This window comes from Nuphar pumila, chromosome 2 (assembly GCF_984573655.1).
Source record: "Nuphar pumila chromosome 2, dmNupPumi1.hap1.1, whole genome shotgun sequence".
Classification (NCBI taxonomy): Eukaryota; Viridiplantae; Streptophyta; class Magnoliopsida; order Nymphaeales; family Nymphaeaceae; genus Nuphar; species Nuphar pumila.
Genome location: NC_143250.1, coordinates 104,859,609 through 104,995,982, shown reverse-complemented (window position 1 = coordinate 104,995,982; position 136,374 = coordinate 104,859,609). Strand labels below are relative to the sequence as shown.

General features: G+C 38.5%; 3 protein-coding genes and 1 pseudogene across 8 annotated transcripts; all 4 read left to right on the top strand.

Annotated features, from left to right (window-relative positions):
• Window positions 1-41,853: 41,853 nt before the first annotated feature.
• LOC149846541 (endoribonuclease Dicer homolog 1-like) lies at window positions 41,854-60,664 on the top strand. The gene is made up of 20 exons (XM_089998060.1): window positions 41,854-43,221; window positions 43,521-43,634; window positions 44,081-44,291; window positions 44,424-44,818; window positions 44,906-45,134; window positions 46,736-46,908; window positions 47,097-47,219; window positions 47,342-47,502; window positions 54,349-54,582; window positions 54,687-54,837; window positions 54,924-55,106; window positions 56,530-56,691; window positions 56,772-56,867; window positions 56,975-57,600; window positions 57,968-58,068; window positions 58,175-58,374; window positions 58,452-59,363; window positions 59,460-59,624; window positions 59,697-60,061; window positions 60,261-60,664. Exons 1-20 carry the CDS (start codon window positions 42,082-42,084, stop codon window positions 60,442-60,444), a joined length of 5,925 nt encoding a protein of 1,974 aa, XP_089854186.1. The 5' UTR covers window positions 41,854-42,081; the 3' UTR covers window positions 60,445-60,664.
• A 14,735-nt stretch (window positions 60,665-75,399) lies between these two features.
• LOC149846540 (CDPK-related kinase 5-like) lies at window positions 75,400-83,651 on the top strand. Of its 4 annotated transcripts, none has more exons than XR_016430291.1 (11): window positions 75,400-76,156; window positions 77,798-77,928; window positions 78,130-78,171; window positions 78,755-78,863; window positions 80,703-80,781; window positions 80,890-81,186; window positions 81,264-81,376; window positions 82,125-82,232; window positions 82,326-82,434; window positions 82,542-82,709; window positions 83,065-83,651. XR_016430291.1 is itself a non-coding variant. In XM_089996396.1 (11 exons), exons 1-11 carry the CDS (start codon window positions 75,608-75,610, stop codon window positions 83,203-83,205), a joined length of 1,800 nt encoding a protein of 599 aa, XP_089852522.1. In that variant the 5' UTR covers window positions 75,400-75,607; the 3' UTR covers window positions 83,206-83,651. The 4 variants fall into 4 exon arrangements, 2 of the variants coding, with proteins under 2 accessions (XP_089852522.1, XP_089852521.1); XM_089996396.1 differs by having other exon boundaries at window positions 82,372-82,434; XR_016430290.1 differs by having other exon boundaries at window positions 75,412-76,156; window positions 82,122-82,232.
• Window positions 83,652-85,069: 1,418 nt separating this feature from the next.
• Window positions 85,070-91,611, top strand: LOC149846539 (uncharacterized). Of its 3 annotated transcripts, none has more exons than XM_089998059.1 (8): window positions 85,070-85,367; window positions 88,448-88,562; window positions 89,253-89,314; window positions 89,405-89,456; window positions 89,563-89,674; window positions 89,750-89,851; window positions 89,928-90,036; window positions 90,629-91,611. In XM_089998059.1, exons 1-8 carry the CDS (start codon window positions 85,115-85,117, stop codon window positions 91,393-91,395), a joined length of 1,572 nt encoding a protein of 523 aa, XP_089854185.1. In that variant the 5' UTR covers window positions 85,070-85,114; the 3' UTR covers window positions 91,396-91,611. The 3 variants fall into 3 exon arrangements, with proteins under 3 accessions (XP_089854185.1, XP_089854184.1, XP_089854183.1); XM_089998058.1 differs by having other exon boundaries at window positions 88,445-88,562; window positions 89,753-89,851; XM_089998057.1 differs by having other exon boundaries at window positions 88,445-88,562.
• Window positions 91,612-118,666: 27,055 nt separating this feature from the next.
• Window positions 118,667-119,668, top strand: LOC149846538 (protein MIZU-KUSSEI 1 pseudogene; annotated as a pseudogene).
• Window positions 119,669-136,374: the final 16,706 nt, after the last annotated feature.

The following is a 136,374-nucleotide window of genomic DNA, read 5'->3' as shown; positions in this document are numbered from 1 at the left end:
AGATAGAAAGGAAAATGTACAAGAATAAGTGGGACCTAGGAGGTTTCGATGAAGGCAGAGGCTGGATCTGACTCTGTTCTTGTTGAGAGTGCCCTAGAGAGTGAAGACGATGACAAAATGAAACAAGTTGGATCAATGTGGCAGGCCACTTTCTTGGGAAAATCTTGCTATATATGTTAAACCCTGGTTTTCTGAGGAAAATATCAAGGAGAATATACTCATATATAAAAACACTGATCAAAATCCAAAAATTATTCTGAATCACTGATCTGAATCCGAAAACGATCAAAATGTGTAGGGATGTAAACACGTCGGATTTGGGTCAGATCTAGACATTACCAAGTTAGCCTAATCGGATAGAAAAAGATAAAACCAAACCTGCCCAGTATTTACACTTAATCGGGTCGGGTATTTAGTTTGATTCGGGTTCATATTTGAATTCAAAACTCAATACCAAACTCGGATCTGAATATTAATCGGATCCAGATTTGTCAAACAAACGCACCTAATTGACTCATATTTGGGTTGGGTATCTGGTTTTACCCAACCGTTGACATCCCTAAAAACGTGCAAGTCCATTTCTCCATTTCGGATACACCCATTCTGATCTTTGCATTAATGATCCGTATCCAGAAACAAAGTATGGGATTCAGATAAAAAGACCAACCAAACCCGATCCGTATGAACACCTAGGAAGGAGAAGGGTAGTGTGGTCAATCTGTTGGGGTTGCAGTAAGCCCCATTAAATCTGCATCATCCATTCCATCTCTCTCTCTCTCTCTCTCTCTCTCTCTCTCTCTCTCTCTCTTGGTGAATCTGAGTCAGCGTCGTCCCTCACCGCATCGGAGCCACCATCGCTCGACTTCCTCTGCAGCTACACCCCACCAATCGAGCATCGTGTGAATCTGAGTCAGCGTCGTCCCTCACCGCATCGGAGCCACCATCGCTCGACTCCCTCTGCAGCTACGCCCGACCTTAGGGTCATCTTCTGCAGCGTCATCCCTCACCGCATCGGAGCCACCAATGCCTGACCTCCTCTGCAGCTACGCCCCACCGTCGCCTGACCTTTTGTTTCATCCTCTGCAGCGTCGTCGCTCACCGCATCGGAGTCACTGTCGCCTGACCTCCTCTGCAGCGACGCCCTCGCTGAACTGGAGCCACCATCTCGAGCCTGCAAAAGGGATTTTACAAAGTGAAAGGGGTTTTGGCCACCAACGTCAAGGATTTCGGGGTTCCGGCGATCGGCGTCAAGGATTCCAACCACCGACGCCAATCCAACAGTGAGTGGTCTCTCTCTCTCTCTCTCTCTCTCTCTCTCTCTCTCTCTCTCTCTCTCTCTCTCTCTCTCTCTCTTTGCTTGTTGAGGCCATCGACGCCGATATGGCTCTGTTTTGATGCCCTTCCACCCCCTCACCAGACTCCCTCTCGGTCTCTCTCGCTCTCTCTCTGTGAGGAGTTTATCTTTGTGTGGCTTCTATGGCACATAATTGTCATCACCGGTCGAATTTTGGAGCATTTTGGGGCCTTAGCTCTCGCCAGCCTCGTAGCATCAATCATGATGCCCTGCGTGTTTTGGAGAAGTCCCTTAACGATTGGGGGGCTGCCTATTGTCTGCGACAACATGGTGCTTCTGTTCGCTTGCCCTTCCTCGTAACAACATCCTTCTTTCATCACCTCAAAGAGGTTTTCACAGCATGCCTGAAAACCAGATCGTTAATGCTCCATGACATTAGGCAATTCCTGCGAGCAGTGCGGAAGGAGGCGGCAGGGGCTTGCTCTGTTGGTTCCATCCTACATCTGTCGTTCTTTTTTAGGCTTTCCGCGGAGGAACTGCTCAACGGATGCCAGCTTGTTTCGTTGGCGTGGAAACCGTCCTTCAGTTCTGTCATTGGCAGGGCAGAAATTTCAGGAGCTCGAAGGGTCGATTGGTGGTGCTCAGAATGCTTATCGTTGAATTTTTTGCAGCCGCAGCGGTTGTTTTCATTGTGGGTGCGAGCGTCAGGGACGCAGACACCCTGTTTACTGCGCCCGACGAAGCTTTCATCGTTCTGCTCATTTGCCTTCGAATCTGGTTAATACACCATGCGAATCACGAAAGAATGTTACCTTCAGCAATCTGCAGGAGTTATGTTTGTTTGAATCTTTTGAGCCCCAGTTCCAAGCCTTTCAGATGGGATCCATCTGGGTTTCCATCCGTCGGACAAACCAAATTCCTACTGGAAAGTCTCCATTGTCGTCGAAATTGCGTCTTCAGTGGACGACAATTGTGAACTCGCGATGGAGCGATCGTCACAGTTCCCTATAATACCGAAGGCCCCTTTTCGATACTTGGAGAAAAAATCTTCTTGTGAAGATGTTAACATCATTACTCACTCTGCGCTAGAGAATCAAGTTTATGGCTACTTAGATGTTGTGATCCCTGACGCTTTATATTCTGCCCACCCTGTTTTGAAAACTTGCGAGAAAGCAGCCCCTGAAGGATGTATCGTTCTCGGCCGGTGCATAGATATTTCATTTTTATGCCATGTTTTCTCGACGGTTGGCAACATAAAATATATCATCATGGGACCATTTCAGATCATCTTGGAAACTCCTATGACCTACATCTCTTTTCTCACTTCTTGATTTGGAACAAAAGTTTTTTCTTATCAGGCGGATATGGCTCCCGCCTTAGTTTGTGACGGGGGTGGGTTGGGACCACGACTTTTTTTAGGCTCCTCAAGCAGTGCAAATAGACATTGTGCACTGAGTCAATGAAGGGGAATCCTTAGGGGGAAAGGGGGATGATGACCGATTGCTTTCTCAAGTGATGGGCTTTGATGTCAGGACGGCAGCACAACTACTGGGTATCAAGTTATCTGAATCACAACTACATGAAATCTCGAAGGATCTTACGGTCTGTGCTACAACTGTGGTTTTGTCAGTTAATCAGCCTTCTCTGGATGATGTGTCTTCAACGTCCTCTCGTTTGGGGTATACACGAAATGGAAGGGATGTCAGCACGACTATATCTCGCGTGTAAAGGAGAGATGTTGTCTCACCGCGTCGTTCACTCCGGACACGCAGACCTCGAATTTTTTCATATTGTGTCCAATGAAGATGGCTTGCTAGAATATTTGAGGCCTAAACTGCCTGACAAAATGCTTATTCTTGTCTAATTGGATTAGACAGAAAAAATTGGATGTGATTGCTATTTGTGAAACAAAGATACAAGAGGTTTCTATTGCTTCGGTTTTAGAGCTGTGGAGGGGTGTGAGTTTCTGTTTTAAAGCGGTTGTTAATCATGCTGGGGGTATTTTAATTTTGTGGAAGTCTTCATTGGGGGCGACTCAGGTGAACCTGGGTCAGTTTTCAATTTACATTGCTTTCTTTGTACAAGCTCTGAACCGTATGGTCGTGCTTACTGCGGTGTAGGAGATTATTGTTATGGGAGGATCTAAATTGAGTGTTCACTCTGGCTGGTGATTGCCATATTCTATTGGGAGATTTTAACTGTTTATTGTCCATTCAAGATTCAAACAATTTAGTGATGCCCAATCCGTCGATCAGAGGATTCCAAGATTTCGTTGCCACTAATCAATTATACTCCATGCCATTGTCTGGAGAAAGGTTTACTTGGTCTAACCGATGGGCACGACCATGTTGTAGGGTGCTAGAGAGAGTCTTAATTTCAATTGGATTTCTCGAAATCATCCCAGATATAAAGGGTGCAGTCTTCCCCCAACCGTGTCCGACCATGGTCAGGTGATCGTGCAATGGAGAGGAGACTTTAGATTAGTTCATCAATTTTCTTTCGAGCAGTGGTGGTTAACTGAACCAGAGTTTCATTCAGTGGTTGAGGGGTTATGGAGTTCGAGGGTTCATGAAGACAGGGTTGTTATCCGCTATCAAAAGAAGCTTTTGCGCCTAGCTAAGGATATTAAACTTTGGTTGCAAAGGCGGTTTGTGAGTAAGTTTCATGAGATGGCTGCATGGGAGGCAGAGATCTCATCATTGTTCACCCTATTATCTTCCACCGAAGGGTTGTCGGACGCGCAGTTGAAGGGGTTGCAAAGCAGACTTGTTGATCAAACGACGTTATTGAAACGTTAGAGGATAAAAGAGGAGTTGAAGTGGAAGCAGAGTGCTCGGGTGAAATGGTTGGTGGCAGGGGATGAAAATACTTATTTTTTTCATTCATTTGCTTCTGATCGATTTAGATAAAGTATTCTTCAATCGATCATAATTGATGGGGTGTTGTGGGAAGGGCAGAATCATGTGTCAGCGGTCTCTAACTATTTCGAGAAGCTTTATTCTATTCCGCCAAATACAGGGGGTAATATTGGGCATGAGTTATTTCCTTCTCTTTAACCTGATCAGGTCTTAACCGTGCAACGTATGTTTTCAGAAGCAGAAATCATGAACACAATTAAAGATTTTTTGGGTTGGAAGGCATAGGGAGTAGATGGTTTTCCTGTAGATTTTTTCAAAGTTTTTTGGAGAGTAGTGAAGAGTGATTTGTGTACAGTGTTTGGTGAGTTTCATTGTAACTCTAGACTGCCTAGGCAGTGTCATGTCGGATTAATCTCCCTTATTCCAAAAGAAAGTGTCGTCACAGATATTATGTGCTTTCGTCCCATTTCCATAATGGGAGCCTTGTATCGTATAGTCGCAAAGGTTTTAGCATCAAGACTAAAATTGGTGGCATTTAATCTATTTTCTGATTTTTAGTTTGCTTTTATTCCTAATAGGAGAGTTCAACAAGCATATATCTCGGCTTTTGAGGTCATTCATTCCATGCACGTGAGTCGTACTCCTTACTTCGCGTTGAAGCTTGATTTTAATAAAGCATATGATTTTGTGTACTGGCCTTTTCTTTTGCAAGTGGTGAATCACATGAGATTCGGCAGTCATTTTTCCAGATGGGTGTCAGTGCTCCTTACCAATGCACAAGCCATGGTGTTCATTAACGAGGTAAAGGGTGAGCAGTTTTCATTACGGCGCGGCCTACGACAAGGATGCCCGTTATCTCCGCTTTTGTTTAATACAGTGGCAGAAGGACTTGTGGTGGTTCTTAGACGCGCACAAACAAGGGGCCTCGTACAGTCGTTGGATATCCAAGGTTTTTCTGGGCATATTATACAATATGCAGGCGATATGCTAGTCTTTGGAAGGGCTTCACTACAACAGATGTTTCGCGTAAGGCTTGCAAATGTTTCGCGTAAGTCTTATTCTCATATTTTTTGCAGCTTTGTCCGGACTGAGGCTCAATGAAAATAAGTGTTTGGTCATGCTTCTGAATGGCGATCCCACCAGTCAAAACGCAGCGATAAAAAATTCAACTGCGCTTTAGGGCTGTTGTCGATTAAGTACTTGGGGCTCCCCTTACAAGTCAAGTCAACCTCTAAAACATCATGGGCACCAGTTGTTGACAAGGTGTCTTAAGCTCCAGTCTTGGTGTGCCAGATATTTGTCTGTTGCAGGCAGAATTACTTTGATCAAGCATGTTTTGTCAGCGATTCCGGAATTCTTCATGTTGGTTTGTGTCATGCTAGTCAACGTTGAGCAACAACTTAAGCTCGTTCTGTCAAAGTTTTTGTGACGTGGTGTAAATGGACCTTATAAGAGGCACTTGGTGGGATGAGACTCCATCGTTATGCCAAGGATTATGGTTGGCTTAGGAATTTTCGCTTTGCGTAAAAGGAGTGTGGCATTAGCTGTGAAGCAGCGTTGGTTGGCTCATACTTCACAGGATGCATGTGCAAACTTTCTCTGACTGAAATATGGTCTAATCGATTCGCTTGTTGTTCGTTGGGGGGCTCGTGGACCATACACATCGCATTTGAGGAAAATATGGTTTAGGGCATTGCGTTTGTTTCTTGACAGAGATTTGGATGTGGGAGTAGACAGATCTTGGCTTCAATGGGCAGTCTCAAATGAGGGAATTTTCCAAGTCCACAAGGTCTACCCTTCTCTTTTATCTTTAGGTCCGGGCTAGATCCCCAAAAATGCTTTATGGGCGAAGGGATCATCTCTGAGAACCAAGGTATTGGCTTGGTTGATTCTTCATGACCGGATACAAACCCATAACAATATCAAGAGGATGAGGTTTCAGTTTCACAGTTGGTGTGTGCTTTGTCGACAGGCTGAAGAAACCACACATCTTTTTTGGTCATGTGAAGTGTTTCAAGAATTGTTTTCTAAAACTTGGAGGGCTCCATCAGTTGTTGTGCAGAAGGACTGTTTGCGTTAGATCTTATCCTCGGCCCTGCTATAATTAGACGCGAAAAGAAGTGGAGGACTATTTGGAGAGTTTGGTTATTTACAATGTGGTGGTTCATATGGATGGCCAAAAATGATGCTACTTTTCGGGATGTCCCGTTCAACCTTAACCGTTTGACTAATAAGGTCTTGGCTGATGTGTATGCTATCTTACGCATATATCTCAAAGACCTGCCTCTGCCATCAACCGATCCTCATCTAGATGTCTATGGTCCTTGATGAGTTTTTTGTTTTGTGTTTGGGTTTTTTCTGTTTTTTTTTGTTTAAATGGTGTTTTCATGTTTTGTTGTTGTGTTTGTGCTTGTGGGACTCAACGCTTTGTTGAGTTTCACTTTTAAGTAATGTTGATTGCTTTTCGTCTCCCTCTCTCTCTCTCGTATAGAGAGACGATGCCAGGGCGGGTGGCGGAGGAAGAGTAGCTCCCCTCCTTGATGGACTAGCAGAAGCTTCGAGTTCTCTTCCTCCCTTCTCTTCTTTTTTTTTATAATTTTTTCATTTTTTTCCTTTTTTATGATGAAAGAGAACATGGGTTTATGATTTTTTATTTCCCTTTTTCATGAGTGGGTTGGGTCGTTCTCTGATAGTCGGACGAACCCATCGTTGAAGATGTTAAGGATGAAGGAGACGAAGACGATGACAAGGATCAAGGCGGTTAATCTCTTCTCTTTGTTTCTCTCTCTCTCTCTCTCATATTAGGTGGTGCATGGAAGGTTTTTGATGGGCGGACTTGTTCAAGAAATGGGGTTTTAAAGGTTTTTGTTTTGGGGTGATGCTTGAAGCGGGGTTTTTGGGTGGCATGCCCTTGTTGGGTTTGGTAGATTGGTTGCATCTGATATATGGGTTTCTGTGATTCGTGGTATTTTTCGTTAGCTTTTTACTTGGATGGTTTTGAGAATGAGTTGATCTGTTCTTTGACAAACCTAGATTGGAATGGTTTATGAAGGTGTGGAATGAGGTGATTGTCGATTCTGTGTGGTGTTTTTTTTTGCATGTCTGCTTTGCTTTCTGAAATTCTATTTGGTACGTGCACGCTGGAGGCATTTGAGTGAATGGGGTCTTTCCTTTAGTGGGAGAGTTTGTTCTTTGGTATAGTTGCTATTTGATGGAAGTTTGTTGTTCAAGGTGAAATTGGCTTGTTATTGTTACAACATGTGATGATTGAAAGGCTTGTGAAATCGTGATGCTTAGGACTTTGTTACTTGTAGAATATGTTTTCTGTGGACTATGTTGTAATTGTTGTCAAGCCGGATCTATCTTGGTTGGCTTTGGCCTGAATTCCACATGCAGGGATATAGGAAACGTAATCGATTCTCTTTAAGATGTGAATACTTGGTTCATCTTTTTCTTTTTTTTACTTTGTCTATTGGTTGCGGAATGGAGACACATATATACATGCACACAATGCTTAACTTGTTTAGTTGATACATCTATGAGGAATTCTTCTGCATTTCATATATGAAAAAGTTTCAATTATTATGCTCTTACATTTTTATCCTTAATGCTTGTTGGTTTTACCTTTTTCCTGCAAAGCTTGATAAAGTGAGTGTTTGGAAGAACTCATATATCTTGAAAAGGTGGATAAGTTGGGATACTAGATTCTCAAATACAGATGAATATCCAAGTTTATCTCTCTTGGTAGGATATGCAGGCGTATCCAAAGGGAAATTGATTGCCTATTGACCTGATGGTTTGTGGTGTATAGAATTTGCATCATCTCGGCTACCACTTTAGTTCATTCATATGGATCCATGCGACATGTCAAATGGTGTCTGGTTCAAATCCCTTTAATGTATTCTTTTTAATTCTGAAAATTAAAAAAAAAGGATTGTAAACTTGGTAAAATCTACAAACCTCCATCCCAAATTCCCAATACAAAGTTATGGTTATCGAAGGACTAGATGAACATATTCTTGAAAAGTGTCTAACCTCTATTTGTCTTCAAAATGTGCATTGAGACTAGATGAAATGAGGTATCAAGTGTTTATGCTCTCTCTAGAATGACCTGTAATGTAGCTTAGTGCATGTGATCTCACAGATACAGGTCCAGCTGAAAACCACATGAGACCTAGATGCTTGAGTTATGATATGATTGAGCTGATTTCTTTGGCCGGTTTTGTTTTGCCTGACATCTATTTATAGAAGTGTAACTGGGTTTTATTTTTATTCTTTGTTATTTGCCTTTTCTTATGACTTGTATTTGTTTTGTTAGGATACTTGTCCTTGGAAATATGTTTGGCCTGATTCTTGGGACATTTCTGGATCTCCATACTGAACCATAACATAAATATATGTCAACCCAGTGAGAACACATGAATGCCACTGGGTTTATTTGCTTGAAGGTTGTTTAATTAAATGACCAAATTGGATTTGATTGTCCATTATCAGCACATACTCATGTTCACATATGCACATTTTGAATTTTGATATTTTGTCATGTTTGCTCTGTCACTTAGACACTTGACCTAACATGCTTCTTGCATTGGTACGAGTGTGTTCTTGGTGGCATGCCATTACACACTTATGCTTTTGATGATGTGAAACCCTTTACTTTGTGGTTACTTTCTTTCCTTCTCTTTAAAAGTTGTCATTGATATGAGTGTGTTCTTGGTTTCATAACATATAATTATGCAATAAGAATTTGCATAGTACTATGTGTACATGTTCTATGCTTGTTGAAGCAAGCTGCCAAGCACCCTTTGTCACCTAGCTCTGTTCCGATTATCACCCGTCAATGGAATCATGGAACCTACCCTATCTTTGCTGGCACGCACCGAAGGATTTGCATGTTCACCAGACATGCCTATGAAAATGGAATAATATTTTTTTGCATGTGGGAACTAAAGAACAAGTTGAAGATGTGTTTACCAAAAGTATTTCACCTTCTCACTTTAAGACATTTATTTTCAAACTTGAAATGATTCTATTATCATCATCTCAAGTTTGATGGGGAGTGTTAGAATGTAATATAGTTTTCACGTACCCCTCATTAGTGTATATAGTTTAATTTATAGGGGCATTTTTGTAATACTATCTTAGATAGTTGTGAGGTCAAAAAAATTTGTCTTGTAATGTAACAAAGAAGTTATTCCTTTTATAGGGTTGTATCCTCTTTGTCTCGGACCGAGCCCTCGGAATGGGGCATGTGCAGTGCGAAGCTCTACTGAGTGGAAAATGCATCAAGTGTAGGAACGTGCATTATGTGTTGGCTTGATCGGTGACGTGCAGTGATAGCACGATACGCGATAGGCAATGGTATCATTGTTAGTGCACCATTTTGTGTCTGCACGGGCATGAAGCGTTGTTTGGTTAAGCAGTGTCAGCGGATCAGAGGATGTTGCCTTTGGAGATTTGGTTAAGAATCACTTGGCTTGCAGGAGTTTTCCACGCGTAGCGTTTGGACGCACGAGGGTGTGTGTGGGTTAGGGCTAATTCTCTTAATGATCACCTTAGGTGATTCTAACCGAGTATGGTGACTCGAGGTTAGGCGAGTGAATGTCTAGGCCCCAACGAATGGGTCTGAGTGATGTTTTTCGTTATGGTGTTTAATCATCAATTGGTCTTCGGACTAAAGGCTACAATGTTTTGTTTCTTCAGTAGCGAGGTTTTGTTGTAGCGTGCGCATGGAGTTGCAATACGCTTCATAGCACACAAGGCTAAAGCAAGTTTGTGCTCTTTTCGAAAGTGATAGCTGGTATGAGACGACTATATTCAAAGAGACAGACTAGGTAGAATACGCATTTGGAGATGTGTTTGATCAGCTTTCGCTAGGCAGATGCACATAAGGTGGTGCGCAAGGCCAATGAAATGATTTAGTATATGAAAAAGTGTTGGTGTGCGGCCTTTGGTCGTTAGGCTGGTTAGACTAGGCAGTCTGGCGTGTTGCAGGTTTGCAAAAAATTCTATGCCAATGACAATTTGACATCAAAACAAAAAGATTCACAGAGACTTTGTTGTTCATTGAGTGCGACACTGAAGAGGACAATGATGGTTTATACTGGTTACATAAATTTGCGCAGCTGAAGTATTGTTGATCAAGTACGGAAGCAAGATATTGACAGGATTGTATGGGTCATCTTGTCGATAGTAAACAGAAGTGTAAGGTTATTCAATTTACTAAGGGAACGTGAATAAGCCAAAGATTCCTACTAGTTGTGCGTTAGACTCACACGTGGAGCGTGACATTTGTTGTGTGCATGCACAGAATGCACATTGGATTTGACTGGATGAATTTGCACCTTTGGGTTTGGGAGACTCAATTGAACTTCTGTATTCTCTCCCAAGATCATGGGTTAGCGGAGTGCCCATCTTGAGCAGAATGCTCGTTGTTTTGGTCCCTTGAGTTGACAGTTTTTAAGTGGATTATGTTTGCGAAAAAGTTGCTTGTGGCTTGTCGGTTTGATTCATGCGGGAATGTTTTGTTGGTTCTGGATGAGAGTTGCAACGTTGGGTCGTGTTGCCCCTTATGTGAACAAGTGCTCAGAAAGACGCTTTGAATGACTGATTTAAGGTGATACGCAGGTAGGCGCCCTCCACTTAAGGATTAGTTTGGACAATTGAAAAAACCACAAGTTGGAGCCATAAGGGAGTTGATATTCTTGCGACATGCGTTGGTGGTCGTCCTTCTCTGCGAGGACCACAAAGAGCTTGGAATTGCCCTTGCTAGAGTCAGAAGGCACTCCAGCCATGAGCATGAAGATAACAAGGTTGTCATGGGGGTGAGGATGACTCGCTTGTGTATGGGATTGCATTGGGGTCCCACGAGCAAAGAATGCTCGATGTTGATGGAGCGGAAGACCGTTGTCTAAGTGATTGGAGGCATGTTAAGGAATGAGACTTGGCGTGTTAAAGGTTGTGATGATGGTGGATGAAAACCTGAACAAGTTGAGTAGAGTGAAGAAAAGAAATAGACTAAAGATAAGTGTAAAGGGAAACTGACATATCAGTTAAGACATTGTTCTTACCTGCACCGGTATTGTCGAAGACAATAATGGTTTGGGTCAGGGAGAATGTCCCAGACCGAGCATTCAGAATGGGGCATGTGTAGTGTGAAGCTCTACTAAGTGGAAAATGTATCGAGTGTAGGAACACGCGGTATGTGTTGGCTTGATCGGTGACATACGGTAATAGCACGACACGTGATAGGCAATGGTATCGTCGTTAGTGTATCGCTGTGTGGCGGCACGAACGTGGAGCGTTGTTTGGTTAAGCAGTGTCAATGGATCAAAGGATGTTGCCTTTGGATATTTGGTTAAGGATCACTCGACTTGCAGGAGTTTTTCATGCATAGCGTTTGGATGCATAAGGGTACGTGTGGGTTAGGGCTAATTCCTCCAAGAATCACTTTAGGTGATTTTAACCGAGTACGGTGACTCGGGGTTAGGCGAGTGAATGCTTAAGTACCGACGAATGAGTCTAGGTGGTGCTCTTCGCTATGGTGTTCAATTATCAACTGGTCTTCGGACTGAGGGCTGCAAGGTTTTATTCCTTTAGTGACGAGGTTTTGCTGTAGTGTGCGCATGGAGTCGCAATATGCTCCATGACACGCAAGGATAAGGCAAGTTTGTGCTCTTTTCGGAAGTGATAACGGGTACGAGACAACTATACATAAAAAAGGATGGACTAGATAGAATACGCATTTGGAGATGCGCTTGATCGGCTTCTGCTAGGCAGATGCGCACTAGGTGGTGCGCAGGGCCAATGAAAAAATTAGGCACATGAAAAAGTGTTGGTGCCCAGCCTTTGGCCGTTAGGCTGGCTGGACTGGGCAATCTGGCGCGTCACGGGTTTGCGAAAAATTCTATGCCCGTGACACTCTCATTCTTGAAATAAAAAAAAAAACACAATATTCATCTTCTTCCTCTCTTTTGAGTTCCTCTTCTTAATGGCTGTTGACAATGTGTTTCTCATAATCACTCTTGATAACCTGATTTCTCAGGTGAACAAGGTGCTGGTACAAATGAGAGCTCTAAGCAGAGCCGAAGTGAGAAAAAGAGCCGAAAGGCAATGCTGAAGTTGGGAATGAAGCCTGTTACAGGTGTCAGCAGGGTGACAATCAAGAGAACCAAAAATGTAAAGGCTCTATCTCCAATTTCTTTCTTCTTACCAACAAAAGTTAAGAAAATGAGAAATGATCATTTTGTTGTTTTGTAGATCCTTTTCGTAATCTCTAAACCGGATACTTTTAAGAGTCCAACATCGGAGACGTATGTCATCTTTGTTGAAGCCAAGATTGAAGACTTGAGTTCTCAGCTGCAAACTCAAGTGGCACAACAATTCAGGGTTCCAGACATCAGCAGCACGATGTCAAAACCAGAGGTGTCTGCAGGTGCCCAGGCTGATGAAGAAGAGGAAGATGTGGATGAGACTGGAGTCCAGCCTCGAGACATTGATCTGGTTGTGACACAAGCTGAAGTATCGAGAGGAAAGGCTGTCAAGGCTCTGAAGGCTGCAAACGGGGATATAGTCACTGCTATAATGGAGCTTACTGCATAGTAAGACCCTTTTTTGTTTTCATCTTTCATGAGTTAGAGAACACTTTTCTTTTGTGAGCAGTTTCTTTGTTTTCTATCTACCCTATTTTCTGGGGGAGGGGGGAACATAGGTGCCGTTTCAACTGTTGGAGCCTGAGTTATATTTCAAATTTTGTCACATTTTTCATCTTTTAATTTTTTTTTTCTCTCTAGAAGTTCATGGGTGCTTGAGTTATGAGATATTGGGGCGTCTGTCCCACAGAGAAGGCTAAAGGCCCTAAAACTAATGCCTGCCCGGACTTGGAGGGTAGTCTTCGGGTTACTGATTTCTATATCTATCCTAAATTGGGAAGATATATTTCGATTTTGACCTATAGTTCTTCACGGTTGTTCAGTCTATGGATGGCCATTTGCGCCTAGATTTGTGAAGATGGTTGTCTTATACGACGGCTTCTAGCACCGATCTCTTGTCGATCATGCTAGATATTGACCAGTATTATGACATGAAGTTAACCAGCTGAGCTGATAACGGGCTTCACCATGGTGTTTTAGATAGGACGACATGGATGTCTTGTGGGCTTGTTATAATGATCACACTACAATGGTGGGTCAGGATTGAGCTGACATCTAGGCTAATTTGTTCAGATGCCCCCTTTTCAATACATTGGACCTCTATCTCACAGGGATACTCCATCTTATCCCCATGTCCTGTCCCCTTTCATTCTATTCTTAATAGGAAACCACATAAGATGACGTGTTTCGTGACATTTTTAGCATATTCTTGTGACGCTCTTGTTTCATTGCCTACACCTGCCTGGGAGTGTATGAAACACTGGTCACAAGATTGCGCCTTACTGAAAGTTTCAGTCTTACTGGCTAGACAATTAAGTTAGTTCACTGTTACTGGCCGATAAAAACAATTGAAAATTAGGCATTCCTTTTGTAGTTGGAGCATATCTTACGTGAGATGGAAACTGTTATCTGTTTTTTTTTTTCTATCCCTTGGCTATCTTGTGGGAAATGGTTCTCGTGTTTTAGGCTCTGTTTGGGAGCCTTGAATCAGAGATGTGTGGTGTTTTCCTCCAGCGCTCTTGTGCTCTCTGCTGTTTGGGAGCAGTGGTATTGCCAAAGCACTGGATTGAGAATGGAGTTGGCAGATCCAACACGACATTTAAACACCACTTGTGAGAGGATGTTTTTGGCAACTTCATTCTCAATAGTACATTTTGGCAAAGCCATAAGCAATATTAGAAATTGCGTTTCCATCTCAATGCAAGGCTCCCAAACATAACCTTGATGGGTGGGTGCCTCTGGGGAATGATTTACAGTTCTACAGAAACAGTGATGCAGCCAAGGTAACTAGACTATGGCATGCACTAGCTTTTTTTCCTGTATTCAATCTATTTTCCTTTCCTTTTTTTGAAGCCGCCGTGATTTTTGCATTGGTGTTTGTTACACCTCCACCCAAGGGAAACCACTTTCCATTAAAAGGGATTCCATGGAGAGAAAGTGTTTCTGGGCGGTGTGAACCTAGTTTGATAGGAAAGTTTTTTTTTTTTTGGCATTTGTTATGTTGACTGCATCACATATTTCTCATGTCAATGTTTGTTTTCTTTTCTCTTCCTTGGGAGGAAATAGGGGCCTCTTTAGTAGGAAAGGGCATGAAACAAACACTAAGAAATCCATACAGAACCGTCTTAGCTTTTCATGATTCCATCCATTTTCACATCTATAGGCGCGGCCGATGGGTCAGATCTCTGAGGTATTGGACCCAACTGGAATTCAAATAGGCATGTAGCTATATGGGCATTAAAAAATAACATCTTACTGTTATTTGGTTGGTTTGGACTTTGAACTAGACATTTTACCAATGTTGTTACAGTAGTCAACCTCAATCGGCTGATTAGAAACACTGATTTAATTGAAAATCTGCCTGAACCGGTTTTCTTTGTTCTCTTTTAATATTTTGTGATAATTATGATATTTGTTTGATATTGTATTCTGAGTATTAAATGTGTAGTTATAGAATTTGATTGAACTTTTAAGTCATCATTTACTTTATTTCTGTATTGTCTTGTTTTTAGATAAATTTCCTGATCTTTTAAATTCTCTTTTTTTAACAAATTTTAAATTGATTTTCTGAATCATTTTGAACAAAGATCATACTCTTTGACATGTAGGGGTTGGGTTTGGGCTTCTGTTTTCTCAACCCGGTGTAACCTGAACCCAACACTTTATTGTCTGGTCGGATTTCAGTGCACCCAAATGGTTGGGACATTCAATCTGTTGACCGCCTCAGTAAAACCATGCAATTTGGGCTCTGTTTGGGAGCCGGTGTTGGAGAGGTGATGAGAGTGGAGAAGAAAATAGAGTTGTCAACTATATCCTTGTGAGGATGTAGTTGAAAATGGTTCCCCTCCTTAGCACATTGTATAACAGCTTGAAGTTCAATTTAAGGCCCGTTTGGGAAGAGGGTAAATGTGCACTTTGATAGTCTGTATAAGCCGATAGATTTCTCAAACAATGAGGCAACTTTGGCTAGTTCCTGGTTTTTATCAAGTCCATAAGCACGACGACCATAGTCACAAATACCATCAATATTTTGAAAATATTGTGATTCGATATTTTTAAAGTGCAACATTATACCCAAAAAAACATGAGATTTTCAACATATATATATATATATATATATATATATATATATATCATGTTTTTAACCCGATAGTTACATGAAAAGGACTTATTTAGCATTCTTAGATTATTTATATTTTTATTTATAGTTATATAAAGCATTTTATTTGTTATACAGGATATTTTTTTTATTTTTCAAAATATCAGGACATTTTTACAATGCCAATATTTTCATGAGAACAAGATTTGTGACTGGCCAAGTAAGGCATTATGCCCAAAAACAATTTGACAAATGAGCCTTTTCTCTGTTATGAGAATTTTGTAGAATATTTTGGGTATTGTAACGTATTTGAATATTTTAAGAGCTACTATGACCTTTTTAATATTTATGCACAGGACCAGGAAGTAAGGAAGCCGCTGCCTGTAACTCTTTTGTAAATATTATATGAGGTCGTCTTTTATCCAGCGGTGCTGCATGTTAAGAATGAAGTTCAGCTGCTGATAACCATTGATCTCAACATTTCTCGAGATGGACACCACACCCATCTGGAGAAATAGGGGTGTGCCATGGGCCAAGGTCTGGGGGCAAGGTTTGTTAGGTACCGGGCCGAAACCCAGCCCGTTATATACATGGGCTGGGCCTGGGCCGGCTCGATGGTCTTGAGTTATTTATTATTTTTAATATTATACAAATTTTAAAAATTAACTATTACATAATAACTTTGTAACTATTACTATTTACTTAATTAGTTACATTAATTTTATGAAAACTAGAAAGATAATTAGTTGGGTGCATGGGGAGTTGAGAACTTGTACTATTTGCAAATGGATTTGGGCTGGGCTAGGCCGGACCCGGACCCGGACCACTTCACATTGGCCCGTTGGACCAATGGCCTGGCGGGGCGAGCTTTAAACAGGCCCGGTCTGGCCTGATGCCCACCCCTATTGAGAAATGCCACGATGGGTGGCTTCAAGCAGGTCACAATGCTGCATATAATGTGAACAAATTTGGACATATGATAAAGTTCCATTTAGAAAAAAAAGTTATAAAAAAGACAATTTTTTTTACTTCAACTACCCTTGCTTATGCTTTTATAAGATTTAAGGATATGATTTGGGATTTAAAATTAGTGTTTAGGATTAGGATAGGAAGCTCAGAGAAGATCACAAGGGTAGTAGGCTCAACTTGTGAACGATACCAAGTGGATGGGACATCATGATTTCAAAACTCATGGGGGCAGCCATCCTTTGCCATAAGGCCCAAGATGGGTGCACTCCTCAGTAGATAGGAGGGACTTCAAAGATTTTAGGTCTGCCAATATGCAGTCCGTGATTGCTAAGATATATATATATATATATATATATATATATATATATATATATATATATATAGGGAAATGAAAACCTCCTCTATGGAAAATCCTCTCAAACCTCTTCAATGGACGTTTTATTAGATTTTTGTTATATAACAACTCAAAAGGGAATGAAAACCTCTCCAATGAAACTTTTTTGGTGTTTTTTTTTCAAAATTCTGACAGTATAGTTGTATTCAGCATGATTGATTTACTATAAATAGACACTTGGATTGTGAATTTTGGATAGAAAAAATGGTATTTGAAGCCTCTAAAATTTATGAAAATTGTATGCCATTGATTTTGAAACTTATAAAAACCTATCCATGCATCATAATCAAATGCTCCAAAAACCTATAAAAACAAACATATAGATCACATTTGTATGATCAAAAATTTGAAAAAATACCAAAAATTTAATGAAACGTCCATTGGAGAGGTTTTGGAGGGTTTTCCATCATAAAGGTTTTCATATATATATATATATATATATTCTCAATCACAGACAGAATATTGGCAGACCTAAAATATTTGAAGTCCTTCCTATCTACTGAAGAGTGCACCCATCTTGGACCTTATGGAAAAGGATGCCTGCCCCCATGAGTTTTGAAATCATGATGTCCCATCCACTTGGTATCGTTCACAAGTTGAGCCTAGTGAACTTCTCTTTGCTTCCTATCCTAATCCTAAACCCTAATTTTAAATCCCAAATCATATCCTTAAATCTTATAAAAGCATAAGCAAGGGTAGTTGAAGCAAAAAAAATCTCTTTATAACAGTTCAACAAAAAAAAATATATTTTTGTTTATCAAAAACCAGGATCCAAAGGCGGATCTTGACTAAATCAAACAACTCATACTGCTAGTTGTTTTGACTCATTCTGACACCCCAGATGGACATGCATACCAGAGACCCATATATGAGAATGCAGCTGTAAAAGTATTAGTGTTTGGCCTTTTCTGTGGCATTTATCCATAACAGGGTAGGACCAGACCAGTAAAGTTCCAATATCTTTAACCTAGGCATCGGTTCGAATCATGGGGGATATGATACCCCACATTTGTTCAAATCAAAATGGGCGGGAGAGGGGAAAAAGAACTTCCACTTGTTACAAAATATAGTTTTCTAAATAATTTCTAATTCTTTGGTTGTTGGTCATAGGTAGGGGTGTCAACGGGTCGGGTTTACCCGGACCCAACCTATACTAAACCCTATAGGGTCCAGGTATGGAGATAAATAAGAAGACACGATTAAGATCCAATGCAAGTCCAGACCTGAAGGTCCAATTAATATATGGATCCGGGTATAGCTTGTAAACTTTTATACCAGACCTGGGCCCGACCCGAGTTCTGATTAAGACCCATAATTCTTTAATATAAAAATGATACAAAAAATATTATTTTACCAGGTATGGCCCCGGTCTTGTTCATGTAGTTCATATCAGACCCGGGTATGGTTTCTTTCATACTAGGTTTGATTAGACCTGTGTCCGAACCCAATACCATACCCAAAAAATGGAGCCAAGTCTGGGTCCAAACCAAGCCCCACCCTTTGACACCCCTAGTAATAGGCAATGTTTTATCTTACAAATTAAGTACTATACATTATTTTATTTCAACTACATAATGCATGATTGAAATAATTACTTGTGAACATCCATCCCCTTTTCTTTTTGGTGTAATTCTAGACTACCCACAACCAGGGCTGGTAAACGAGCTGAACGAACCAAACAAACCAAACAAGAGCTGTTTGAGCTCGGCTCGTTTACAGCCATATAATGTTTGGACTTGGCTCATATGGCTTGTGTGAGCTGAGCCGAGCTCAGCTTGTATAGGCCCGAGCCAAACGAGCTGATACAAGCTGAGTCCGAGCTGGCTTGCTTAAATAAAAAAATATTTTTTAAAAAAGGTTCATGCAATTCTACATAAGCTATCTAAACGAGCTTATATGAGCCGAGCCAAGCCAGACACCCCTTGTTCATGTTCGACTCAGCTATGTATAACGAACGAGCTCGTGTTCGGCTCGCCATCCAAACAAACCGAACATGAGCGAGTTTGGGACATGCAGAACCAAGACGAGTCACGAGTTGCTCTGCTCGTTTACCAGCCCCACCCACAACCCTATTTCAATTTTGGAATACACAGGTGGGGTACGCCTATCCCCAGCTTTACCCATCAAAAAAACAATTGTATACCAGCATACATTTTACACTTTTCAAATAAGCCTAAAACTATGCCACTCTAAGGAATATTTCTCTGCCACCTACCTTTATTTAATCTTGGAGTTAATGTTGACCACAGAGCTAAAATTATCATGTTTCGCCATAAAAGCATATGTACAGTTTTCCTTTATGTTCGTTCAATATGAATTTGCTTTCCCACCACCCTTAAGAATACCAAATGCTATTGTGGAACATAAATAGGCTTTAACTATTTTTATAAGGGTAAATAAATCATTTTTAGTGTTTTTTGTTTAGGAAAAGATGAAACATTTCATTATTTAATGAAATTATACAGTTGGGCAGGTCGATAAGAGATCGGCTTGTAGATTAACAAAAAGAAAGTTGTCACATGGGGTTAATATTTAATGAAAGTTAGCACGTGGGTTATATTTCTTAGGTTAAAAGTTTTGGGGATATTTGAAAATTTAGAAGTTTGGTAGATATATAAGACTAAAAGTTTGGTGAAAGTTACACTTATTTTTTTATTGTTTGTGGAGCTGGCCCGGGTGGTGGTAATGGGGGCTTGAACACAGATGCTCTCAATTGCACATCAGAATATATCTGGGAAAGAATCATAAGAGTTTATACTTATCCCTCAGGTCACTACTTCAGGGAATCTACCAAAAGGAAGGATGGTTGGTCTTATGACCCTTCCCTTCTTGTTAAGCCATCTATGACCAACATCAAAAGCATCTTTTTTTATTTTCTTCACTTTTCAATGGGTAGTTTTATGCTGACAGGATTATGATCATAAGTACATCAGGCAAAGCCAGCCAGGCTAGGTCTTTGATCCTAGAAATATAAAAAGAGAGCGTGTCTCGGGTGAGCTCACATAAATGTAATATACAGATCAATGCATGCAGGTGTACTATATCTCATAAAAAACAATATAATTCTGTTAAACCTTCAGGAAATAGGTTTAGGTTTGAAGTCACATATTTGTTTTCACTGATTAAAATAAGTTGCAAATCTTTTTGCACAAACCAGCTCGAGCTCGGTTTGTCATAACCTTCAGCTTGGCTCAGCTAGATACAAGCTCGATTTGGGTTCGATGGGAAAAGAACTGAACCCAAACAGCTTGTGTTAGGTTTGCTCAACTCAATTTTACCAGTCCTAACTGCACCATATTCATCCAGACCACAGTCTTAGAAGCTTTACTTGAAATATTTCTCCAAATATTGGGGCCTTATTCTGGAAAACCTAAAAAGTTATAACCAATAAAAAAGAGAATAGATACTTGAGAATAAAGGGTATTGTGATCTAAGGCAATAAAAAAACTCTATATGTGATTCTATCATGCTCATATGTGTGCTAAGGCAGTCAAAAAATTGAATATGTGATTATAGCATGTTCATATGTGTTCTAAGGCATATAAAAAAACTCTATATGTGATTCTACCATGCTCAGATGTGCTTTAAGGCAAGCAAAAAACTATATATGTGATTCGATCATGCTCGTATGTGTGCTAAGGCAGTAAAAAAATTGAATATGTGAATATAGCATGCTCATATGTGCTCTAAGGCAGGCAAAGCCAAAAATTTTATATGTGATTCTATCATAAATGATATATAACATGTTCATATGTGTTCTAAGGCAGTTAAAAAACTCTATATGTTATTATAGCATGTTCATATGTGTGCTAAGGCAGTCAAAAAACAGAATATGTGATTATAATATGCTCATATGTGTTCTTAGGCAGTAAAAAAACTGAATATGTGATTATAGCATGCTTATGTGTTCTAATGCAATCAAAAAAACTTTATATGTGATTCTATCATGCTCATATGTGCTCTAAGACAGACAAAAAGTTAAATATATATATATGTGATTCTATCATGCTCATATGTGTGCTAAGGCAGTAAAAAAATTGAATATGTGATTATAGCATGTTCATATGTGTTCTAAGGCATCTAGAAAAACTCTATATGTGATTCTACCATGCTCAGATGTGCTTTAAGATAGTCAAAAAAACTATATATGTGATTATACCTGAGAGGGACCTGGAATCGAAGATCCCCTATCCTGAACAGCGGCCTTGATCTCATTTCGGAGAAAGGGGGCGACGGTGTATTGGAAGTAGTTATTCAGTGATTCATTAATGATCTCGCGTACATCATCACCGGAAAGAATAGTCGGCTGCTTGGAGCTTATGTCGGCGCAAGAAGTTGGTGAGCCGTAACTGGAAGAACCAATAACTGGTGAAGTGTTCATATTACTCCCAAACCCGAACACGCGACCTTTTTTGGGTTCACCTGCTGCAGTCACCCATGCTGTAGGATCAAATGATGGATGCTGAGTAGCGTCTTCACCATATCGCTCTACCATTTGTTGCTCATATGCCTCCTACAAAATAATGTTTAAAGTATTCATTAATAATTAATGATAACATTATGATGACTTGCATATATATTGCAATGATTATTAATAGAATTAATACATACCGTTGTCGTTCTCGCCTTCTCTGATACGAAGACTCCCGTGGTCTTCCGTTTATGTGTTTCTACAAACACATCCTTATATGGTACACTGCCTCCTTTTTCTGCTTCCTGCGAAGTTAAATGACAAAAGATTTAGTACACAAATTTGCAACTATACTTATAAAATTAATATTATATATTGATGAGTTACCATTTTCTTTAGGTGGCTCCCAAATGTCTTAGATCCACCTGTGTGTAGATGGGCTTCGGGCATCTTCGATCGATTTTGTGAAGCCTTCGCAGAGCGATTTTTAAATGCATCTCCCGCCCACATATCGCACATTTCATCCCAGTAATCTCTCCTGATAGTAATAGGACCATGGCCCTTCCACAGTAATGGATCATCTACTACGCCAGATGCTTTTTTTGCTGCAGTCTTCATAGTGTGCAGCATGTCTGCAAATCGATTGGCAGTCACCTTCTGCCACACCTTCCTTGCATCATTTTCTTCCACCGTAGTTGCAAAGCGATTCGAAGCCTACAAATATTTTCAGAAAGTTAGTAGACATTGCTTAAATAAATTAAATATGAAACACATTAACTATGAGGAACAACTGTATACCATGAATGAGGACCGCAATCTGTCTAATACCTCCTTTGGGTACTCTTTCCATTGAGCAACTGGTCCTGGTAGATGTTGAAGAAGTGAATTCCTAATCTCCCGTACTACTTCTTGTGGCTCAAACCTCGTGCTGCACATGAATTGTTACACAGTAAATATCAATATAAAATATTTAAAAGATATGCAATAATTGAAAACAAAATACTTACGGTCGATTATCGATATACACTATTCGAATGAGTCTTCTTGTGCCAGCCTGTGAAGACCCTGTTTCCTGTGTTGGCTGTTGACTTGTGCGATCAACTGGTGTAGGTGGGTCGTATACAGGCGCAACATCATCTGTAAAAAAATACACACCAAGTTCTCAGAATGTGCATTTGAACTAATCAAGCATCTAATTAGTTATATGATATACCTATCACAAGAGCCCGTGAAGATGAAGGTTGAGCCTGGCTACTACTGGATGAGCGACCACTATAACCTCCACGAACCATATTCTAACAAATAACATATGTCATACAATACATTCAAATAATTCACATCAAGTATTACAATGCATTCAAGTCATTCACATCAAGCATTGCAACGCATTCAAATAATTCAAATCATTGACATCAAGTATTGCACTAATTCAAATCATTCGTTAATTGCATAAATTATAATACATTCAGATAAATTACAATGCATTCGAATCATTCGTATCAAGTATTACAATACATTGAAATAAAATTTTTAATCATTCACACCAAGTATTGCAATACAACTCACATCAAGTATTACAATGCATTTAAATAGAGGTTTGTAGTATAAGATTTTTTTCACTAGCTTGAGAATTCTTCCTCGTCACTAGTTTGACTTTCTTCTTCTTCTTCTTCTTCTTCTTCTTCTTCTTCTTCTTCTTCTTCTTCATTGTTTGCCCATCCACTTGGTACATTATTTGGATCACATTCCTCTATGAATGTTTCATCAGCCAATGGAGATATGACATGCATATCATGCGCAACATCGTGACCATAAGCGAAGTCACAGACATCATCTGATTGATAGTAATCACTGTCTTCAGCTAACTCGTCTTCTTGTAACTGATCATACTCGGGGTATAGTTTGGATTTCACCTTGCAAACTGCCCACCATTCATTTCTATCTGACTTTTTTATACTCGGATATGAAGTATAATAAACTTGTTGAGCTTGCGAGGCTAATATGAATGGTTCAAACCAATGACACTTGAATACCGTAACCCTGTTATTCATGCCTAAGTAAGTCAACTCCATTATTTCCTCTATAACACCGTAGTAATCATGTTCATTTTCACCGTAGCTGCTACCCTTGACACACACGCCACTATTTATCGTTGATTTGTTTATACCGTAGTCTTTTGTATGGAATCGATAACCATTTACGATATACCCGTTGTAGCATTGCACAACTTTGGTCGGACCATTTTCTAAATCACATATTCCTTGATCTTTAACATCACCATGGCGAACCTACGCACAGACATAAACAATTATTGTGATCACGATCAATTAAGTAACTTAGTGTTGTTTATAAGTACAAAATTTATGTTAGCTTCTTTACCAACTGTTTCAACCACTCCACAAACTTAGTTTCACGTTCTTTTTGTACTTCTGCATTAGTGAGATGTGAAACTTTGCTTTGCAACTCCAGATCAAATCGTCTGCAAACCACAAATACTTATATTACCGAGCCATGTATCCACATATAGAACATAAAAGGATTTATAATTGAGTTGCATATACATATACTTACTCGATGTATGGGTCGATCGTTGAACAATTAAAAAGAATATAGATGTGTGCTGCATCTTGCTCTCGATCTGTCAATAGCCTTGATCGGCAACTACCAAATGCATGCCCAAGTCGTTGAAATATCGACAGCTTGTCAGCTACAGTTACTTGTTCTCCATCATCGTTACGGGGCGGGTATGTGTAACGTGTTGAAATATGAGGTTCGAAGTACATAGATGAGAAATTTGAAATCTCTTCTAAAGTGTACGCCTCACAAATAGAGCCTTCTACTCTTGCTTTATTACGAACCTTTTTTTTTAGGTCGAACATGCATCTGACAAGAATATACATTTCAAATTTTAAATATCTGTCATTAAAGAGACAAATATAAAAAAACATATACCTTTCAAATGGGTACATCCATCGATATTGCACAGGGCCACCAACCCTTAGTTCATATGGCAGATGTATGATCAAATGTTCCATAACATCGAAAAATGCTGGCGTAAATATCTTTTCTAACAGACAAACAGTGGTGATGACAGAGTCCTCGACAAACAGTGGTGATGACTTTCGCACGATAGAAATTTTGTGGCAATTTCTCATCTTTAGGCAACATACTCTTCACAATCATGCACAAACGGTCAAAACATGATTGACTCAAATTATACTCGGACTTCAAATTCATTAGTTGAAGAACTGCAGACAAGATAGTGTGACTCTCACAACCGTTCCAAAGTGGCTCATCAGCATCTCTAAGTAAATCATAAAATCTACTAGCTGCATCGTTTGGTGATTCTTCATCTACGACAGTTCTTACATCACTAGAACTCATAGCAGAACCCAGTTCTGTTCCTGCAGCATCAAATATCAAATTCGTATATGGATTATCGTGCACCACATTCACCCGTGCATCAAAATCGTTTCTAAATTCTTCTCCATGAAACATCCAGTTCTGATAATCACTCACAAAACCCTTCCTGTATAGGTGATGTCTAACGCCATGAGGTTCTACAAATCGATTATTCTTACAAATCTTGCAGGGACACCTAATCCGACCTGTGGGATCTACCGTACTGACACTTGCCGTTGCAAATTCAATAAAACTGTCGACACCATCCATATATTCATGCGATAACTCATTGTCTACTATCCTACGGTACATCCATTCACGGTTTGCAGTCATTCTGTCGTATGATGTTACGAATAGTATCCTAACCAGTTAAAAGAGAACCATCAGAATACTATGATGAAGAAAATATCAAATTTATCATGCAATATATGATGTCATACAATCACAAGAATTATGATGCATGCATTGATAACTTAATATTTTCATGTGCAAACTATTCATGACACGATACATTCATTTGAAGCATGCTTTCAGTATACAATTTCACATGGAAGACATAATCAAATTGAAAGTAACTACATGTAAGCATGGATACAATCACATCAAACATTGCAATACATCGAAATAATTCATATCAAACAAATATCAAACATGTACCTGCAGCAAACACACTTCAATATCCCACTAACTACTACCATGCATAGCATGGACTCCGTACTCCAAAAATAAGAACACTTCCATATTCATACATTAAAATCATGCTCAGCATGATCTCCGAACTCCAACAAAGTAGTCATAGATATCAACAACTAAGTGAGTGTGTGAACAATAAAGTGTTATATTCAATAAATTAAATAACATGTGATGCGCTTGCATCACTTACTCACCACGGGTATTTACCCGATTTGCATTGTTTTTGTCACTTACTTACCACGGGTGGCGGGGCACAAGCAAGTTCTGTTGAGAAATCTGCAAAAAAAAATGATGTTTTAAAATGAAGTCACCATGAAATTATTCGACCATATTAAATCATAAAACCTTAAAATACAAGAAAATAAATTATAAATAAACCAAAACATCATAAACTATAAGAAAAATAAACCATAAAATTAAATAAAAAAGCCACAATTTAAACCTTAATCAAACAAGGAAAAAACCTGCCCAAATCAAATACAAAAAAATCCTTAATCAAATTAACTAAAAAGTATTAATTAAAAAAATGTGATTTAAATCCCTAATTATAGAAAATAAAAATAAAAACTCTAAATAAATAAAAAAAACCTAATCAAATTAACTATAAAAGCCTTAATTAAAAAAATTTGATTTAAAGTCCTAACCAAATTAACTAAAAATCCTTAATTAAAAAAATTATGATTCAAATCCCTAATCATAGAAAATAAAAATAAAAGCTCTAATCAAATCCAAGAAAACCCTAATCAAATTAACTATAAAATGCCCTAATTTTTAAATTTTGATTCAAAGCCCTAATAAAACAAAATCAAATAAAAAACCCTAATTAAATTAACTACAAATAGCCTTAATTTAAGAAATTTGATTCAATTGCTTAATAAATGAAAATCAAAATAAAAAATCCTAATCAATGAAAATCAAAGAAAACTAAACAATAAAAATAAAATAAAAACCCTAATTTCTGAAAAAAGAAAAAAAAGAGCAAGAAACCAGGGGGTCGACCCCCGGCCGGACACGGCAGGGGGTCGACCCCCGGCCGGACATCAAAAGGGGTTGACCCCCTGCCGGACAAGGCAGGGGGTTGACCCCTGGCCGGAGACGGCAAGGGGGTCGACCCCGGCCGGACAAGGCAGGGGGTTGACCCCCTGCCGGACATCAAAAGGGGTTGACCCCCTGCCGGGGTTGACCCCCTGCCGGACACGGCGGGGGGTCGACCCCCGGCCGGACATGGCGGGGGGTCGACCCCCCCCCCCGGCCGGACACGGCAGGGGGTCGACCCCCGGCCGGACACGGCAGAGGGTCGACCACCTACCGGGGTCGACCGCCTGGCAGAGTCGACCCCCTGTCGGAAAACGCAGGGGGTCGACCGCCTGGCAGAGTCGACCCCCTGCCGGAAAAAGCAGGGGGTCGACCTCCAATCCATTTACGTACCTGCGGTTGCTCCGGGCAGCGACGGCGGCAGCGGAAGGTTGACGGAAGGAAGAGGGCGGCAGGAGGGAGAGGGCGGCGGGCGGGAGCAGCGAAAGGAGAAAGGAAAAAGAGGGCTGGGATTAGGGGTAATGCGACATATAGCGACGGATTAATTCCGTCGCTAAGCCATCGTAATTCAAAAAACAAAAAAGGCGACATAAAATATTTCGTCGCCTAGGCCGTCGCTATGTTGCGACGGAATCTTAGCCGTCGCAATTCCGTCGCTAACTGTCGTATTTATTGCGACAAAACATTCTCTCGCAAAATCCGTCGCTACTTAGCGACGGATTTTGCGAGGGAATAAAATCTGTCGCTAGTTTCGTAAAATTCTACAAATATAGCGATGGATTCATTTCTCTCGTTAATCTGTCGCTAAGTAGCGACGATATAACTCCGTCGCTAAATTCCGTCGCTAATCAACTATTTTTTTGTAGTGTATGTGAACATCATATCTGCATTGTGTGCTCATAATTCATATTGATCTGGAGAACCTTATCTTATTTTCTCCCTCTAACAAGATTGTAAAAAAAAAGGTTTCTTTCTGTAGCCCACAGATTTGCTGTTTCATTCATATCTTGCCCTTTCCATTTCTTGACACTTTATGGTTTTTGAATTGGGGTTGACATTCTATAAGCATTTGGGGAATTGAAGAATGTGTGAAGGAGTCAAGTCACTCATACGTCCAAGTGGAGCATCTTGAAAAGAGTGAATAGATCATATTATTGCCATACCTTTACTGAAAAGAGCATATCTCATTTAAAATATTGACATATATGCAGCTTTCTGGAATGATTGAGAGGTATCTTAATCTTTTATATGTTTCCATTTTGAGCAACGGACCAAAATCTTGATGGTCCATGGATTCTCTAGAAAGCCAGTGATAGCATAAATCCTAACGTGTTTTCATTTCCATCTAGCGTTTCAGTCCTCACTAAAAATGCTTGTCTAAAGCAAGCTAAAATCTATATTTTTCTCATGCAGGAGCGGAGCGACAAAATTTTAGGTCCACAAGATCCATTTGGATCTGCTTTAGATTTTAGATTTTTTTATTTAAACATCTTGTAATGGATATTGGATTCAAATATCTATACTTGATCCATATCCTAATTTAGTAGTTCATCGGGATTAGCAAGTTTCTTAGTTGATGCTTTTAAAAAAATTGTAGTTTAGGTCAATTAGGATTAGGATTCTTTCATTATAAATATAGAAAAGATCTAAGATTAGGAAGACTAGAGTTGGATTCAAGATTTGTTAATTTCCAGTTTGTTTGGTTTATTTCTTGCTTTTTGTTAATTTATTATAATTTTCATTATTTTTATGTATTTTTTTTAAAATTTCTTGCTATTTCTAGATTTATTTTCTGTTTCTCTAGATAATTCATAGTTGGTTAGAATTTCTTCATAAATCGGCCTCCTGATTTTACATCATTTTCCATCTTTGCAATTTCTGCAATTAGTGAGCACACTCAAAATTCAAGAGAGTTAATTTGATGTAGAGTTGGTTGGGTTCAATTAAAAGCATGAAACTTAGTACCAACTTCCTGCAAAGGCTCTATTTTTCTGCAACTGTGGTTTGTCACCTGGCATATGGGATGACCACGGTTTCATAGCGACAGGGGGCACCATTTGCCGCAAGGTCGAAACTGGATGCACTCACATTGAGTAGGGAGAACTTCAAGGGTTTTATCAACCAGAGGCCAATCAATATGCGGTCAGTGATTAGGGTTTTTCTTGGTCTAAAAAAAAAATGAAACATAAGTACTAACCATATTTTATAATTTCTTGATTTTCATAAATCTCTTAAATTTGCGGGCACGGGCATAAAAACCAAGAACATTTTGAAAATTTGACAGTCTAGTGAAATGGGAAATTAAAATTTCAAGGGATATTTTTCCAAATGCACATAGATGTCGTCTGCCAAATATATAACTTATTGCAATATGCCAAATTTATGAATAGTGCTTGCCTGGGAGATTCTTTTGCTGTTGTTGTCAGCATTGGTCTCAACCCTTTTCTAGTTGATTCTGATTTGCATATTTGATTCTTCAGTTGTAAAGCAAGAGGTTGGGGTCTTTGGACCTTTCCACTTTTCATTATGAGAAAAAAAAAAAAAGTATGGGCCATTATCTCCCACTGTAATACTGTTCATGGGCCCCAACCCTTCTTATGATTGACATGCACGTGTGGTATGCTTGCACGTGTGGACACAGAGACCAAAATAATGGTGTTCCTATTCTGCATGAGCTTTTTATTATGGTCTCCAAGACAATTTGAGAATTACATGCAAACTCTAGTCACTTTCCAAGACCATGGTATGGGTTGAGTTGAACACAACCATCCTTCAAATCAAAATTAAGAAAGATAAAATGTCTTAGAAGCACTAAAATTATCACATCCACCGAATGACGAGATTTTAAAATATATATGTATAAGCACGCCTAACTTTTGGCATATTTACAAACACGCACCTAACTTTTGAGATATTGTGAATACATGCTTAGTTAACAAAGTAATTCTTAAAAGTTAGGTTTGTATTTATAATAATTCAAAAGTTAGGCGTGTATTTATAAAAAAGCCAAAACTTAGGCTCGTTTTTGTAAATTTTTCAAAAAAATTTATATCGCTTTATATATATACTCGCTGAAGTGAGAAAAACCTAAGTTGTTAGCCACTACCACCTTGCCTTGCAGGGCGGGACTCTGAAAGCTACAAACACACTCATGCAACAGCAAGGTTTGATCCAGGGTCTTTATCTCAGCATCCTTAAAATCACCCCGCTGGCCATGCATGCAGGCGACCCCGCGATGGTAAATTCTCATATCCTTCAATTTGAAGGCCTTAAGCTGACCCACCTAACCACTTGTGGGAGCCCTAATGAACAAACCTTTATCACTTAGCCAATTATTTCGAAACAAGAACTCTTATATCATATATAAATGTTATCCAATTATCATTGATCGTAGATTTCAGTTGGATGGTGTGTGTGTGTGTGTGTGTGTGTGTGTGTGTGTGTGTGTCTTCTTATCCTACCAAAAGCTTGAAATTTAACTTAAAACTAGAGACGAATAATGGACTAAAGATGAGATTGCAGCTATACAATTCATATGGGATGATACAGAATTATGCATGCTGGTTATGTAAAACCACACCAACACCCACCACCTTCAGTCAGATGGATGGTAGAAGATTGGCAGTTGGAGGCTTCCTAGCAACCTCACTCTCACATCACACAATATTCTCGACTGAACAATGCAATTCCCCTCCCAAAGAAATTTGTTTCAGTTGGTGTGCTAATTTTACTTTAGAAAAAGTTAAGAGGACTGTTTGCACGAGCTCATAAAGGTCAAACGGTTGGTATGCACTCATTTAAGATCCAAATGGGTAGCATGCACTCATTAAAGCTTAAACGACCATCCACAACGAACTGCATGCACCCACTCGCCATCTCAAATGCCAAAGATGTTGAGCCAAGGTGTTGCTCCCCAAAGTTGTCAAAAATAATATTTGACTGCCTTTGTCAATGATAAGGTAAAAATAAAAGATTTTATGAGGTACACAATTGTTTAAAAAATAATAAATAATTCACCAATGTCAAACCAAGACCGAGCCAAGCCATACCAAGTTGAATCTTAATCTAAAGCCAAAATTCTTAAGTGAATACTAAAATTCACTTCACAAGTATAACATAATGAAATGGATCCAATTAAAACAAAAATCCTAAAAATGGATTAGGATAAGAAATTAGATCCAAGAGTGGATCTAAAAGTCTAAATTTGAATCCAAAATAAGGCCTAAAAACAAATGCATGTATGCATCGATTTTGTATGTTCTAACAACAAAAACACCAATATAATCAATCTATATAATAATAGTTTCAAAAGATTAAGAAAAAAACCCATAGATCTTCTATTGTTAGGCTAAAAAATGAAACATGCAACCATTCGGTCCAAAAAACATAGACTATGGCATCTTTCTAAGAGAACTAAAATTTTTTATATATAGGATTAATAATGTACTTTATTCCATCCAATTTTCTACCATCAATTAAACATCTCCTTATGTGGTTGCCATAGAGCATGATGTTACTTTTAAATGGTTGAAATTTCAGCACGATCAAGATGGCAACCAAGGTGATGACAATAACCAAATTTGTTTGGAGGCACACAATAGTGACGCTTTTTTAAAAGCGACAGTTGCTCCATCGAGCTTAAATTTTTGTGCAATAGGGTTGAATACATCCTCACTTATGAGATACAATCATGATTGCACCTCACATGCAATACCAAACATTCTTAGTATTGAGTAGACTGACCACCATGATATGGTATCCCTAAACAACTTTCAAGAGAAAACTGAGAAATGGAAAGAGTGAAAAGCATAAGAAGCGAGTACTCACTAACCAAGTCACACACAAACAAAGGACCTTCTCGAGTATATATAGACCTGGGTTGGACGGTTGGTCACTAGGTTCTCAAAGGTCCATTGACTACAATAGTAAGCATGGCCCGTAATGGCTCTTCATGTCATGTATGCACCCCACTAAAGACTCTTAAATTTTTGCATGCACTATTGTATGATAAAAAATGATGCATTTCTTGAAATGCCCCACAATTTTCAAAATCCCCCATGTTCAAAATCACAAATATCTAGTTTTAAAAAGACCTTTTTACTTATCATACATGCAATTTTTTTTTTCAGATATGATTTTTTTTTCCCAAATATGTGATTGTTTTTTGCAGAACAATCTTTTTTCTTAGATCTATATTTATTATCTGATGTTAAAAACTTGTATTTTTATAGTCGTTTGAAAGTTGAGCCACAGGGCCTATAATTTTTTTGTTTTGAGTTAGAACCAAAAACCTCTCTAGGGTTGCAACTTCTGAGTTCCAGATGAGAAACATGCTCTGCAAACTGGAACAGCCAAACAATCTACATCTTAGAGAACGTTTTGACCCAAAAAATGAATGATTCCAGAAAATACAAAAAAAAAAGACAAAAATACCTTTCTAACAACACCTGATTTGATGAAAAACTATCAATGGACGTTGAGATACAACCCTGACAACATTCTTAAAACAGAAGATGAACATGTTTGATTATGCCTTTTTCAGTCTTTTCTATGCTATTTTTTGACCACTGCTAGATATTCAAGAAAATAGCAAAAAGGACAGAGAAAGATTAGGCATTAGCTTTCCAATGCCACCAAGATCACCTTGATCTGATGAGCAATTATGGAGAAATAACCTCTATAAGATAGATTATTTAGTTGTTTTAGTTTGTAGAGCATGTTTCTATTCTGATTTTGAAACTAAAAAACGAGAATCCTAGAAGGGTTTTTAGTTTTAATACAAAACAAGAAAGTTACAAGCTTGTATCTTAGATTTCTAACAACTATAAAAATGCAGATTTTTTACATTGAATCAGAGATATACAAATCTAAAAACAGAGACTGTTCTGCAAAAAATATGTGAATATATAATTTTTTTCTTAAATATATGTGAATTTTCTCTTATATATGTTTTTTCTCTTATATATGATTTTTCTCTTATTTATGCAAAATTTCAACCAAATATGTTTATTTTTTCTAAAATATATGTTATTTTCCTTCTAAATATATGAATATGTGAATTTTTTCTCAAATATGCATATTCCTTCTTAAATATATGCGCATTTTCTACCAAATTTATGTTAATTGTTTCCTAAATATATGCAAATTTCTTCCTATATATGCAATTTTCTACACAAACATATGGTTTTTCTTTAAATATATACGATTTTCTTTCTTGATATGTGAATATGCAAATATGAAAATTTTCAACAAAATATGCATATTTTCTCTCAAATATATGTAATTTCTCCTAAATATATGTGATTGTGCTCTTAAATATGTGAAATTTCTCTTAAATATGTGATTTTTTAACCAAATACATGTATTTCCTCTCAAATATGCATATTCACATATTTAAGAAGAAATTTACATATTTGAGAGAAAAAACATATATATTTAAGAGAAATTTTGCATATATAGAAGAAAACTTGCATATATAGAAAGAAAATCACGTATATTTAAGAGAAAATTCATATATTCACATATTTTCTGCAGAACTGTGTTTGTTCTTAATTTTGTAGCTCACTGAATCAATGTCGAAAACTTGCACTTTTATAGTTAGAAAGTTGAGACATAGACCTTTAACTTTTATATTTGAGTTAAAATCGAAAACTCCTTTAAGGTTTTGAAACTTAAATATAAACATGTTCCACAAACTGGAGCAACTAAATAGTCTATCTTTCAGAGCACATTTCTCTCCAACCTCTTATCAGATCAAGGTGATCTTAGTGACGTTGAAAAGCCAACGTCCTGGTCTATCTCTGTTATTTTTGTTATTTTTTTAGATTTCTGGTGTAGATTGACAAAAAATAGCATATAATAAACGGAAAAGGCACAATCACACTTATTTATCTTATGTTTTAAGAATACTATCGGAGTTGATCTCAACGTCTGTTTATCATTTTCAATGAATTAGATATTGTTGGAAAGGTATTTTGTATAATTTATTTTCTTTTTTGTATTTTCTGAAATCATTCATTTTCTGGTCAAAATGTTATTTGAAAGATAGATTGTTCGGTTGTTTTAGTCTTCAGAGCATTATGTTCTAGTTTTAGAACTCAGAAATGGAAATCCTAAAAGGGTTTTTAGTTCTAACTCAAAACAAAAAAATTATATGCATGTGTCTCAGCTTTCCAACTACTATAAAGATGCAAGTTTTTGATGTCCGACTAGAGGGCTACAGATCTGCGAACAGAGATTGTTATGCAAAAAACACTCACATATTTGAGAGAAAATCACACATTTAAAGAAAAGTTGCATGTATGAAGGGTAAAAAGGTTTTTTTAAAACCAACTATTTGAAAATTTAGATATAAGGGTATTTTGAAAATTGTGGGGCATTTTGAGAAACACATCATTTTTTGTCATACAATACGATCATTTTTTCAAAAAAATATATATAGAATTAGTAATGTACTTTACTTCATTTAATTTTCTACGATCTATTAAGCATCTCCATATGCAGTTGTCATGGAGCATGATGTCACATATCCGAATTGACTTGGAGGCATGCAACAATGATATTTTTTTAAAAGTGACAGTTGCCCACACCAAGCTTAAATCTAGGTGCAGTAAGGTTGAACACAAGATCAATTCTGAAATACAACCAAACCTGCACCTCACATGCAATACCAGACACTCTTAGTACTGAGTATACTGGCTACTACAACAAGGCTATCCTAAACAGCTTATAAAAAAAAACAGAGAAATGAAAAGAGTGAGAAGAATAAAAAGAGAGTATGTACCAAGCAAGTTACACCAAGTCACACACATACAAGGGACCTTCTTGTCTATATATATAGACTTAGGTTGGATGGCTAGTCAATAGGGGTTCTCACAGGTTCATTGACCACAATATTAAACATGTCCCATAATGACTCTTAAAGTCATTCATGTACCCCACTAAAGGCTCTTAAATTTTTTTCATGCATCCACTAACGTCAAGAATGTTAGGCGAGGTGATGCACCAAGTTATGGTGGAGAATGACCCTTAATTGATTGGTCATCGTCTTAAATTGTTTTGGGTATTAAATCACTTTTAAGGCAGGCTTAGAAGCAAGAAAAAATCTCATTGGAAAATAAATGTTTGTCTGTGAGAAGTTTTGATATGACAATTTTTTTTAAATGAAAATATTTCACTTGTTTGGGTAGCATAAAGAAATAAAATGAAAAATCTTAAAAAACATGAGAGAGAGAGAGGAGGAGGGTGGTGGTGGTGGTAGAGTTTTAGAGAGGTGGATGATGGTGGGTAGTGATTGGTGGTGGTGGTGAAACTTCTCTGACACGATTTTTCAAGAGGTGGGTGATGATGGTTGGTAGTGGTGATGGTGAAACTTCTTCGATACAATTTTTTGAGAGGTGGATGATGATGGGTAGGGGTGGCAATCGGATCGGGTTGGCGGGTCAGCATACCTCAACACGAACCCGACCCATTTATTAAACGGGTAACCCGACACGACACGGTTAACCCGTTTAATAAACGGGTCGAGGTCGGGTAAACGGGTTGGTGGGTTAGCGGGTGGGTTGGCGGGTCGAGGTCGGGTAAACGGGTTGACCCGTCCGCCTAACCCGTTTATTAAACGGGTCAGCCAGGTTGGTGGGTTGGCATACCCCTAACACGAACCCGACCCATTTAATAAACGGGTTAGGCGGGTCGGCCCGTTTACGACGTTTAAGCCAAACCCGAACCCACCTAAGAAGCAGGTTGGGTTGGCGGGTCGTGTCAGATTTTGCCACCCCTAATGATGGGTGGTGGTCGTGGAGCTTCTTTGGAAGGTGGGTGGTAGTGATGGATGGTGAAAATCATCGTAGGGAGAGTGGTTTTTTGGGAGGTGGGTGGTGATGGTACTGTGAAGAAGAGAAAAATAGCCTACAAAATTTTTCTGAAAACATTCATCCAACCCCTGTCATAGAGGAATGTTTTTTTATCAAAAGTGTACTTTTTAGAAAAAACTCTCTCAAGCAAAAATTGTCTTGTTTGAAAGGGTCAAAAAAATCATAGGAAATTTTCATTTTGTATCACTTTTCTTACATTTTTTCACTTTCAAATATGCCCCTAAGAATGCATTAAATCTCTTTTAAAGAACTTTTATGAGCTTCAAAACAATAAAAAAATGAGTGATAAAAAAAAATTTGTCAAAGTCAGGCCGAATCCAATTCCAAAGTTTAATTGACAAGTCCCTTAAGGCCTTGCCTCTATACATTTTAAACCAAACCTTTTAGTAAAACCTATCCAATACAGGGTTAAACATATTTAATAAAGTAGACTTTTTCTATAAAATCTATTTTTCCAAAAAACTAGTAAAAAAAAAATGTATTTGTCCAACGAGCTTGGTTCAAAAGGCTACCTGATTAGACTGTTAGAGCACGTTAATCTCAAAATACAGCCCTGCTAGTGCGCCGGTGTGTCCGTAGCTTTCACACAGGCCACGTAAAGCACGGTGGTCATGGATACTGCTCTGGGTTCAATGGGGGCTTATTAAGTGACCTAGTAAAAAGAAAAAAAAAAGGTTTAAGGCTCAAATCTTGTTGGTCCCATGCTTAAACACCATTCAGCTCGCTCACCAACACTAGATTTATGAGATATTGGTAGAGGAGATAGTGTCCTCCAAGATGGTACCAATCCTGTTGACTCATAAACTCCATTATGCCAAATCAGCTCCCATGTTATAATGTTAAGAGTTAAGACGGATAAAATCATGACATATTCTTTTAATTCATAGGGATTTGTCATTGGGTGAATATATCATGATTTTAACATGGTGTGTACATTTTTTATTGGTAAAATCTTTTTGAAAAAAAAAATGACTTTTTTCTTGATGCCTTCACATGTTTCTTTGGTTGATACTGTTCTTCGTATTTTTTTAATTTTCAAATATGTGTGGCTGCCAAGATTTTTTCTTTTCAAGAACTAGGAAAAATGAATAATGAAAATATCGTGAAGAATTTCATGGTTCATAAATTGTTGCTTTCAACTTTTGCCGTAATACTATTCGTCATTCTTACCGTGATCACATACTTGCGGATATTGGTGATAATTTAAAATTACCATGATTTTATTTTATTGAGACAAAAATTATCATGATTTTGTTGTTATACTTTTAGGACTTTTGGAAAACCGTAGTATTTTAGAAAACCGTCTATTCAAAAGATGCCATAATTTTATCACGATGTTATCTATCGTGATATGAACACTCTTCGTAATTTTTAAATATCTTGCATTTTATTTATACATTCTTTTTTCCTCCCACACCCAAAAAAAATAAAAAGAATTCCCTCCACGACAAAATCCAGGCATCGGCATTTGTGACAGTGGCTACTCCACCACATTTGTGAGCCTTAGCGGGACCCACACTCTGAGCATCCACATAATATTGAAGCATCAATCAAGTCTGCCTCATCTCCAGGATTCGGAGGATTGAACGGTCCACATCACAGGCTTATCCTTTGGTTCACAGTTCCTTGGTCGATTCTTTCAAAAGTTAGATTTTAATGATGGGGTTGACCTCAAAAATGCTTCAAACGAAAAGCTACGAAAAGTCCTGTTGCCACGTTGACCTTTCCTACTATTAGTGATTGCTTCTTCTTTTTTTTTTTTTTTATGACAGAAAGAAACTGCACCCGGCACTAAGACCTGTTCCCGCCGGCATCATGTTGGTAACATAAAACTCCGAGACTAGGACTCATGTCCCCGAGACGCGTAGCTAGGATTGATGTGAGGGATGGGCAAACAGGGGTGTAGCAAAAAAAAAAAAAATGGTGTGATAGTTGAGGGTTCGGGGGCAGCGGCCCCGGTTTTTTTTTTTGAGATAAAATAAAAAATGGCTACAATTATTAATAAAAATCTATTTTATATGGACAAATCAAACTATTTGCTACAGTCAGAGCTGAGCTGGGCTAGGACTGGGCTTTAAAAAAAAAAAAATTAACTGTTTCGGAGGCAGGACTGGGCTACAGCCCAGTCCTGCCCCTGCCCCTACCCCCCAGCTCCGCCTCTGACCACCAAGATTGGCCGTAGAACCCAGAAAAAGCTTTAAGCTAAAAAATGAATACATTTTTATGACACTGATGATGACCAACATGCACCATATGCAGAATTCAAGCAAAAAGAGTATAAAAATGCCTGTTAGACAAAAAATACAGACGCCCAATTATTAAAATCTGTCAATGGCCACAGTTACTCACTATAAGAATCCTAGACAATCGAGAACAAGCAATTCACTCACACCAACTATCTGGTAGATAAAGATACACTATTCGCTGCCTTCGTTACATTGATAGACATCCATACCTTGTTTTAGCAGCAGGCACAAAAAGAGAGTTCTATGCACGCACGATGACCAAGAAAGGATCGCAATATTGACTCTTCCAATAAGGTTGCGCCCAAAAAGGAGGAAAGAAACTAGACCCACGTTCAGTTGTGCCCCAAAAAGAAAGGACCAAGAACCAAATTGAAGGGTTAGCCTGTATTGCTCCTGTAGAATGGATAACTGGATAATGTATCACCAGAGCCACTGAACATGAACAAAACCCACCCTCAAATTTAGGAGATAAGAGGGTCTTCTTCAAACTGCTAGCGATGGTCCGACTGACTGCGACACCGGTGCCTCGCGCCGCCGGAGATTGCAGCAGAGAGGGAGAAGCTCAGAGGGGGGCACCGCCACTACGGGTTCACCGAAGGGAGGCCGGCGGTACTGCAGAGTACAGGGGTTGCCGATGAATGGGGTTGCTGCCTTGCCTGTGACAGAAGGGGAACGCCGGAATGGAGGGGCAGAGCTTTAGAAAACTGGCAAGGGTTTTACCCCTCGCCCCTTTTGGTAGGCTCTAGACTCATCGAGAGCCCGGGTCCCGGTCGACTCGGTTTCACGAGTCCCGATTCGACTCGGTTTCTCGAGTCATGATTCGACTCGGTTTCAAATTTTAGGGTGGGCGGCCGCCCACCCATGGCCACCCCTGGCTCCGCCACTGCCCGAGACCTATGCTACACATTGGCTTGTGCAGAGGGATAACACTTATAAGAATCGAACCTTGACTGCCTGTCTAGCATCCAAGGCCCCACCCCACTACGCCAACCCCCCCCCCCCCCGAGCAACTTGTGACTTGGCTTAGTTCAGCTCCTTGATCGGTTAGTATAACTGATGATTTGTGCCCCAATGCAGGGTGAAGATCGATGAGCTCTTGTAGATAAAATATGTATATATTTCATGTGTAATATATATAAATAATGTAAAATATAAAGAGAATAATAATGCATAAAAATGTATAAAATGTGAACTATTATGTGTAATATATAAAATACATATAATTTCAATGTGTAATACATAAATAAAGTATATATATTATGTAATAATTAATATGGATTATTTTACACGAACAAGCTAGTGTTTGGGTCGTCTCATTTAGGCATGAGCCTCGGCTCCGCTAAACACACGATTGATCTAGAAACATTTCATACTTTCAAGAAAATAAGAAATCATTGCTCGCTTAAACTGGCTGAACACGAGCATGATCCCGAGATGTTTACCTTTAAGAAAATAAGAAATCATTGCTCCGTGAAACTAAGGCCCTGTTTGGAATCTATCAGTCCATGATAGCTGAGGAAGGAAGTATGGCATCCACAAATTTTGTGGATTTGATACTACCCACCTGTTTGTTTGGGAGCACGATTATAAATCCTGTCAGTACTTTGCAAATCCATTTTTGAAGTTTGGATGATGTATGGATTTCATAGCATTTGGTGTGAAAAAAAAAAGTGCAGCTACCCTCACGTTGATGAGGTTGAACTGTTGGTTCTGTTGATAGGTTGTAGGATTGTACAGGATTCTGGGCCTATACCATATGTGCTAAGAGTCTTACCTGTAGTTATGTAAATACAAAAATTATTGCAGTGCTAAAGTTGTAAACTGTGATGAAATTCCTTACATTCAACAAGTTTTTAACAAATTTGGATAACTCCAAATATACAAAATTGAAAGGAACACTAATTGTTAATTTAACAAATGGATTCAACATTAGATTCTAACTGTTGATGTGTATAAACAAACAAAATATCCAAATTTACTTGAGGATCTCGTTATCATGAGCGTTGTATCAAACATTTGGTGTGCATGTTCATTGAACTGATTCAAACCCTAAAAGCAGGGACATTGAGCCATAGCTTTAGAAACAAAAAAAAAAAAAATCAAACTCTTTGTGACAAAGAATTGCATTCAAATGGCTTTTTAGAAAAGGTAGAAGGAGAACATTGTTGCAGCAGCCAACCACACAAGCTACGGTTTTTGCAAGACTGTAGAGAACGAGAGAAAAGGGAGTTTGGGAAGAAAAAGAGAGAGAGAGAGAAAAATTGAGTGTAGTTAAGATGGTAGATAGGGAGTTAATGGGATAGGTGGAAAAAAAAAAATAACGCGACATCGGGAGAGGAATTGGGGTGGGAGTCATCGACGACCACCATTTGTGGAATTGACATCGGTAAATGCCTTCCCAGTTACACTTTTTCCTGCGTTTCACTCCATCCCAAATGCTTTTGGGAGCCGAGTATTCCACAATTCTACTCCAACGCCCTCACCGGAAGTGCTTCCAAACAGGGCCTAAGTAAAGAAAAAATGAACACTTGACTACTTTTGTTTTTTTGAAAACAAGCCATATGAGGATAGGGTGGCTCGACTCACAAAGAGTTTGTTCAACAGTAGGTACTTGGCATGGCTCGACTCATATAAGCTCGTTGAGTAATAAAAATTATATTTTTTTTATATTTTACATGTGTTTTTTTTATAGTCAACTATAAAACAATGTATTTTTTCTATAAACAAGGAAAGCGCGAACTCAGGTTGATTATGAGCTCCAACTTTGCCCGGTTTGCTAAAAAATCAACCGTTCTTAAACATAGTTCATAACCATAACTATGAGAGTGAGAGAGGCAACAATTCATTTACTATCCTCTTTGGAAATCGCCAATCCTCCTCCCTCATTTACTGTTTTTGAAATCATTAATAATGAAACCCCATCAAATTTTGAAGTTTTACTTAAACCATTGGATTAAAAACAATCCAATGGTTTAGATAAGGTAGTAGTTGCTCCGGGAGAACCCTACCGTTCTTACTATATATATATATATATATATATATATATATATAGGAAAATGGGTCTGTGCTAAACCCATTTGATGCTAAACCGCATGCTAAATGGGTTTTTCGGGCTTCTCCGTTGCTTTTTATGTGGTTTTGGCCCCATAAATGTGTTAGATTTACTAAGAATCCACACCTGGATCATGTGTTTTTGATGAAAAAAATGATGTTTGGAGCCTCAAATTTTTACAAAGATTTTGGATCATTGATTTTTCAAACTTTATAAAAACCCACACATGTGATGGAATCAACCGCTTCAAGAGCTGATCCCTATAAAATCAAGTACATAGATCACATTTGTTCGGCCAAAATTTAAAAATAAAATAAAATAAAAAAACCCAAAAGACCAATTTATCACGCGGTTTAGCATCAAATGGATTTAACAGGGACCCATTACTCATATATATATATATATATATATATATATATATATATATATATATATATATATATATATATATATAGAGAGAGAGAGAGAGAGAGAGAGAGAGAGAGAGAGAGACTTTTACATATACACATACGCACAAGCAACCTTGATGTCTACATTTATTACAAGTTTATTCGACCACAAAATTAATGCTCACGCTCACATTATTATTAGGCCAAACTTAAACGAGCCTTTTTTAAGGACTCATATCTTAGTAGTAAAAAATGAGTATCATCATCTTGATTTGATTACCACTCGTTTAACCTTTTTATCCACACTCGAAAGACATCCATAATGTTGTGCAACTGGTAGCACGTCAACAACAAGCCCTGATTTTTGGGTTATGCCACGTGCATAAATATTGTTTTACTCAGATCTTTCACACAAGGAGTAGCTTATCAATTATTTACAGAAACCACCAAATGTTTTAATTTTATTGAATTTAATCACCGTCTTGGTCTAAAATCCAGATATTTGTCAGATTCAATCACAACAAATCAAAACCATATCCGCATCCGATTGTAATAAGGTATCATTTGGCCTACCAAATCCGATTAAATGAAGTCAGATTCGGTCTTCCTTACCTTGAAGAAATCAACAACAAAAAAATTAAAACCCTTATTTGGAAAAACAACAAAAAAATCAAAACCCTTATTTGGAAAAACATAACTTTTCTCGTTTTTTACCTTAAAAACTCCATAGGGTTTCACATTTCTCGCCACATCCTTACAATGACTTGTTTTTTAAATTCTCACCACGGTCCTCTGCTCTCAATTTCACATCATCCCTAAGATATTGCATATTTACCAAACAAACAAACCATGCTTTTACTCGGGCATCTTAAACAGATGTAACCGTTATATCAAACCCCTTCATCGTCGTGACGATGCAGAAGAGGGAGCGAAGGGCACAGTCAGAGAGAGAGAGAGAGAGACACACAGTATATTTAGAGAGAGAGAGTCAATAGTTAGTCAAAAAATCCCTGCACCCACACACACACAGGGACGGAGCGTGCTCCTCATCCTCCCCACCTCCTTAAATGCTCCATAGGGTTAGGGCTAGGGCTTTTAGGGTTTTGGCTTCCTTCCCCCTCTGCTTCTTCTTCTTCCTCTCTGCTGCTGCTGGTGGTGGTGAGAGCGGAGAGGAGGAGGAAGAAGCGTGCTTTGGAAGCCTAGTCCCGGGAGGAAATGGAGGGCCTCGGCGGTGGTAACTGTGGCGGATCGCCTTCGGCATTGGTGGTACCCGGCGCACCGCCGGATAAGGTCGACTTCGAGCCCTCCGTTGCCGGCGGCATGAATTGGGAAGTGCATTCGAGGTCCTCCTACTGGCTTGACGCATGCGAGGACATCTCCGACTTCATCGACATGCTGCCGGATTTCGACCCCGGGAAGGTCCCCGGCGACGATGATTACGGGCCCGTGGAGAATTCCTTCTTCGGGGGGATAGATTCCTTCCTTGAGAGCATGCACGGTGGCGGGTTTATGCCACCCGTGGCGGCGCCCACAGCGGAGGGCAAGGCTGCGGGTGGGAAGGAGGTGGCGGACGCCTTGGCGGGGAATGAATTAGCGGAGTTGTTCGTCGATGAGCTCGCCGAGGACTGTAAGTTGGAGGTGACGCTGGCGTGCTCTCAGTCGCCTTCGCAAGCGGGTGGGAACCGGGTGCGGGAGGAGGAGAATGGAGAAAGGTCGTGGCGGGGGAGCTGGGCGGAGGGGCGGTCGAGGGAGGGGGATGGTAGGAGGAGGAATAGGGAGTGTGAGGAGAATGGCGGGAAGAGGAGGCGGACGGGTGGCTGTGATAGGTACCCCTGCTCGGGAGGTCGCTACGGGGTTTCGAGGGAGAGGGAGCGGGCTTGCAGGAGGAGGGAGCGTGATTGGGATGACAGAGAGCGGAGGGATAGGGACAGGGATCGGAGCAAGAGGGCGAGGGAAGGCGTCGATAGGAGGGAAAGGGAAAAGGAGCGGAAGGGTTATTGGGAGAGGGATCGATCGGGAAAGTTGGTGTATCGTCAAGGAGATTGGGAAGCTGATTGGGAGCGGGAATCATCCAAGTCGCGTGAAAAGCAGGATTCTCCTGAACAGGCAAGGAGTGGGATGGAGAAGAAGCTGGACGTTAAGAAGGAGAAGCCGGCCGAAGAACGGGCAAGGCAGTACCAGTTGGAAGTCCTTGAGCAGGCAAAAACCAAGAACACTATTGCCTTTCTGGAAACCGGGGCGGGGAAGACGCTCATCGCCGTTTTGCTGATCAAGAGCAAGCACATGGAAATGCTCAAGAACAACAAGAAAATGCTGGCGATCTTCTTGGTACCGAAGGTTCCGCTTGTTTATCAGGTAGGGGTTGGATGTGTAGAAATGTTTTGAATTTTGCATTTTCCTTGTTACTTTAAATCGTTTTGTAATTGGATTTTGTCGAGTGAAATTAATGTGCAGCAGGAGGAGAAACACCAATACATACGTGAATGCTTTTGCTTTGATTGTTTGAATTGGTTCTTAATCCAATGTTTCATAGAAAATTTGCATGTGCGATCTTTTCTCTTCCATCGTCTGTGGTGATCTTTTTAGGTTGTTTTTTCTTTTTTTCGATGGATTGGACATCTTGTTGACATTTCTACCTTCTGTTTTTACTTCAGCAAGCAGAAGTTATTCGCGAAGGTACGGGCTACAATATTGGCCATTACTGCGGTGAAATGGGTCAAGATTTTTGGGATGCTCGAAGGTGGCAACGCGAGTTTGACACAAAACAAGTAAGTGAAACTGGTAAATGGCTGATAAACAGTTGATAAGCGTCCCTCTCCTCCTGTTTTATTGGACTTCTTTTAGCTCAACCTCAAATTGGGTATTTGATGATGTGAGGAAAGTGAAAAAAAAAACTCTACATAAAGACATAAATTCAACATTAATTTTAGATATGTCGAATGCATCCGTTTGTACTGAAATTACAACTTTCTACTACATGTGCTATTGAGACTTGGCTTGGGGGGAACTCCTTTAAGAAAAGGATTGGTTTCTTGTTTGTTAGTTCAAAAGCAAGTTAGTAGTCATGTGATTTCAAACATCCGGGACAGAATGTTAGCCCAGTGCAAAATAGGCATTTCATTATTGATGTGATTATTTTCCATTTTTCTTTTTTTCACTGTATATTTTAGTGTGATCGTTCTGCCTTTGCTGTGACTACTTATTCCCACCGCAGGTACTAGTAATGACAGCTCAAATTCTGCTGAACATTCTCAGGCACAGCATAGTAAGAATTGAAGACATTCATCTCCTGATATTGGATGAATGCCATCATGCTGTGAAGAAACATCCATATTCATTGGTGATGTCAGAGTTTTATCATACAACACCCAAGGAGAAGAGACCTTCTGTTTTTGGAATGACGGCTTCCCCTGTCAACCTGAAGGGTCTGATTGCTGAATTCCTTCCATTCTTCTGCAAGTTTTCATCATTCTGTTGGATCTGTTTTTGTTTGAATGCTCTAGAATGTTTTTATCAAGCATGGTCTCAATTGGTCAAAGTGTTTTGTTCTCTTACAGGAGTTTCCAGCCAGGAGGATTGTGCCATAAAAATTCGCAATCTTGAAAGCAAACTGGATTCGATTGTATGTACCATAAAAGACCGAAGGGAACTAGAAAAGCATGTCCCAATGCCCTTGGAAGCTGTTGTGAAGTATGACAAGGCAGCTGTTTTGTGGTCTCTCCATGAGAAAATAAAACAAATGGAAGTTGCTGTGGAGAAAGCTGCCCTTGCAAGCTCAAAGAGGAGCAGATGGCAATTTATGGGAGCAAGAGATGCTGGAGCCAAGGAAGAATTGCGGCTTGTTTATGGTGTCTCCGAAAGAACGGAAAGTGATGGAGCTGCTAATCTGATTCAAAAATTAAGGGCAATCAATTATGCCCTTGGTGAACTTGGGCAGTGGTGTGCGTATAAGGTGGTTTTCAGTGCATTGACTTATTCTTAATCATATGGTACATGGTTTCAATGCTGATCTATGTCTGAGTTACTGTTGTCTTTTTAGGTGGCACATTCATTCTTAACAGCCTTGCAAAGTGATGAACGGGCTAATTACCAACTTGATGTCAAATTTCAAGAATCATACCTAAAGGATGTTGTGGCCCTCCTGCAGTGCCAGTTGTCTGAAGGAGCTGTGCCAGATAAAGATCCAGATAATGTCAATATGAAGAGTAACGATATTCAGGAAAACGATAATGATGAAATTGAGGAGGGTGAACTGCCAGACAGTTATGGTAAGTGTTGCTTTTTCAGTTAAAAAATGTTGTTTGATGATTGATCTATGTGTGCACTTTACAAGATATCTTCTTCTTACATGTTTTAGTAGAGCTGCAAGCTTTTGAACTTGTTGCTGCTTGTGAATGAATCCTCTTCTTCTTCTTACATGTTTTACTAGACTTGCAAGATTTTGACCTTGTTGTTTCATGGTTAAATGAATCCTGATACTGATAAAAAGAATATTCAAAGTTGTTTTTTCCTATCCCTTTCCCTTAAGAAATACTCTTTTTAAAGTACTGTATCATGCCATTTACAGAATTTTGAAGTACTGCTCCATCTCAGTTCCTGCTTACTGTTGGTTAAATTTCTTGGTCTTTGTGGTAGCACTCCTAAAGCTACTTTCATGAAGTACTGATTTCTTGGACCCTTGGTATAAAATAACTGGAAAATCTTCCAATCTGTCACATATACATGGACATGGGTACAGGTCACGACACAAATATAGTTGGTATGACAGAGTTTTGTAAAACTAGGACACAAGGACACTATATATATAGTAATGTTTTATTACAAATGTTTGCAGGTACAAGCATAGTTTTAAAACCCATTGACTCGTCACTCGGCTCATCCATGATTATTCATGACTCAACCAGGTCAACCCGATGACTTGGCTGGGTCATGTTAACTTTATATTTTATATAAAATATGTAATATATGTATATATTATGTATATTTTATAGTATATTATTAATATATTATATATAATATGCATTATATGATATTTTTATAGTATGTTTAATGTATATTTTTATTAATATATGTATAACCTTCTTTTTATGTATAATATACATAATATTTATATTATATTTCAATTATATATATATATATATATATATATATATATATATATGACTTGGTCGGATCATGAGCTCACTTAGCTGAGTCATACTAAAACTCGGCTGAGTCAGCCCATGACTCTGCCGGGTTTTTTTCATTTTCGGGTCATTCACTGGTTTGACCCAGTAAGTGACCGAGTTAACCGAGTCACTGGGTTGACTCGGCGAGTTTTTAAGCCTTGGGTACAAGCACCTCTGGATCTCCATGACGCAGGTTGTTTTGATCCAGTCGGACCTCATGGATAGATTCATCATGTCGAAAACAGTGGGGATGAGCCTGTTTGATATTTACAGGGAGAAACCACCCCCAGGATCAGAGACCTTGCTGCGCTGGATCTGCCTGCCGTACTTACAATCAATGTCCTGGCAGCGTAAAACTCCATGGGCTTACCCCTTGCCACAGGGTGCTGCCAGTGGGGATGGGCCTTTGAATCATTTTTTTTCGATGAAAAACTACAATTTTTATCACACATTTTAAGCTGTGGACTTTTGAAGCATTATCAAAACCTGCCTATGTGTTGTAATCAGATGATCTGACTCAATTCCCACTAAGAAAACCATGTAGATCACGTCTGATGATTTTTGCTTGTTAAACTTCTGGGAAAGTATCACACATTTTTGCTTTTCCTGGCCAGTTAAAAAAGCTGATGATTTTACTTGTTAAACTTCTGTTCCTGGTCAGCTGATACACTGACCTCCTTTGTTCACTGTTTGCAATGTAGTTGTTTCTGGTGGAGAACATGTTGATGTGATAATTGGTGCTGCAGTAGCAGATGGAAAGGTAACCCCTAAAGTGCAGTCATTGATTAAGATACTTCTGAAGTACCAACATACAGAGGACTTCCGTGCAATCATATTTGTGGAGCGAGTTGTCGCCGCCTTGGTTCTTCCAAAGGTTGATGGTTTAACTACCTTTCTATTTGTTTAATTTAAACATGAAATCTGTTGGAGATAATGCCCTTTAGACTTTAGTGTTAGTGATATAGTCTAAAAATTCTTTTCAAGAAAAAAAAGTTGGTGATGTAGTCTAAAAATTCCCCTGGTTACATATTGTCTTTGTTTGTTTTTTATACAAAAGAGCAGGTGTTTGCTGAGCTTCCGTCATTAAGCTTTATCAAATGTGCTAGCTTGATTGGGCATAACAATAATCAGGAAATGCGCACGTGTCAAATGCAGGAAACCATATCTAAATTTCGTGATGGCCGTGTATGTACATGCTTTTCATTGCAATCTGAGTTTTCTCTATATTCACTCATAGAGGGTTTAATATGAGCATTTATGTTCAAGTAAATTCTTAGGTGATGGCTGCTGATGGTTCCAATTTCCAGGTTACATTACTCGTGGCTACTAGCGTGGCTGAGGAAGGCCTGGACATTCGGCAGTGCAATGTCGTCATTCGCTTTGATCTTGCTAAAACAGTTTTGGCATACATTCAGTCTAGGGGTCGGGCAAGAAAACCGGGGTCTGATTACATATTGATGCTGGAGAGGTACGTGTTCCTATATTTGCTGTCAGTTCATGGATAAGCTTGTGGGCTTAGAAGACACGCAGATACACAACATTTTTTTCATCCACCATAATAGGTACCATCATCCTGCTACTAGAATTGAATCAGTTGTATAGGATTGGATTGCAGTAAAATGATTAGCATACTACACACTTCAATCTTTGACTTTGATATTAATAAACCTTTCTGGAATTCCACAATGTGATTGATTGTATTGTAATTGGATAACTTGTATAATGAAATAGTCTTATAAGATTCAATTACCGCATACAGTTTGCAATCTAACATGCTTCACATGGGTGGGATGTATTTCCAGATAGCATTTTTCAGAGAATACAATTTGTTATTCATAGAATATGTGACTTCTTTGAAACCATATTATTTTTATTTTTGTTGGGTGTATAAATTTGTGGTGAACCTCCACAAAAGGCTGTGGAGTTTACAGCTCCATGTGTAATGGGGGGCTATCAACTTCCACGACCATAGTTCACTGCAAGTTCTACTCTTAACAAATTTTAAGATAACATAGGTGGTTTCATCAGAGTTGCTAGTCAAGGAAGCGGGAGCGGGAGCGGGAAGCGATACAGAAAGTGGGAAGCGAGGCACTTATAAAATTTTAGGAAGCGGGAAGCGCAGGACGATTTAGGAGCGATCTGGAAAGCGTCTCGAAAGCGACCTAGGAAGCGTCTCAGAAGCGACCTAAGAAGCGAATCAGAAGCGATCTAAGAAGCGAAGAAGGAAGCGACATAGGATTTGAATGAGAATCGAATAAGAATTGAAAGGGAAGCAAAAATGTAATTATATATTTTAATTTTATCAAAAAATAAGATTTATTTCATCATTGACAAAATAAAACATGTATCTAAGACAATAAATAATATAAGTTACAATTATTTAACAAATGCATCATTTGCAACTTTCAAGCATTTAAAAAAAATGTATCAAGAAAAGATCATAATTCACATTCATGTTGCAACCATTTAACAAATGCATGTGAGCACTAAATAATACATTAAGAAAACTAATAAATTTGATTAAAAGACGTACATTTTTCAATGAAAGAATCAAATGACTTGATTGTTGTAAATCTTGTGATATCTGCAACATAAAAAATGAGAAATCAATAAATCCAAAGATTACATAGAGGTATGGTTAAAATTTTAAGCTATAAAGTTCTAAAGTGTAAATTATAAGCTATAAAATTCTAAACTAGAAACTTAAAATTAACATAATCCACTACTTCACTTCATCATGCAAGGTTCAAAATAAAAGTACATATCAAACCAACAAAATATTACAAAACCATGACAAAAAAAGTAACATAAAAGTTTATAAGTTAGACTACTCCAACTACATCATCAAAAGAATAATTAAGAATTCAATAATTCATTAATCTGTCGTCTTTCTCTTCTCTTTCAAGTCAGCAATAGATCGAGAACTTTCTGCATCATCACGTGCTTCTTGTCCTCCATGACCATGCTTTCTGCTCCTTCCTTCATTTCCTATAATGAATATGTTAAAAAATTAAAATATTCAAAACCATAATTTAAAATATAAAAAATACATATATAAAAAAATAAAAATAAAAAATACAAGATCAAGTGATCAACATACCTTGCCTAGGTCTCCTGCTAAAGAAACGATCAATCCGTTCTTAAGGAACTGATGGTCGCTCTTGTATATCTGCAGTTCTACAAGCTCTGTTGGATTGATTTGTATCATCTTCAACTTCATTTGTACGTATGATTATTGGAGGTAATGGAGCTCTTGTTTGTGCATCTTTGGGTTTTGATTTGAAAATAGTGCTTGATTGTTGTGCACTATCATCCAAATCTCTCCATCGCATATCCTCTAATCTCAACGTATTTTCTTATACAATAGGAAGTTCTGGATTGATATCTCATTTTTTACTAGGTCCTTCTTTGTAGCGATTGTTGTACCTTTTATAAGAAGAATATAAAATATGAATGCTAATAAACAATCAATGATAGAAAAAGAAAAAAAAATACCAAAACAAAAGTACAACACAGTTTAATTATACCTGTCAATCAATCGAAGATTAGAATGAATATACACTAAGGTATCAGCACGATCTTCGTTGAGCCTATTTCTTTTAACATTGTGAATATAACTATAGGTGCTCCACATTCTTTCTGCAGAAGATGTACTAATAAGTTGAGATAAAACCTTAATGGCTAATGCTCTTAACTCAGGTGTATCACCAACATAAAAATGCCACCAATTAAGCACCGACATTATAGGATTCAATGTATCTATTCTTGCTGCATTTCGGCTAAATCTTCTACTTTTTGATGCAAAAGCCACAAGTTGTGACCTATAAAGTGTAGATAGCTCTTCATTTTCAGCATTTATGACTTTAAGCGCGAGCATTGCACCGTCTAAGATATCATTATCCTTTTTTGCAAAAAAAATGTTTAATAACTATAACAAGAAAATGCAAATGAAATAATAAAATAATTAAATCATTAAACTTTAAACTTTATTAAATAGATAAAATAAAATTTTTACCAGGAGAAACTCGTTTGACCCTTCTTGCTGCTGGGATCTTGAGATACTTTGACTCGTAATATTTTGGAGTAAGCATGTGGGCTAGACTATGGAGATGCACATTCATTCTATCCCATCTATTTGAGACAATCTTATGAATCTTTTCATATAAATCTGGTTGTCCTTTTAGATTGTCTTTGATTTCTCCCAACATGTTGTCCATGCCTTCATACACTTCACCAATTATAGGGCCTTCCTGATCACAAAATTTAATCATATTATATATGGGTTTTGTAATCAATAATGCTAAACATATAAAATCCCAATATTCTTCATCAAGAATAGTTGTTTTTGTTGTAACAACCTTTTTTTTTATAGTTTCATCCATGCATGATTGCTTTCACTCGCTCCATCTATCTGAAATTACTGTGAGCCTCAAGCTCTCTCTCACATAATGCAAGCGCTTCAAAGTAGTATAATGTGAAGCAAACCTTGTTTTTGCAATCTTTATTAACTCTAATTTTTCATTGCTTCTAAAGATTGTTAGTGCTTTTGAATGATTTTGATATACTTCACAATTTCTTTATTCTGCAAATATGTTTCTCCCAACTAATGAAACTCATGTGCTAAATCCTTAAAGATCAAATTAAGTGTGTGCACAACGCAAGGTGACCAAAAAATATACTTATACGTTTGTTTTAATTCTTCACCTGCTAACTTGCAATTTGCTGCATTATCTGTAATCACTTGCACTACATTAGAAGGTTCCATAAGTCTAAATCCCGTCTTCAAAAACTTGACAATGTTTGCAGTTGACTCTTGCACATTAGAAAAATCACTTGTATATAAGAACATCGAGCCAAAATAGTTTGATGCAAGTATATTTATCAAGTGTTTGTTCTTGATATTTGTCCAACCGTCGGAGACAATGAAAACTACAAATTCCTCAAACTTTTCTCGAAATTCATTCAACTCTTTGTGAACACTCTTTCTCACTATCAAGCAACATTGTTCGCGCTTTTTCATATGATGGGGGTTTATATCTAAGCACTTTATTAACTGCAGATATCATCTCTTCCCAATATGGTGATTGAAGCACATTGAAAGGTATGCCATTTGCACAAAAAAAATCTGATAATTTTGTGATCTACATCATCTTTTTCTACCTTTTTAAAGGTATCATGAATGTCAACTGTTTTTCGGCTTCCACTAGATGATGTAGTCATACTAATAGGCTTCTTCAGATTATCAATTCTTAATCTCCTTAACTCAAATGCACTTGATGAAACCTCCACTCGGCGAACTTGCTTCTTAATTTTTCTTGCCAATTCTGCATTTTTTGCAACTATAGGGCAAAAGGCAATCCCAACACTTTGTCTTTTTGAAGATCCTATGAGATGTGCAAAAACTCGAGTATATGACCCATGATAAATATTTTTGCAGTGCTTGCACATAAAAACCTGGGTTCCACCTTGCTTTCCTTGCCTACTCTTCTTTTGTTTCAATACATGATGTCATAACACTGTTGTTTTATGCATGCTAGGTGGTTCATCATCTTGGTCATCTTCAGAATAGTAGTCATCCAAGTCATTCTTTTTCATCTTCCTCATAAAAACAATTTTCATTTCTGTTCTCAAACTGATATAGACAATCAGAAGACCTCTTGCCCTTTCTTGCATTGTCCTTCCCAACACCACTAGACGATTCATGCTCCAAGTCCAAATTGTACAAAGAATCATCATCGTCATCATAATTATCATGATCATAGCTTCTGATAGTCATTAATGAAGCAAAGAACATGCAAATATACCTGTATCATAAAAGTATATGAATCAACCTAAAACACTTTAAAATTTTAAATAAGCATCATTCATAAAGATGAAGTATCTATCTATAATATACTATGATGAAGCAAACAAAAATAAAAAAAGAAAAGGAAAGGAAGTTCTTTCAAAAGATTGCATTTATGAAAAATTGTTAAACAAAGACAACATCACAATGAAAAAAGACAAAATTCAGATTGACACTTAATGGGAATTGGGTGAGGTAAATGTAATCTGAGACAGAAATATGCATTTCAGATTCTCAACTCTCAAGTCTCAATAGATTAAGACCATTAAAACATATATAGTTGTCTTTATATTGAGACAAGTTCACAAGGACAAATGGATGGCAATAAAAAAGAATGTAGATAACAAAAGAGCTCTATTATGCAGTACATCAAGTACCTGTTCTTACTACCCATGGACAAGTTACCTTCAGCCTAATACTTATAGTAATTAATTTGAACTTTTGAAGTCATTTTTTATTCTAAACACAGAAAGTGAAAACTCAGATGGCTCAACAAATACATTTTTGCTAATCTAGAAATCTAGACACACTAAAAAACTAAGTAGTGGTCATCATTTAAAGTGAATAACTCCATGTAATAGGGAAAGAATTCAACTTCTGAAATTTCAAGAGTCAAAAGAATTATGCTTCACCAAATGGAATCAGCTAAAACAAAAAACAAACTATTATTAACAGCAAAGGATGGAGAGTGAAGAACACAAATCAATGAAATCATTACTCTCATAATTTACAAATTACTAAAACAAAAAAATAAACATCATTTGGACCCAACGCAACCCACTATGCCTCTTAAATACCTAGTTTGGGTTGGATCCGTAAGAATCCAACCCAAACCAAAAGCCTCCACCAAACCATCCTCTCACCTACTCGGTTTGGGTTGAACCCATAAGGATCCAACCCCAAACCACTCTAACCCCCATTTATACCTAATCTCAGTTGGTTGGAACTTGGATCCAACCCATACAATAAGGCACCCACCACCATCTATAACCCCCACTCTCTGTGTTTTTTTTTTACCCTCTCTCTTTGCTTTCTTCTTCTCCCTCTCTTCTCACTCTCTCACCCTCTTGGTGTTCACCCCCCTCAGCGTGCACGCCTCACACACCACCATCTCTACCTCCAGTGAACCCCAACCCACCGGTGGTCATATGCGGAGCTGGGGAGGGGTGCGGGGGGCAGAACTGGGCTGTAGCCCAGTCCTGCCTCCCAGTCCAGTTAAATTTTTTTTTAAAACCCAGTCCTAGCCCAGCCTTGTCCCAAATAGTTTGATTTGTCCATATGAAACAGATTTTTATTAATAATTGTAGCCATTTTTTATTTTATCTCAAAAAAAAAATTCTGGGGCATTGCCCCAGAACCCCAAACTATCACATCAATTTTTTTTTGCTACATCCCTGTTTACCCCCCCCCCCCCCCCCCCCCCTCACATGAATCCTAGCTACGCCCTGCCGGTGGTGCTCCCTGTTGGAGCCTCCTCCCCCAACCTTCTCCCTCTTTGTATGTCTCTGTCGAGCCACCCCTCATGCCCAACACTGCCACTTGCCATGCACAGGTGGTCAGAGGTCCTCCTCTCCCTAGCTGGCAGAACCCAACCGTCACCCTGCGCCCAGTGTGCCCTTGCTTCGTGTTGGGACTGATCGAGCCCTCCAACCCAACCCTTGCTTCTTGCTGCCCCCTTTTCACCAAGGACCTAGCAGATCCAAAACTCATAAAAAAAAGGTCGAGAGGCGAAACAGATTCGAGATAGAGAGAATGAGAGAGAGTGAGAGAGAGAGGGTGAGAGAAGAGATAGCGTACCTGAAGGTCCTGAACATCTTTATCGCCGGAAGTCGGTGGAGGCCATCGGAATTTTTTGAGGTCGCCGGAACTCGTCGAAAACTCGAGAGAGAGAGAGAGGGAGGAGCCGGATGATACGTGAAAAAACAAAACCCTAAGCCCCTCTCGATTTTATTTTTTTCACGGGTTTTGTAAAATACCCATTTTATCCTTAGTAAAAAACATATTCATGTGTAAAAAAAAATTAAGGGCAAATTCGTCCTTTCCACAATAGCGTCCCCATTATCGGGGTACGCATCCCCCTTTAAAGGGAATCACGTTCCCCTTTAAAGGGGGACACACTTCCTCAATTGAACCTGCGCTTCCCCTCGCATTTCGAAGCGCCGCGTTTCGCGCTTCCGAAGCGCGCTTCCCCTATTCCATAGGCGTTTCCGGTAACTCTGGGTTTCATGCATTAATTGTCAGTGACAATTAATGCATGAACCATCCATATCCTAAAAGTTTTCAGGGTTATGAACTTTGGGTGAACTTATTAACATACATCTATTGGTCATGGAAGTTAACAACTTGTTCTTTGAACAACATTGTGTCTATTTTTTCAGTTGCTTGTTTTACCTTCTGTATGCTTCTTCAATGAAACTTTTTTCTTCTTATTTATGAAATTCAAGTGTCTAAAACCACTAAAAATGTCAGGGGTAATTTATCACATGAAACATTTTTAAGGAATGCACGAAATAGTGAGGAAACTTTGCGGAAGGAAGCAATTGAGAGAACCGACCTTAGTCATCTTAAGGGAAATTCAAGGTTTATTTCAGTTGAGACGGCACCTGGATCCATGTATCAGGTCGAGTCAACAGGTGCCATTGTCAGTCTGAACTCTGCGGTTGGGCTTATACATTTCTACTGCTCTCAGCTGCCAAGTGATAGGTATTTTTCTTTTTCAAGTTTTGGGAATATTTTGTTGCAGGATTGGGCATTTGACATGTTTCATTGCATTTTTTTCTGTATGCCTGTTTTAACCTCCTATTTAGGTACTCGATTCTTCACCCTGAGTTCATCATGGAGCGTCATGAGAAGTCCGGGGGTTCTACTGAATACTCATGCAAACTTCAACTTCCTTGCAATGCCCCATTTGAAAAGCTGGAGGGTCCTCTATGCTGTTCAATGCGTCTTGCACAACAGGCATGTTAATGCAATCCTGGTTGCTTATAGCGGAACTGTTAGTTTGTTTTGTCTAAAAATGTATTTCACATCTCCGTCATTTCCAGGCTGTTTGTTTGGCTGCATGCAAGAAGCTCCATGAGATGGGCGCATTCACCGACATGCTTTTACCTGATAAGGGGAGCAGCGAAGAGGCAGAGAAGGTTGATCAGAATGATGAAGGAGATCCACTTCCCGGAACTGCGAGACATAGGGAGTTCTATCCTGAGGGTGTGGCGGAGACACTACGAGTGGGTTTTTTTTGTTATTTATTATTTATTTGTTTCTTCTCTTCAGTTCGCAGCAGTCTATTTAGTGTGTGAGGCAGATTGGACTGGGTGAGTGCATGTCTAGGGTTCCAATTAGGTCCAAGTTTGGGTATATTACTATGTGTGATTTTTTTATCTGTATTTTGTTATACCACTGGGGGGCATTATCATCTGATTATACATGTGGTTGAAGCAAGCGATATAACATGATTACTAAATAGGAACTTGAAACAAGTCACCAACTCACAACTCATATGTTGCTAGAAGAGTGTTAAAAAATAATATCATAAAGTTCATTTGTCATTTTTTGGGAGGAAGTGAAAAGTTGACAAGTCATTCTTGATTGGCATAGTTGTACTATCTTGATGCAATATTAGAAGTGTTGGCTTGGCATGAGACACGGAGTCACTCGTGCTTTTTAGTGGGGATGATACTGTTTGTGTATGCCATAAATTTTTATGACTTAGATTTCATGTTTCTGCTTTTTTCACGATAAAAATGTATTCTGTGATTGTATTTACTGTCGGCGGATTGATGCATTCAGTAAATAGAATTTTGCTCCAAGATTAAGTTTGACCAGCTCTGTTAGTATTTTTGTGTACTGTGCTAGGAATAAGAACTAAAGGCAGTTGGCTGATGTTCATTTGAACATTTATCATAATGGCCCAAGTAAGTTGATATTCACTTCCCAATCAACTTACTTGGGCCTGTCGGGCTCTAATGGGCCAGCCTTCACCCCTAGATTTTAAAAAATATTGATAAATGTGAACGTGTTCATTTTGGATGCACAATATATCCTGATTGGGTCTCTTGCTGGCACAATGATAAATGTTCAGCCAAATCTTTGTCATGCAAGAATTGCTGATTTTATCTTAGCTATCCTGACATCTCTGTTGATATGGTGTCTGGTGCTTGCCCATTATGGGAATTCCATCCATGGTGAAATACAATTATGCAACCTGTATATGATTTTCATGTCATTTCCTTGCTACCATGGGATTTCTATGTTATTCTCTGTCGTTTACTGGTGAAATGCTTGTATTTCACAGAACTTGTTCTGACGGTGTCAGAGATTTTATGCTTACAAGAAGTTAAATGCTACTACCACTATTGCTTTACATTTCATGTTTGCTCTAGCATTATTTGTTTGAAACAGTAATATTTTGTGTGTACATCTGGGGCAGCTATTGCTGACATCTTGGCATGTTGTGACTGTCACTTGATGGTCTTAAAGCTCTATAGCATGCTTTTATGTTTTATTTGGTTCTGTTCACAATCAGATATAATTTCTGGAAAATATTTGCTTGCTTACACTTTCCAGCATGTACTTGTTTGTTTGTTTCCTTTGGGATGTTGGGTTATGAATCACTAAAATTTTCTTCTGACATAATTGTTATTGTGTCAGGGGGATTGGATTCTGATTGGTAAGGATGGCTGCAACAATTCCAACTTGGTTAAGTTATACATGTATACAATAAAATGTGTAAATGTTGGTACCTCAAAAGATCCATTTGTGATGCAAGCATCAGACTTTGCTATACTTTTTGGTGCCAAAATGGATGCCGAGGTAATGCGTTGAATTCTCATTCATGTTGTATGAAGGGATGGATTTAGCTTAGAATCTATTCATGAAGTTCATTTGTTTAGGTCTCATCGATGACGATGGATCTCTTTGTTGCTCGAACCATGGTATCAAAGGCATCTCTTGTTTTCCGGGGATCCATAGAGATTACAGAGCAACAGGTTTCTTCTCGACTTTTATCTGCTCATATGATTTAGACCTGGAACCATTCACATGTGCATCCCTGGGAATAAAAATCTTTGACAACTTCTGCTATTGTTTTTCGCAGCTGGTTTCACTGAAGAGTTTCCATGTGAGGTTAATGAGCATTGTGCTGGATATTGATGTTGAACCCTCAACCACACCTTGGGATCCTTCAAAAGCGTATCTATTTGTACCAGTTGTTGAAGGACGTTTAGATTCTATGCAAGAACTTGACTGGGATCTTGTTTATAAGATAATTGACATGGATGCGTGGAACAATCCACTTCAGAGGGCTCGGCCTGATGTTTATTTGGGTACAAATGAAAGAACCCTTGGTGGGGACCGAAGAGAGTATGGGTTTGGAAAGTTACGCTATGGTATGGCATTTGGACAAAAAGCACATCCTACTTATGGCATTAGAGGCGCAGTAGCACAGTTTGATGTTGTAAAAGCTTCTGGGTTGATTCCCGATCGAGATGTTTTTGAAGGTGAATTAAATGGTGTTCCACTGCCTGGGAAATTGGTAATGGCAGATTCTGTCATTGATGCAAATGATTTAGTGGGAAGAATTGTGACTGCTGCACAATCTGGGAAGAGGTTTTATGTAGATTCTGTACGTTTTGACATGAATGCAGAAAATTCGTTTCCCAGGAAGGAGGGATACTTGGGCCCAATAGAGTACAGCTCCTATGCTGATTACTATAAACAGAAGTAAGAAACTATCCTGTATAGCTTCTCGATTTGGTTACTCAAGGGTACTGTATGCTTTCAATTTATTATTTTTTTTTTCAATCACAATTTCAAGTACTGGTTTCTGATCTTTCATAATTCATTCCCAGAGATGGGTGACACACTGGACTATTGTGCAGAAAGAAGCTAGAAGACAAATCATTGCGGCAAATAATCATGTATCTACTTTTGTTGTGAATTTTCTGGTATACAATTAGCTTGTAACCCAGACATTTCACAACCGGAGTAGATTCTGGGTTTTTTTACTTGATCCAAAGGCTTCTGCTTCTTCATGCGCAACAGTGTTCGTGCGTTCTGGTTACTCATTTCTGATACTTAACTTTGATAGGTATGGGGTGCAATTATTGTATAAGAAGCAACCTCTTATAAGAGGACGTGGTGTTTCATACTGCAAGAATCTTCTCTCTCCAAGATTTGAATCATCAGATGGTAATTCATTTCATTGTTACACATGTTTTAGATTTATAGTAGTCATTATATTTGTATGAATCCTCATGAGTTTCTAAATGATCATACTGTCATATTGGCGGTGCAGCTGCTGCTGGTGAGCCTGAAGATATGCTGGATAAGACGTATTATGTAATGCTGCCTCCCGAACTCTGCTTAGTTCACCCACTACCAGGGTCTCTGGTTCGAGGTGCCCAACGATTGCCTTCAATAATGAGGAGAATAGAGAGTATGCTGCTTGCTATTCAATTGAAGGATTTGATTAACTATCCTATTGCTGCTGTTAAGGTATTTCAGTCACAGAAGCTATCTGGCAGATTGTGATATTGTGAGGCCCTTGACAATGTTTTCTGCCTAATTTACAGATCTTGGAATCATTGACTGCAGCTTCGTGTCAGGAGACTTTCTGCTATGAGAGGGCTGAGCTGTTGGGGGATGCTTACCTTAAATGGGTTGTCAGTAAATTTCTTTTTCTTAAGTACCCTCAGAAGCATGAGGGGCAGCTCACTAGAATGAGGCAACAGATGGTGAGCAACATGGTATTGTATCAGTATGCACTGAGCAAAGGGCTACAATCCTACATTCAAGCAGATCGGTTTGCCCCATCTAGATGGGCTGCACCTGGAGTATTGCCTGTCTTTGATGAAGATACCAAAGAAGCATCATCGTCATTTTTTGGTCAGGAAGGCTCTGATGCAGAAAAATTGCCATCAGAGGGTGCATACAGCGATGGCTACGAGGATGATGTAATGGAAGATGGTGAGATAGAGAGCGATTCAAGCTGTTTCAGAGTGCTATCTAGCAAGACGTTGGCTGATGTGGTGGAAGCACTAATTGGTGTTTATTACGTTGAGGGTGGGAAAGAAGCTGCTAGCCACTTCATGAGTTGGATTGGTATTCCGGTGGACTTCAGCCCACAGGAAATACCTTTGCCTTGTAAAGTTCCTGATAGCATTATGAGAAGTATAGACTTTGATGCGCTGGCAGGCGCATTAAATATCAAATTCAAAGAGAAGGGATTTCTGGTGGAAGCGATTACTCATGCTTCACGTCCTTCATCTGGAGTCTCTTGCTACCAACGTTTGGAATTTGTTGGGGATGCTGTTTTAGATCATCTGATAACAAGGCATCTTTTCTTCACATATACGGATCTCCCACCAGGTCGCTTAACTGACTTGCGGGCTGCAGCTGTAAATAATGAGAATTTTGCAAGGGTTTCTGTGAAGCATAAGCTACATGTGCACCTTCGGCATGGATCAAGCGCACTCGAAGCACAGGTTCGGTACTGACAAAGTTGCAAAGTCAACTTTATAGATCGTGTTTTGAGTTTGTTTGACATGTTTTTGGATCTCATGCTTCGCTTTCATGTACAGATCCGTGAATTTGTGAAGGATGTCCAAGATGAACTTAGTAAACCAGGGTTTAATTCCTTTGGTCTTGGAGACTGCAAGGCACCAAAAGTACTTGGTGATATCGTTGAATCTATTGCAGGTGCAATTTTCCTGGATAATGACCTTAATACTGCTGTTGTTTGGAAGGTAAAAGTCAAGATCCAAGTAATGATATTGATTTTAGTTATTTCTGCCAAGTTCTCAAGTTTCTATCTGCAGGTTTTTCAACCACTATTGCATCCAATGGTGACGCCAGAAACACTTCCCATGCATCCAGTTCGTGAGCTTCAAGAACGCTGTCAGCAGCAGGCAGAGGGTCTGCAGTACAGAGCAACACGAACTGGTAATGTAGCTACTGTTCAGGTCTTTGTAGATGGGGTTCAAATCGGTGTTGCCCAGAACCCCCAAAAGAAAATGGCACAGAAATTAGCTGCAAGAAATGCACTAGTTATTCTGAAAGAGAAAGAGAGGGAATGCAAGGAAAAGAGTGACGATGGGAATAAGAAAAATGGTGTCCAGACATTCACAAGACAGACTCTCAATGACATATGCCTAAGGAGACAGTGGCCTATGCCTCAATACAGGTGCGCTATATGTTTAAATGTTAAAAGCTGTATGCAGAAAACCCCTAGTTGTTTTTGGCTTGTCACCTGACGCATCAAGATGTCTCCTGATTTTGTTACATATAACGGCATGCACCTCTCTCTCTCTCTCTCTCTCTGGTTTACTTGTTCTCCAGTAAAACAAATCCCTCATAGGCACTTTTGTTCTTTGAGGGTACAGGTGTATAAATGAAGGTGGTCCGGCCCATGCAAAGAGATTTACTTACTCGGTGCGCGTGAATACAACGGACAGAGGATGGACTGATGATTGTGTGGGGGAGCCTATGCCGAGTGTGAAGAAGGCAAAGGACTCTGCTGCAGTGATTTTGTTAGAACTTCTAAACCGATGGTATGGTACATCATAAATTGTTGTTCCTGATTGTTGTAGGTGATAATGGAATTGAAATTGGGCAGTAGGTCTGGGGTTTTTTCTTGCCTGCCAATGATCTGCCTTGTTTGTACACGCATAATTTAATTCACATTTACACGATGAGATTGGTGATTTTGTCTGTACAAGAGAAGAGAACAGTGTATACCATTTCTTTGAAAGTTATATTCAATAAAATATCATATATATTTTTTGCATTCTTTTCCATTCAGGAGCCATTCTATTAATGAAGTTTTTAATGACATGAAGACCTGGTTCACTAGAGCCTAGTTTTTGGATCAAACATAACCCACAATTTTGAAAACCTGAAACCGTACTCAACAAATTGCACCTATCTGCATCAGGGAGATTTACCTGGGAATAGAAAATCTAAGGTGTTGTAGATTGGTCTATTTTCTGCATGAAGCCAAACCTAAAGTCTATAAGAAAAAAGAAGAAAAAAAACAAACTTCAAAGTTAAACCGCCCTATAACGGCCTTATCTGGTACAATCACATTTCACATCTTTAATGTGCTGCTGCTCCTGAGAAGCCACCATCTTTCTGATAGAGAGTGGGAGCCACGGGGCCAAACTATGGGTGGACATCGCGCTGAGCCCTTATCGTATTGAGGCCCAACTCAGTTGTAATCGGGCCCGGGTTGGGCTGGGCCCTTTATGCCCCACCCAGGCCGGATTTGGGAGGGGTACCAGAAGCCTGATGGGCAGCCCAGCCCGATGGCCACTCTTAGGCCAATCAGCAGATGCTAGGCCCTTAGGTGCAGCGGCACATCAAAAACGTGATTGCACCTGATCGGGCCTCGCTCTACATGGGGTACCCACATGGGAGGCAGAGACATCCCTGCATCTTGTGTTTTGGTGGGCATATATTGTTGGAGCCAAAGCAGCAGGCTTCTTGGAGGGGTGCACAATGTGGTTTTACATTGTCAGTTAGCTCAAACAAGTCAGCCTGACCTGACATAACCCGATGCTCAATAAGGCCTAACAAGCCAAAACCCAACACTGACCACTAAAACCCTGATTGAACATTTATCCGGTTCTGGTAGGGATGCAAGTTTTAGGAAGGAGGTTTTGCAAATTTTAACTGTTCTACATTAGACTCGCATCTATCACGATAAAAATATCACTTTTTCTCAAATGCTTTATAATTTCTGAAACCTGTCCCATGTCCAAAATTATAAATAGCTAACTTTGTTATGACCTTTTTACCCTTCTCATGTGCTGAACATGAATTTGATGATGCACAGCCGATGGTGATGACTGAACAATCTCTCTCTCTCTCTCTCTCTCTCTCTCTCTCTCTCTCTCTCTCTCTCATGCGCATACACAAAGTGTTGTATGCCATAAAGTGGTAGTGTGCATGTCATATGCAGATCTTTGTTTCACTTGGAGGTCACGTCACGTAGTTCACAAGGCGTAACAAACTAGAAAACGTGAGCGTTTCACATCAGAAAGAAATTGGATCCGGTGCAACCACATTGCACAAAATGCTTGTACCGCTGCACCTGACCACCACCCATTTGTTGTTGGGTAAGCTGTGTCAGAAAATTTGATGGTGGTCAGGTGCAGCAGCACAAGCATTTGTGCAATGTGATTACACCTGATCTAGCCTCCATAAAAAAACACACACCAAATCGAGGGCAGATCAAGTGCAATGTGATTGCACACTTTTGGTGTGCTGCTGCACTTGCTCACCCACCATCTTTGGAATACACCTTGTCATCTATGGGGCCCAACAATAGCTGGTGGTGGGTGATCAGTTATAGCTGCACAAAAAAATTAAAAATAAAAAGATGGTGTTTTTAACTCTTGATTGTGGAACATAAAATTTTAGCCAATATTTTCTCTCTATACATTTAAAACAGTATTTAAAAATTTAACGAAATTGACATCCACCTGACACGAATGTACTCTTAAGTTCAATATGTAAATTTCATTTCCTCTTTTAATAATATTCCCGATGAAGATAAGGGAAGTCGGCAATCGTTGTTTGTTAAGTTTCCTAAAACCTCTCTCCCTTCCTCTTGGGATAAGATTGAGTTTCCGCTTTCTTCTCCTAAATATCCGCTTTCAGTTAATTAGCTTTGCTATAAAAATCAGAATGTACCTTATATGTATTCATTGAAAGAAAGAGAAAAATAAAGAGAGTCGCAATGGTTGTCTATCATGGATGTAGGTCTTAAAGACCGAACCACGTAAATCAATGTGTCTGCAAATCGTAAAAGTTACAAATCTCTCTGCTAGTAAATCATGATACCTGTAACTCATAGTGCCTATAAATCGCTATGCAAGTAAATTGCGGTACCTGCAAATCACTACTTATAAATTGTCATGGTATCAAAGCGAGAGCTGTGATCCTATCGTCTGCTTCATGCTAGTGCGTTGCCTGCTTCCTCATGGCCAACACATCAGAAAAAATTATCATTCAAGAGCAGGTATCTCCTTCTCTCAAGATCACCTCTATCTTACTCAATGGTTCCAAATATATTTCTTGGGCCAAATCAGTGACTCTATTCTTGAGCGGTAAATCCAAGTTAGGTTTCATCAATAAAAAAACTCCCAAACCAGATAAAGATGAAACACAAATCGATGAATGACAATCAGCCAATGACTTGGTTATGTCTTGGCTTCTTAATTTCATGGAGCCTAAAATCGTTGAAAGTTTTTTGTTCCTCCACACCGCTGAGAAAATTTGGACTACGGCTAAGGAGTTGTACAGTGAGCAAAATAGCATAGCTCGCATGTATCAACTCACCCAGACCCTACACGAACACAAGAAAAAAAACTCATCCGTGAGTGAGTATCTTGAAAAACTCAGAAGTATGTGGGATGAATTTGACTCTATGGCCGTCTCTTCTTCAAATGTTTGCAATATTCAAAAACTTAAAGAACAAAGAATTTTTTTCCAATTTTTAGCCGGGCTTGGATCAGACTATGAAACTATTCGAAGTCAAATTCTCTTAGAGCAGGAATTGTCATCTCTTAGTAATGTTTGCTCTATCATCTTGAAGGAAGAAAGTCGTAGAAAAGTAATGATGAATAATACCAAACCATTTACCGAAGAATCGGGTGAGAGAATTGCCTATAACTTGTACTCCACACCTCAAAATACGAAGAATGAAGACCGATTGAATAAATACAAAGAAAAATGTCTTGTTTGGTCTCATTGCAAAAAGGAAGGGCATCATAGAGATAAGTGTTGGTTTCTTCATGGTAAACCTAACAACTATAGGGAAGAAATGAAAGATACTACTAGAACTAAAATGGCCTATCTTGCTAAGGATGATAATCTGTTCTCTCTGAACTCTTTAAGAGATTTTTTGAACAACATAAAGGGAAGCAAGAAGGACATCCCTACTGTTGTTGCATCAGTTGTGACGTCTGCCGAGATAGGTATGTGTTCTTCCTCCTTAAAACAAAAACCAAATATTTGGGTTATAGACTCATGGGCTTCAGATCATATGGTTCAATCTGCAACAAATATAAAAAATATACGGCCAATATATGAGAAAGGTTGGGTAACCATAGCCAATGGATCCTCCATCCAAGTCGGGGGAAGAGGAGAAGCATATTTGTTTGACAAAAAGATTTCAGTCCTTCACATGCCAGAGATTTCTTCAAATTTATTATCTATCTCTAAACTGACACAGGAACTAAATTGCAATGTTGTATTCTCTTCATACAATGTTATTTTTCAGGATAGTCTAACACATAAGAAGATTGGTGAGGGACATCTTGAGCAGGGCCTCTATGTGATAAATAAAGAAGACTCGACTATGATCTCCAGTCGAAGCATGAATAATGGTCAGAGATGACATCTCAGGTTGGGACATCCTTCCAACATGTCTCTTTCAGCCTTGGTTCCTGATGTTGCTTTTGACACTCATATGTGTGATGTTTGTCAATATACAAAGTTGACTCGACTTTCATTCCCAATATCTGGCAATGTTGCTAGTAAATTGTTTGATCTTGTTCATTCAGATGTCTGGGGTCCTGCACCCACAATGTCACATACTGGTTTTAAGTATTATTTAACATTCATTGATGATCACTCAAAAATGACATGTATATACTTGCTCAAATCAAAGGATGAAGTTTTTGAAAGATTTAAGATTTTTTACAATATGGTTTACATGCAGTTAATTTGATACCCGGATTAATGTTTTGAGAACTGACAATAAGACATAATTCAAAAACAAGAGTTTTAAGGAATTTGAAGACCAAATTGGCTTGGATCATCAGTTTACTTGCGTCGAAACTCTATAACAGAACGAAGTCGCCGAGCGAAAAAATAGGCATCTTCTCGAGGTAACTAGATCTTTACTTTTCCAAACTCACATGCCAAAAATATTTTAGAGCGATGCTATCATGACAACATGCTATATTATAAATCGCCTCCCATCGGTAAATCTTCAAGGAAGATCCCCATGGAAACTGCTGAAAGGAAAAAAACCAAGTGTTGAACATTTACGAGTTTTTGGTTGCATCGTGTATATGTTAATCCCTAAAGGTGATCGAGACAAACTCAGTCACCGAGCTCAAAAATGTTTATTCTTGGGATACTCCATGACAAAAAAGGGATATAGGTGTTATAATCTAGAAGAAAAATGCTTGTATATCTCGCGCGATGTCAACTTTGATGAAGATACACCTTTCTTCAAATATGTCCCTAACAAATAATGTTGTGAGGGGGAGGTGGCATTGATGCCTATGATGATCTGTTGATAACCAAAGTTACTAGATTCATTAGTGAGCCTTCAAAGAATGGATGATCTACCCTCAAATAATACATGTCAGACTTCCAATGAACAGGTAGTGGTCCACCATCCAGATGTAAGAAGATCTCAGTGAGTCTTTAGACCTTTTGATAACTTGAAAGATTTTATTACCTATACGACCACTAAACATCCTATTGAAAAACAAATTAGCTATGGCCATTTGCCAAAAGCTTTCATGGCATTTCTCAGCTCTATTGATGTCAGTCATGAACTGACATTATACGAAAAAGCCAAAAATGAGCCGGTTTAGGTTAAGGCAATGAAAGAGGAACTTGACGCTCTGCATAAAAATAAAAATTGGAAATAGTTTCCCTTCCGGAAAAGAAAAAGATTATAGGGTGTTGATGGATTTTCAAAAACAAATTTAAAAGTGATGGATCTATCGAAAGACACAAGGCAATACTTGTTGCAAAGGGATACACTCAGACCCAAGGAATCGATTACGAAGAAACGTTTGCCCTGATTATGAAAATGAATAGTATATGAATTATTTTATCCATTGCTTGCAATTTAAACTGGCCGTTGTATCAACTTGATGTGAAGAACACCTTCTTGCAAGGCGACCTTCAAGAAGAAGTCTATATGAGCTTGCCGCCAGATCATCCTCAAGAAAAAGATCCTTCTCTCGCCTGCAAGCTTCACAAATCCATATATGAATTGAAGTAATCTCCAAGAGCTTGGCATCTTAAATTGAGTAATGCCATTGAAAAGTACAAGTTCGTTAGAAATTCTATGGACAACTCTATTTTTTTTAAAAGGGAAAATGACTCGATGGTTATCATATTGATCTATGTTGATGATATCATCATCACCGAGAATAATGTTCAAAAAATTACTGTTGCCAAAGAACTTCTTCAAAAACTATTTGAAATTAAAGATTTGGGTAGGCTGAAATATTTTTTGGTCATAGAGGTGGCTCATTCAAAAAAAGGATATTTTTGTCTCAAAGAAAATACACTCTCGATTTACTTAAGGAAACCAAAAAACTTAGAAGTAAACTTGTTAATACTCCTATAGAAACTGAATGCAATTCAATGAAAGATCAAGATGAACTAGTTGCAAACATCACTCCGTATCAACGAATTGTTGGAAAGTTGATATATCTGACCGTTACTCGTTCGGACATCACATATGTCGTTAGTCAGGTGAGTCAACATATGCAAGCTCCTTGCCAAAGTCATATGAAGGTTGTTGATCGAATCCTCAAGTATTTGAAAAAGGTGCCTGGACAAGGATTATGGTATAAAAGGAATGACAACATAGACATAAAAGGCTTCTCGGATGCTGATTGGGCGGGTAGCCAGGATTGTAGATCTACTATAGGTTATTGTGTATATGTCAGAGATAATTTAGTATCATGGAAAAGCAAGAACCAAAGTGTGGTTTCTAGATCCAATGTTGAGGCAGAATACAGAGTCATGGCCACCACTACCAGTGAACTCATCTGGGTCAAGAATCTTCTATCTGAGCTTGGGTTCAATACAAGCTCACTTATACCAATGTATTGTGATAACGATGCAGCCATTCACATTGCATCTAATCCTGTCTTTCATGAAAGAACTAAGCATATTGAAATTGACTGTCACTTTGTCAGAAAAAAAGTTCAATATAGAGAGATTTGTACACCTTACACAAAGAGTATCGTTCAAGCTGCAGATGGGCTAACAAAAGGAGTCACACAGGCTCAACTCAAGGACATGTTAAACAAGTGGGGATGTCATGATATTTACACCCCACTTGAGGGAGAGTGATGAAGATAAGGAAAGTTGGCAATCATTGTTTGTTAAGTTTCCTAAAACCTCTCTCTTCCTGTTGGGATAAGATTGAGTTTCCTCTTTCTTCTCCTAAATATCCTCTTTTGGTTAATTAGCTTTGCTATAAAAATCAGAATGTACCTTATATGTATTCATTGGAAGAAAGAGAAAAATAAAATAGTTATTTGTTTATGTGTTTTGTTCTGACTTTTGTTTTGGATTCCATTGTTGTCATGCATGAACACCATTCCATCTGATGCCTCAATGCATGAGTCCAAGTTACCAGACATAGAGCACGCCTTCAGGAGTAGACCATTGACCAGATCAGCAGAAAACTATGCATTCGTATATGCATAGTGGTGGTGCGAAATCAAGTCAATCATCAATTTCAGAGGCTCGAGCATACCAGGTTGTATCTATCCTTTCTCCTGTATCTGAATTATTATTTTAGTGTGCATCTACATTACAAGTTTATATCTCTGCATGCCACTAGGGACAGTGTCATTCAAGCATGGGGGGATGGTTCAGTAGATACACACTATTTTATCCTGTTTATCATGTTTTGGTAGCTAAAACTCATAAATTAGGCATTTCAGAATTTTTTTTTAGCATATATGAATGTTGTTGACATAATCAGACATGTTAGAAACTTTTAGAAGCCCCATGAGGAAAAATTTTTCTGAACAAAGCTAAAAAGAATGAGTATTTATGTGAAGTTCAAAGAAAATACTGTATCTGAATGCGAAAAGCTAATTTTGAATCACAAAGTATAAGCAAGCACAGTTGAAATAAACTACTAAGTAAATAAAAAATATTAGAAAATGCTCGAGCTTAAAAGAAAAGAGTCTGCGTTAGGTTGTTTGGATGATTTCACAATCCCGAGTAAGATGAGTGCAAGAGCTAGTTAAAGCGTTTGCATTCCATCCGAAAAGGAGAAGGAAAGCTTTGTGAGCCTCGGAAGCTGAGACCAAATACAAGTTGAAGAGTCTGAATCTCGTGTCGAAAAGGTAAATGAAGGAAGTCACTTTTGTGTCTAGTTAGTGTCTTTAACATACATATAGTGGTATAAGAAGGCATTAACATTGCACAGGGCACAAAAGCAGACCGCACGCAAGCTATCGAATGAAAAGAAAAAAAAAATAATTGAATTGAAAAAGTAGAAAAATTGAAAATTCAAAAAAGAAAAGAAAAAGAAAATGAGAGCTTAAATGAAAAGAAAAAGTCATTACTTAGAAGTAGAATGAAAGACTGTGCAGAAAAATACACAAGTGATGAAAAATGAACAATAGCATGATAATACACGATTTTCAGAGAAACAATCATAGATAAATGCGATTTTTAGAAGAGTGAAAATTTTTTTTGCCGTGGAGGCATAAAATCTCTAATTATGTTCTGAGAAGTGAAAAATTACATGAAATGTTTGCTAAATTTGATTTCTGGAATTGCCTAGCATTTTAGAAGAAAAATTTAAATTTTTGCATGATTTCTGATGTTTGTGGGTAGCATCTCTGCAAACCTTCACGAGACCTCGCTCGTCCACTGGGGTAACCCAAGGGTTTAAAGGGCTTGTTGCATGTGCTAAATGCAACCGTGATTCCTACGAAAGTGAGTTAGTTGTTTAATAAGAGCTTGCCCATGAGATTTGAACCTAGACTGCCTGTCAAACGGTCTAGGCCTTCAAACCAGCCTTCTTTTGAGTGGAATCGATTTATGTGATCGGTTCCCAGTTGATGTTGATAGTATGACATAAGAGGTCTCTCTCTCTCATGCATAAACACACTTGATACATACACCATATGTTTCTTATATAGTCAAGAATCATTTAACATTGTGGACATGAGTTGCTTGAGCTTGGTGACAAGATTGGACATATCAGTACAGGTTTGAACGAGGAACAGATTGCTCGTTGTCTTAAGAAAGTGAAGCATTCAGTCACCTTAGCATCGCATTTTTTATGTGAAACAGAAAGGAAGTGTAACATTTGTCAGGTGGGAGTTTTAATGGACACATTTCTCCTCGTTCTCCTTTCCCTTTTTTTCCTTTTTTTTGTGGCGGGTCACAAGCTTAAAGATAAATTGTGCAGGAGTATGAAGGGAAGGATGAAGTGGGAAATCTACACTGTGGTCACTACTTTCACATGTGTTGCATAAAGCAATGGTTTTTGCAAAAGAATGCTTGTCCTGTCTGCAAGGCAGCAACATCTCGTCATTAGAACAAATTCTCGTTGCTTTTTGCTTAATGATTTTTTGGGTATAGTTCTCTCTTCTCTGATCTAATTTTTTATTACTTGTATAGTTTTAGACTCTAAATAAGCAAGAATTCATTCTTTGTCATGTCAGATTTTTTTGAATTTCTTTGCTGCTGAGAACTGTTGCCCTTCTGCGTGGCCAGTTTGCATGTTCATATATTCAAATGGAGCGGTCTCATAAGTCATGCTGCTTTGTATCTTGGTTTTGTTTACTCTGTTAAAGGTTTATAGATTCATCTTCTTGGAGCCTTAATCTGTATGGATGCTGAAAGCAATATCATTATTCATTCTTTGACATGTCAGTACAGGTTTGAACGAGCCTTAGTGCTGCTTGACCAACTTTTCTTCAAATAAGTTCACCAAGATTGCTTGAGAAAAGATCTTCTGTTCCAAACAACTGGGCTCTGTCACAGGTACACGCCATTTTGGTGGCATGTCCCTGGTGACACGAGTGGACACGTGGATGAGGACACTGACACGTATTGACAATATTTTAATATTTGTGCATTTTTTGATTGGTGAAAATTGGTATGATTGTACATTGTTATTTTTACAACCCCTAGAAAATCTTACATACACGTCCGAAATCTTGGTACTGCCATGGAGGACAATTTGGACACTATGATATTCCAGGAGAAACTAAAAGATTTTTTTGTTATGTTTCATCCTTGTAGCTAGTTGTAGATGTTGGATCACACAGTTTCACAATCATCATCATGATATAAAACATGATATAAATCATAATATGCAGCAGAATACAAATCATGATTTTCAGCAGATCGAAACAAAAACAGGGAACAGGCATGTCGGGTTCCGCATAACACCAAAATCCAGACACAAGCAAATAGACAACAAGATGCAAGGAACATAATAGAAACAACAAAGACATGTTTAGATTATGTAAAAGGCTAAGGTGTACGAAAGTACTCCCCTTAGAGAAGATATTTGCCCTCACATACAATGCAAACAGGGTCCGACGTCCTTCCCCCAGGATACAATAGCCTCGACGATCAGACCGGTGCACTCCGACGGATCGTCCTTCGAAAACAACCTCCAGGAACCGAAGTTGCAAAAAACCCCTTTCGAGATAACTCAGGAAAGAGAGAGAGAGCAACAGGGAAAGAGAAAACTGCATAGCCTCTCTTCAGAAACCAGTGCGTCTCGGATCTGAGTAACCCCAGCCCTAACCACGCTTTTATAACCCATGAACGATTATAAAATATGGAAGGAGCCCTTTACGGAATCCGAAGAGACGTGACCCGTTAACGAAAATCGAAGAGTCGAGATCCGTTAACAGAATCCGAAGAGCCATAACGGGCACAGACTACGAGGAATCGTGATCCGTTATCATTTTTCATAACCCGTTACAGAATCCAAATATTCACAGAAACTTTGGGCAAAAAGGTACTTTAGTCTTGATTGGATATGACCCTAAAGAACCTGAAACCCGAAACCTGAAACCGAAATTGGCCAAGCTCAACACGGCGGGCGAGCGCGTGCACAAGCATGTGGTAGTCATCCCAACCTCTTGTTCTCAAGAATAAATGTAAGAGTTTACATGTGGGTTATAAAGCCCACAACAAACTCAAACACAATCAATATGGGACTATTACACGTCATCAAAACCAAACATTCTCTAAAACAACCCATGTTTCTTCTTTTGAATTCTCTCTCCCCTCCCTTCTTACACCTAAAAGTAGATATATCACACTATTGATAAATCAAACAAAAAAAATGATAACAAAAAAAATCAACCACACAAAAAGAATAAAGATTTTACGTGATTGAGAAAGAGTTGCTTCCGTCCACTACCACCCTGAGATCCTCTATTATTTTGAAAAAACACACACACAATTACAAAAGATGGATTGCATTCTTTAAATACAAGGAGTCTAGGGCAATATGTTTATCGGTAAAATTATAAAAACTATCCTCAAACAACATAAATCAGTGATTTATGTTAAGATAGAAATCAGGTTTCACCCTCCTTCAATAGTAGCCCAATGGGTTTGTACAGTGGAGAGCGCATCAAACACTAGGCGGGTGGTCAGGGTTCCATTCTCGTGAGCAATTATCGCTTGCATTAATGAAGGCAAAGAATAAACCCTTTCTCAGCTGATGCTTGATGACTCTCTTGGGGGAGGAAAGGGGTGTGATATGGGTTTTACATCGTCGTGACAGGCCGGCTTAACCAGCAATGCGACTAGGTTTATGATCCCGAGGGTGGCTTCCCTGTCCATGAGAAAAACAAATATTATTTTCATCCTTAAATGCACTTCTGTCATATGGTCACTCTCATCTCCATTAGTCCATGGTTTTAATCGCACTAATTATGAAAGGAAATAATCATGATTTTGCTTGTCAAATAGAAGGCTAATTTTCAATTGTCAGGGCACGCAACTGAGTGGTCCAGTTGTTGGTGAGGGTTCCTCAACACACACACAAAAAAAAAAAGGTTTTGGACTTTATGGATATGAGTGTCAAAATTTGTCCCTTGAGTCCGTAACTATTACGCTTTTGAAACATACTATATTAGCTAATTTTCAGGATATTGTTATTTTATTGTGATGTTAACAACTTATTTTGAATTTTTTACTTTACATGCATTGGTTTTTTTTTTTTGATAGATTTTACATATGCCTAGATTTTTAAGAAAATATTTTTTTATTTATTTTGAAATTTTTTCTTTTTATGAAATTCTATTGATAGGATTTATAGCCGTTGCTTTCAAACACTAGCTCCTAAGGTAGGGTGTGTGTACCCTTCAAAAAGTCACAGTTGCAGGTGTTTTAGGCTTAATCTAAACTGTAAATGTATTTATTATTATTTATTTTATTAAAAAAAGTTTTCAATCAAATTGATTTGTTGAAAAACTCAAGTCTTTTTAAGTGTGATATGAGTCACTGATTTTTGAGAGAGGGATATGAAAATCAGTCGGATTCAGTATGGCGGGATTTGCGATTTTTGGCTGTTTGGTTTGGACCTGTCCTGATCGGGTGCAATATGATTGCACAAAAATGACACCATTGAGATTTGAACTTGCAACGTCCCAACACAAGTTGACGTCCAGTAGCCGTTGGTGAGCTACCTTTAAAGTTGTCCATGAAAGAAAGGCCAAAACAAAAGCCCCTCAAATCTTTTTCATAGCAACCAAATGTGGGGACCTCCAATCAATAGTAATAATGATTGGGTGCCTCTATGAGTTGATACTGCATACAACTGTTTTTTGAGAGGATTATCAAGGTTCACCTTCTTTTTAATGAATATTTGGAAAGCATTGCAGCTGCTGCATGTGTATTTAAGATGCATTGCAATCGTTATTCACTGACTTTCAAAATATCTAATGACTATTAAAAAGGATTAAGTGTTGCTAGAGCACCGTATATATATATATATATGCTGATATTTTTTCAATATGTTATTCAGATACTAGCCAAAATTTGTGTGAAAACAAGATTGTGATTCTCATCCTCAAGTAAGGGTGTCTAAGGGTTGGGTTTGGTTCCGATCCAGGTGGAATAAGACTTGGATCTGATTTTCGGGTATGGTATCAGGTTGGGACTCAGGTCTACTATAAAAAAAAATCATACCCCATAAGAACAAAATGAACCAGACCCAGACCATACCCAATAAAACCATATTTTTTATCATTTTTACATTAAAAATTTGTGGGTCTTAATTGACATTTGGGTCGGTCTGAGTCTGGTATAAAATTTGGCAAACTGTACCCGGGTCCATGTATTAATTGGATTTTCGGGTTTGAACCTGGGTCTCAAACAGGTTTTCTTATTTATCACCATACCCGGATCCTATAAGGTTTGGTTCGGGTCGGGTCCGATCCGGATAACCCAGACCCGTTGAAACCCCTGTCCTCAAGCGCTTTATGAACAAAGCCCACGTATGTGGGCCCGCTTGAGGATGGTCCTCCGAAAGTGGGACCCACGCAAGTTGCGCTTTTCACATTTTAGTAAATCCTTATGGGGCCCACTTGGTTGGTCCCGTTAAGCGTGCATCATGAGTGCGACGAAAACGGGGCACCGATCGCACGCGTTAGCTTTATTACGTCGTTCTTTTAGGCTTTTGTAATTTCAAAATAAGGGTATTTCAGTCATTTAATAAAGTCAAAACCCAATATCGTCATGTTCTGCTGACCTGTCAGACACTGTCCTTAGCAAGGTTTGGGCGAGAGAACGAAGTTAATGTCGGAATTGGCCTTCGTGTGACTGCAGTTATTGGGCCAATGGTCCTTCCGCCCCGTACCGACAACAGCCATAAATGCGCACCAAACGCGTCTATTAGGCCCCGCCCGAGATTTTGACCGGATCGAATCGGTTCACCCACGAACCGGATCTAGTATTGGTGAATGGGGAGTGGGCTCGGACCAAGACCAAGGCACGAGCCAACTTGTCCATAACAAGATCCATAGGTGACCAGACCACTAATCTTTCTCTTTGCAGTAGGCTCCAACATAAAGACTTTGGCTTTGGTTGGTAAAGTGGATCTGAAGCTAAATCTAGATCCAAACTAATTTAGAAGAGGTGAATCAAGATAGGATCTGATTTTTGTGATACATTACTGGGTCAGATAATCAAGACGTTCACAACTAAAAATTAGAGCACAGGTTGGATCCGGTCTAGATTTGAACCAAAATTAGGACCCTGTTGGTGTAGTGCATTCTGGCACATCATCACTCTTTTGAGTCAATATGGAGATCATGACTTGGATCACACAACCCAAGCTCCATTTGTCGCCACAAATCTCGACAAGAAAAAAATATTGTAATAAATTAAAAATGTTTGTTTCTTAAAAAAATCACATAAACTTTTTGAATATATAAAAATTAGAATTCATAAGCATACAAACATTAAAATTGAAGAAAAATATAAAAATACCAAAACTAATCTATGTACTTATATCTTGATAAAACACGATATTTTTCAAACAAGAGATATCTTGAAAATATTAGTTCGTTTTTTTTTTCTTGAGAGAATGTAACAACTTTTAAAATATTGTAGTGCTTTCAATAGTTGACAATGTTCTCTTTCAAAAACAAAAAAAAAGTTAATGTTTGTTACATAGGCTCCAACTAGGGGTGTCAACGGTCGGGTTTGGTTCGGACCTAGGTAAAATCAGACTTGGACCTAATTTTCAGGTATAGTATTGGGTCCAGATTCAAGTCTAATCGGGTCCACTATAAGAGAAACCATACCCAGAACTGATAAGAACTACATGAAGCAGACCCGGATCATACCCAGAAAAATCATATTTTTTGTCATTTTTACATTAAAAAATTGCAGGTCAGGCCTGGGTTTGGTATAAAATTTTACAAACTATACCCAGTCCATGTATTAATAGGACCTTTGGGTCTGAACGCGAGTCTTAATCAGGTCTTCTTATTTATCACGATACCTGGACCCTCTAGGGTTTGGTCCAGGTAAACCAGACCCATTGACACCGCTAGATCCAACAAGGGATGAAAAATGAGATGAGCCCCCGTGATTCACCTCATGTTCGGCATGTAATGAGCTTGTTCAACTCACAAAATAAGCTCAATAAGTTGACATGAGCTTGCTTGGCTCGACTGGCATAGTATCAATCACTAACAGGGCTCTGCTTGTCTGGTAGAAGCAACTAGTGAACGTCACCTTGAGTTGGGACGTTGCAGGTTCAAAACCCAATGGTATAGTTGTATAACCGGTAAGGGTCTGCTTAACCCCAGCTTGTCTTTTAAAAAAAATAATAGATATATAATATAGATATATTTTATATCATATAATACAACATAAAATAAATAGTCAAAGTATAGTTAATTTTTTCTTTAAATGAGCCAGCCCGAACTTGGCTCGATCTCAGCTGGACCCCAAAAAAAAAAACTACCTGAGCTGGAACACCTCATGTTCGGTTCGTGTACTCCACCTCCCAACCCAAAAACTCTCCGATACGAACCGATCCCAACAAACCGGTTTCAAACTCCCTGCATCGTTTTTCTCAATAATTCTTGGCACGTGTGCCAAACTCGTGTACAGCCTGGACCTCCCAACGACGGTAGTTGGACGTCGGTTATTTTATTTAATCCGTTCCGATTAATTTCCCTAATAAATAATAATAATAATAATAATAAACTATAATTTTTTGTCCACTTACTAGGGCTACGCAGAGAGAAGCACGGAGAGAAAAGCGGCGTTGATCTCTCTCTCTCTCTCTCTCTCTCTCTCTCTGTGTGTGTGTGTGTGTTGATCTTTCCTTCTCCAAAAACTGAGGGTTCGGATCAAAATGGAGTTCTCTGAGCTCAGAAGCGGAGTGATTTAGGGTTTTTTCGTTCTTGGGTTCATTCATCGGACAGCTGCTAAGGAGGCAAAGAAAATGGGGCTCTGCCACGGGAAACCCCAGTCCAGGCTCGACGATGATCTCAATGGCAATGGAGTCTGTGAAGAAGGAGGAGGAGGGAAGGACGGAGAAGGCTTCTTCCCTCCGCCCTCGGAGGCGGCGGCGGCGGCGGGCGGGGCCGATCGCGCGGAACCAGTCGCCAGGGCCTCACCCTTTCCCTTCCCCTTCTACAGCCCCAGCCCCAGCCCCGCCCACCCCTTCCCCAAGAACTCCTCCTCCACCAATTCCACCCCGAGCAGGTTCTTCAAGCGCCCCTTCCCGCCTCCCTCGCCTGCGAAGCACATCCGCGCGTTGCTCGCCCGACGCCATGGATCGGTCAAGCCGAACGAGGCCGCGATCCCGGAGCGGGGCGAGGCCGAGAGCGGGCTCGACAAGGGATTCGGGTTCTCGAAGCATTTCGCGTCCAAGTATGACCTTGGGGAGGAGGTTGGGAGGGGGCATTTCGGGTATACTTGCGCGGCGAGGTTCAGGAAGGGGGAGCTCAAGGGCCAGCAGGTCGCCGTGAAGGTCATTCCCAAAGCCAAGGTTGGTTCCTGTTTTTGCCTCCTGGGTTTTCGCTTTTTTTTTTCGCCTTTTTCTTTTGTTGTTTTTTTTCTTTATTTCGCAAGTTTGTGACTTTTGTGGTGCTTGCCATGGAGAGGAAGTCATTTTTTTCACGAGTTTCGTTTTTGGTTGTGAATGAAAGGCTAAGTAATTCACCTCTACGAACAATTGCAAAACTTCGGGTTGGATTGAATCTTATAGTTCCATGGTTAGAACTTCGTCGCCAGAATTTTGTTATAGATGGATGAACCATTTGTGTTGGTCTGAAAATGATAGCATTATTCACTGGAGGAACTGTAGAAAGCCTAGTTCTTTTGCAGTGGGGACTTGTGGTTTCCTTTTTAGGCAAGGATGGCGAGTAGATTCAAAATGGTTTTTGTCCCTTAAGATTTTAGAATACTAAATCAGAATTTGACAAGAAAATGAGAAAATTATTATGTGTTATTTATAATATGACACTCATATTACCTTATATGTCCATATCATTCAGTATGATTTCAGCATTAAATTTGTATCATCCCATTTGATATATTATCTTTTTTTCCACATTGTTCATGACCCAATCATTAAATATGCCCAAAATCTTAAGATTCATTTTTTTTTTACTTCATTCCATTCTTTCATATTCTGGCTAGTTTGGCATTGCGACTCTTGTAGATGGTTCATGCACAAAAAGAACCCTTCTGTTAATTAAGGAGGATTTTAGCTTTTCACAATGGCGGCGTACATATATTTCTGGGTGTGCATGCGTGCGTGCATGGTTTGTGTGTAAAATTAGTACCTCCTAAACAGTTTTATGTGCTAAATATCCTAAACACTTCTAAAAAACCTAGTTGCAAGGGTTTTCTGCTTAATCCTAACTTGTAGACTAGTTTATCACTGCATATTTAATAAAAACAATACTTTGGCTCAAATCAATTTAGTGAGACAATTTGATTTTATTTCATCAAGTTTGACTGCAATAGGAGCCATTAACTTTTTATCACTTTTAAAGCACATCTAAACATGGAAAAATGCCTAATCTATTACATGTTTTCTGCTTAGCAATCTATACCAAATGCATCTACAATTCCAGATTAAGCAAACACCCAAATCTTTGTTCTTTGAAGCCATTTAGGAGATAAAACTGTTTAAGACCTAATATATATAAATGTATGTAACATAGTCACCAATATTGCTGATATTTTGAAAATGTCGTGATATTAACATTGTTTTTTTGCAACAGACGAACAAACCTGAAAGTATTACAATGTTTTCAAAATATCATCAGACGCATTTTATCATGATATTTTTGCAAGATATGTGGATCATATCTGAGCAAAAACATTGAAAAAAAATGCTAAACAACTGGTGTGGCCTGCTAGGCAGTACAGCATTATCTTTGTATGAATATGAAATGTTGCTTTCCAGTTCTTTATTTTATTGCAGAATCTGTTCATGTTGTTTGCCTAGTTTGGCTTTACCCCTCCTCTATATGGAGGTCTTCAATTTGTGTACAGGAGATGATTTATCCAAAACTAATTAAAAATTTGTGATTTATTCTTGACAGGGAAGTTCTTCAATTTGTGCACTGAAAATGATTTGTCCAAAGCTAATTAAAAACTTGTGTTTTGTTTATCACAGATGACTACGGCCATTGCTATTGAAGATGTCCGTAGGGAGGTGAAAATTTTGAGTGCATTGACAGGACATAACAATCTTGTGAAATTTTATGATGCATATGAAGATAATGACAATGTGTATATAGTAATGGAGTAAGTGCTGAAATTGTTTCTGTTATTCTTGAGATATAGATCTGGCCAGTTTTGTTCTGATTTCTAATTGTGTATATGCAGTGCACATGCATGTGTATATGCATGTATGTTTCATTGTTGAAAGTTCAAATATTTCTTCTTATGGCTTTCTTTGAAGTGATTGAATTAATTTTGTGGATTAATATTTTGTTTCTTATTCAGATTATGTGAAGGAGGGGAGCTTTTAGATCGGATACTTGCAAGGTGCCTCTTTCATTAGTGATTAATGTTAAAAACTGCAAAATCATAGATCCACTCATTCTTTTGAGGTGTAGGTTTTTCTGTTTTTAGAATGTTCAAAATGCATGCTTGCATAAATTTTAGCCAAGCTGGGAGTAGTACTCATTCTGTTCCTCCTACCTAAGATCCCTTGGCTGCGATAGTGTGGGTTTTAATCCAATTATCGTATTTGACCTGGTGTGCATTTGGTTGGGAAGGAATTCAAAAACTCTCCAAGAAGGTTTGCAATTGTATGGGACCTTTATAAGCATCCAATAGATTTTAAGCTTGTTCTTCAATATTAAATGGTCAAGGGGGGAGTTTGACTGGATCGTTTCTTATATATTAATAATATTATGATTGGATTTCTTTTTCTTTTGGTGAGTCAAAGAAGGAAATGTTTTATGTCTATAAATGGCTTTGTAGTACACTTTCTTATCTTCTAGAATCTAAAAGACAAAAAGGGAATTATCTCTTCAAACTTTTGTGAGCTGGCCTTAACTCTTAAGAAAAAACATTTTGTTTTCTTGCTTTCCACAAGCTAACCACATAATATTTTCTTTGATAGGGGTGGGAAATACTCAGAAGATGATGCCAAGGTTGTTATGGTACAGATTTTAAATGTAGTTGCATTTTGTCATCTCCAGGGTGTGGTTCATCGGGACCTCAAGCCAGAGGTAAGCCTTATGGAAGGTCCTGCTATGTAGTTCTCTTTATTCCATTTTGTTGTTGGATTGGACATATTTTTCTTAAAAAGCTTCACAATAGTGTATGCTGCCTCCATGTTGCATGACAAAAATTCAATTTTTAAGCTTGCCATTGTGGTTGCCTTGTATCCAACTCATCCCTGTCAATGCCAAAAGTGTGCAAGACATGTGTGGAAATGCCAGAAATGCTAGTTAATGTTAGATAGATGTATGTTGCAAGAAATGGTGGAATGTTTATGACCAATCCTGTGGTGTTCTTGATATCTGGAACATAGTAGAAGGCTTCTATTTTACAATGAAAAGCATTTCATGACTGGCAGGTTGCGAGCTTACTTAAGGACCTTCCAGAATAATGGGCATATATTCTCAAACCATTAATTAATTTAGTTGTAATCTGTTACTTGATGGGATTAGAAGCCCTCACTAGTTACTTCTGCTTCTGCCTCTGCGTATCTTGTGATCCAATCTGATCTCCTCTTTTTGTGCTTATTGAATCATGTTGACCAGTTAACAGTTTGTTTTCTGGTTAGCTTGTTAAAAAAGAAAGTTGCCAGGGTTGGTTGGTGGTGTTGGCCCTCTCAACTGGTCTAGGTTGATCATATTCACTTGGACTCCTCATTGGCATGACAGGTTCTAATTTCCTTCCCATTCTCTTTAAAAATCCAAAAACCAAATCCACCATCATCATGACTCAAAGCCGACCCATCATTGCCAACTTTTTCTTGATCCTATTACTCATCTTTCATGCCTTGGATTGCCTTCCACTCTGCTCTACATTCATCACAGCCCTTTTCATGTGTTGTATGAAAAATCATTGATCCAAAATATCCAGACACATTTGGCCACTAAGCTGGACTGTTTAACAGCACGGCAGGTTCTACTTCTTCAATAATGTTTAATTTATGATATAGACCTTGGTGAAATTGATAATGAATGCAGAGCTTGAAGGTTCACTTGGAGAAAACATTGATCATAGCTAATTTTGTTTTTTATGGGGTTTTCCTCAAAAAGAAATAGAAAAATTAGAACAAAATTGGTTCTTCCTCTTCACTCAATATTCATGATTTTACTTCCAACGTGACTTTTGCAAGGAAACTGAGTAAAGAAGCTATGCATCTGAGATGCAGCTTCGACGCTACTTATGTTAAACTATGCATATGATTATAAGGTTGACATCCTTATTTTGCTTCTTCACTGTAACTAGTCCAACCATCTTGAGCAGAATAATGGTCTTCAAAGGCAGATTTTCAGGCTAATATTTATATATTCTTTGGCCACAATTCAATAAACGGAAAAGAAGAAAATTGTGTAACTAATCTTACAAATTTTTTTTCTCGTGGTTTTATAGATCTATAATCCTTTCACGTTCTTTCTGTTAACCCTTTAAAACCTTTGCAACTGGTTGCAGATCATAGCTAAGCAACTAATATGCTGAGTGAAGTATGACTCAGAGCAGAACTTCTGGAAGATCCTCAGATTTATCCTAGTATTAGAATTACAATGCTTTCCTTTCTATTTATTGGGGGATAGTTATCATGTATTTATTTGCAATGCTTTCCTTTCTATTTATTGGGGGATAGTTATGAATTTGTTCATGATATACTTGGATATCTATTTAATGCAGGCATAGTCAAATAGGTTGAGTTTGCTTGTACAAAATTATTCACTACTGTTGTCTGTAAATATTAAGGTTTCAAGAATTCTCATGTTTTTATGCAGAGCTTAAACTCTTATGTAAGTTCATGTATTCCTGTCTGTTGAACATCTCTATATGCTATCTTTTCTAATCACCATTTCTTTTTGGTACAGAATTTTCTTTTTACTTCAAAGGATGAGAATTCTCAATTGAAGGCCATAGACTTTGGTCTATCGGACATTGTAAAACCAGGTTAAGTCAGTATAATTGTTTTATTGGATACTTAAATCCACTTCAGTTGTCATTTTCTATTTTTTCTCCCTTGAATTCCTAAGCGGGATTCGGAAACTTGTCTTGCAGAGGAAAGGCTCAATGACATTGTAGGAAGTGCATACTATGTTGCACCTGAAGTTTTACATAGGTCTTACAGTACAGAGGCAGATGTATGGAGTATTGGGGTGATTGCTTATATTCTCCTTTGTGGGAGTCGTCCTTTTTGGGCTAGAACTGAATCTGGTATCTTTCGGTCTGTTCTAAAAGCTGATCCTAGTTTTGATGAGCCTCCTTGGCCATCATTATCATCCGAAGCAAAGGACTTTGTGAAACGCTTATTAAATAAAGATTCACGCAAAAGAATGTCTGCTGCTCAAGCTTTAAGTGAGTGTTTCATGATTAGACAGAATGCTGCAGTGATAGCTTTGTCATCTGAGTTACTGACCTTTCCCCTTCTGCAGGCCATCCCTGGATCAGAAATTACAACAATTCAAAGGTTCCATTGGATATTCTAGTTTTCAAACTAATTAAGGCCTATTTACGCTCATCATCGCTACGAAAGGCAGCTTTGAAGGTGTGTTTATCATGTTGTTGAAGGAAAACTCGATATTCACACACACACACACACACAGGTGGTAGAGCCAGGCTTTTTAACTTGGGGTATCATATACACATGTTGGATGCCTTCAGTTGGTCCTCGTTTGGCTCCTGAGAGAAGAAAAACATATTTAAGATTTAAAAAGTAAATAAAAACAGTAAAAATAATTGATAATATCATGATAATATTGTGATATTCTTGTGATAATATCACAACATTATCAAATTGGCAAAATTTTCAAAATATAGCATTATTCTACCTATATTATCATTTTCTGAAAATACAGCGATAATATCACGATATTTTGAAAATATCGCTGATATCTGTGACAATGATATATATATATATATATATATATATATATATATATATATATATATATATATATATATATATATATATATATATAGGGCTTAACCATGGATTAAACTTCTTTCTTTTATCTCAAGGTGAAACTACTTTCTCCAACTTATCAGCCTCTGCAAATGGTTTCTGAACAAATAAATGATTCATTGGTTCTCTATTAATCAGTGCTTTTGCTTTTTTGATCGATCTTTATTTAGTTTGCAGCAAATGCTGCAGATCATGGTGCTTCTGTTTTTGTGAGCTTGCATGCATGTGTTGATATTACAAAAAGGCCCATTTAAATGAGTCATGCTAGAAAATCTCCTTTCTGATGGATCAAATATCATATAACTTTTGGTTTATTTGTTGCCCATAGCAGGCTCTGTCAAAGACCCTCACAGTCGATGAGGTTTTCTACCTGAGGGAGCAGTTTGCACTATTGGAGCCAAATAAGAATGGGAGCATTTCTTTGGAGAACATGAGGATGGTTTGTTCTCTTTCCTTGTATTGTTTAGGAATGCTTTATTGAAGTGTTGGTGAAGGATCCTGTGAAGTTGATAATGTTGATGCTGTAATGCAGCAACTATTTTCCTCAATGATGTGTCTAAATTCTCTGCGGTGGACAGGCCCTAACAAAACATGCAACTGAGGCAATGAAAGAGTCCCGTGTTGATGAATTCCTTAACTCAGTATGTGCCTTTCCTAATCATATTATTGTTTAAAGTTCTTTGACATTATTATGGAGAAATCTAAGTGAACTTTTTCTAATGCAACTTCCATTGTATTCTTATGGCAGATGACTGTTCTTCAATATAGAAAAATGGATTTTGAAGAGTTCTGTGCTGCTGCAATAAGTGTGCACCAGCTTGAAGGACTTGATAGGTGGGAGAAACATGCTCGGGGTGCTTATGAGCTTTTTGAGAAGGATGGGAACAGGGCACTTGTTATTGAGGAACTTGCTACGGTATGCTTTAAGTGCTCATGTTTATTTGCTTTGTGCATGGTGTTCATATATAATTAGTATATGAATTGATGGTTGATTGATTGCTGTTAGTGTGACTTCCAGACAACTGATTTTCTTATGTTATACTGAGAGAATTATGATAACGAGCCTGGTGGTTATGTACCTGTATGGATCATAATTTTAATTTCTTAACATTTTGAGGGCCATATCTTTGCCACGTACGTAGCCTCCATTTGTGGAAGGTGGACACTGATGTGGATGCAGATTGTGCATGAATGATTAAAATCGTGAATTTGGTTACTATCAGATCTTGGATTGCTCTGGGAGAAGCTAATGCCATTTTTTATCTTTCTAGGAACTTGGTCTTCCTCCTGCTGCTCCAGTGCATACAGTTCTTCATGATTGGATCAGGCAGACAGATGGGAAGCTTAGTTTCCTGGGTTTCGTCAAACTGTTGCATGGCATATCATCACGGACCTTTGCGAAAGCACAGTAGTTTGGCATGTAATTCGTAGTCCATATCTGTTTCCACTTCCAGCGAGGGGTTTCCATAGATAGGATCTTAACATGGGTCAGCACGTTGGGGCACTTTGGGACACCAACTGACATCCTGAGCTAAAAGAAGCATGCAGTTCAAATTTGTTGAAATCTGCCCCCGGTAACAGCAAGATTGTGTTAACAGATTCTGGTTCGATGGCAAACTGGAAGAGTTGGGACATTGAGATGGGGAAACATCTTTTCATTGTGATGGGAAAGTCTGTTAAAATCTGCATCTGTAATTTATCAGTCTGAACAGTTCAAAATCCACCATATTAACTGGGTTGCACTGTAAAATTTGGGCTTCTGCTGGGGAAGATTTGGGTTTTTGGTGGATGGTTCAGCTCTCTTTCAATATGTTTATGCTTCCCATTTTAGTGTAAAATTTTCACCACAGTTCCTCAGTAGCTCCATACTAATTGTTCTGCTAAGAATTTACTATCAATGTACTTTTGTGTGTAAGAACTGATGTTCGAAGGATGATTACATTTTTAGTTTTAACTGTTTTTTTTTTTTGGATTTATAACCCGAAGTAACCGCACCCGGCATGAAGACCTGGTCATGCTGGCTCAGCCTGCCATACATATGGTTGTAGTGCCAGTAGCTTAAAACTCTGAGGCTAGGAACCATGCCCCCAGGACCCCTGCCCTACCCCACTATGCCAAACTCCCCTTGGGGCTTTTCTAGTTCTAACTTGAAACCAAGGTTGAGATGAGAACATACTACAAAGTTGGTGTTCATTCTCATGTTTGTTTGGATCCCCAACTAATGAATGATGTATCCTCCTTTTTTGTATCAATGAATATCATAACGGAATTCTCCATGAGGGTTCTGCCTTCCTGGTTGGAGGTGATTGTGGTTTGTCACTTGACATGGAGTGACCATGAAACCTGTAGGTGTACTTTACTGCAAGGTCGAAGCTGTGTACTTCTTGGTGGGCGTGAGAACCTCAATGGTTTCACCAACTGAGGGCTACGGCCTTGCGTTGAGATGAAAACACCATTTTCATGTGTGGCCAAAATATGGTTTTGCTAAAATGTGGTGTTGAGGATGGAGTTGTCAAAAACATCCTCTTGTGACTGGTATTGAAATGTGGCGTTGGAGCTGTGCTGACTCCGCTCCAATGCAGTGTTTTGGCTGGCAACACCTCTTCTCCCAAACAGTAGATCAGAAGAACGCTGGGGAAACCGAAACACATCCACATTCAAGCCTCCCAAAGGGAGCCTAAAATTGATTTATAATGTTGTTCCTTTTTCCTATAATCCGATAGATCGCACTTGAATCCAATGGAATCTATTTCACATCGGCCCACAAAGATGATATTCTAATTAAATTTAAAAAATAAAATTTTATGATAACTCATGCAGTTAAGCATAATCTTGCCATAAGTTAGGCACCTATATTTGTAAATTAAAACTAATCTAAATACCACTAAACACAATGCCTCAAATAATAACTGCACCCAAAATCCTGCTATGCGATCCAAGGCAAATCCAAATTCAAAACCAGATCTAATCTTCGAAAGTCAAACTTAGTTTTGAGTCAAACATCACCTGACTCATAATTGATCCATTAGCATCCGAGCCACGGAGGGGTGGTGGTGGTGGTGGTGTGTGTGTGTGTGTGTGGGGGGGGGGGGAGTGTCGTAGATGGGTGTAGAGAGAGAGAGAGAGCCTTTTGATGTGCCGTGTCCATCTCGAGAAATGTTGAGATGAATGGTCAGCAATAGTAGTGGAGCTGCATGCAGTGCCGCTGTATAAAAAATTGAACAAACAAGGAATTAAATGATTTTTGCCTCGTCTACTGCGACGATAAGTTTTCTTCATCCATTCGACACCTCTCGCATCGCTCCGCCCGAAGCTTCACCCATGGTTGTTGGCAATTCCTCACGATCACCACCACCATCATCATCATCCTCTTCCTCGTCGCCATCGCTGTATCAGATTTCGTCTGACGAAGAAGAAATCGACGCGATTAGCGTGTCTACCAGCGATGACGAGTACGCCATCGAGTCGAGCAATGAAGAGATCGATTCCGATTCCGAATCCGAGAACCGAGACTCCGAGCCGTCACCGGCGGACGAAGTTGGTCGTTGCAGAAAGGTTATAGGCCTCCTTCAAGGTGATCCTTTTTCGTTCGCCTTTCCTTGAATCCCATCGAGAGAAGTCTGCTTTACTGGTTGTTCTGATATGGGTATCTCAGATTTGTTTGTGGGTTTTTATATTTTGATTGTTGGGAAAGAGTGGTTTTGGGTTTCTGGGACTTGTTGGTTATGTTGATGGATGCTTGTGTTGTTTCTTATGCAGTAATTGATTTTCTTTTTCGTTCAGTTTTTTTGATCTGATATTTCGGGTATGAGGTTTTTTTCCTTCTAATTTGATTCATTATGAAGAACGTTTGGGTCCATCTGATTGGCTCTATGGTAATTAGATCTATTTTTTCTTTCTGTAGCATTTGGGTTGTTCACTCACCTATGCTTTGTGTTTAGCTTCCTGAATTCGCTGAGTTATCTGCTCCATTGTTTTTGCAAAGTTTTTCATCCTGATTCAACTTTGTGATTGGAAACAAAGTGGAAAAACTGGTAGATTTGTTAGGTAGACTGGGTCTTGATCGAGAACTGGAGATTATGGGGCTTACCACGAACGGAATCTTCGACTTGTTTGATTTGAACCCATTTTTCTCTGAACTGTGTTTTACTCTTTCATGCATATCTGGTGCTTGTTCGGTTTTCAGTGAAGATTGGTAGTTAGCAAGAAGTCATTCTGGACATGACGTGCAGAGTAATGTTCCTACTTGGATTTCATCGTCTCCGATTTTAATTCGTATAGGTTTATTTATAGAGTGTTCGAGCAATGAAAATGAGCCATCTGATTAAACTACAACTACTAAAATGCAATTAGTTGGAGATAAATACGATGAATATGCATTGAACTGGAAAAACTTGGTAATGCATTTGAATCTGAAAATATTAGTCAACTGTGAAAAAATATGTACACTCCAAAAACTGTGATAAAAGATGTCATTTTCACTGTATGGATTCATTATTCATTGTATTCTTCTTAAATTTTATTTCAATTTTATACGGGTAGAGGTTCCATAAAATATAAGCTATTTACGTTTCTGTTTTTGCAACCAGACACCATTCCTTGTTCTAGGTAGTGGTAGAAATTTAAAGAAAAACTAAATTTTCTTGTGTACAAGATGAGATTTGATCCACATACTGAACGATGGCAATGGTCAACTGCATGATTACAACTGTCCCTACCATCGAAAGCTATGCTGCATATGGTCATTTTGGAATAGCTGCATTAGACTATGTGCACACCCAGTTCCTCAGCTGGCCTGTGTCTGCAGGAACTGATCCTGACCAAAACCATTTCCATGTAAAAGATAAGGAACCACACTTTCAAATGTTCTGGCATGGAAGCTCCTCATGCACCGACACATATCATTCTCTTCACCATAACGGCATTTGAACTAGCTGACTCCTATAAGAAAATCTCCCTACCTTCCCAGTCTGCATAGCAGAAGACTCATTGATTTCTGTGGAAGCATAGAATAGCCTACTAACAGTGCATTCATCCCAACAGGGCTGCCATCTGGTGCCATATCATCGAACAACCTATGTCACAAAGGTAAGGACACGGGTATGGGACACAACACAAACATGCTTGGTGTGACATGAAAGTTATGTAAAAATAAGGCACATGGAGATGACTGCATGTAAACATGAATACGTGTATACACCCATATTGTGTGTGCATGCATGTGTGTGTGTGTGTGGTGTGTATGTGTGTGTGCATGATTGTATGCATTTAAAAATCTTATTCTAAAGCAATAAGGTATAAATATCTTTGCAAATTCTTGAACAACAATTTTAAGCCATCATAAGAACCATTAAATAATAAATCCAAATTAAAAATTGAAATGTAACATAATCAGTGACAAAATTTAAGAGAAAAGAAATGAAGAACTAAAAAAATACAAAATGGAGAAATAGATGAAGGTTGGACTATGTTCATGAACATTGTATCGAGTGTCATGTCATGTCAACGTAGTACATGCATGCTAAGTGAAGTGTCTGTGTGACATATCAAATAACAGAATTATTTCATATGGATTACTTTAAGGGGCTTCTAAAACGAGGCTACTCTTGTAATCCAATAATTCGTCTAAATTGATATCTTCCCTTAACCTTTGCACTTGGAACAGTTTTATGTGGATGTTGCTCAAGGGGGAACTTGGTTTCCTTATGAAGTAGGCTCCAACATATTTTTGTTCTTTTTCTTTTCAAAGGAAAAGGAAAATGTTTGAATCATTGATAAACCCATAAAGCCGCATCCATGGAGTAATGTATTCTGAGATGATACATTTTGGTTGTGCACTTGTGCCCCATATGACTCATGAGAAGTAAAAAGGAGATAAAAAAATGAAAATATTGAAGCAATTGCTTCCTCCTCAAAGAGAATCTATTTTCTTCCAACTACATAATTTTATAGGGAGAAGCGATGCACACTAAATATTCCTTGGTTGCTGCATATGGGGAGCTTTTATCAAGGGCCATCTCTTCATCAAATGAATCCTTTTGAGACAATGCCCAATAGCTAAAAGCAATTGATGCTGTGATGACTCATGAACTTCTCTGTGACTATCATTTCTCTAGATTAAAAAAGTTCAATGTCTTGATAAAGTAAAGCTGCATACTTATCATGAACAAGCCAAGTGAACCAGAAGTCACATATATTATCACATCTGAATTAAAATTAAAAAACATAAAGGACCCTGTAACCTTAAGAGACATTGAACCCAACTTAGCTAACTGAAATGGCATAAGCAATGTGCTTTTTTTTTCCCAGCTAAATAGATGCTGAAAACTTAACAGGTGTCACAAGTATTGAATGTCTATCCCAGAAGTCTAAGATTCATTTTTTAACCTTCTAAGGTTTACCAAGAAATATCATATCATGCAGTTGCAAAGTCCTCTACAACTGAGATATCTCTGCACATAAAGTGTCCTTTTCAACATGGAGATTTATGATTTTCTTTCATATTTTAAATCTGTATAATGTTTGAATTCTTGTCACACTTGTAGGGCCTTATTATAGTAGTATTGCTTACACAAGGAAATGATGCATTTATTTTTGTTAAGTTTGTGAATTTTTGTCACACTGATATCATGAGATTTTACTGTTCTGTAGAAGGGCATGATCTGAATGTGCTAAGATTAGAAGAGTGCAAGGCATACTTGCGAAAGCATGGACTTAGGTTGACAGGAACAAAATCAATTTGCATACAGAGAATTCAGGAGCATTGGAGGTAAGACTGGGACATCTTTAATTCAACAGTCAATGTGCCTGGTAGGCTACTGTTCAACAAGTGCTCTGCATTAGCAATTCCAACATTTTTCCTTCGAGATCTTGCCAAGATTACTTGGAGGTTGCAATTATATAAACTTCACACCTTTATGATGCCTTCAGAAGATTGCTGCTTTGCCCTTGTCAGTTGTCATCTAAAAAGCTCATATATATATATATATATATATATATATATATATATATATATATATATATTCTGACTTCAGGAATGTGATTCCTCTATGGTGGCTTCCTGATGTCTGTCTGTCAAGAAAGGATGTGCTCTTATTTCTCCTGCATATATCCTAACTTCAGGAAGGTCATTCCTCTATGATGGCTTCCTGCTGCCTGTCTGTCAAGAAAGGATGTGTTCTTATTTCTCCTGCCAACTGGTGAACACTTATGTCACTTATGTATTAGCTATGGTACTTGGTCTATGATCAGTTGATTAGCCAATCATTCATCAAATACTAAGTCACAATGTCCGGAAGGTGGCCTTTTGTGTGGATTTTTTCATCGCTTGCAGTTGATTATGCATGAAAGGTGTGGTTATGACACCACTGTTATACTTTCATCATGCATGAATGCTGCATAATAGTTTAATTTTGCTTTTGGATTTTGCAATGAACATCCTTTTCTTAAACCTACTCAGGATAAAAGATGGAAATGGTCTAAAGCTGTATCCGAAGTCATCCTTCATGATTAACTGTACAGGTAAGTCAAATCTGTATGCTTTTCCTTGTATCTTCTTGATATGAACCATGAGGCTCATTTTGTTGCCTTGTTTCTCCATTACTTTTGCAGGTGATGTTTGCACAGGTGATGTTGTGCTGTTCACCCAAAGAGTTTATGAAAAGTATTTACTTATGTTCAAGCTGCTATCTTTTGCACATGGTAGACCCATTCAGGGTTCTTGATTTTCTAGCTGCTTCCTTAGAAAGGGACATGGGATTATGAAACAGGTTTGATGTAGCCACGAGAGGTGGTGGTGGCCATGCTATAGGAAAGCGGACAATTGCAGGAAGAATAGTTAAGGAGAGTTATGGAGCACTTAAACAGCAACACACATTCACTGTAATGTTGAATCCAGTGCTAAAATGATTTTTTTTGCCTAATATTCATGTGCTGATCATTGTTTCCATGGTCAAGAAGGTTGAAATACTATGGAGCACAGGGGTTAAGACATTGCCGCTATTATTTCCTTTGCTTGTGAAGGGCCGCAACCTTTACAGATTGAAAACCTTTAGACAGGTTGGTTTGAATTTTAGACATACATGTGCCTGGAAGGTTTTGCATATGAAGGATTTATTGTTTGCATCTATTTCAGCGTTGGCCTGATGAGTCAGAGAGAAAGAAAGTTTTGGCAGAAAAACATAAAAGGGGTGCTACAGCACGACATCTCAGAGCTATCTCAAAGGCACAACGTGCTAATGGAGGTTTGCTATTTTGTTAACATGATCCTGTTTTGGTGTACAAAGTATTTTTCGTGAAACCATTTTTAACTTTTAAGACATGCATTTGCTTGGACCCTATCATTTCCTTCTGTGAATGCAAAGGTGAATTTCACTCTATGCATTATGCCCATATATTTATCCCTGCATACACACTGCATTAACATATTCTCCATTGAAGCTGTTTCAGTTGTGCTTGCGTGTTTAGTTTTGGCAGCCAGAGATACTTGCATGCATGTGCACGGACTTCTAACTTCACAATATCATGAAAGAATGTAGCTAATCTGTGAAATTGCATTTGGGTCCTGTTCTGCTGAGAGTACAAGCACAAGTATTTATTTATTTTTTGTGCATTGGCATACAAATGTGTAATGAATGCATGTATAAGGGGATAGGTTGATTTTTTATGATTTTTTCTTATAACTAGTATATGAAGGGAGTTTGATACATCTCTTCAGAAGGGAGCTTTCAATTTTGTTAATAATCCATTTAATGGATTCTTGACTTTATATTCTAATTGTTATGAGAAAAGGCTTTATGAAACTGATTATATTTTAACCAAGAGATGACTTAGTAGGTTCTAAACGGAAAAGACATTCTACAAGGCCTCCCCGGAAAGGGCATAAGAATAGTGATGCTGGCGCCAGAAGAAATTACCAAATGCCTAACATGGATCAAGGAGAAGCCCTTGCCCCAGCAAATTCTCAGATAAAGAACAGGAATGGGAAGTCAAGTGCTTCCAAGGCAGAAACCCAGCCACCTCCAAAGAGAATGAGAAACAGAGCTTCCCACTTCCAGAAAGAAAGCTATAGGCATGATATTGTTCTCAGAAATCAGACAAAGAAAGGCATTGGTGAATGCAGTGTATCCAAATCGGAGGCCAGGTGCTTTCAGGATTCTCTAACCTTTGCTGGTGGAAAGAAACAGGATGCTGAAAAGGGCCATTATGCCATGAATAGCTCTTGCAATTATGATCATAACAGGATTCAGTGGGACATTCCTTATCGAGATCCTGGAAGGTTTCAGTGTTCGAATTTTGAGGTTGATTCTTCATCAACATTTCCAGGAAGATATGGTTACAGTGAGGTCTGCAATTATGTTTGTTATAATGGCCTTCCCTGTGCAACTCAAGGAGTTCAGTGGGATCAAAGAGGAGACCTGCATTGGGCATCTAAGAATATGTACCAAAATGTCCCTGCTGCGACCTTGGGAAGAGGGAGTAAGGATGAATCGGTGTCATGCTCTACCCCTGGTTGCCATGGTCTGGGTTCCAGAAGCTGTGTAGTTTTGGCATGTCACAGGTGTTGCAGAGCGGTAGGTAGAAAGTGCAGAAGGCACCAATGACGCATCATGCAATCACTTACTCTTTGATGTGTATCATTAAGTGTCAATCCTTGAGAGTTAGAATGTCCCTTCATCCAAAACCTGTCAATACTACATTGAATGCATTTCCAGAATTGTGAAGTTTTATGGGAAATAAGAGTCTGTAGCTGATTCTTGTACATTCAATAGAACAATATTTTTACAAAATTAGAGATTTGTAGCCCACTTAGCCATCAAGGGGTGTCTTTTCTGTGCCTGTTTTGCACTAGTTTCGTATTAGAATTATCGTGCTAATGAAACACTTGTTTTGTACTTGTTAGCCTTTAACCAGTAAAATTTAGATTCCTTGGGCAAGTTAATGGCCTATTTTAACTCTGTCAAGGGATGGGTTCTTTTGCTGACCCAATAGTTGCATAGGTTTGAACCGTTAGCAAACACAAAATCTTGAGCATGTCTGGGCACTCTCAAGGAATTATCAGAACAGGTTGATGAAATAAGTGCAACTTGCAGGTGGCATTGAAAAATTGTGGCTATTTTTTCCCAAATAAAATTCTTAGGTAACCATTTTCCTAAAAAACTTTATTTCTTCATTTAGGTAAATATTTTGTGGGTCTTTATTAATGAGAGCTGGTTTATAAAACTGATCATTCCAGACTAGTGTGAGGTTGAGCATAGTTGAATTTAGAACTCCATATCATGCCATCACAAACACGCACTCCAGATCGGCTGTGACATTCAAACTCACTGTTATCTCCTTATCCATGTATGACAGATCGATCGATCAACTACCAGCACAAACACATACAACAGTCACATTGAGTTTTTCTTAGTTGATCAATAATCGGGGCCATGAATCTCAATCATTGAATGGTCCAGACAGGTGACAGGTTGTATGGCCTGTGCTTGTGTGTCAAATCTAAGGTTTGTCATGGATGTTGGATATTTTTTTGAATGATTAATTGTGAGCGATCATGCAGGACTTCTCACCAGGCTATTAGAGTGCAAACTTCAAAGCCAGCATTTCAAAAATGCAAAACAATCATAAGAACTACGCATTCCCACTGGATAAGGTACACCAGCATAATCAATTTCATGCAAGCTATGCAACCATTATCAGCGTTTTGTGTTCCTATCACTGATCTATGCTTCTTGCAGCATATCATCAAAGATTTCTGGTCTTCCAAACAGGTATATCTTGTTATGGTCCTCTGACCACATCTAGTTCTCTCTCTCTCTCTCTGAGAGAGAGAAATTGGTATATATATATATATATATATATATATATATATATATATATATATATATATATATATATATATATATATATATATATATATATATATATAACTCCGCCTGTGTATACAACAACAACAACAACAACAACTACGCCTTCATCCCAAAACAATTGGGGTCAGCGATATGAACCAAAAAAGAAATTCATTTTGGGTCTTCCACATGAATCCTTTTCCTCCAATCATTTCTATCCAACTCCGCCTGTGTATAACTGTTTAATTATACACTGCCGGTCCTAGGCCTGGATAAAGGAGGAGGGTTGCGGTAGGCCGGTGACAGTCAACATAAAAACTTAGTCATACCCTATGAATATGAACCAATATGAGAATTTCGTTGGGGCGTTCCTTACTGAGCGATGCGTTGTACTCTATAGGCCCGGAGGCAGTGATAAATGGGCAAGGGTTGCTAGGTCGTCGTCCGGAAGCGACGCGTCACACCGGCGCCTGGGTGTGGTGTCAAATAGGCAAGGGTTCCCTCACTTTGTTGGACGGGTGGGGGTAAAAAAGTTAGTCTAAGACCATAAAATCAGGTTAGCCACTTGGAACATAGGGTCTTTAACTGGTAAGTTGGTAGAGTTAGTAGATGTTATGTGTAGGAGAACGATTGATATTTTATGTCTATAAGAGACCAAATGGGTAGGTGAGAAGGCAAAAGTGATAGAACCTTGGGGATATAAGATTTGGTATACAAGAATAAATAGAAATAGGAATGGAGTAGAGATTGTTATGAGTTGTGAGTTTATAGATAATGTAGTTGAGGTCCGTAAGAAGGGTGATAGGATTTTACTTATTAAATTAGTATTAGGTACGTATATTATTAATATTATTAGTGTTTATGCACCTCAAGTAGGTTTAGATGATTCCATTAAGCGTCAATTTTGGAAAGATTTAGATGGAGTAGTACAAGGGATATCTTATGGAGAAAAGCTTTTCATTGGCGGTGACCTTAATGGACATGTAGGCATTAGTAGAGATGGATTTGAGAGTATCCATGGAGGCTATGGTATAGGAGAAAGAAACGAAAGTAGAGAAAGGATTTTAGATTTTGATTTGTCCTATGATATGATCTTAGCAAACACTTGGTTTAGGAAGAGGGAGTCTCACCTAATAACATTTAAAAGTAGGGTTAATACGAGTCAGATAGATTTTTTCTTACTTAGAAAGAGAGATAGAGGTTGTTGCATCGATTGTAAGGTTATACTGGTAGAAAGTGTAGTCACACAACATAGAATCTTAATTTTAAATCTTAGAATTAGACAATGCCGCAAAAGGGATTGACATAGGATAAATCCTAGAATTAAGTGGTGGGCACTTAAAAGAGCTAAACAAGGAATGTTTGTAGAGCAAGTAGTTAAGGAAGTTGATTGGTGTCTCGAGGAGGATTCAGAATCAATATGGAATAAGATAGCGGGTGGCATGAGAAATGTGGCTAAGGAGGTATTGGGTGAGTCTAAAGGTAGTGCACCGCTAGGTAAGGATACATCATGGTGGAACGAGGATGCCAAATTAGCTATTAAGGTTAAAAGAGAGTGCTATAAAAATCTAAGTAAGTCGTGATAATGAGAATTTGGAGAAGTATATGATAGTAAAGAAAGAAGCTAAAAAAGTAGTTCGAAACGCGAGGGATAAGGTATATAAGGAGGTTTATGGCAAGTTGGATACCAAAGAGGGCGAGAAGGATATTTATAGGTTTGCTAAGATGAGAGATAGGAAATCGAGAGATCTGGGTATGGTTAGATGTATCAAAGATGAAACGCAAAGGGTTTTAGTCAAAGATGAAGAGATTAAAGAGAGATGAAAAGATTATTTTGATAAGGTATTTAATGGAAGTCATGCTCAGGATCTTGGAGACTTGTCTATTCCTTTTCATGAGATGAATCGTGACTCCATGCACAAGATTCAAAAGAAAGAAATTGCAGAGGCTTTGAAGAAAATGAAATCAAGAAGGGCAGTTGGCCCAAATGGTATACCTATCGAGGCTTGAAAATACTTGGGAGAGAAAGATTTAGAATGGTTGACAAATCTTTTTAACAAGATTTGGCGGACAAATAAGATGCCTAATGAGTGGAGGAAGAGTACTTTGGTGCCCCTATATAAGAATAAGGGTGATATACAAGATTGCACAAACTATTGTGGTATAAAACTCATGAGTCATACTATGAAACTTTGAGAGAGGGTGATTGACTCTAGGTTGAGGAAGGTTGTCGTGATATCGGAGAATCAATTTGGTTTTATACTTGAAAGATCAACTATGAAAGCTATACATCTTCTTAGACAACTTATTGAGAGAAATAGAGAGGAATAAAGATTTGCATATGATTTTTATTGATTTGGAGAAGGCATACGATAGAGTACCTAGGGACGTTCTCTGGTGGACAATGATGAAGAAAGGTGTTTCTCTCAAGTACATTAGTATAATTAAAGATATGTATGAAGGAGTAGTAACCAATGTCCACACTTGTGGAGCGGTGACAACCAATTTTCCTATAACGGTTGGGTTATATCAAGGATCTGCTTTAAGCCCTTTCTATTTGCTATAGTGATGGATGAGCTTACAAGATCAATTCAAGAAAATGTGCCGTGGTGTATGTTGTTTGCTGATGATATTGTTTTGATTGATGAGTCTAGAGATGGGGTTAATGCTAAGTTAGAATTATGGAGACAAACATTGGAAACAAGAGATTTTAAGTTAAGAGTAAGACAAAATATATGGAATGTCGGTTTAATACGCAACGAAGTAGTGATGGGAGTGTAGTGAAGCTTGGTGAGCAAGAAATACCGGTTGATGACTATTTCAAATATTTGGGATCTATCATTCAAAAGTATGGATAAATTGATGGAGATGTAAATCACAGGATAAAGGTTGGGTGGATGAAATGGACAAATGCAACTAGAGTGTTGTGCGATCGTAGAATGCCATTGCGGTTGAAGGAAAAGTTTTATAGGATGACTATTAGGCCCGCTTTACTATATGGTACGAAATGTTGGGCTGCCAAGAGACATTATATTCAAAAAATGAATGTAGCTAAGATGTGTATGCTTAGATCAATGGATGTGTAGAAATACAATAAAAAATAAGATTCGGAACAAGGAGATACGTAAGAAGGTAGGCGTTGCACCCATTGAAAATAAAATGAGAGAGAATCGTTTACGGTGGTTTGGACATATTCGACGAAGGCCTAATGATGCTCCAGTTAAAAGGATGGAAAAGTGAGAAAATATATTAGTTAAAAGAGGTCGGGGTAGGCCTAGGAAGACTTGGATGAAGATGATAGGAAATAATATGAATGCTTTGAACCTCACCGAGGACATGACATTGGATAGAAATGATTGTAGGAGAAGGATTCATGTGGAAGACACAGAATGATTTTCTTTGTTGGTTCATATCGCCGACCCCAATTGTTTTGAGATAAAGGCGTAATTGTTGTTGTTATATATATATATATATATATATATATATATATATATATATATATATATATATATATATATATATATATATAGTAAGATGCAATCTTAATGCACCAATCATGCTGTGTTACATCTCTTTTTGTTCCATGTGTCACTCTTCTACTGGTGACAACTTTGAGATGTATATGGCGCCCTTCCAGCAGCATTTCACTCATTGAACTTGATTTTACCAAGAGTCAGCATTCCATAGAGAGATGGTGATTCATGCAAATATGCACCTTGGAGAAGATAAACATAAGGGACTCGCAACCCCATAATTCAAGGTTTACCTGGCCCCAGCTAAGGCCTTATCTTCACACAGCTGCATCTCACTGTCAAGGAAGGCCTTATACGTTACCATGCCAACACAGAGGTACATTATACTTCAGGGGGTCTCAAACATAGTAACGTTTTCCTTTGGTCACAGTTGAGATGAGCAATCACAGCTTAAAATTCAAAAGCTCACTACAAGGACGAGGGTCAATAGCAGCGACTCTTTGACGGTGATAAGTCACTGCTATTGATTAAGCAATAACGGTGAGATTTTTGTCCCCGCTACTTGCTAGGTAATAGCTGCGACATGAATATCGTGCCATTATTACGCTACTACGGTCATGAATTTTGCTGTTATTGCTGCATCAATAACGGCAAGATGTGCTATGCCGCGAATGCGTTTCCCTTGCATACATGTCATCGTTACAGATATATCTTTAACTGTGACATTATCTAACCATTAAATATTGTGGTTAAAACACTTTAACAACAATATTTAACGACCAGATAATCTCGCTCTCAAATATCACTAACAGTGATATATAAATGTCATTGTTATAGGGTTGACTCTGTAATGATAACTTTGTATACCGCCGTTAACGATATGCCTTTAATGGCGACATGTGTGGCCATTAAATATTGCTGTTAAAACACTTTTACGATAATATTTAACGTCCATTGAATCTCGCCGTTATAGAGTAATAACAGCGACATGCGAGTGTTGCCATTATAAGTTTTACTCTATAAGGACGATATTTATATTGCTGTTATAGAGTCTATAATTAAGGTCCGATGGGCTCTTTTTAAATTTTTTTCTTTGGCTCTCTCTTTCTATCATGGTTATTAAAAAATTTAAAACTTTGAGTCTCGAAAACCCTAGGCCCTTTTTCCGACTGCGATTCATCCCCCTCAGCTGCTCGGCCCCTCCAGTCGCTTCTTTGGCATCGACAACCTGGATTCCGGCCCCTCCAGTTTTTCCTTCGGGTGGCGCCGCTCCAGTCTCTCCTCTGACGTTGGTTGCACGCTGCATCCAGTCTCTTATCCGATGACCGTCTGACTGGTGAGTGGCCCATCACTTTCTCTCTCTTTCATTTGTTCCCCTCACATCACGAATCTTTTATCGTGTTTCTCGTGTCATCACGATATCCTTTATCGTGTTATTACATGCACTGCATAGTAAGGAGGCCAATCAGGTCCAGTGCAGTTTAGATGCCATAGCAGTTCAACCTGGGCCAATCTGCTATCCTCACCTTCCCAGTAAGCCTACTCATGATTGTTGCCCATTTAAACCTGATGTAAATGGAATTAACTTGGACTAAGCCTAGTTGACCAACTAAACACCCACCATTCATGGGCTCATTCAAGGGGAGCCAACAAAGCTATATTGGCAAATCTTCAATCTTTTGTTTTTGTTTTATATGTTAAATGTGCACAAACTTTTCTATTGCATTGTGATTGCTGATTCCCATGTTGTATAAAGGGAATAGCTTGATGAAAATATACAGATCCTGGAAAACGATTTGGGTTTCTAAGATGTGCGCAAGCTTTTCATCTTTTATTGCACTGTAATTGTTGATTCCCATGTTGTGTATAAGGATGAGCTTGATCAATCAACATCCAAGTAATTTATAAAAGGCCTTTAGGTTAAAATGTAATTACTTCGGTTTGATACTAGTCACTAGGCAATCCCTTTAGATGAAATTTATGCAAACCTTTATGGGTGAAGAATTCCAGTTCGTATGCCAATGAATGTATGGCTTTGTTTGGGAGCCTTGATTTGAAGGTGTCTCTAACATCCTCGGATGTTTGGGAGCAGCGTATTTCAGTTTCTCCAACAACCTCTGTTGTTTTGGAGTACCCGAGCAGTGATGTTGACAAAGCCAACACCACATTTCAACACCATTCATAAAAGGGTGTTTTATCTATTCCCTTTATGATCTTGATTACTTATTTTGTACTCACTTGGGTTCTCTTTCTTTTAAAATTTGTCATTAATTGCATTATGTTTCAATTTTAATTTAGTTTTATTATTTGATGTTCTTAATTATAGTGATTTAGAATTGCTGTTATAAATATGTGATGTGTGTGTATGGCCGAGTCCCGTGTTTTAATTTTTGATAATTATCATGTTGTACCAAGCGTATCTGGATAGTATCCTATTCCTGCATTTGTATCCATGTGACATAGCTAAGTGGTGTCATTCAAAAGATCTACAATTCTATCTACATAATCTATCTCATAGGTCTATGATCTATATTTAGTTTGTCTAAATATGAATTTGATAAAAAAAAACTTCGATAGTCATCCTTGTAATGAAAATGATTTCATATCCCACATTTTGTGTACCTAATGGTTGGTCCAACTTGACTATAGAATGCATTCAATAAAAGATATAGTTGATGGCATGTCAATCATCGTAATCTATTTATGGTTTTTTTTATTTTATTTTTAAATTTTTACCGTAGAGATGTTGCCAGAAAGTCTTAATTGGTTGAACTCATGGTTAGACCCAAAAATTAATATAAGTGCAATTGAACATCTACATATTGAAGAGTTGATGAAGCAACCATTGTGTTCTTTTTTCTCTTGAAAATGAGTTCAAAAAAATGTATATGACTCTTGTTTATATTTTATAATTGTGTGATATCTTAACTCCATGATCTTATTGTTGTCATTCATTTGATTTAATATTATTCTTGTATGATTCAATTATGTACAATATAGTCTAATCTAATATTGTTTGCATAAAATTAACAGATGTTAACATATAGTCATTCACGATAAGGACATGTGCATTATTCCTCCTCGTGGATCGATTCAACACCTGCTAGTCAAGGTGAACACCTAGACCAAATCCACTTCATATCACAGGTGAATGATACTTCAAGGCAGGAAGATATGCCCCTCTCAAACACTATATGCCACTGTAGCTCTAGAGTCATTCACGACGACCTTAGGTAAATATTAATCCAGTATTTTTTTAGTATAATTAAAATTTTATTATTGTTATTTCTATTAATATTTATTTCTTATTATAAATTTTAGCAACTATAAAATCTTTTCAACATAAACGTGAGAAGAACAAATATGTAGCCAACAAAAAGTAAATCAAGCAACGAAATACTTCAGTAACTATCAAGCCTGAGACACAAGGAGTCATGGGCGAGAATACCTTGGTATTCTCTAGGATGTTTTCATGCATTATTAGGGAGTGGGCCAATATCACTCACAAGTCGTGGATAAAAGACACAAATAACAAGAAGATGATGTTGTGTGGGGTAATTTATGTAAATATATTGCCTAACTATATTTTGATAAACACATTAATCCATAAAAAAAAATATTATTGACTATATTTTGATAATTTAGTGCTGACTAAGTTTGATTTAGACAAGATATAGTTGAACATCGTGCTACCATAGATAACCAACTTCAACTATCATACTCAAGGGTGCGAGAAGGTTTTTACATGCATTACCAGAGGTTTGAAAACCACAATGAAGCAACAAAACATCGTCCCGAGGGAGTCAACTCTGAAGTGTGGAAAGAGATTTGCAACATTTTTATCAGAGACTATTGGATGGTAAATATTGGATATATATTCATAAGTAAATAAATGTTCAAATTTTTAGATTTTTGTGAACTAATTGATCTTTCTTTGGTTAACAGAAGATGTTAGAGAAAAATTCTATGTATAGAGCAAAGCAGCCAGTCTAACAATCCAGTGGATCGTCTTCATACATTCAAAGATTTCATGCGAGGGTATGTTTTTTATTCTCTAAGTTGATTTTTCTTCATATACCAGTATAGTATATACCAATATAGTGTTAAATATGTTTGATTTAATAGATTCTAAATTTGTTATTTAAAGACTAAAATGAAAGGGTACGAACACGACAATGAGTGTGTTCTATAAAGAGACACATACTCATTCAGATCATACGACATTCATCTACAGCAAAGCAAAAGATACCTTTGTAAGTAACTCGCACTTTGTAGCAGCGAAGTATGAGCCACATTCATTCATTCTATTTTATACATTATCATTAATTACTGTTAACTAAATATTAATGTCTTGCAGAATAAGTTTCACTTTATAGAGATTGAAAGTGACGAAACATGTTCTTCACAAAGAGGCCCATCGGTGTCGCAACGAGACGTCTTTGCCAAGGTCTTCGGGGAGCGGTCTAGACATGTGAGAGGGATGCATGTATTTGTCATTCTATCCAAAGGCAAAGCCTGTGTTTCAAAGCTATCTTCTCAGTTGGAGGGGACACAGTCGGAGCTCCAACAATTAAGAGAATAACAAAGGATGTATCAAGTTCAACGAAAGCAAGAGAGAAAAATGAGAGCGAGAGTGACTCTTTCAGCAACTAAAGAGAGAGAAGATTAGGAACGAGAGAGAAGAAACTGAGAAGCTCAAACTGTAATGCCCCAAATATTTAACTTGAAAATTTTGGAATAAATTTTTTTTTTCTAAACAACAGCAGAAAAGCTTTATTAAATCCTTAATCAAATTATTTGGGCGGGTTACAAGTAATAGCACAGACTCAAGGCATTTAAGTAAAATAAATTCTTGCATTGAAATACTACAAGTTATCATTTACAAGATGAAGATTTATTACAAGTCAAAAATCCTCAGGACATCCGAAGAAGATATGGTCACATAACACTGTCCGCGGCGATGACCGCAATTGCTCGCCATATCGTTTCCTAAAAGTATTAAATTAGATGGAGTCAGACTACCACGTCTGAGTAAGAAATATAATATCCATATGAGTGTGCACAGTGTCATGTGTACAAGTATATGTGTAACAAGTTTGGATAGAACTAATAACCATTTAACAATTGATAAATGTACAGGTCACTAAAGTCAAGCATTTCATGATATATTCCATCACATCCAAGCACGATCCATCATATGCATAAACCATATTCACATAAGTAATAACAACTTTGAAACTAATGTGGATGTACACCTGACTTAACTAAAGTGTTTCATGTAAAGTGTGTATGAAGCACAAACATCAACGTTCAACACATCATTCATAAGTTATCACAATTTTCATGTAAAGGAAAACCGATTTGGATCATACGCTACAGGAGTCACAACTTACTCCAACAATTTCAACATCAAGCTGTATGCAACTACTTGAAGATTTTTCTTAATGCACTAACTTTATGTTTCATATTGTTAATTACCCTGTGGGTACACACATGCATTCGACATCGTAGCAGACCGAGACCACACAGGGGTTTATTATTTTATAACCCGTATGACTAGCCGTACGGATATCCAAAGAGAACGGTTCATGACTGAGAGAGTACTCCCCAATGGCTAGAACTAGAATTAGGATGCACCCTGTACTTCTGCAGAAGACTTGGATCTACCACCTAGGACGAATTGGTAGTCCTGACCCCCTAACTCCGAGGACTGAGGACCGGGTGAGACGCCTCGCTCTCACAAAAAAACAAAATTGTCCCTCGGAGCTTGTACCATCTACCCTCTCCAAAGTAGACCATGGGTCCGGTAACATACATCGTCTTCTAGGTGTACCCAGAGCCCTGGAAAACCAGTAACATATACCGTTGTCAGGTATACCCAGTATCCCGAAAAACCAGTAACATATACCGTGGTCAGGTATACCCAGTATCTAGAATTTTCATTTATGTCATCAGGTATTAATTTAACTTTTGTTTTTGGTGCTAGGGTATACATATCGTACCCCTCTGGTTACGCCGCAACATAACATCATTCAACTTTATCAGTTCTTAAGTGTTCGTATGGCACTACGATGGTCCCGCAGACCGCAAGCTTGATTTTTTTAAACTTTTGCCTAATCGTGACATGTCAAATGCCCTTTATTTAGCATTTTCTCTTCAAACAACATATACAAATCGACTCTGAACATGAAAATAATCATTTTCATGCATTTACCATGAAATCAATTCATATCATAAGTGCCCACATGGCACCACAAGAGTTTTGTATGCCTAGCTTCAATATTGTATCACCATGCCACGTGGTCTTCCTTAATTAATTAGTTATAACAGGCATATGCATTTAACAAGTCACATACAAAACTATAATCAATGTGAATACGTCATTGCAATCTCGTTCACTTGTCATATGCATCAATACGTTTAACATTCTTTTCATAAGCATATAATAAAATTGGCATATTATCCAAACATGTGTACTACCATATGCTTTTACCATAGCTAATGTATGTACATGATAGAAAATCTCAGACCCACTCTGAGTATGTGCATAATAGTGAATCTCAAATGCAACACATGTTTCATAAGAAAATCTTATGGCGGCTTCAGGTTCCTAGTAGGTTTGAAATATGACCGTCATAATTTAGATAGTGGATTTGTATTCATCGTCATAAACAATACTCTATACTATCATAATTTTCACCTTTCTCTTTGTCATGAACAAGATCGCGCATTCTTGATAGGTATGCATATTCAATCATGTGTGACAAATTACCAGTGATAACTATGCAATGGCCGTTGAGACCTACCTACCTACATATATATATATATATATATATATATATATATATATATATATATATATTTCTGTAATATATATATATATATATATATATACATACTTGATGTTCTGTATTTTATTTTCTCTCTAGGCTAGGGTGTATGCTTTCGTACCCCATTATTCGTACGCCTTCATGGCACATAACTCTTCATAGGTGCTTCCACATGATACTACGAGCTCTTGCATATACTGTCACATGATAGTTATATAAGTTTAATGGCAGCTGTAGGTTTGCATGTATTATAATGTGACTATCATGAATCCCATGACAGGTTTTCATTCATAGTAGAGTCGCACTCGCTGCAACTACATGAAATCTAGAATTTATTTATTTATCTTTTTGAATGATTCAATGATATGCATGAAGGTCGTGTAAGCTGATCGGCTCAATCGAGAAATCCACTAACACATTATGTATGCAGGTTATTTCCAGGATGTAATTTTTTTTTTTAACCATCGACGACGTGTGTACAGGTCGCGGCTTTCCAGCGGTGCCATTGGCACAAGTGGTGCTGACAACACCAGCAGGAGCAGCGTGTGCTGCCCTGCGAAGTGGGTCACAACCTGCTTTTACCACTAGGGTCAGACCCAAGATGGTACTTACTCAGACCATGGATTTACCAAGCTGACGTTGGGCTATTTCATAGCTAATAGGGTCTCACTTCTCTCAAAAATTTCTATATACATTTAATCGTACTTACTTTGGTCCAAACGATGCACTTACACCCTATCAATATTTTTACAAGGGGAATTTGCTTATTCCTAACCGAAAGCGTACAGGTTGATTTATCCCGACCTGTGGCCTGCTGTAATATGAGAGCAACTCCTACTTCTAAGCATTTGGACCAGACGTTTGGTGTTAAACCCCCCTTAACCTGTGTCGTGGATATGCATGCTGGGGTGTATAACCACGTAGCCCGATGCTTAGAGACAGATATATATATTTTTTTCCACTTGTGAACCCAGGTAACTACTATCAAAACAAATCTCATCAAGATGAATGTTGCTGAGATACTATTATGCAACTACAAGAACCAAGTCTCAGTGCAACAAATCTATTGAATTTGAGAGGGAAATTTTTTTTTCATTAGCGTTAAGATACTTTGGGTCTAGACCTAACAGATCTGAATTTCATTTTTGTATATTGGACATACTCTGTTCATTTATACATTGAAACAGATTTCAATGTCTCGTGCCACCCGTATGTACTCAGTTTAATACATCACTGTATTGGTTTGAGCATTATTTTCTAATAATCATGTTATAAGTTTTGTACTCAATATTATTACGTTGGTGGTTGTTGGGAGATGTCACCATTAATGAATTACAATAAAAATCTGATCTTACCTCTTTATTTCTGATTTTCATAGATATATAATTATTCTCACCCTAATAATATGATAATGTACAATTTATCACCCGATGAGATATGGTCATGCATATCTATTTGCTGTTTGCCCAGATCTAAGTAACCTACATACTAGAAACATAATAGTGCACACACTATGACACTATGAGCATCTAATCATGCATTTTTTTTTCTACTGGAAAATATCTTGTTTTCTAACATGAACAAATCCATAAGCTTGACTAATAATTTCATCACTAATACGTGTTGATAAAAAATGAAACTTTTAGCAACTTACCACATGGGAAAATCGACAACCACTAACTACACGTTTGATGTCAAACAATGACATGGCTGAACAAAATGAAAATTCCAGAACTTCACATGAGAAAATCGACAAACACTAACTACACGTTTTATGCCAAACAATGACATGGCTGAACAAAAATGAAAAATACAGAACTTCACATGAGGAAATCGACAAACACCATGGCTATTTTATACGGCTAGACGTATGCATTTTCCTACGCATTTTCAAAAGATCTGCAACATACGTGTCTCACAAGACACCAAACACATGCATAGTGATACAAGACCCCTTACCTTGTGAAGATAGAAAAATCTGTATTTGAGCTTTGTTTGACCTCTCACATTTTTTTTCTCTCGTAGTGACAGAAACAGCCCGGTTCTCGTCTCTAATGGTGGAGGAACGATTCGTTGAAGACCATAGTTCGGAGGTTAACTTGCTTCTACTCTTCACGTGCGTCGAATGATCCCTTGCAAGATTTCCCTCAGAGCTAATGGAGGTGAGGTTAGAACGAAAATGGAGAAACCTCGGTTGATAATGGAAAACGTGAAGGGATAGAGAGATTGATCTCTAGAAGGTTGAATTTTGTAAAGTCTCACCAACTACAATTTTTTTTTCTTTGTTTTCATTACAACCTGCCCAAAACGCCAGGCCATCTTTCATTCTTGATGCTGCCTCTTCACCTTCCTCATTAAAGGATTTTCCCAAACGTTCTTTCCCCCTCCCAAGTTCATTATTGATTAAAAATCTTATTAAATTTGGTTGGGGCCTTTCCCTTTGGGAAAAACGCCCAGTCCACTTTGTGTGCCACCCCATTCCACATTTAAAACCGTCTTAAATGGGAATGGGTAACGTCCTCTCTAATTTCGAATTCCAAAATTATAAAAATATATTTTATTTTTATAAAAATAACCCTCTTTGTTGGTGCACAGGGGGAATCAAACTCAGGTCTCCACCATAAGGGCAAACGTTTCCCACCAGTGTACCATGATGTTTTTCGTTGCAATACCTTGCAACATTAATGTATTTAATCTCGTTGTGGCTGAACAATATTACCAACCAAAAACATTTTCTACATAAAAAGCATTATGTTACCTAAGGGATTTGAACCTGTGACCTCAACTTTGTAAGTCCATTGCCCTGACCAATGCACCAACTCCTCTTTAGTTGCTCTTTCTTGCAACTATAATTCTTTTATCCTCTTTTGATGCAATTTACAAAATAGCAGTTTTTAACAAATTTTCTGGCATACACGGGGATTTGACTTACGTTCTCTTCCTACTGAAGCAACCAACCATACTAGTGCACCAACCCTTGGTTGCACTTCTTTGCGACTAAAACTACTTTGATGATAAGCGAGGTCCGAAATCGCCTAAGTAAGATGTATGAAGTAGTGTGAGTACTATTTATGAGGAATCAATTCCCGAGAATCATAAGTCAAATTCATAAAATCTAAGACTAGTAAATCCCCGAATTTGGGACCCAAACGAGGAAAAACTCTCGTTATTTCATGTGAATTATTGAAATGCGCATATTGATAAGACATGGTCATAACGAGGGTGATATTCGTAAGAGATGAAACTTTCGAGATGTGCTTTGCGAATTTAGTTATAATTAAAAACAAAAACTTGGATTTTAATCGGATTTCAGATCCATCCAAGATCTGAATCCATACATCATATCCGAATCCAATTATTGGATCCTTTTGATCCAGTTTGGATACAAGATCCATTTGGGTCGACTCAACATCATTTTATCGTATTTATTTCAAAGGATTTTATCCTCTATTTAGTTTGATAATTATCGAAATTTTGAGGGTTTTACACAAACAACAGATGTAGACTTTCATAGATTCTCTCAGACAGAACCCTCATCCTAGATCTCTCTTATTTTCTCATAGATAAGACCATCAGATGTCTATTTGTTGGATGAACATATCATAGTTTTTTATGTTATGTTATGTTCTAAGGACATATGTTTGTTTATATCTTATTTTTCTGTTTGGCATGCATTCATTTTTACCATAATGAGATATTGCAGTTAGTGTGAAACTGTATATATATATATAATTAAAGTTAATATCTTCTTGAATATGAAAAATGTTTTGTTAATGTTATCTTTATGATTTTCCATGTTTTCATAGAAGTGCAAAAAAATATGAAAGCATTATCGAACCTTCAATCGTAATGCGATTAAAATAGTTGTAAGCTATCAAACTAAATTCTCATATTGTTATCGTCATAATTTTTTTTTATATATTTTTTGAATTATTAGATTGTATTCATTCTTAAAGTGTGTTTGCTGCAGGTTTGGAAAGGATGTAGGGGAGGGAGTTGGAGAGGATGTATCTTTGTTTTTTGAAGTGTATATTTATATTTGAATGTATGTTTGAAGTTGGATGTTTAAGAAGGTTGCAAAGGATAAATGTTTGAGGAGGTTGGAGAAGTGTATGTTTATATTTGAATGTATATTTTAGGATGAATGTTTAAGGAGGTTGGAGAAGTATATATTTATATTTGAATTGATCTTTAAAGTGTGTTTATATTTGAATGGATGTATGTTTGAGGGGGACTGGAGAGGATGTAAGTGTATATTTAAATTGTATTTTTTGTTTTATTTAAAATAATGTAAAAAAATAAAAATTTATTTTTGCAGGTTTAAGACCTATAAAAAATTTATTTTTGCAGGTTTAAGGTCTATAAGGCCTAACACTTGTTGGCACAAGGACCACTATGACAACGACAAGGTCTAATTGGCAAAATGGCATAAGACAGGAACTATTTTGCAATTTGGCTATAAGGTGAAGACCGAATTGCAGTTAGATGAGATGTGTAGAACTCCATGCAGCCCACTGAAAAAGCCTTCTAACTAGAATAGATAGAAGGCTAGTCATCTCTCTCACACACATGCACAAATGATTAATGATAAAATATTGATCAAAATATAAGCTAACACTACCCATGCTACCAGTGATCACGTTCTGCCAATTGGATTTTTATCTAAGCTATGGCTCAAAATGCAGTAGCATAACATTGTAAACATGCCATGATGAAAGAGGTGAAGTATCAAAATATGTCTTCAGTGTCTGCTAAATTCATTTTGAAGTTTTACACTCAATGGTAGACAACAAAATGGAAGGATCATTGTGCTATCATAGGATCTAGTTTTATGAAGCATACAAGTGATCTAGTTCATCTTTTGCATTTAAAAACATAGGAAAATCAGATTTTCACTATAGGGAAAAAAAAAATCATGGAAAAAAGTTCCATTTTCCATGAATAAAACAACTCAACATTAATTTCATGGAATTAATTGGGTAGTTCTTTCTCTTTTTCATGAAAGGAGTGGTGGACATGGCTCATAACTTTTCACTTGGAAGATAATTTGCAAGTATCCAACTATCACATGCCTATTTTCTTTAATAAGCCAGCATAACAAGACAGTCCTTCTTTACCGCCGCAAGCCTACTTATCGCTCGTTTGTTAGTCGTGGAAGCTTGTAATCAGAGTGCAAGAGAGCAAGAGAGAATGAAGGAAGAAGAATTGCAATCACAATAAGCAATCACAATGAGGGTGAACAAAAGAAAGCTCAATGCATTTAATTCATTCACAATTTTAGCTTGTAGGCCTCTTACAGTTCAAGTATACGAGCTGTCCCTTTGGGGTCTTGATTAACCTGAATTGGGCAAATTAAATCAAACTCAACGAAAATAAAACAGACTCTAGATGCAACTTTGCAATGTAAGTCACAAGGGAACATGCTCCCCCCTCCAAATCATGCATCGTCCTTGACGCCATCTATTTCATGGTAAGCCCATGTAGGCTCCCATGTAGGTTCCGTTGTTTCCTCTCACTGCACTAGGCATTTCTTTATTTTGCCTAAGTAGTTGACCTTGTGGTGACAGATCTGACTGAGGTGTTTATCAGCCCGTTGTGTTGCTGGGACCCTCTACATGATGGGAGCGCATTGTGGCATGCTACGTTTCGGATCTTTGTCATCTATATGAAACCGTTTGAGGTTGCACACGTAGAACAACGGGTGCACCTTAAAATCTGGGGGCAACTCCAGCTTGTACGCCAGTTTGCGCACCTTCTTTGAGATGGTGAATGGTCCTTCATACTTTCTGATCAGTCCGCGGTGCCGCTCGCGAAAGATGCCTGTGCGACCAAGATAAAGATTCATCAACACTTGGTCCCCAACTTGGAATCCAGCTGGCCGACGATGCTTGTCTGCCTACTTCTTATTCTCTTTGCCACCTTGTGTAGAAATGCATTCGTCAACTCATTCTGCTCCTACGAGTCTCGAACAAACTGATAGGCAAATGATGACATTCCTTTTTCTTTCACGACAAGAGTGTGTAGGGTCAGCGATTGCTGCCACATGGCTATTTCAAACGAGCTGTGGCCTAAAGACTCGCTCTTCTGCAGATTGTAACAAAATTGTGCCACATCAAGGAGCTTCACCCAATTTTTCTTATTGGCACTAACAAAGTGCCTAAGGTACTGCTCAAGTATCTCGTTGATGCACTTTGTTTGTCCATCGGTCTACGGATGGAAGCTTGTTGAAAACAATAAATCAGAGCCAAGTAGCTAAAATACTTCATGCCAGAACTTGCCCATGAAGCAAGCATCACAGTCACTCACAATGCTCTTTGGTATGCCCCAGTGCTTCACCACATGTTTTACAAACAACTCTGCAGGGCACTCCTTAGAAGTTGGGATGAAGGTGACGTACTTTGATAAACGATCCACCACCACCAGGATAGAGCTGAAGTCATCTACCTTTGGCAGACTAACAATAAAGTTCATGGAAATGCTTTCCCAAGAACATTCTGGAATAGGCAGAGGCTCAAGGAGGCCAACAGTTTTCTGGTTGGTCCCATTAGCAAATGAGTCATGTTTGCGCATACCCCCTCCACATCGTCCCTCATCTGCGACCAATAGTAGCCGCACTCAAAGAGTGCTAAGGTCTGTTCCTGACCTAGATGATCGGCCCATAGTATATCATGACACTCCTTAAGCAGTTCACAGTGGAGGCTTCTCCACTGCGGCACAAATACACGTCCTCCCTTTATCAAGGAGGTCATCTCGTAGCCAAAATCGTCGAGTCTTCCCTGCATGTGCCAAAGAAACAAGATGTTGCCCCGTCAGATCTTGATGCATACCTTCACGAATGTGGCTCAACAAAGCGCCCTCCAAATACACTTCAGAAGGCTCTGCATGCATAGTAGCCAGTTCAACCCTGCGGCTCAAGGCGTCTGCAACTACATTGGTCTTTCCAACCTTGTACTCTAAGGCAAACTCAAACTCAAACTCAAACTCAGCCAAAAATATTTGCCACCAAGCTTGCTTAGGTGTCAGCTTCTTCTGTGTCTGAAAGTAGATCGTGGCAACAATGTTCATCTTGACGACAAACTGGGCACCCAGAAGGTAGTGTCGCCAAGTCCTGAGGTAATACACGATGGCTATCATCTCACGTTCATGTACCGTGTAACGCCTCACTGCATCCTTTAGCTTACGACTCTCATATGTGATCGAATGACCATCCTACATAATAACTTTGTCGATGACAATGTCTCAGGCGTCTGTGTGGACCTCAAAAGGTCTCGAGTGATTAGACAGTCGCAACACTGACTCCCTCACTAAGGCTTTTTTCAAGCCGTCGAAGGCATCTTAGCATGCTCCTGTCGAAAGCCATACTTGATTCTTCTTTAATAAGTCAGTGATGGTCGCAACAATGAAGGAGTAGCCTTCAATGAATCACTGATAATAATTCACCAACCAAGGAATGACTCCAACTCTGGTACTTTGCTCGACAAAACCCATTCATGGATGGCTCTTATCTTTTGCCTATCCATGCACAACACACCACGCTCCATAATGTGGTCGAGGAAGTTGATCTCCTCCTGTCTGAAGAGACACTTCTCTCATTTAACACAGAGGTCATTCAACTTTAGCGCCTGAAACACTATTCGCAAGTGCCCAACATATTCCTCTATGTTGCTGCTATAGATCACGATGTCATCCAAGTAGACTACCACGAACTTGCCTAAGTAAGGGTAAAAAATCTGATTCATTAGAGTCGTGAACGTGGTTGGAGTATTTATTAACCCGAATGACATTACTAAGAATTTGTAAGCACCATAGCGGGTGACGCAAGTTATTTTCGGCTTATCGCTATTTGCAATCCTCACCTGCCAGTAACCCGATCTCAAGTCTAGCTTTGAAAAGACTCAGGCACTACCCAACTGATCGAATAAGTCTACTATTAGTGGCAACAAGTACTTATTCTTTACTGTGACCTTGTTTAAAGCACGATAATCTACACACAATCGCTTGGAACCGTCATGTTTCATCTGAAATGGGACTGGTGCACCAAATAGAAGCCTTTGATGGATGAACGATGTCTGCATCCAACATCTCATCCAGCTGCCTACGCAGCTCTTTCAGCTCAGCTGGCCCTATGTAGTATGAAACCATTGCAGGAGGCTTCACTCCTGGTGTCAACTTAATCTTATGGTCGATCTCACGCCTTGGTGGTAGACGCTTCAGCAATTCCTGAAGTATCACTCCCTGAAACTTCACCAACAGTGGGGCTAGGATTGGTGGCACTGTTGCTTGCACCTCCCCTTCTTCTGCACGCATGGCAACTAAGAATGCCTGCTCTCCACGCTTGACACCCTTCTCCAATTGCATTATTGATAATACTGAAGTCTTTCCTTTCTGAGTAAGGCATTGAACTGTGTATGACAGGTTTGACCCCATAATCATCAACGAGTTAAACTTTGGCACCATCATCACATTTTGGATGCGTAGAAACTTCATACCCCAAATCATCTTAAAATCGTCCAGGGGTACCACAGAGAAGTTGGCCTTGCCGACCCAACTCCTAATTTGGATAGCCACATCTCTTGCTTTACCAAAGATGAACTTGGCCTCAAAGTTCATTGGTTAGATGATCCTCTGCTTTGGCTCGGGCTTCAAGCCCAACCGCTTCGCCTCTTCCAGCGAGACAAAGTTGTGTGTGGCCCCGGAGTCTACCATTGCTGAAGTAGACTTTCTATTTGTAATGATCTCCAAGTACATGAGTTCCTTACTAACCTGCATATTTATTTTTAGTTGTGCAACTTCTAGCTGTATTAATCAATCACTGCATTCTACCTACGCTGCATTGGCATGCTTGTTGTCTTTCATGAGTCACTTTGGTCATTGCCTTGCGATATGTCTATCACCACAGAACCAACAAGTAACAACTGCTCCCTTGTTGTTGTTGTTATACTTCTTGAAGTTATGTTTTTTATCAAATTTGTGGGATGTCGATGCCTCACCTTTGTTGTTGCATCACTCATCCTTCTTGCCTTCATGGTCAGGCTTCTTTTCGACCTTGGTTGATGGGGTGAAGGGCTTGCGCTGAGTGTCAGTTAAACACTCAACCATCACGTATGCATCTTCCAAAGTACTAGAGTTGCTCCTTTCCACTTTGGACTATGCCCATGGCTTAAATCCCACAATGAACCAGTTGAGCTTGTCCTCGTCTGGCATGTTAAGCATTTCAAGAATAAGCTTCTGGAACGTTCTGATATAGTCTGGCAATGAACCAGTATGTTTAATATCTGACACCATCCTGTAAGCCTGTCTTTGCACATTCCTCGACATGAAGTAGTTGCACAGTTCCATTTTGAAGTCGTCAAAGGTGTCTATCACTCATTGACACCTCTCCATGTCACTGTGATTCCGCCTCTACCAAGTGATAGCATCTCTATTTAGTAGGGTTGCTGCAGCCTTGATCTTGAGATCTTCAACAGTCACATTCTGAATATCCAAGTAGTCTTCTACTTGAAACAAGAAGTTCTCAATGGCCTTGTTGCAGCAAGAACCATTGAACTTTGCTGGTCTTGGCACATCAATTCTTGATGGTCTCTCACCATTTCCCCCATTTAGGGTTACTGTCTGCTGAAATGTGTGGTTCTTCAACTGAAACTCCCCTACTTCAGTTTACAAGTCAGCCATTGTTGTCGTCAACGAGGTGACCTGTTCTGTCAGCAAGATCACCTGCTCTTGCATACTCGTCACCACATCATTCAGTCCACCAAATGATTCATCTGCCCGTGAAATCGCTTTTTCGTGCGAAGTCACATCTTCTACCAGCTTATTGACAGTTGTATCCATTTGCTCTTGTCCCCGAGGTGAACTCATCTCCTCAGCTCGGGCAATTGCCTTGCCTTTGGTGTTACGCAAGTTTTGATAGGATGCCATGATGTCTTGCTTACAAATTGTAGTTTGTTGGTGCGTCTGTCGATACCAACTCTAGAGTCCTTTCTCCAACATGAGAATGGACTCTGGTACCACTTGTCACGGGCATATTTCCTTTAATAGGCCAACACAGCATGACGACCCTTCCTTACCGTTGCAAGCCTACTTATCGCTCGTTTGCCAGTCACAAAAGCTTGTAATCAGAGTGCAAGAGAGCAAAAGAGAATTGAGGGAGAAGAATTACAATCATAATGAGGGTGAATAAAAGAAAACTCGTAAGCCTCTTAAGTTCAAGTATACGGCTTGCCCCTTCGGGGTATTGATTAATCTGAACAGGGCAACTAGACACAACTTTACAATATAAGTCACAAGAGAACACAACAGGTTACAAGAAAAATGAATATAGCAGTCTTGTCTTTTAATTTGCTCTCTTTCCTTTTTCTATGATTATCTTTTATGAACCTCCTTCTGATGGTAGCTAGAAAACAAAAGTTCAATCTTTGGAATTAGTCAAAAGGATCAGGCCAGCTCCCTTGGGTGCCGTTCATCTTAAAAATGAGCAAACCCTGAAACACGAACAGCATCAGGAAAAAACGTAGGACCCATCAAAGTGACGGGCGTACAGGTTTGGATGTAGTTCATCTTGAGATCAACAGCATCCAAAGGAGCTCACCGACCTGATCCCATCTCCTATACATTTTTTCGTTAAGTTCACACTTGGGAGGAAAAGACACGTACCACTCATTGTACGTGTTCATCTTATATCATCATGGTCATCATATTTTTCATGACAATGACCATATTTCAACACCACCACCAGCACCATGAGTGGCCATCACCATCATCAATCGACAATGGTCGGAAAGTCAGGCATTCATGGTCCCTTTGGTGCTAATCGCAAAGTCAGGCATCCACGTCCACAGAAGGCTTGATTCATGGAAGGCGGATCCGGTTCAATCACATTGCACAATTTGAGTGCACTGCTGAGACTGATAATATAGACTGTCAGCCATGGGACTCTACAGAAGATGGAGGGCAGATCAGGTGCAGCAGTACACTAAAGTGTGCAATGTGAATGCACGTGATCTGCCGTGTGATTGATGCCCTGCAAGCCTAACAGTTTTTTTTTTCAATAAGAGGAAAATATCACAGCTTTGTTTCAGACGTTTTACCATAAGCCGAGAGGTGTCACGTTGACTGTGGCCCTGTTTTGGTATCCTCTGCGTAAAAATCCATTAGTACTCTCTCCCTGCCCACCGGCAATAGTTTTCTGTTGGCTTCAGCCTTGTGGTAAGGGATGCACACCCAGGGTATTGAATTCGAGATGTCCTTCAAATTGAATGACTTGAGCCAGCCTGTTAGCCAGGTGTACGGAACCCCTGTGGACGTAAGCCTTAACAATTTGGAGCAATGATTTAAGCAGACCATGTTGGGACCTGCAAATCCTTGGGCTCTCAAAACAGGGTTCCATTTCTATAATCCTTGACCCCGAAAATCGACAGTGGGTCATAAACGCCATACCATATCCTGGCTCACAACTCACATGTAGGCCATCCATGCATTTTTCTAAGCACCCCCCAATTATTCTGGTTGGCACCTTCCCCAGATCAACTTGCTCCCACGTTCACACTACCAAATCTAGTTGATTAAGAGGAAAGACACGAGTCTGGTTCCTTTTTTCATAAAAATGCTTCATTGCATGTGCACACACACACACACACATTCAAGCCTCGCATTTGCAAACCATGAGTCAAACCTTCTTTTTGGTCCATTATTAATCCTGAAGTTTCCTTTTTAATTTTCACCAAATCTTGCAGTCCAATTTATCAACCAAGTTTTCCTTTCACTAGCCTACTAGCATTCACAATTGGTTCTAAGCAGTAGTATTGGTGAAAAGATCAGGTGCAATATGATTGCACAAATATTTGTGCATTAAACACCTGATCACCCTCCATCTTGATCTTGGGGATAGGCCTGTCAGGTGTAGGGCCCAAGACCTGATGGATGGGGATCAGGTGCTTAATGCACAATATTTGCAATCATATTGCACCGGATCCTCTCTCGTAGTATTGAGCAATTCACATCTAACTTTTCACGGACGGGTGATGAGTATTTTTCTATCCTTTCTCGACCTTTTTTCTAGACTGCGAGTTAAGCTATGAACATGAAATATTGTTCAATTTTAATTATGCAGTTTAAAACGTGTGCATGCGCTAATTGTCCCACAATTTCGATCGATCGTTGGCATGATAGCTTCTTTTGACAGCCATGGGGTTTGAACCCAAGATCCCATGCAAAAGATGCTTGATTCAAACATACAAGAATACTCCAATTACACTCACCGTTCATGCACCCTTATATAATATTCTCAATGAAAAGCAACACAAGAATAACATGTTCTGTGTCCTTTTAGCTGCGCCTGTGTGACTAGGGATGTAAACGGTTGGGCTTTTGATCGGATGTGGCCAACACTATATTGGATTAATCAGATGTTGGCTAAACAGATTCCAATTTGGATTCAGTTTCAGATGGTGAAAAGCTTATACTAAATCCACTTTTTTACATGTAAACAGATTCTGATATCCATCAAATTCAGATATTAATCGAATTCGGTCTCAAAAAATCAAAACTATATCTGCATTCCATTATAACTGGACATCCCTACATGTGACATAGCATGCACCCATCAGGTTCGAACAATATCACTAATTTCTAAGTTCAAATTAAGCCTTTGCATTATTCGTAACTGATATTAAAAAATATTATCCATTATCTTATGGCGTGTATACAAAAGCATTTCATTAGCTCTTAAAAGACGTTAATATAAATATTTAAAGTGGGTGAAACTTAGACTGAGTCAATTTCTTAAATAGATATAAGATTGATTCTTCCTTCACACTTTAGTAATCATTCATTCTCTGCTGAATTGTACAGTGGTGGGAAGTAAAAGACAATAAAAAATCATAAATAGTTCAGAAGAGTTTGCTACGACATTGATTTTGACAAGCCACTGTAGTCAGCAGGAGATTTAGGGAGAGACTTTTATATATCTGTATAGTCATTATCTTGAAAATTGTAGATTTTAGAAAAAATATCTTGAAAGTTGTAGATTGTAGAAAAAATATCTTCAAAGTAGTGGATTATCAAAGAATATCTTGAAAGTAGCAACTGCAAGCAAATTGTCCTAGCAATTCAATTCCAGACCGGTTCTCTTTCCCCAGTCTCTCTCTCTGTCCCCTCCTCCTTTCTTTAATAAATCTTCCTTTCCATTGCTTCAAAAAAAGAGAAAAAAAGGAAAACAATTCCTGTAAAGGCCTAATGGACCCCATTATTTTTTTTTTTTGAGATAATCCTAGAGAAAACCTCTCTTCACCGACCGCACATTGGCTAGCCTCTAGTTGGTAAAACCTTTGAGGTCGCCTTTCGGGGAGTACACTCAGCTTCGACCTTGCGGCAAGGGACACTACCCATGAGTTTAGGAGTTGTTAAGTCCGGTCAACTTGGTCACATTCGCAAGTTGCCCCTACCAGATGAGCGAAACCTGTGCGGGCTAATGGACCCCCATTACTTGACACTTATTGATGTAACCATTGACGAAATTGATATCCTATAACATATAATGCTGTCCATCATGTACTGATCGTAACCATCTAGCTGAATTCATCTTTGGCTGTTCACATTCTCACCAGTTCATACATATGATCGTCCTGGTTCATATGCATTCTTTTGGATGGCTAGGATCGACATATGATACACAACATGCATCATCAGATACAATCCTTTTTCTTCACACCCAACTAATATTACAGCCACACACTGAATTATGCAACTTTCATTCTTTTCAAGTGCGTGCTCGATGAACCATGTCCCTGTGGCCATGGTAGGTATAGGGAGGACCCAATGTATTTGTCATGCAGTCCTATTGGCTCAGCGACAATTGCAAAAGATAGAAGAATGTCTTTATAGATTAAAATGAGTTGTTCATATCCGATTATGGAACTTTAGCGGTTTATTATTTTTTTTTATGGGGTACACTAGTATGGCAATGAATTGACATGACCAAGTTTGTCAAATACATTAATGTTTCAACTAGACAAACTTTATAAATTCTATTATTAATTTGTGCTATGGCAAGTTCACGAATTCCTGTAGTTCTCTGACAGTGGTGCTCACCTGGCTACCAGGAGCAGGGATATAAGGATCGATTAAGTGCCTGCCTACATGACACAACCAATCACATGACAGCATTCTGAGTGGGGCCTGCATTCTGTTGCTACGGGGCCATATAATGCTGTCATGTGATTGTCTTGTGTCACACAGGCAGGCACTTAACATGCCCTGGATCTCGTTCATGGCTACCGGGGGTGGCTGGAGCACATGGTACGGAGATATCCCCACATCACGAGTTCGAACCCTGAGGGATGTTATACTAACTCTAAGCCTAAGGCTGGTAAATTATGAACCAAGCAGCTCGTGACTTGGCTTGGTTTGACTTGTCACAAACGTGTTCGTGATCGGCTAGTATGGCTGGCGAGCAGAGCCATGACAGCTCATTTAGCTTAAATGAATTAAGCGTGAAAACGGAGTGTTCTGTTCAGCACCCGGGTGAGTCCGTATGTATATATATATATATATATATAGTGTATGATATATATTTTAAGAAATATATAAAAGAGAAGGATGCATGAAAAATGTAAAATGTGAACTATTAAGCTTAATGTATATTTTATATATAAATAACATGATTTTTTTTTACATGAGCCCCGAACATGTGCTGCTCAGTTCGTTTGGCTCCTTTACCGGCCCTAGCTAGACGTGAGGGGTTATATGGGCGGAGGCCAGCTGGGTTCACAACCATCCTGGTTAGCAGCCAATGAAAACCAGGTTTTCCCTTGGCCTAGCCAAAAAACTCACGAATAAAGCAAATTATTTGAACGATCACCTTCTTGCTACTTTAAAGGTATTATTGTTTTTTTGCATAAAGCATAACCAAGTTTATACAGATTCCAAGAACTTAGTCATGTTAAATATGTGAGATAAATTCACTCGATTATTTTTGGAAATAAAAATAAAAATTAACTCTTTCTTTCTTTCTGTCAGGCGGATCCAGGATTTTGTTTAAAGGGGGCCAAAAAAATTTCAAAAGCTTAGGGGGGCAGGCAAAAAAAAATCAAAATTTTGCTTAAAGGGGGGCAAAAAAGTTTCAAAAGCATAAAGGAGGGCAAAAAAATTTCAAAATTTTGCTTATAAAGAGGGGCAGAAATTTTTCAAAAGCTTAAAGGTGGGCAAAAAAAAAATTCAAAATTTTGCTTAAAGGGGGGCGAAAAAATTTTAAAAGCTTAAAGGGGTGCACAAAAAATTCAAAACCTTGTCTTTTTTATTTTTATTTATTTATTTTCAAAACTCCCCACACCGCCCCCCCCCCCCCCCCCCCGGATCCGCCTCTGGGTGTGGGTAGACATTTGCATACTGGCAGATATTTGATGATAGATAAGAAGATATTCCATTATCAATTATGAGGTTCTTGATGTGGTCTATAGAAAAGCATAAAGCAGGTAATGGAGATGATGCTGAAGGTCGAGTAGTAATCAGGGAAGCACATGCTAAGCCATAAAGCAGAAGGGTCATTGATCTTCTTTCACAGACTCAGTGGTCCATGCTTACCCCTTTTTCTACCTCATACTTGGACACATCAACTTTGCCTTTCCCAACTTGCAACTTGGGTGCTTTATCTTCCCTTCTCTCCCACTTCAAATTAAGATTCCCAGCCCCCCTTAGACATACACACCCACATCCCATATTCCTTTGTTACATACACACCCACATCCCATATTCCTTTGTTCACAAACACTTTTAGTGCTCCACTAAGCACTACCATTCGCAACATCATGATTCATATCCCGTATCCCATATATCTCAATTACCCCCTCCCATTTACATGCTAATCAATGGAAATTCCCGTCACATCGCCACAAACGATGTCGTTGCTCCATGCCTCTGCCAAGAAGAGATCAAGAACAAGCCAGTTTTTTCGATTGTTCAACTTTAAATTGTTCCCTATGCTCACCACTGGGTGCAAGATGGTAGCATTACTTGGCCGGCCTCGCAGTAGCCTAATATCCGGCAATTTCGCAATCGGGACCTTGTTTGGCTGTAGGAGAGGTAAGGTGAGCTTGGCCTTGCAGGAAGATCCAACATGTGTGCCTATGTTCATATTAGAGCTACCAATGCTCACTAGTACATTGCTTAAGGAGATGGCAACCGGCCTAATAAGAATTGCACTAGAGAGTGAGACTAGGACATACAAGAAGAGGCTGTTGGATGAGATGGTGTGGGCTGTGTACTGCAACGGACGCAAGACAGGGTACTGCATCAAGAGGAGACACATCTCAGAGGAGGAGCTCAATGTCATGCAGATGTTGCACGGCGTGTCGATGGGGGCCGGAGTTTTGCCGTGCCAACAGCCGGGGAATGAGTTTGCAGATGGAGAACTTACATATATGAGGGCACGCTTTGAGAGGGTGATCGGTTCAAAGGACTCAGAGGCATTCTACATGATTAATCCGGATGGGAACGTCGGTCCGGAGTTGAGCATCTTCTTTGTTAGGATGTGAAAAGAGAACATGCTATTCTTTGCTGCTGTCTGAAACTTGATATTGTTTGTAGATATGTGAATTGCTTAACTTTGAATTGAATCAAAACCAAAGTTCTGTAACATTCTATATTATCCTTGTTGCTCTTGCATAGGCTATGTGGTAATCGTTATTGAATGGTTCATAGATTTGTAATAAGTGATCAAATGATTGGTGGTCGACTTTCTGCTTTTAATCAAAGATTGCACAATGATTTTGTAATTACTTTGTGTATAACTATTGCATTTTCCTACCAAGACAGACACCACGTTTTTTTATGCCCGTAAGAGGGTTTTTCTAAGCCAAGAAATTCAATGACCCACTCGTGCCCATTGGGTAACACTGGTGTTTATCTCTTCCACTTTCATGCCAGCAATTTGGTAGTGAACTATAAGGGTTAATATTTGGTGCCGTTAAAGGCACCAAAAACTGAGTATAAATCACCTTTTTAAGGTGTTTTTTTTTTCTTTTTTCTTTTTGCAGATTAAACCTTATGAATACGATTTACAAGGTTTGTTTAGTAGAAAATGAATTTTGAATCATGTGATTGTAATATGCAAGCAGGTTTTAAGGGCTTAAAAAATCAATGGCCTATAATGCACTAAAATTTCATGACTCGAAAAATCATAGTTTTAGATCAAAATAACATGATCGAAGGTTTCATCCTTAGCAAACAAACCATATTGGATGCATCTATGTAGTTAGATTGAGTTTATAATTAAAGTTTGTTTGTTTTTAAAGAAAGAAAAAAGGATATATTAATAAGGATTAAGGCTAATACAGGTATAAATACAACAGCAACTGATGAGGTATCACTTGCTGTTGCTCAGAAAAAGAAGCTAACAAACAATAACCATAATCAAAGAACATTGAAGAGAAGGACCAGCCAAACATAAAGTTTCGTCCGTCTGAAGTTCATAACAGACCCGGCCCTGTCCGTCATAAACAGGACCAGGCCATAACAGCTCCATCTGAACGCCCTTATGCTGCAGCGAAACCAATAACTGTTGTTCCAGTTATTCCCTCGCCTTAAAGTAGGCGGGTCCAAATTTTCACTAAAGAGGTTTTTGCGCATCTAGATGTAGCAGAGTTGAAATGACTGCAAACAGCTAGATGCATATACATGATTCATGCAGTAAGAAAGATATTCCCACCATGATGAAGACCGGCAGCCGAAAATTCAGATCCTGGCACAGAAATTGTAGAAGACGATCCCCTATTGAAGAGAGGATCGGAGGAATTGTGCAGCAAATACAGTTAGGCCGAACTGTTCTTTTGTGCAAGGACAGAACAGCATAATAGCAGAGAACAAGGCCGCCAGGAAGAGAAGAGGCTGCTCCTCTTTGTCATGAAAGCCTGAACCTATGATTTTCAGCTCAATTGTTCCATGCCTTCAATAGCATCAAATATTAACAGGAAATCCCAAATATGAGAGTGAAGAATGATTGCTGTCCTAGAAGTGAGTTGTTAGCTTCTCATACGCTGGATAAAAGACCACAATGCTTGGTCTTTTTATCTAGTGGACGCATCAACTTTAAGTTCTCCAACTCGACCTGTACCGTGCTTGGGCCTGAGCCTAGCAGAGAGTTTTTAATGATTTGGAAAATTTTCACTGCATTCTAGTTGATCCTGAGAAAAAAGTTTATTGGTTGTCACTTGTTAGTGGGTGTTCAGCCTGATCACTGACAACACTCCAGCAAACGCAGAGGTCCAGTTTCTTCTTTTCACAGTAGCAGGTCTGATCATGGCAACCTGATGGTGGCATTCTAAATTCTACCAATACAACCATAATTATCATTATCAGTTCCATCTAAAGCTAAACTCTGAGCCTGTCCTGAGCAGATCAAAAAGATATAGCATGAAACCATAAGCCTAGATTTATTGATTTCATGCTTAAAGCCCGTATCTCCATGTACAATTAAGTTGCATGTTACTCGTTTAGAAACCGTACGTACGTGGAAAGGATGAAGGTTCATATGTGGTTCATTAATTGTTACTTTTTAAGTGATGATCTCTCTCTCATGCACATGTTCTCGCGAACAAAACACATGGGACATTTCAAAAGATCACAAAAGCTTGTCATGGGCCTCGAGAGAGCATCGGGTGCAATATGATTGCACAAAACTTGTGCATGAAGAACCCGATCGCCATCCAAGGGTCTTGGGCCCCACACCTGACAGGCCCTGTCAATGAACAAATATTTGTGCAATCAGAAAAGCTTGTCATGGGCTTGAGAGAATCAAATGCAATATGATTGCACAAATTTTTGCACATTAAGCATCTGATCACCCTCCATCTTGGGGACAGGGCCTGTCCAGGCGCGGGGCCCAAGACCTGATAGATGGCGATCATGTGCTTAATGCACAATTTTTGTGCAATCATATTGCACCCGATGCTCTCTCGAAGCCTTCTGATACTTTGAAATGTCCATGTGTTTTGTTCGTGGGAACATGTGCATGAGAGAGAGAGATCATCACTTAACCACATATGGAACCTTCATCCTTTCCACGGACGGTTTCTAAACGAGTAACATGCAACTTAATTGTACATGGAGATACGGGCTTTAAGAAAATAATACAAGCATAGAAGGTATCATCATGGTGATCAAGAGCAATCCCATCCATATAGGATCGCTTTTGCTAGTCCCAACCCATTTTGAGGTAGTCCAATACTCTCCTGCAGATTTTGATTGATCAATAAGCTTATCTAGATCCTTCAAATTGAACATAGATGCCATGCAAATTATTAGTCCAATCATATTATAAAATGTATGATCAATCATATATATTATAAATTGTTCGTGATTTCAAACCATGTTGTTCATGGGAAGAATTGATGGAGAAAGACTTGAAACTTAGAAATTTCAAGTCAATGGGCTTTCAAGTTTTCAAAGAATAAAAGTGTGTGGCACTTTGCCTCTGTCTTCTGATAACATGCCAAGCGCACTTTGAATGAAGAAGAAAGAAGCTTTCTGAAAATAAAAGAAAAAAATTGAAATTGCAATAATAACCACTGTTACCCCTAGAAAATCTCAAGTAGAAAATTTTATATATTTTCAGCTGGAAGTCATTTGTACAATGCATTTTTATTAATGTTAATTAATCCTCAAAACTCATATTTACGGTTTCACTGCGTGAATTTTATGTCATACCCATAATTACCACTTGCCACTATAAGAAATGAATGCATGAACCCCGAGGGGTTTGGTGTAGTGGGGTAGGGCCTAACCGTCAAATAGGTGGTCAAGGTTCAATTCCTGCGAGTGTCATTTCCTTGCGCAAGCCAACATCCAGCATATATAGGCTCTAGGGGTGAGGGTTCTAGCTTCGAAGTTTTATGCCTCTAGGATGACGACAGCAGGTATGGTAGTCTGGGCTAGCGCGGCCAGGTCCAGATGCGATTTTCTTCAGGCGATAAACCAAAAAAAAAAGGAGAAAAAGAAACGAGTGCATGATGCATGAAACAAGGTGTTCAAAAAATGCCTTAATGTATGAAGTACAAGAGGATGGAGTATAAAGCCATGACTGAAGCGAATGGGAAGTAACACCAACAAGGCCTATAACATGAAAGATGTATTTTCAACGTCAAGAAAAATTTGACCTTTATTTAAAAAAAATAAAAAACTGATTGAATAAAAATTAAATAAGAGATTAGAGAAAAAAAATAGAGAAATAACATGCATATATGTGGTTCACCCAAAAACCTACATCCACGAGAAAAAACTCTCACACCCTCTTTTTTTTTTATCATTTATTCAATCCCTCATATATTTATATAGGTTCAAGATTCAAAACAAAAAACTTTATCTACAACTCATATTGTTACTAATCAAGATAAAATCATGATATATCGAATTTCATCTCATTCATCAAATCTTTAAAAAGATGTAACTACAAATCTTTTCTAGATTTAGATAAAACCTTTCATATTGTTATAAATTCCAACACACCCTCTTAAGTTTGAGGGTGAATGAAAAAAACTTCCAACTTAAAAATATGAAAATATGTGTTGGATGAAGACGGGCTACAATCTAAACCAAAGTCACTAGAAGATGCACAATGTGAAGATTGTACTACGAACTTGCCAATGACAAGAAGGCTGCAAACTTCAAGATTGTGAAGATAGATCTAGTCATGTTCAGATATCATGTTAAAAAAATTAAAATTTGATTGAATAAAAATTAAATAAGAGATTAAGGAAAAGAAATTAAGAAATAACACATATATACATGGTTCAGCCAAAAGCCTGCATCTATGAAAAAAAACTCCCACACCCTCTTTCTTTTTCATTTATTTAATCTCTCAAATCACATGTTTATACAATTTCAAGATCTAAAACAAGAAATTGTATCTACAACTCATATGGTTATTAATCAAGATAAGATAATGATAGAGTGAATCCCATCTAATCTATCAAATCTTAAAAAAATTGTCACAGCAAACCTTCTCTAGATTTAGATAAAACAATTCATATCGTCATAGATTCCAACACTAACATTTATATTGAGGTGAGGGAGCTCCTCATAAAGTTTTGGAATCATGAAAGAAATGCATGGTTTCATTGCTTTTGCAACGAACATCTGAAGTTTCTAGAAGCTTCTGGTAACTATTTCATGCCCAATGTGAAGAAATGACAAGAAAATTATTTGCCCGTTGTTGCTATTGTTTTATCGTAGATGTAATCGCCTTTACTTACAAGCATGGAATACACAATTCAATAGATGACAGTTAAGATGTTAAATAGATCTTAATTCAGTGAAAATCCTATCGACATGCATGAAATATTGGTTGATGATTAATAGAGAACCAACAATTACAATTAATAAATTATACAAAACAGAACTTAGTGTACGCCAATCGGTATCAAGTATAAAATAGTCAATATTTGATGATGACATAACCTTCTACTGCAGATAACAGTTGTGGGCCATCTATTAGATTATCAATCAACCCCGTAATCAGTATCCAAAAACCATTCCTTAACTTAGAGTAGTTTTTGTTAAGCACGGGACTAATTATATATATAATCTCAAATTCAATTTTACTGGAAATAAAAGGGAGCTCGCTACTTAAAGGACTAACATAGGGCATTTGATTGCATGGACATGACTATAGAGAACAGTCTTATTTGGACATTCTTGGCCAAGCGTAGAGATGTCCTGGATAAGTCAAGTTTTTTGTTGCAGGGGGGTTGGGGGGGGGGGTTGTCTCAAGTGTTCCAGCCACACCATTACTCTAGGGAGAGAGGTGGAAGACCACGAGACATCGTGTTTCATGTGTTTCGTGTGTCTAATGTTTTTGTTGAATGCGTAGAATGCAAACAACAATGACCCACATATACTGTTGTCCATGCAATCAAACACCAAAGGTTCATTTCCAACACCAATAAAGGTTTGGCTTTTTTTTAAAGGTGAGCTGGGGTTAGGCAGACCCTGACCATAATTCATTAATAAGCTCAAAAATAAATGTTACATGTTACAGTAATTCCTCTCTTACAGGATACCAATCTTGGGGGTGGTCCTTCCATGCTTTTAAGATTCCCCTTGGCTAATTTTGCTAAGCTAAGTGCAATTTGGTAAGAGTTGTTCATAGGATTTTGAATAATTAATCTATCAAATCTGTACAAAATTATTTGTCTCTTGAGGAATTGCTTGACCTCCAGCTCTTTGAGAAATTTCAAAATGTTGTTCACCATCTGTCTGATTCCAAAATCACTTTTGCCAAAATCACTTTTGCACATGGTTCTACAAGGTTGAGGATCTCATCACATCCCCTTGATTCTTTATCTTGAATAAATTCATTCTTTGCAAAAAAAAACCTGAGTATCCAATGTGAGTTCGAATTGTATACTCGTATAACCACTTCCCATGGTATATGCCACAAATATTTATCATCATGTAGCCTGACTCAGGAGGGAGGCATGTGTTCAGGCTTCTCCAGCGAGAAGCAACTGCATTTTCACTGGATTTGTGCACTCTCAAGGTCTACTCATGCACCACGTAGACCCTCTTTTTTTATTTGGTTGGTGGTAAGCCTTTTGTTGCAAAAAAAATTGTTGGGTTTCTTAGCCTCCATAATGCCTATATGATGACCTGAAAGACAAATCTCTCAACTCCATCTAATGATCTTGTCTTTAAACTTGAAGGAAACCCGGATTTGATATCCCGGGTCATATCCCCTGTTGGTTCCCATCATATTCCATAAATGGTGGTGGTCATTTTTAAAAGGTTCTTTAACAACTGATTGCAGAAATAGATGATTGTCATCCTCACTTGCTCTTTTACATAATGCACAACGATTCGAGAATTGAAAGATGTTCATGTGTTAATAACCAGTCCTGGATGGCCCACCTCAAAGTTAGGGATGCCTGATGACAAGCATTCTTGATCCATATGAATATGAAGACATGATTCTTCTGACATTTAAGTCCCATTGTTGCCCATGTCGAATTGACGGAAAACTCCTTCGATGGAAGTCACAGAAGTTTGTCTAGGCTATCAGGATTCCAAACTTGACTATTCACCGTCCTTCTCACTGTTTATGGCACCTGAAATACTGAATCTTTGTATCGACACTTGGGAGCCTGATTGCTAACCAACTGATAAGAAACTCTAATGCCCCTCGAGCTATGGTACATAATCCGTTTAGTGTTTGTAAGCAACAGATTGACTAGGGGGCCTTGGGTCACCAAGAATCGAACCAAAACTCCACTTGGGTCCCCCTATCAACTTCCCCCTTGGCCTGATCTAAGATTGCTGCAGCGCCATGCTTAATCCCCATCCACCCATATGAACCTTGACACCCTTTTGCCAAGACCCATAATGACTCCAACTGTAAGTATTTATACTGTGCCAATTGTACCCATGGAGATTCTTCCTGATGAGCCACCTGCCATGCCAAATTGGACAAGCTATGTTCTTCTCCCTCACATTTCGTATACCCAATCCACCCTCATCATACGGTGTACACACCCTGTCCAAACTCAACAGGTGAGCATGATGTCGTTCATCTGTTCCTTGCTAGAGGAAGGTGGGGGTAATTTGCTCAATTATTTTTATGATGCTCATTGGAAGGAGGAATAAACCCATCCAGTATGTTGGAAACAATTGGAATATAGATTTTATGATGACCACCCTGGCTGCCATGGTTATATGTCTATCATTTCAAAGCTTTATTCTAATACGAAAATTGGTGATAAGAGCCTCACAGATCCTCTTCTTCAATCTACCTCTGAACAATGGGAGACCAAGGTAAGTAATAGGAAGATTTATTGAGTTCTACCCACTTCTTCTAGAGATAATAGATGCTCTGCCCGGGGGAAGGTTACATTTTATGAATTTGGACTTCTCCTTACTGATCTATAAGCCAGATGCTTTTTCAAACAACTTATTATCTAAGAACTGCAAAACCGAGTGTTTGTGATCACGAATAAAGAAGAGGGCATCATCGGCATAAAAGGAGTGATGTCAGTGAAACTCTCTTACTGAGATAAGAGTGATGAGTCCCCTGGTCACTGATTGATTTAGTTGTCTCGTTAGGTATTTCATTATCAACAGAAATAAATATGGGGACATGGGATCCCCTTGCTTCCCCAGAATTGTTTATTAGCCTTCCCAACAATTACCACATACTATGGAGTTCTAATACACTACAAGAAAATACGTTGTTAGCGACGGACGTTAGCGACGGATTACCGAGCGACAAACATCTGTCGCTATAATTAATGAAGTTTACAAAAATAGAGACGAAATATAGTATGTCGCCCAGTCCGTCGCTACTTAGCAACGGATTTTGCGACATAATGGTTTGTCGTTACAGGCGCACCATTTGCCAACGACGTTGGCGACCGAATCTAGTCTGTCGCTACTTAGCGACGGACGTGGCGACGGAATATAGTCTGTCGTTCGTTCCGTAAAGTTGATTTACGTTGGCGTAGCGACAGAATTCATCTGTCGCAAAGCCGTCGCTAATTTTCGAATAACCCTAATCCCAGACAGTTTTTTCTTTTCTTCTTTCGTTGCTCCCGCCGCTCCCGCCGTTCACCGGTCCCAACCTCCGGAGACAGGTAAAGGAAGCCCCCCCCCCCTCCCCCCCGCGTTTTCAGGTAGGGAGGCAACCCCCTGCTGTTTCGGCAGGGGGTTTAACCCCTGCCTTTCCGGCAGGGGGTTAACCCCTTGCCAGAACAGGTAGGGGGTCGACCCTCTGCCTGATCAGACAGGGGGCGACCTCCTGCCTTTTCGGCATGGGTTTAACCCCCTGCCGAAACAGGCAGGGGGTCGACCCTCTGCCTGATCAGGCAGGGGGGCGATCCCCTGCTGTTCCGGCAGGGGGGCGACTCACTGGCGAAAAGGCTGGGGGTCGACCCTCTGCCCAAACAGGAGGTCAGTTAACCCCCTATGTTCCGTAAGGGGGTTAACCCCCTATGTTCCGTAAGGGGGTCGACCCCCTGCCGGAACAGCAGGGGAGTCGACCCCTTGCCGAAACAACCTTTTTTTTTTTCGTGGTGACTTCATTTTAAAACTGTGTTTTTTTGTGCAGATTTTTCAATGGAACCAGCTCGTGTTCAGCCACCTGTGGTAAGTAATTGACAAAAACAATGCAAATTGGGTAAATACTCCTGGTAAGTAAGTGATGCAAGCGTATCACATGTTATTTAATTTATTAGATGTAACACTTTATTGTTCACACACTCACTTAGTTGTTGATATTTAAGGTTGCTTTGTTAGAGTTCGGAGATCATGCTGAGCATGATTTTAATGTATGAATATTGAAGTGTTCTTATTTTTGGAGTACGGAGTCCATGCTAAGCATGGTAGTAGTTAGTGAGATATTGAAGTGTGTTTGTTGCATGTACATGTTTGTCATTTATTTGATATGAATGATTACGATGTATTGCAATGTTTGATGTAATTGTATCCATGTTTGCATGTAGTTACTTTCAATTTGATTATGACTTTCATGTGAAATTGTATAATGAATGCATGTTTCAAATGATTGTATCATGTCATTAATAGTTTGCACATGAAAATATTAAGTTGTCAATGCATGCATCAAAATTCTTGTTATTGCATGACATCATATATTGCATGATAAATTTGATATTTTCTTTATCGTAGCATTCTGATTGTTCTCTTTTAATTCATTAGGCTATTATTTGTAACATCATAAGAAAATGATTGCAAACCGTGAATGGATGTACCGTAGGATAGTGAACAATGAGTTATCACATGAATATATGGATGGTGTTGACAGTTTTATAGAATTTGCAACGACAAGTGTCAGTACAGTGGATCCCACAGGTCAGATTAGGTGTCCCTGCAAGATTTGTAAAAATAATAGATTTGTAGAACCTCATAGTGTTAGACATCACCTATACAGGAAGGGTTTTGTGAGTGATTATCAGAACTGGACGTTTCATGGAGAAGAATTTAGAAACGATTTTGATGCACGGGTGAATGTGGTGCACGATAATCCATATACGGATTTGATATTTGATGCTGCAGGAACAGAACTGGGTTCTGCTATGAGTTCTAGTGATGTAAGAACTGTCGTAGATGAAGAATCACCAAACGATGCAGCTAGTAGATTTTATGATTTACTTAGAGATGCTGATGAGCCACTTTGGAACGGTTGCGAGAGTCACACTATATTGTCTGCAATTCTTCAACTAATGAATTTGAAGTCCGAGTATAATTTGAGTCAATCATGTTTTGACCGTTTGTGCATGATTGTGAAGAGTATGTTGCCCAAAGATGAGAAATTGCCACAAAATTTCTATCATGCGAAAGTTATGGTCAACGCTCTAGGTATGGGTTACAAAAAGATTGATGCTTATCCAAATCACTGCATGTTGTATTTCAAGGAGCAGGAAAACAACATATCATGCCCGTCATGTGGGCATCCTCGGTTCAAGCTAAAGACAAGAGACAATGGTAGCACGAGATCAAAAGAAGTTTCATACAAGTCGCTCCGCTACTTTCCTATCACTCCTAGATTGCAGCGATTGTATATGTCTTTAAGGACAGCTAAACACATGAGATGACATGCAAATAAAGTTCGACACGATGAAAACAAGATCACACATCATGTTGACGCTGAAGCTTGAAAGCACTTTGATCGTATTCATCAGAACTTCGCAATTGAAGTGCGAAATGTTAGACTCGGTCTATGTACAGATGGATTCAATCCATTTGGGGGTAGATCAACTCCATACTCATGTTGGCCAGTATTTGTAACTCCATACAACCTTTCACCAAGCTTGTGTATGAAATGTCCAAATCTTTTCTTGTCTCTGTTGATCCCTGGTCCGACCTCACCTAGCCAAAATCTTGATGTATATTTAAGGCCATTGATTGATGAACTAAAAGTATTGTGGGATGACGGTGTTACCACGTATGATGTCCACCAAAAACAAAATTTCAACATGAAGGTCGTTGTTCTATGGATAATCAGTGACTTCCCTGCATATGGTATGCTATCTGGTTGGAGCACACATGGGAGGTTGGCATGTTCGTACTGCATGGAGGATTTCAAAGCTTTTAGATTGAGGCATGAAAGGAAGCCTTGCTGGTTTGAGTGCCATCATCGATTTCTACCCAGCGACCATCTGTTCCGACGACAAAAGAATGTGTTTAAAGCAGGCACAACTGAAACGGAAGGTCCATCCTCAAGATTGTCTGGCATAGAGATTCTAAGAAGATTGCGATACTTTCCAGATGTATTAACAGATGCCCGCAGTCCTACACCCTTTCATGAATTTGGGAAGGATCATAATTGGACGAAGAAATCTATTTTTTGGAAACTACCGTATTGGCCGACCTTATTGATACGACATAATTTGGATGTGATGCATGTGGAGAAAAATGTGTTTGATAATGTGTTCAATACAGTAATGAATGTTAAAGGAAAAACGAAGGATAATCCGAAGGTCCGTATGGATTTAAAATTAATATGTAAGAGAACAGAATTGGAACTCAAAGAGTATAATGGCAAAGTACTGAAACCAAAGGCAAAGTACGTGCTCAGACCTGATCAAATAAAACATGTATGTCAATGGTTGAGACAATTGAGATTTCCAGATAGATATGTCTCTAACATTGCTCGGGCTGTGAAGATTGACGATGGACAGTTATATGGGTTGAAGAGTCATGATTGTCATATCTTTATGCAACAATTGATACCCCTAGCATTCCATGATATGTTAGACAAACCTATATGGGGGGTACTATCTGAGTTGAGCAGATTTTTCAGAACATTGTGCGCATCGGAGGTCGTAGTATCAGATGTAAAGAATCTCGAGGACTCTGTCATCACCACTGTTTGTCTGCTAGAAAAGATATTTCTGCCAACATTTTTCGATGTTATGGAACATTTGATCATACATCTGCCATATGAACTAAGGGTTGGTGGCCCTGTGCAATATCGATGGATGTACCAATTTGAAAGGTATATGTTTTTTTTATATTTGTCTCTTTAATGACAGATATTTAAAATTTGAAATGTATATTTTTGCCAAATGCATGTTCGACCTCAAAAAAAAGGTTCGTAATAAAGCAAGAGTAGAAAGCTCTATTTGTGAGGCGTACACTTTAGAAGAGATTTTAAATTTCTCATCTATGTATTTCGAACCTCATATTCCAACACGTTACACATGCCCGCACTGTTACGATGATGGTGAACAAGTAACTGTAGCTGACAAGTTGTCGATATTTCAACCACTTGAGCATGCATTTGGTAGTTGCCGATCAAGGCTCTGGACAGATCGAGAGCAAGACGCAACACACATCTATATTCTTTTTAATTGCTCAGCGATCGACCCATACATCGAGTAAGTATATGTAGACGCAACACAAGTATAAATCATTTTATGTTTTATATGTGGATACATGGCTCGGTAATATAAGTATTTGTGGTTTGCAGACAATTTGATCTGGAGTTGCAAAGAGAAGTTTCACATCTCACTGATGCAGAAGTACAAAAAGAACGTGAAACTAAGTTTGTGGAGTGGTTGAAACAGTTGGTAAAGAAGCTAACATAAATTTTGTACTTATAAACAACACTAAGTTACTTAATTGATCGTGATCACAATCATTGTTTATGTCTGTGTGTAGGTCCGCCATGGTGATGTTAAAGATCAAGGAATATGTGATTTAGAAAATGGTCTGACCAAAGTTGTGCAATGCTACAACGGGTACATCGTAAATGGTTATCGATTTCATACAAAAGATTACGGTATAAACAAATCAACAATGAATAGTGGCGTGTGTGTCAAGGGTAGCAGCTACGGTGAAAATGAACATGATTACTACGGTGTTATAGAGGAAATAATGGAGTTGACTTACTTAGGCATAAATATCAGGGTAACTTTATTCAAGTGTCATTGGTTTGATCCAACTGCAACAAGACTCGACAAAGCTTCAGGCATTGTGGAGGTGAATCATAAATCCAGGTTTGGAACATATAAACCATTAATATTAGCCTCGCAAGCTCAACAAGTTTATTATACTTCATATCCGAGTATAAAAAAGTCAGATAGAAATGAATGGTGGGCAGTTTGCAAGGTGAAGTCCAAACTATACCCTGAGTATGATCAGTTACAGGAAGATGAGTTAGCTGAAGACAGCGATTACTATCAATCAGATGATGTCTATGACTTCGCTTATGGTCACGATGTTGGGCATGATATGCATGTCACATCTTCATTGGCCGATGAAACATTCATAGAGGAATGTGATCCAAATGATGTACCAAGTGGATGGGCAAACAATGAAGAAGAAGAAAGTCAATCAAGTAACGAGGAAGAATTCTCAAGCTAGTGAGCAAAATCTTGTAATACAAACCTATATTTAAATGCATTGCAATACTTGATGTGAATGATTTGAATTATTTGAATGTATTGTAATACTTGATGCGAATGAATGAATTGTATTGCAATACTTGATGTGAATGATTAAAAATTTTATTTGAATATATTGTAATACTTGATACGAATTATTTGAATGCATTGTAATACTTGATGTGAATGATTTGAATTATTTGAATGTATTGTAATACTTGATACGAATGATTCGAATGCATTGCAATACTTGATGTGAATGATTTGAATTATTTGAATACATTGTAATACTTGATGCGAATGATTTGAATGCATTGTAATGCTTGATGTGAATGACTTGAATGCATTGCAGTACCTGATATGAATGATTTGAATGTATTGTAATACTTGATGTGAATCATTTGAATGCATTGCAATACTTGATGCGAATGATTTGAATTATTGTAATACTTGATGCGAATGATTTGAATTATTGTAATACTTGATGTGAATGACTTGAATGTATTGTATGACATATGTTATTTATTAGAATATGGTTCGTGGAGGTTACAGTGGTCGTTCATCCAGTAGTAGTCAGGCCTAGCCTTCATCTTCACGGGCTCCTGTGATAGGTATATCATTTAACTAATTGAATGCATGATTAGTTCAAATGCGTATTCTGAGAAAGTCTAACGTATTTTTTTACAAATGATGTTTCGCCTATACACGACCCACCTACACCAGTTGATCAAACAAGTCATGAGCCAACACAACAAGCAAGGTCTTCTCAGTCTGCCACAAGAAGACTCATTCGAATAGTGTATATCGATAATCGATCATAAGTATTTCATTTTCAATTATTGCATATCTTATAAATATTTTATATTGATATTTACTGTATACCAATTCATGTGCAGCACGAGGTTTGAGCCACAAGAAGTAGTACGGGAGATTAGGAATTCACTTCTTCAACATCTACTAGGACCGGTGGCTCAATGGAAAGAGTACCCAAATGAGGTGTTAGACAGATTGTGGTTCTCATTCATGGTATACAGTTGTTTATCATAGTTAATGTGTTTTATATTTAATTTATTTAAGTAATGTCTACTAACTTTCTGAAAATATTTGTAGGCTTCGAATCGCTTTGCAACTACGGTGAAAGAAAATGATGCAAGGAAGGTGTGACAGAAGGTGGCTGCCAATCGATTTGCAGACATGCTGCACACTATGAAGACTGCAGCAAAAAAAACATCTGGCGTAATAGATGATCCACTACAATGGAAGGGCCATGACCCTATTACTATCAGGAGAGATTATTGGGATGAAATGTGCGATAAGTGGGCGGGAGATGCATTTCGAAATCGCTCTGTGAAGGCTGCACAAAATTGAGCGAAAATGCCTGAAGCCCATCTACACACAGGTGGATCTAAGACATTTGGTAACTCTTTAAGAAAATGGTAACTCATCAATATATCATATTAATTTTATAAGTATTATTGCAAACTTGTGAACTAAATCTTTTGTCTTTTAACTTCGCAGGAAGCAGAAAAAGGAGGCACTATACCATATAAGGATATGTTTGTTGAAACACATAAATGGAAGACCACGAGAGTCTTCGTATCAGAGAAGGCAAGAACGACAACAATATGTATTTATTCTATTAATAATCATTGCAATATGCAAGTTATCATAATGTTATCATTAATTATTAATGCATACTTTAAACATTATTTTGTAGGAGGCATATGAGCAACAGATGGTAGAGCGATATGGCAATGACGCTACTCAACATCCATCATTTGATCCTGCAGCATGGGTGATTGCAGCAGGTGAACCCAAAAAGGGTCGCGTGTTCAGGTTTGGGAGTAATCTGAACATTTCACCAATTATTGCTTCTTCCAGTTACGACTCACTGACTTCTTTCATCGACATAACCTCCAAGCAGCAACATATTCTTTCTGGTGATGATGTACGTCAGATCATTAAGGACACAATGAATGACTACTTTCATGACACCATCGCCCCCTTTCTCCGAGATGAGATCAACAATCTTGTGCTGAACAGGGGATCTTCGATTGCAGGTCCCTCTCAGATATAGTCACATATTCAGTTTTTTGTTTGTCTGCCTTAGAACACATATGAGCATAATCGAATCACATATATAACTTTTTGCATTCCTTAGAGTACATATGAGCATGATAGAATCACATATAGAGTTTTTTTCTTGCCTTAGAGCACATATGAGCATGCTATAATCACATATAAAGTTTTTTGCCTGCCTTAGAGCACATATGAGCATGATAGAATCACATATAAAGTTTTTTTGACTGCCTTAGAGCACATATGAGCATGATAGAATCACATATAGAATTTTTCGCCTGCCTTAGAGCACATATGAGCATGCTATAATCACATATAAAGTTTTTTGCCTGCCTTAGAGCACATATGAGCATGATAGAATTATATATAAAGTTTTTTTGACTGCCTTAGAACACATATGTGCATGCTATAATCACATATTCAGTTTTTTGACTACCTGAGAACACATATGAGCATGTTATAATCACATATTCAGTTTTTTGACTGCCTGAGAACACATATGAGCATGCCAAAATCACATATAGAATTTTTTTACTGTCTTAGAACATATATCATTCATGATATATTCACATATAAAGTTTTTTGCTTTGCCTGCCTTAGAGCACATATAAGCATGATAGAATCACATATAGAGTTTTTCTGTCTGCCTTAGAACACATGTGAGCATGCTATAATCACATATTCACTTTTTTGACTGCCTTAGCACACATATGAGCATAATCAAATCACATATATAGTTTTTTGTCTGCCTTAGAACACATATGAGCATGATAGAATCACATATAAAGTTTTTTTATTGCCTTAGAACACATATGAGCACATGATAGAATCACATATAGTGTGTAATTTATTTCATTATATTTTGTTTATCAATACTGACTGTTCTTTTCTTGTGTAGGCTGCTAGCGATAATCAGCGTAGCGGAGCTGAAGGGACAGATAAAGGCAATGAAGAAGAAGATGCACAAAATCTTGGCGATGATTAGAGAACTGTGTTGAAGTTCTATTTTTTTTTCTTAAATGTAATTATTGTTGTAGTTAATTAAACTTGTTAATTTTAAGGTGAAATGATTAATTGTTGTAGATTTCTTTTATATGATTTTTTTTTGTGGTTTGTTTTTATTTACAGGAAATATAAATTGTACACGAAATATAAATTGTATCGTTCTCGGTATTTAATTTTCAAATAATTTTTCTTTATTTTTTTTGTGTTTGCGACGGATTAGCGACGGAACCATCCGTCGCTATGCATATAAATCTAGCGACGGCTTAGCGATGAACGTAAATCCGTCGCCAAGCCGTGGTTGCCGTTTAGCACCGACGGATTGGCGACGGAATATATCGCTCGTTATTCTGTCGCAATTAGCGACGGACCTGGCGACGAATTTAGTCCGTCGCCAGCTAGCGTCGAAAAATTTGTGACGTAAGCATACCGTCGCCTAGTCATCGCTAATCCGTTGCTAAGCCTGTTAGCGACGAAATAGCGACGAAATGTGGTCGTCGCTAATCCACGGCTTTGTTGTGGTGATACTCCTCATTATTCTTTCTATCCAATTGTTATCAAATCCAAAAAGATTTTAGACTCTTCAAGAAAATCTCAGTAAACCTTGTCATAAACCTTATCTAAGTTAGTCTTGAAGATGATCCCCTTCTTTTTTCTCATAAACATCAAATCCACCATCTTGTGTGCAAGCAATATGCTTTCCTGAATACTTCTGCTCTTTAAGGAGGCTTGCTGGTTTGGATTGATAATGCGATCAAGGATTACCCCTCATTTTCTTGACCATGATTTTGGATGTTATTTTGTAGACAAAACTGCATAAACCAATCGGTCAGAACTGATTGCAGTGATTCACTTCTTTCACCTTTGGGATAAGCGCTATGTGTGTGCAGTTAATGCACACCTCACGATCTTCCCAGTGTGAAAAAATCAATAGCCTTGGTGACACCTAGGCCTATAATTCTCCCTTGA

Coding starts and splice junctions, on each gene's coding strand:
- LOC149846540 (XM_089996395.1), top strand. CDS start 75,608: ATGGGGCTCTGCCACGGGAAACCCCAGTCCAGGCTCGACGATGATCTC. Junction 76,157..77,797: donor AGGTCATTCCCAAAGCCAAG/GTTGGTTCCTGT, acceptor TGTTTATCACAG/ATGACTACGGCCATTGCTAT. Junction 82,233..82,371: donor CTTTGGAGAACATGAGGATG/GTTTGTTCTCTT, acceptor TGCGGTGGACAG/GCCCTAACAAAACATGCAAC.
- LOC149846539 (XM_089998057.1), top strand. CDS start 85,115: ATGGTTGTTGGCAATTCCTCACGATCACCACCACCATCATCATCATCC. Junction 89,675..89,749: donor AACAGCAACACACATTCACT/GTAATGTTGAAT, acceptor TCCATGGTCAAG/AAGGTTGAAATACTATGGAG. Junction 90,037..90,628: donor GGCACAACGTGCTAATGGAG/GTTTGCTATTTT, acceptor ATGACTTAGTAG/GTTCTAAACGGAAAAGACAT.
- LOC149846541 (XM_089998060.1), top strand. CDS start 42,082: ATGGAGGGCCTCGGCGGTGGTAACTGTGGCGGATCGCCTTCGGCATTG. Junction 44,292..44,423: donor TTCCCCTGTCAACCTGAAGG/GTCTGATTGCTG, acceptor GTTCTCTTACAG/GAGTTTCCAGCCAGGAGGAT. Junction 58,069..58,174: donor AAGATTTGAATCATCAGATG/GTAATTCATTTC, acceptor TTGGCGGTGCAG/CTGCTGCTGGTGAGCCTGAA.